Raw genomic sequence first — 118,614 nt, 5'->3', positions numbered from 1 at the left:
CACCTCCTCTCTGAGGTCCCTTGGGTAGTTACCTACAAAACAGAAGTGACTCTGAGTGCAGTGTACCACTAGGCCAGACCAGGCCAGTGCAGGCAAAGTCACAGAATGACTGAATCATGACCAGTGTGCACTTGGCTCTTCAAAGGAATTGTCAAAAGATACTAACTCAGGCAGGAGGTTCTGGCTCATGCCTGTGGTCCCAGCTATTCAGGAGGCTCTAATATCTGCCTGGGCCAAAGCTCAATACCCTATGTGAAAAATAACTAAAGCAAAAAGAGCTGAGTGTGCTTCAATCTGTCGAGTACTTGCCTAAACACATGAAAGCTCCTGAGTACTAATCCTAATTCCCCAAAGGAAGGGAAGGAGAGAAAATGGGAGAGAGGGAGGGGGGAGGAGGGGATCATAACCAACACTTAAAGGGCTAGCAGTAGAAGAAAAAGACATAACAGATTAATTAAGGAGGGTGGGAGATGGAAGAGGAAACTGAGAGCATGGAATACGACAGAGCCAAATGAAGACAGATTCTAGATTAAATAGGGACTGAAAAAAGCATCCTGGATTTGGTGGCATGGAAGATATCTATTCACTCATCCATCCATTTGTTTATCTGTGACAAACTGCTGCTAGTTGTCTATAGAAATAAATATAGAGCTAGATAATCTAGAAGCAAAAATTAAATATCCAAACCCGTATATAAATAACTTGGCAGGAAATGAAAATGTCATAAAAGACTCCCAGGACTCTTTTCAAGCTCCTTTCTGAGACAAATGCCAGGAATGAATTTTACTTGATAAGACATTTCTCTTTCCCTAATGAAGACCACCAAGCCCCTTCCCCCGCTTTTACAGAAGGAAGACCTCAAATTCTAATGATCATCTGCTCGACAATGCCTGTGTCTTGCCTTCCATTTTCCTGAATTCAAAGCTTAGTTATTCCTCTGAGGACAATGTTCAGAGCTCAGATTTCTCCTAAAAATGTAATTGGACTGTGCATGAGGGTTTTTGAAGACAACAAAATGATCTAAATGAGAAGATGATGGGTATGCTAAGGATGATCTTCATAGCCCCCCCTTCTCTGCACAGCAGTGCTCAGGCAAGTAGCGAGGGGAAGGTTTAGCAGCATTGGCAGGTGCTGAACTCTGAAGACCCCACTGCACCTCCCAAGTCCTGCTCACATTTCAGGTCAACCAAGAAGAACAAATGTCTCCCATGAAAGGGTTAGATTCGCAGTCCAAGTCACAGCTGTTAAAGGAGAAAAATGACACACATTTTGTTGCCCAGTGAGAACAAGTACTCATCAAAATGCTGAGTGAGCCAGGCATGGTATTTTATACCTATAGTCACAGCTACTTGGGAAGTAGAGGCAGAGGATTACTAGTTAGATGCTCCTACGTATGCTAAAACAAATATTTTATTAGGAACTTACCAAGATAATAGGTAGAAAAAGAGATTTGTTAGGACAGAAGCTAGGGGAAAACTGACAGCAAGAGGTCACTCACAAAAATAAGGGTCGCTGCTACTTTAGCAGTACAGGATTGAGGCAGGCTTTTATGGAGTATATCTGTATTTTGCTGGTTGGCTCTTTTTTTTCCCCCCTCCCAATTCTAAGGCTTGAACTCAGAGCCTGGGCGCTGTTCCTGAGCTTTTTTTTTTTTTTTTTTTTTTACAAAGCTAACACTCTACCACTTGAGCTACACCTCCACTTGCAGCTTTTTGCTGGTTAATTCAAGGTAAGGGCTCACAAAGCCTCACAACATTTCTGCCTGGGGTAGCTTTGAACCAGAGCCCCCAGGAGAGCTAGAACTACAGGACTGAGTCACTGGCCCAGAGTTGGCTGTCTGTTTCTCATGGGCCTTATTAATTGGTTACTTCTTCCTCAGATCAAGGTTTGAATTTTGTATGCGCGGGAACATCTCAAGAGTTTAGTTTCTACGTTTGCATTCCATCTGGGCCATTTCACACACTTGACTCATTTCTGCATTGCATTGCATTTGGCCCATTTGGCGTGCTTGGCTCGCCTCCACATTCTACCCCACCCCTGGTATTTTTGTGTCTGCCATGTCCCTTTAAAAGGGGAGGCTCACCCACATTTGTGAGTGCTCCCCTATTCCTCTGGGGGACCTATCCTCCCCCATCCTCATGGTTCAGAGAGGGATTTGACCTTGGATGACTGGAATCCTTGCTGGAATTTTATAGAAGGAGCCCACAGACAGAGGCTCCCTCTCCCCCAGGACAAAATGCTGTCCGGATTTGACCCCCTCGTTGTCTTTCAGTAGCCACATCCCATCCCATTCTCTCTCCGTCCTGTCCCTCCCCCTTGGTCACATGAAGAAATCCAAAGACAAGGATGGCACTCAAATAAACCAGCATTCGAGGAAGCGAGGCAGAGCAATGTCATGCGGTCATGTTGTGCTCTCTGGATCTACTCCATCCCAGATGGTCCTTTTGTTAGAAGTTAGTATGAGTCAACTTGCTCTCACCAGGAAGCAAAAGAGTTCTGATAATTAATAGGTTAATTACGTAGGTTATATTATTTTATATATTTTATTATATATATTATATATATTTTATATCTTATTTTACAATGATGGTAATAATAATGGCTTTGAGGTCTGAGGTCCAGGGACAGAACCGGGGACTCCTAGGTAAATCTGTTTCATTCTATTTGAGTGCACAGTGTGACCATATGCTGGATGAAGTACAAACAGAAAGGCATAGAAATGGGTATTTTTCTCTCACAAGCAACAATCCAGGAAGGAGGTGAGTCACTTGTTACTGATATAACCTCACTTTAATCAAACCTATGTGTGCATAGCTTTATGTGTGATCTGTGTGACACCACAAAAGAACTCACATGGGTGTGGTTTTAAATAGTGAATGTTTTTGGTGTATATGAAATCTCAATTTTTTTAAACATTTGTATTTAACTCAGGATCTCACACACACAGCTTTCTTGCTTGTGGCTGTTGCTCTACCACTTGAGCCATGCGTCAGTGTGGGATAGCTGGGTAAGGCACTTAAAGGTGAAAGGGAATGAGAACAGGCCTACAGACTGTTCCAGAATCTGCATATCAACTGTGACAGCACAATTTGGGTCACTGGCTATGGCTAAGACAATGAGCCTTGTGATTGGCAGCCTTCAGAAACTTCAGAGGTGCTGGCTTGGAATGAGGAGGGGGAAACAGTATATGCCTAAGACATCAGACATCACCTCACTGTCAAAGCAGAATAGAGATTCAATGCTGTCATCCAGTCAGAATTGCCCAAGACACAAGGCATGGAGCATACAGACACCACTCCCACTCTTGGAGATGCCATTTCTCACCACCTGTAGTGGCATTAGGTCCTTGGTCTCATTTCTAAATCAAGGCTGTGAACTTGGAAGTTGTCTGAAGCTCCTCACAGCTCTAATCATCCAAAGACAGTCACAGCTCTGTGAAATGAAGTCCTGTTGAAGAAAAGGCCCCTGACACAGCTTGAGCCTCCAGCTGTGCAGCAGATGGTACAGAAATGAGGCAGGAAGAGAAAAGGCTGAAGTCAGGACACGAGGAGGCCAGTCCAAGCAGAGCCAAAGGCCAGGAAGCAGCTAAATATTAGGCAGCATTAGAAAGCCAAATGGCTTGAGTGAGCAGATAGGCCAGAAGGACTGACATCAAAATATTCCCAGTAGTGAGGATGCTATGGTGAGCTGAGCCCTTTGCTTGGGCCAATGTGAAGGATCTGGAGCGAAGGTAGCAGACATCTGGAAGTTCTAGGATAGAGACCAGAGACAGTAAAAGCAACATGTGGAGAGCAACTTGGTCTCAGGCCAAGGAAGTCTAGCTTTTTCTTACTTGGTAATTGAACTACTAGGGCCCAGGTAAGATACACAATATCAAGTCTTAGGGCTGGGGATGTAGCTCAATTCAGCGGCAGTGTTTGGATTTGAGGGAAATGGGGGGTGGGAGGAGGAGGAAGGGAGAGAGAAAGAGAGAGACAGAGAGACAGAGAAAGAGAATATCTTAAAGCCAACCAACAACCATGTCCTCAAGGCTCCCACAGGACCACACTTTACCATACTTAATACTATCACCTCAGGCCTCTGGTAGCCACAGAATCAGGGCAAGCATCACCCCCAGGGCAGATTGTGAAACTTCCACCATGTCCAAGTATCCTGGAATTGGTACATTGAGAGTCACAGAGAAAGGGCTGTCTGCAAAACCTGTTCGGGGCCAGTTGAGGATAGAAGAGTCTCGGTCATATAAAGAGGAGCCAGAAGACAAATACGGATTGATTCCAAGAGAAAGTCATTGAGAGAGCCACTGATGTCTACCAAGGAAAATCTGAAGCGGCAGTGGCCTCTCAAAGCCCCATGAGATGACCTTGAGACCTCTGTGGGCATGATTCTGGGGAGAAAGGCATCTGGCCAGTGACTGCCCGGGTAAGTCCTGCACTGGCCACACTTCTCTGGGATTGCTCTCACTGAGGCGTCCTTGAAACTCAATTTCTTCCCTGAAGGGAGACCAGGACTTACAGTGCTGCCCCTTAGACACATAACACAAGTCCAAGAGAAAAGCAACTGTTGTCCTTCTAGCTCATTTATGTTCTGGCTTGTCAGTCCTCGCACCAAGGGAAGAACTGGGAGATGGGGGCAGAGAAAAGATCCTATTGACAAGGATTATGATCCTCTGAAGAAATCTATAAACACTCTATGTAATTATCACTTAAAGCTGGTGCTCAAAAAGAAAAAATCAGTTCAGGTTCATTATTTCCAGCTAAGCTAATCCCAAGAGGCGGAGAGAAAGTTTCTGAACACATAAAAATGGATTATCCTTTTCTGTGTTACTTAATGACCCTTGATGATGAGACTGTGGCTAGAAATCGGTGTTTGTGGAAGGAGGTGCTCGGGTCAGCCTCTTAAGCAGACTCTGCCACCAACCAGCCAGGAGACATGGAGCACATCACCTACCTCAGCATTCTGGCTTGACCAGTACCCGTTAGGGCAGGCAAGACGCAGGGTTCAAATTTCCCTAGATGCAAATAGAAGTACTGGGAACAACCACTGTGCTTCATTCAGGTAAGAACAACATTCTTGCTCAGCCCTCCTTCCTGTAGCCTAAAACGTAGATGCCATTGGCTGGAGTATCTGTCAGCATTTTAGCCATGAGATAAAGAAAAGAAGCCATGCAAGGGGCAGGTAAACTAAAAGGATGCAGGGTCCCTGGTGCTTCTGGAGCCATCTTATCATCCCAGACTGCTTATCTCCAAATTTCTTTTGTATGAAAGGAATACAACTTCTAACCTGTTCATGTGATTATCTCTGGCAAGTCACTTAAGCTTCAGTTAGTCTGTCTCCTCACTGCAAAGTGGGTAATAAAGAGTATTTATCTTGGCTGAGAATGTGGCTCAGTGGTAGAGTGCTTGCCTCGCATGCATGAAGCCCTAGGTTTGATTCCTCAGCACCATATAAACAGAAAAAGCTGGAAGTGGCGCTGTGGCGCAAGTGGTAAAGTGCTAGGCTTCAGCAAAAGAAGCTCAGGGACAGTGGTCAGGACCTGAGTTCAAGCCCAGGACTGGCCAAAAATTAAAAAATAAAAAATAAAAAAAAAGTCTCTTACAAAGAGTGGAGAATATACTAAGTGCCAAACACATAGCATTTGCTATAAAAGCGTTAGCTATTATTACACTTATTTAAGCTAATTTTTTTTTCGTAGGTCGTGGGGCTTGAACTCTGGGCCTGGGCGCTGTCCCTGTGAGCTCTTCAGCTCAAGGCAAGCGCTCTACCACTTGAGCTACAACATCACTTCTGATTTTCTAGTGGTTAATTGGAGATAAGAGTTTCACGGACTTTCCTGCCTGGGCTGGCTTTGAACTGTGAGCCTCAGATTTCAGCCTCCTGAGTGGATAGGATTACAGGCATGAGCCACCAGCACTCGGCTAAGCTAATATTTTGAACAGCTTTATTCAGCTATAGTTGGTATATCATACAGCTTTTCCATTCAGAAAATGTCAGTGGTTCCTAGCATATTTACAGTTTTATAATAAGCACAATCTAATTTTAGATCATGCCCCAAGGAAATTTTGCTCCATAGCAATCACTCCCCATTTCCGTGCACTTCTTCCCCAGACCTAGGAATAGATTTTTTTTCCCCAGTCCTGGGGCTTGAACTCAGTGCCTGGACACTTGTCACTGGGCTTCTTTTGCTCCAGACTAGTACTCTACCACTTGAGCCACAGTGCCACTTCTGGCTTTTTCTGTTTATGTAGTACTGAGGAATCAAACCTGGGCTTCATGAATCAAGCACTCTACCACTAAGCTACATTTCCAGCCAGGAATAGATTTTTTTTCCTTTCTTCCTTCCCTCTATTCTTTCCTTCTTTTTGGAAGTGCTGGGGAAGAACTCAAACATACAGGGCCTCAGGAACAATAGAAGAACTGGCTTTAGGTTCTCTCCAAGCAAAGACTCTTGTGTATTGCAAAAAGTCTTGTGTAGTATAAAATTCTTTGTTGGATTTTTCTTGAAGTGTTAATGTGTAAAATGAGTATCACTAAATATTCTTTTCAACAGCTGTTTTTCATTTGCTGTTCATTTTCAATTTAGTGTTAGTCTTTGTCAAAATAGCATAATTTTAACAAAATCAAATAGTATCATCTGAAGGCTCACAATCCCAGGCACAATTCTCTTCCTAATGCTTCCTACTCACGGCTCCAGAGGCAGACACTTTCAACCCCCCTAGCACAATCTCCTAGTCTTGTCTTTTCCTTCCTTCCTTCTTTCTTTTTTTGTGGGTCCTGGGGGTTTGAACTCTGGGTCTGGGGCTTTGTACCTGAGCTTCTTTTTCTCAGGACTAGTGCTCTACCTCTTGAGACACACCACCTCTTCTGGCTTTTTCAGAGTAGTTAATTGGAGATAAGAGGCTCATGGATTTTCCTGCCCAGCCTGGCTTTGAACCACGATCTCAGATCTCAGCCTCCTAAGTAGCTAGGATTACAGGCATGAACCATGGGGGCCTGGCTTCTTCTAGCATTTTCTCTAGTATTTTTCAATAGTAGAATTATATTTCTAATTTCAAACAGTATCTTAAAAAAGTAGATTTACTCACACCCCAATATACTTCTTTTATCCTCACATATTAATCTTTAAATTATTATGAATAATTAAAATTCACAACAGATGTGCAGTATAATATATCCTTTAAAAATAATTTTAGAGTGAGGTGATGTTGTCCAAAAAGAAATGTACTCTTTTACCTGACTTATGTAACAGTAACCCTCTGTACATCATCTTTATAATAGCAATTCAAAAAAATAATAATCTTAAGTAATTTATTTAATTTTTTAAAAATAAACTCAATTTACAAAAATAAATAAATTTAAAAATAAATAGACTAGCTAAGTGCTGGTGAATCACATCTGTAATTCTAGGTCTCAGGAGGCCGAGACCTGAAGATATTATTTCAAAGGCATCCCAAGTAGTCAATACAAGACTCATATCTCTAATTAACCAGCAAAAGGCAGGAAGTGAAGGTATGGCACAAATAGTAGAGCATCAGCTTTGAGCAAAATGTCAAGCAAGAGCATGGGGCTCTTTGTTCAAGTGCTAATACCTGAATCAAAAAAGAAAAAAAGAAAAGAAGGAAAGAAAGAGAAAAAGAGAAAGAAAGAGAGAGAGAAAGGAAGAAAGAAAGAAAGAGAGAAAGAAAGGAAGAAAGAAAGAAAAGAAGGAAAGAAAAAGAAAGGAAGAAAGAAAGAGAGAGAGAAAGATGGACTGGGATGTAGCTCAGTGGCAAAGAGCTTGCTAGCTAGTGCAACATCATGGGTTCAATCTCCAGTGAGAGAGAGAGAGAGAGAGAGAGAGAGAGAGAGATCATTATGTGAAATGAGCCAGGCACAGAAAGAGAAGTACCACATGACCTCACTTATCTTGAATTTAAAAAGTTGATTGAATAGAAGTTGAGAGTGGAATGATAGTTACCAGAAGAAAACTGGGAGAGTAGAGAGAAATAGGGGAGGGGTTGGGGTGGGGGTGGGGAGGGGATAGGTAGGAATAACTTAGGATGTTAAGTAGGATTAAGTTCTAGTGTGCCATTTATTTATTTTGTTGTTGTTGGTTGTGGAGCTTGAATTCAGGGCCTGGGCACTGTCCCTGAGGTTTTTCACTCAAGGCTAGTGCTTTTGAGCCACTCCCCCACTTCCAGTTTTCTGATAGTTAACAGGAGATAAAGAGTCTCACACTTTCCGGCCCAGGCTGGCCTCGAACTCAGGTTCTAAGATCTCATCCTTCTAAGTAGGTAGGACTACAGGCATGAGCCAACAGACTCTAGTGTGCTTTTCACAGAGTGCATCTCAATTATGTGTATCTCAAAAAGCTAAAAGATTTTAAGTATTTTCACCATAAAGGCATGACAGGGGCTTGACTTATTAATATAAGAATTAATATATATTATAAGGAACTTGGATGTGTGGCTCAAGTGGTAGAGAATGTGGGCTTGGAGAAGAAAAAGGCCCTTATTTCAAGCCCCAGTACCAGTAAACCATACTAAGTTGCACAATTTTTAGGTTTTATGTATCAGCTAAAAATAAAGTTGACAATATAAAGCAAGATTATTCCTAGTGCTAATCCTCCCTCTGGTCCCAGTTGCACTGCTTGCATTACAGGTATTAGTAAGTTAACCCCATGGTCCTTTCAGAGCATTCCAATAGCAGGTCCATCCATTCCTGTTCTCCCTCACACACATCCCACGGGGCACTGCCCACTAATACTCTCTAGATTTGGTTGAAGCTATAATTCATTTCCACAAGTCACCCAAGTGTTTCCCACTTCTCAAGGACACCGCCCACATCCTTACTCCAACCAAGACAGACTCTCCCAAACCTGGACTTAGGCTACTTGACAGGTAAAAGGTCAATGGCTCCTCCCTGTCGTGTCAGCTTCCTCTCTCTGTCTGATTCTTATGGCCTCTAAAAGGATCTCAGAGAAAATTACTGACAATATATCCCTAAGTTTTAACATACCCGGGTTGCTGAGATCAACTAATAATAAAAATAAATAAAGCAGGACAGGATTCCATTGCTGGCTAGAGGACCATGAACAAGATTTTTTAATATGATGCTTACAAGGAGGGAGGGTAGAGATGCCCATGGGGTGGCCATTTGGATGCTGACTAATAGAGCTGAGGCTTGGATGGACATTTCTTTTCATAGGCTTGTACACTATGGTAGAACACTCTAGAGTATAAATTGGTGACCCTCGGCCAAATTTAGACCCGAAAACATATTTTCTTGACTACAGGTGATTTTTAAGGTTTTATTGTTTTGTTTTGTTTTTTTCTGGTCATGGGGGCTGAACTCTGGGCCTGTGCGCTGTCCCTCAGCACTTCAGCTCAAGTCTAGCACCCACCACTTGAGCCATAGTGCCAATTCCGGCTTTTTTCTGCTTGTGTGTTGCTGAGGAATCAAACCCAGGACCTCATACATGCGAGGCAAGTGCTCTACCACTGAACCAACTTCCCAGCCCTTTTTTTTGTTGTTGTTATTGTTATTGTCAGCCATGGGGTTTGAACTTGGGGCCTGAGCACTGTACCTGAACTTTTGAGCTGAAGGCTAGTGTTCTACCACTTGAGCTCCTCTTTCAGCTTTTTTGGTTGTTAATTGGAGATAAGTTTCAGGGGCTTACTCTCTTGGACTGGCTTCAAATCGTGATCCTCAGCCTCTTGAGTAGCTAGTATTGCAGGCATGAGCCACAGGTGTCTGCAGTTTTTTGAATGCCGTTAGGTTGAAGCAATTACCTTAATTCCATTCCTCTGTATCCTGTACCTGCTTAGCCCTGAATGTATGGCACTTGTGAACAATAATTCTAATCATGCACTTCCCTTAAGTTACAGAGAAGATAAAAGCAAAGATGAGTAGCGATTGGTTTAAAGTCACACACAGAGCTAAGTGGTGAAAGATTACCACTCAAATCCAACAATCTTCCTACTATACCACATTGCTGCTCACTTTCATTCACGTCCATGGTTTGGACAAACCACACACCAAAGTGAGAACATACTGACATACGTTGAATCTGATCCTACTCTAACTGTTGTTTGACCACAAGAAGCAGTTCCTCCAGAAAGGTGGGAGAGACTGCTGGGGTAAATCCAAGTCATTCATTCCCTCCTTTGGGAACGCAGAAGACCATGTCACAACCACGGTAATTTGTCTAGGTTTTTTTTTTTTTTTTTTTTTTCTGCTTATGTGGTGCTGAGGAATCGAACCCAGGGCCTCATGCATGCAAGGCAAGCACTCTACCACTGAGCCACCTTCCCAGCCCACTTGTCTAGGTTTTTTGTTTTGTTTGTTTGTTTGTTTTTCTGGTCATGAGGCTTGCACTCTTCAGCTCAAGGTGAGCCCTCTACCACTTGAGCCACAGAACCACTTCCAGTTTTCTAGGAGTTTATTGGAGATAAGTGTCTCATGTACTTTCTTGCCTGGGCTGGCTTTGAACTCAATCCTCAGATCTCAGCCTCGTGAGTAGCTAGGATTACAGGCATGAGCCACCGACGCCTGGCATGTCTAAGTATTTCTTCTGAGAAATCTCAGCATGCACCAAACTAAAAGTGGCCATAGAGGTTAAGTTCTGAAGCAGAACAATAACAGAAAGCAGTAGCTCCATAAAAATAAAAAAAAATATAAATGAAAGTGATATGCACACAGAGAACAGGCAGAAAAATGCTATTGTAAGTTGGGCTGCACTTCTACTTTTAGTCTAAAATTATGTGTATTATTCTGGGCATTTTCATCATCTTCCCAACCATACCCTAGCTCTTTATCCCTAACATACTGCATGACAAAAGCAACAGGAAAGATTACCTTTGTATATGAGAATTCTCTTTACTCATTTGTTCTTTCTCATAAGCTAATTAACGATGTTTAATTTATTTCAGGCCAGGAACTGGTTTTTCCTATTTTGCACACTATTTTAATCAACAGAATGTAACTAACAAGCTTAAAGAGACATTCAATACTGAATCAGCAGCTCAGACCATATGCCGAGGGTAAAAACATACTTCCCCAAAAAAGCTAAATGCAGAAAGACCAAGGATAGAAGATGTATTTAATACTCAAGAAGTCTAACAGGATGTGCTTAGTTTGTGGAACACTGAGATTTTAAGGAGAACAAATTATTCTTTAAATACATCTAGCCTAGTCACCTGTGCTAGCTGAGCTGGTACAGCCTGAGACTCTTAATGTATCTAGCCTAAAACTTTTTTCCTTTACCTTTTAAAACCTTAAGTTAAACAAATCTAATGATTTGGCTGGGAATGTAGCTTAGTGGTAGAGTGTTTGCCTAGCATGCATAAGGCCCTGGGTTCAATTCCTTGATACCACATAAATAAAATTCTTAAAAAGTCTAATTACAAAATGAATGCAGCTACTTTTGGATTGTTTTGAAATACAAAAGCCAAATATTTTCTCTAAAATGTGGCCAACGGATTTTAACAATTCAATCGAGTTCCTATTCTGGGTTATTTATGTGGTCAGCTTTATTCTATGACTGAAATTTGAGTAGGAACAAAAACTACATTACAACAAAAAAACTTAAGTATAGCCAGGTGCCAGTGGCTCACTCCTGTAATCCTAGCTACTCAGGAGGCTGAGATCTGAGGATCACGGTTCAAAGCCAGCCCGGGCAGGAAAGACCATGACTCTTATCTTCAATAAACCACCAGAAAACTGGAAGTGGTGCTGTGGCTCAAGTGGTAGAGCACTCACTTTGAATTGAAGAGCTGAGGGACAGCACCCAGGCCCAGAGTTCAAGCCCCACAACTGACAAAAAAAAAAAAAAATTAAATTAAATATAATTGTCTTTGAAAAGGCAGAAATTGGTTATATTTTGTTCCTCATGCATCATTGCAAAAGGAAGGAGATTTTAATTGAAGGCCTGGTTGTCTCATTAGCATATTGATGTAATAAGCACAACCCAAGTCTGAGGCATCTTAAGATCTTGCAAAACTGTCTCAAAATGAAGCCTCTTTTAGAGAAACGAGAGTGGCCTGATTCTCAGAGCTTGATAGACTACATGTTTTCTTGGAATCAACACTGGCTTGTACTATTTCTTACAGTTCTAACAACTAAAACCACTGATTTCCATGCTAAACATGCTTTTGTATAGCAATCCAAAAATCTCTTACAGCCAACCAATGGATATTCCACTGGAATTTAGAAATGCTTTTTGAATTATGTCAAAATTCCTCTCAATCAAGCACTCATGCAAATCCTAAGGTGCAACACTCAGGAAGCTGAAACAAGAGGATCTCAAGATCAAGACCAGCCTGGACTAACACATCGAGTTCCTGTCTCTAAAACAGGTAGGGCTGGGAGGGTGGCTCAATGGTAGAGTGCTTGCCTCGCATGCATGAAGCCCTGGGTTTGATTCCTCAGTACCACATAAACAGAAAAAGCCAAATTGGTGCTGTGGCTCAAGTGGTAGAGTGCTAGCCTTGAGCTGAAGAACTGAGGGACAGCACCCAGGCCCTGAGTTCAGGCTCTACAACCGACAAAAAACAAAACAAAACAACAACAACAAAAAACAGGTTAGTAAAAACAGCTTTACTAATTCATATAGCAAGTGATCATCCACCTGATGTGCACAATTCAATGGCTTTTGTCATATTCACAAATGTAGAGCCATCAACAATCTTAAGAGATTTGATATCATCGGGCTGGGAAGGTGGTTCAGTGGTAGAGCGCTTGCCTTGCAAGCCTGAGGCCCTGGGTTCGATTCCTCAACACCATATAAGAAAAAAGCCGTAAGTGGCACTGTGGCTCAAGTGGTAGAGCGCTAGCCTTGAGCTAAAGAGCTGAGGGATAGCGCCCAGGCCCAGAGTTCAGGCCCCACAACCAGACCCCCCCCCAAAAAAAAGAGATTTGATATCACAAAGACATACCAAACCCTTGAGTCCTAAACCACTATTTATCTGTTCTACTTTCCTCTTTATGAACATACTAAGAATCATATGATGTGTAGGCCTATGACTGTCTTCTTTCATGTATTACGTTCCCAAGATTCACAAAGTTTTGACATACATATATCATGACTTCATTTCTCTGACAGAAAATTCCATTGTATAGAAATACATTTTGTTGAAACACTCACCATTGATGGCTGTCTAGGTTTTCAGATATTGAGAACAGTTGGGCTATACATATTGGTGTACAAGTCAGTATACAAACATTTTCTAAAGTGGCTGCACCATTTTATATTCCCACTGGTAGAATATGAGAGTTCCAATCTCTCCATGTTCTTGCCAATACTTGACACCTGAATTTTTTGTTGGGGGGGGGGGGTCCAGTCGTGGGGCCTGAACTCTGGGCCTGGGCCTGGGTGCTGTCCCTCAGCTCTTCAGCTCAAGGCTAGCGCTCTACCACTTGAACCACAGCGCCACTTACGGCTTTTTTCTTTTTGCTTATGTGGTGCTGAGGAATCGAACCCAGGGCCTCATGCATGCAAGGCAAGTGCTCTACTACTGAGCCACCTTCCCAGCCCCTTAACACCTGATTTTGTATCTACTCTGTCTTAACTGTTAAGTGGTACTTAGCGTTTACATTTCTCACTCTCTTTTCATGTGTTCACGAACTATTTGCATAGATGCCTTCAAAAAATAATCTATTCAAATCTTTTGCCCATGTTTTTGTTATTGAGCTATAATGAAGACTCAAGTGCCTCTGTGCAATAATTCCCTAAGTTGTTTATTCTGGATATGAATTCTACATAGAACATGCTCTCCCACATGGATCTTTTCACTTTCTAATACCTTATGATGAAAGCTCTTAATTTCAACATAGCTAATGTGACATACTTCATAGGTGACTTTTGTATAATGCAAGTATTTTTTTTCCAAGACAAAGCTGTAAAAAATACTTTTTCTACTATTGTTTTCTGTACATTTATACAACTAAATGCTAAGACCTTGGTGGTTTTTTTACTTGACTATTTGATCTCAATTCTGCTGAGGGATTTTTATTGTTTTGTGCTAGTCCTGAGGCTTGAACTCTGGACCTGGGCACTGTCCCTAATCTTTTGTGTTCAAGATTACCACTTGAGCCATAGCTCTACTTTTGACTTCTGGGGTAGTAAATTGGAAATGATCTCATAGACTTTCCTGCCAAGCTGGCTTCAAACCACAATACTCAGATCTCAGCCTCTGGATTAGCTAGGATTACTCGCACAAGCCACCGGCATGCAGCTAAATTTTGACATGTAGTAGGGGATACCCCACCAACCTAACTGCCATTTATTGAAGACTGTCCCCTTTTCCTTACATCTACAGACCACCCAGCTATCACTTCTAATGTTTCTGTCTCTTTCCTACAAGGGTTATCATTAAATAAGGATTCCCAATGAGAAACGCTTTGTTAAAATCCAGATTTTTGTCTCCATGGATAAAAATGCCAGATGGGGTTGAAGATCACAATTTCCACTAATTTCTTGGCCAATGTGCAACACACAGCTAACCTGGTTCCTATCAGCATGTGGGCATTCTGGGATTTCTGGGAATGATCTCCAATGGTGCTTCTTGTTTTACGAAGTTTCTCTGTGAGCCAGGCACCAGTAACTCACGCCTGTAATCCTAGCCACTGAGGAGGCTGAGATTTGAGGATCAAAGCCAGCTGGGGCAGGAAAGTCCGAGAGACTCTTAGCTCCAATTAACCACCAGAAAACCAGAAGTGGTGCTATGGCTCAAGCAGTAGCACATTAGCCTTGGGCTGAAGAGCGCAGGGACAGCACCCAAGCCCCAGGACCGACAAAAAAACATTTGTGTGTGTGTGTGTTCCTATCTGTACTCTGAATTGAATCAAAGCCACAAGCTTTTACTTAGTTTTTTCTTCTTCTTCTTCTTTACCACTTGAGCCATATCTCCACTTCTGGCTTTTTGCTGGTAGGCTGAAAAGAGTCTCTTGCATTTGTCTGGCCAGATTGGCCTCAAACTGGATCTTCAGATCACAGCTGACTGAGTAGCAAAAATGCTTGTAGGCCTGTTTTTCTAGAACCTAACAAGATTCGTTAGGTTTTGTGTGTATTTGGTTATGTGTTGATCCTGGGCTTGAACTTTGTACATGGGTACTGTCTTTGTGCTTCTGGGTTCAAGTCTAGCATTCTCCCACTTGGGCCACAGGTCTACTTCCAGCTTTTTGGTGATCAATTAGAGGTAAGAGTCTCATAGGTTTTCCTGCCTATGCAGGAAAGTTACCCTCAGATCTCAGCCTCCTAAGAGGCTGGGATTACAGGAATGAAGCACAAGCATATTCTTTATATTTTTATTTTATTTATTTTTTGCCAGTCCTGGGGCTTGAACTCAAGAGCCTGGGCACTGTCCCTGAGCTTCTTTTGCTCAAAGCTAGCACTCTACCGCTTGAGCCACAGTGCCACTTCTGGCTTTTTTCTCTGTATGTGGTACTGAGGAATGGAATCCAGGGATTCATGAATGCTAGGCAGCACTTTACCACTGAGCCACCTTCCCAGCCCATATTCTTTATTTTTAAAAGGTCTTATTAGAGTAAGTTAGGACAAAGTCAGATGGCAAAAAAATACATCTCCAGTTCCATTAGCACATGGTTTTATTTATAAAATTCAGCATATTGCTTACTATTGCCCACATCCACTTAAATAGTTCTCAATTCTCAAAATAAAGATTTTTTGAAATTGGACTCAGACAAAATATTACTAAATATTCTATTAAGGTGACATCCCAAGGCGTTGACAGTGAACATTATGGAAAAGGCGTCAGTAGAAAATACAAAAGCACTGCAGACAGGTTATTCATACCATCCTCACTCCTCTGGCAGGGTTTTCTCACGTAGTAAGCTTTATTCGTGAAATGAGTTCATTTACAAAGCTATTATTCTTGGCTATCAACTCAGCTTTCAGCTGTTTTAGCTTTATTGTGATGTTTTCTTCTGACATTTCAGTAAAGGGTACTTGTTTCACCTTGGATAGAAACTCCTGGATAATTTTTTCACCTTGCTGAAAAACACATCGAATAGTCATTAAAATGTCTTCTCTAAAAGTCACATCAAACAGCAATAAAATTTTTTCCCTTAAATTTCAAGTTAAATATGCTAACAAACATGTTTGGGGTTTTTTTTTGGCAGTACTAGGTTTTGAACTCAGAGCTCAGTTTGCTTGCTTCACTGGCTGCTTGAGCCACACCTCCAGTCTGGCTTTTGGTAGTCTAGTGGGCTTTTCAGCCTGGGCTGGCCTTAAGCCAAAAATCCTCTAGATCTCAGCCTCTTGAGCAGCTAGGATTACAGGTGTGAGCCACCAAAGCCCAGCTTAAATAACATTTTTTGTTACTTGTTTTGCCTATTTTGTTATTTGTTATGCCTAGAATACTTAGGAAAACATCAGTTGCTATGGATTTCTTTGGACCACATCATTAAAATGACATTGATAACTTTATTTACAGGTACTTATGACAAAGGAGTTTAAATCTTAGTTCTCAAATCCTTTTTCTTTTATAAGTGGTATATAAATTTATTCCTTTGGAGAAGAACAAAAAGGTTTACAAAGATTATTGCGAAGACTATATTTAAGGCAATATTGTGTGTGAAAATTCACTCACATACTCACACACACACACACACAAAGTTCTGCTTCTTACTGCTCAGTAATGTTCTTGTTCTAAAGGACATGATTATTACTTGCTATGTGACCTGTGGGCAAATTCCTTAACTTAGATTCTTCATCTACACAATGGTGGTAATATTACCAACTTCACATATTTGTTGGGACACTTCAAAGAGTTGATACGTGAACATGGTTTAGAACAGTTTCTGACAAAGGATAAGTACTATCTAAATGTTTATTAGTGCACATGAAGCAAAAGTAAATAGCCTGCTTTGCATCCAAGGGAACCAACTGGTACTAAGTATCTTATACATAAAGTAGAGATATCCAACTGATACAATAAAGAAGAAATACTTGTCTATTAAAAAGCAAGTATGCTTTTTTTGAGAAATAAAGTAAAATCTAAACTAATATCAATAGTTATATGTTTATCTCCTTTAGCTTTAAAACTTGCTAAGACGGACTATGACTTTTGTTCTAATTTGAAACTAAAGATTATACAAAGAGCAATGGGTTTGCTATACTAAATTGCTGATAAAAACAAAAACATTTCATGTTTAAGATGACAACCTTCTGTATCTAAAATGATTAGAAATTAGAATGTATTTTTCCTGCTTGTACAGAAACCAACTATCCTTTAAGAAAACTACAAGAAGTTTACTGGGTAAGAGCAGAGGGAAAAACAACACATAAAAAACCATCATAAGGGGGCTGGGAAGGTGGCTCAGTGGTAGAGCGCTTGCCTTGCATGCCTGAGGCCCTGGGTTCGATTCCTTGGCACCACATAAGCAAAAAGAAAAAAGCCGGAAGTGGCGCTGTGGCTCAAGTGGTAGAGCGCTAGCCTTGAGCTGAAGACCTGAGGGACAGAGCCCAGACCCAGAGTTCAGGCCCCACGACCAGACCCAAAAAAATTTTTTAAAAAACCATCATAAGGTATGCCATTAATACATGCTGCCAGGGTCAGGAAGGTACATTAAGATTCTTTTCTTTTTATCACTAATAAACAAGCCTTTAACCAAAATAAAAATTTAGGCATGTTGCACCTTCTATGCTATGTGAACATCTAAATTTGACCAAGATAAGCACCTTGTCCACAAACAGTTTTTTAAATAAACATCTGTCATATATCACTTTGTACTCTAAATATATTCATTATTCTTATCTGTCCAACTATATTTTAAACCCCTTTAAGGAAGGAATTATTTCTTCTTCATTTCTTTGCTATTATCTTGTCTAAGTAAATTGGCAATTTAGCTGGGTGCTAATGGCTCATGCCTATAATCCTAGCTACTCAGGAAATTCAGATCTGAGGATCGTGGTTTGAAACCAGCTCAGGCAAGAAAGTCTATATAAGATTCTCAGATCTCCACAAACTACAAAACAAAACAGAACAAAACCCTAGAAGTGGAGTTGTAGCTCAAGTGGTAGAGCACTAGCCTTGAGCACAAAAGCTTAGCGACAGTGCCTAGGCCCAGAGTTTGAGCCTCAGGCTGGCCAAAATATCCTCCCCAAAACCAAAATATAAATAAAATAATAAATAAAATAATATAAAAAACTGTAAAATCATACCCCATGTGAGTATTTTCCCTTTGGGGAACTGGAAATTGAAATCAGTGCCTGGCACATGCTACATAAGTACTCTGCCCTAGAACTGAGTCCCAAGCTCTCCTCTGAATAAGTTTAAGCCTACATTAATATTCCTTTATTCGTAGCTGGTGCTTGAAATGTTGTATTTTTTAAAGAAGAATGGGAACTGAACCCAGGGTCCTGTGCATGCTAAGTGTGCCCTACCAATACAGAAATCCAAATAACTGAGATAAATCATTGGCCATGCAAAGAATTATAAATGAAATGAATGATTTTTTTTTAAAAGGAAACACTAGAATCACAGGGGAAATAAATAACAATTCATTTTTTGGTTACTTGGTTTACGTAACAACACAGAGGTTATGAAGTAAATATAAAGCAAACCGACAAACCTCTCTTTCCAGATAGCACTTCTTTGCTGCTGGTTCCATTTCACCACGTCCTTGTGAAGCTCCAATATTCTGAAACTCCTCGAGTTCCAGGGCTTTTTGTTTGGCACATTCTATTACATGCTTGGGAAAATTAGCAAGCTCTGCAACATGAATTCCAAAACTTTGGTCACAGACACCTACAGAAAATGATATGAGAGAATGGGGGGAAGAGACAGCGTTTATGTAAATGAAATACTTTATGCTCCTTACACCTTGTCATTAGGAAATTTAGCTTTGGGTTGCTTTAAATATATTAGCCAAATGTTCAAGTAACTTAAATAAAATTTAAACTACCAATGAAAAGTGATTATGATTTGGCACAGTGCCTCATTGGATCCTTGACAGATGTAGAAGAAAAGAAGGGGGGAAAACCTATCTCTATTGCAGTTTTCTGATTTTATGAAGCAGAAATTAAAATACTAAGACAACAAATAAAAAAGTAATACATGTGTCACTAATTAAGAGTAGCATTTAATTAACTACTAGTGAATGGTCTAGCCTCTAGGTCTACTAACATAATTTACCAATATAATTCTCTAGAGATGGCTGCTCAAAATCAGCACAATGCCTTATAAGAATTTACCACAAAGATATGTATTTTAAATGTTTTTTTCTTTCATGCATTTGTTTCTAATGCAATTATAAGATTATTTCTTTGTTGCTTTGTATGTCCCTCCCCCACAGTATAACCCCTGTTTTCACTGTATTTGATGTTGGTATAATTTGTGGAGGGAAAGGGGAAAAACAAGTCGTTTAAATAAGGATACAGGTGGACCTGTTGCAACAATGAGAAGTATAAGTTGTCATGTCAAAAACGAACTTTACAACTTGGGGGGGTGGGGGGAAGATTGGGTAGGGGAGGAGGGCGGATGGGAAGGGATGGGAAGAGTAAACAAAGGAGGAGGCTACAATGCTTGATAAGAAATGTACTCACTATCTTGCCCATGTAATTGTAACCCCTCTGTACAGTATTTTCACAATAAAAAATAATAATAATAATCATGAAAAGAAAAAAAAAAGAATTTACCACAGTTTGAGGAATTTAACATATTTGTCTAGGAAGTTATTTATCATTCTTTTTTAATTTTATTTTTTATTGTGAAAATACTGTACAGAGGGGTTACAATTACATGGGCAAGATAATGAGTATATATATATATATATATATATATATATTTTTTTTTTTTTTTTTTTTTTTTTTGGTCGGTCGTGGGGCTTGAACTCTGGGCCTGGGCGCTGTCCCTCAGCTCTTCAGCTCAAGGCCAGCGCTCTACCACCTGAACTACAGCGCCACTTCCAGTTTTCTGGTAGTTTATTGGAGATAGGAGTCTCACGGTCTCTCCTGCCCAGGCTGGCTTTGAACCGCGATCCTCAGATCCCAGCCTCCTGAGTAGCTAGGATTACAGGCGTGAGCCACCAGCGCCCGGCATAATGAGTATATTTTTTATCAAGCATTGTCGCCTCCTCCTTTGTTTCCCCTTCCCATCCTCCCCCTCCCCCCACCCCCCAATCCTCCCCGCCCCCCATTTATCATTCTTATATATAATCGCATCCTACATCTGAACTACTGCTAGTAAATGACAACTGAATTTTGGAATCAAATTAATATGTAAATTTATAAACTAAATGACTTGTCTTTATCTGCCCAACTATATTCTGAAAGGTAGGAATTAGTTCAGCTTTATTTCTTTTTTTTTTGGTCGGTCCTGGGGCTTGAACTCTGGGCCTGGGTGCTGTCCCTCAGCTCTTCAGCTCAAGGTGAGCGCTCTACCACTTTGAGCTACAGCGCCACTTCCGGTTTTCTGGTGGTTTATTGGAGATAGGAGTCTCACGGTCTATCTTGCCTGGGCTGGCTTTGAACCGCAATCCTCAGATCTCAGCCTCCTGAGTAGCTAGGATTACAGGCGTGAGCCACCAGCGCCCGGCTTCATCTTTATTTCTTTGTTACTACCTTAACCTAAGTAAATACATAATTTTACTGGAAAACTACTGCCCTATAGAATAATTTTCCCCTTTGGGAACTGGTACATGGTGGGTAAATACTCTGCCCCTTGAGTTAAATCTCAAGACTAAATAATTGTAAAATGAGAGAGACAGAGAGACAGATACAGAGAGATAAAAATTGGATTTTGGTGCCAGTGACTCATGCCTGTAATTCTTGCTACTCAGGAGACTAAGATCTGGATGATCAAGGTTTAAAACCAGTCCAAGCAGAGAGAGTCCACTAGAATCCATTTCCAAAACAACTAGCAAAAAGCCAGGCTGGATGTATGGCTTCCAGGTGAGCAAGTGTGGGGCTCTGTATTCAAACCCTGGAACTGGCAAATACAAAAAATATTAGCCTAGTTATTTATCACATTTATTCTGAATACATTACACAACTAAGAGAGGCCAACAAAAATAAAGTAGAAGCAAATATCTAATATACATCCAGAGAGAAGGCTGAATTTATTTCTATCTTTTCCATACTTCATCTGGACTTTATATGAAGCTATCTGGATGCTGGTGACTCAAGCCTGAAATTCTAGCTACTAGAAGGCTGAGGTTCCCAGTTCAAAGCCAGCCCAGGTAGTAATGTAATGAGACTTTTATCTCCAATTAACCACCAAAAAGCTGTGGCTCAAGTGTATAGCTCTAGACTCAAACAAAATCTCTGGGATAGCACCCAGGCCCTGAGTTCAAGACTCAGAACTGGTGCCAAAATGTATGTATGTATGTATGTATGTATGTATGTATGTATGTATGTATGTATGTATGTGAGAGAGAGAGAGAGAGAAAGAGTCAGAGAGGGAGAGAGAGAGAGAGTGTGTGTATGTGAGAGAGTCAGACACTGGTGGCTCATGCCTGTAATCCTAACTACTCAGGAGGCTGAGCTCCAAGCCAACCAAGACAGAAAAGCAACCCTATGAGACCCTTATCTAAAACTAACCAGCAAAAAGATATGCTATAAGCATAGCTAAAGAGGTAGAATACCAAATGTGAGCAAAATAAGCCTAAAGACTACAAAGCCATGATGCTAAATGCCAGAACCACTATAAATATCTGTATTCTATAACTATAATGAAAGCACAGTAACTCCCTTGAAGTATAAATAACAAGATAAAAGAATTAAGATTTGCCAGATGACACAGATAAATGTGTTCTTAGGAAATGAGAAATCTAGAAACAGATTGACTGGTAAAATCAATCCATATAGTATAAAAAAAGAAAATCCATAAAATCTCAAAGTATGTTAATCTTACAACTCCATAAATGCCCAACCCACAACCAATAAGCTTTTCCAAAAGAATGATATACCAACTATACCTATACCTAATATAGGTAATTACTAATAATATATAGAGCCAATAGGTTTCAATGAACCTGTTTCTCTCTCTTTTTTTGTTTTTTTTTGTCAGTTGTGGGGCTTGAACTCTGGGCCTGGGCGCTGTCTCTGCACTCTTCAGCTCAAGGCAAGTGCTGTATCACTTGAACTACAGCGCCACTTTTAAGTGGTTAATTGGAGATAAAAGTGTCTTGGACTTTCCTGCTCGGGCTAGCTTTGAATCACAATCCTCAGATCTCAGCCTCCTGAGTAGATAGGATTAAAGGTATGAGCTACAGGTGCCTGTTTATGAACCTGTTTCTTTAACACAACAGTTAAAACATAATCGGATAATTACAATGTTTTTTGAGACAGTGTTTCATTATGTAGCTTCATGCTCTAAATACCCTGACAGCAGCCTGGAGTTACAGATGTGTGCCACCATGCCCAGCTACAAAATACATTTTATTAAAATATATTTAGGGCTAGTAAGTTGGCTCAGTGGTACAATGCTTGCCTTGCATGCATGAGGCTCTGGGTTCAATTCCTCAGCACCACATAAGCAGAAAAAGCCAGAAGTGGCGCTGTGGCTCCAATGGTAGGGTGCTAGCCTTGAACTGAAGAGCTGAGGGACAGTGCCCAGGCCCAAAGTTCAGCCCCCTCATGACCGACAAAAAAGAAATAAATATATTTAGAACTGGAATTCAAAGCATACTGTTATTTCCTAAAAGCTAATCTCACAAGAAACATGAAGGTAAGTATATCCCTCTTTCCAAGAGTAGTTCTAATATAAGATACAAATATAATATCCAATACTCTTGTCCCTACTCAGAGAAGTCAGAATACATGTGGTCTATCAAAAACAACAATGTCTGATAGTAACTCAGAAGAAATAAGGCATTATATTTCAATTGCAGTTAGTTTCCCATGATCACTTTCTGGATTTATATACTAGTGCTATCCACTCACCTTTCTTGACCTGATAAAGCATTGTTAAATTCTCTTCAGTGGTTAATGCTGTCACATGTAGATTATTCACAGTTGGTATCTGACTGGCCAGTGCAGTAAGTTCATGAAAATGGGTTGCAAACATGCAAAAAGCACCAATCTTTGTTGCAATGTACTCTGATATAGCCCAGGCCAAGCCAAACCCATCATAAGTAGAGGTTCCTCTTCCCAATTCATCTATGATTATTAAAGAATCTTTGGTTGCAGACCTAAAACACACAATAACATTCATTAAAGTGAATTTCCAGCTGGGTGCTGTTGGCTATATCTGTAATCCTAGCTACTCAGAAGCTGAGATCTAAAGACTGCAATTCAAAGTAAGTCCAGACAGCAAAGTCCATGAGACTATCTCCAATTAACCATCAGAAAGCTAGAAGTGGGATTGTGGTAGAACATTAGCCTTGAGCAAAAGACCTCAGGGACAAAGCCTAGGCCCTGAGTTCAAGCTCTACATCTGACCCCCACCCCCCAAAAAAATTCCAAATAAAGTAGCTGTCACTCATTTTTATACCAGTCAGTCAAGATTAAAACTGTTAAAAAAAAAGCTGAGTGGTTCACACCAGTAATCCTAATTACTCAGAAGGATTAGATGTTAAGAAATTTTTAAGTGGAGCTATGGTACAAGGGGTAGAGTGCTAGTCCTAAGCAAACAAGTTCAAGGACAGCTCCTAGGCTCTGAGTTCAAGGCCCAGGACCAGCACAAAAGAAAGAAAAAAAAAAAAGTCAAAACAAGAACAACAAAGAAACAATGATACAGGGTGTGATAGCATAGACATACACACACATACATGGTTGGTGATAAAGTCAATTGATGTCTCCCACAGCACCATCAATAACCAGATATTACCACTCTTCTATCTGTAACTGAATATAAGAGGAATTGTTTCAGTTTTTGTCTTTGTTGTTGGTCATGGGGCTTGAACTCAGGGCCTGGATGCTGTCCCTGAGCTCTTTTGAGCCACAGCTCCACTTTTAGTTTTCTGGTGGCTAATTGGAGATGAGGCTCACGGACTTTTATGCCCAGGTTGGCTTTGAACCACGATCCACAGCTCTCAGCCTCCTGAGTAACTAGGATTACAGTCATGAGCCACTGGTGCTGGGCTAATTTTTTTTTTTTTAATGTATCAGTTGTGTGGCTGAAACTCAGGGCCTGGGTGCTACCCCTGAGCCTCCTTGTGCTCAAGGCTACCACTCTACCACTTAAGCTACAGAGATACTTCCAGATTTTTAGCAGTAAAATGGAGATTAAGAGTCTCATGAGGGGGCTGGGAAGGTGGCTCAGTGGTAGAGTGCTTGCCTTGCATGCATGAGTTCCTGAGTTCAATTCCTAAGCACCACATAAGCAGAAAAAGCCAGAAGTGGGGCTATGGCTCAGTGATAAGAGTGCTAGCCTTGAGCTGAATTGCTGAGAGACAGTGTCCAGGCCCAGAGTTCAGGCCCCAGAACCAACAACAACAACAAAAAGAGTCTCATGGGGCCTGGCACTGGTGGCTTATGCCTGTAATCCTAGCTACTTAGGAGGCTGAGATCTGATGATAATGGTTCAAAGCCAGCTCAGGCAGGAAAGTTCATGACATTTTTATCTCCAATTAACCACTAGAAAATCAGAAGTTGTGCTATGGCTCAAGTGGCAGAGTGCTCACAGTGAGCTGAAGAGCTCAGGGACAGTGCCCAGACCCAGAGTTCAAGCCCACAACAGACAGACAGACATAGACAGACAGACGACAGAAAGAGAGAAAGAGAGAAAAAGAGAGAGAGAAAAAAAGAGAGAGAGAGAAGAAAAACGGCGTTTATTGGGGACTTTTCTGTCTGGGCTGGCTTTGAACTGCGACCTTCAAATCTCAGCCTCCTAAGTAGCTAGGATTACAGGCATGAGACACTGGTACCCGGCCAGGCTAATTTTTTTCATTAGTGAATTCAACAGCCTTTCATGTGGTCATTTGTTATTTCTTTCTCTGTGAATTGTCAACTAATTTCTCCAATTTTAAGTTTTAGATATTAAGCTACTGTCTCATTATACCACCAAAATTTTATAGATTTTAAGAATTTTAACAAAACTTCTCAGAAGTCAAATCCACAGAGTATCTTACCGAGGAGCTACAATATGCAAAGTACTTTAAAAGATACCAAGAGAGCTGGGAAGGTGGCTCAGTGAGTGGTAGAGTGCTTGCCTTGCATGCCTGAGGCCCTGGGTTCGATTCCTCAGCACCACATAAGCAAAAAAAAGAAAAAAAGCCGGAAGTGGTTCTGTGGCTCAAGTGGTAGCACTCTAGCCTTGAGCTGAAGAGCTGAGGGACAGCACCCAGGTCCAAAGTTCAGGCCCCACAACCGACCCAAAAATAAATAAATAAATAAATAAAAGATACCAAGAAAGCAAAGACCCTGAGGTCAAGGAAACCCCTAAAAGTACAATAAAGGCAAAAGACTGTGGCCTCCAGTATGTTACAGTCATCTCAAAGAGTAGTTCAGACAAGTACCTATGACTTTTTTCTTTTTTGTCAGTCATGGGCCTTGAACTCTGGACCTGGGAGCTGCCTCTGAACTCTTTAGCTCAAGGCAAGTGCTCTACCACTTGAACCACAGCACCACTTCTGGATTTCTGGTGGTTAACTGAAAATGAGTCTCATAGATTTTCCATGATCCTCAGATCTCAGCCTCCTTAGTAGCTAGGATTAGAGGCATGAGCCACCAGCACCCAGCATATCTATGACTCTTATACTCATACAACCAGAAAAATCAGCAGAAAGGTAGAATTTTTGTCTTTAGGGATTTAAAGATTAGACAAAGAGCAAGAAGGATGATTCTAGGCAATGTAAACAATGGAAGCAAAAAACATGTGCTACTGCCAGAAACTGTGTGAAACTTTAATAATGAGCTGTCTGTCCACAAATATTGTCAGTCCTACATCTCCCTCCTGTTCTAACTTGATTCTCACTATGTTACAAAAGCTGATCTCAAACTCCTGCGTTTAAGTGATGCCCTACTCAGCCTCCTATGTAATTAGATCTACAGGTGTCCCAGCTCCAATCACCATTTTAAGATAATATGAAGTGCAGTATCGGGGGATTGTAGTGTGAGGCCAGCTCAAGTAAAAAAGTTAATAAAACCCTATCTCGAAAACCAAGCCAGGTGTAGTGGTACAATCTCAATCTGTGTGGCAAAAAGATCACCATTAGAGGCACCAGCCCAAGGCAGAAGCATGAGATCTGCCTGACAAACTAAAGCCAAAAGGGCTAGAGATATACCTCAAGTAGCAAAATGCTTACCTAGCAAGGGTTAGGCCCTGAGTTCAAATTCCATTATTATCAAAATTTAAAAACTGCGTTAAATTAAACCTGAATCTCTGAAACTACTGCAGGACAGAGTAGGAGAGACACTTGAACTAACAGGCACAGGAAGGAACTTCCTGAACAGAGTCCCAGGGTCACAACAAATTGGAGAGAGACTTAACATATGGGAATACCTTAAAATAAAAAGCTTATGCACAGCTAAATCTATCGCAACCAAGCTAGAAAGACAACCAACTAATTGGGAAAAAATATTTACCAGCAATGTATCAGACAAGGGGTTAACATCCTGTATATACAGGGAACTCAAGAAACTAATCCCTCCCAAACCTAACAAACCAATTACTAAATGGGCAAGGGAACTAAAGAGGGACTTCTCAGATGAAGAAATAAAAATGGCAATGAAACACATGAGGAAATGTTCATCATCCCTGGTGGTGAAGGAAATGCAAATAAAGACAACACTGAGATACCACCTTACCCCAGTCAGAATGTCCCACATCCACAAATCAGCCAATGACAAATGCTGGAGGGGATGTGGAGAAAGAGGAACCCTATTACACTGCTGGTGGGAATGTACACTTATACAACCACTTTGGAAAGCAATCTGGAGGGTCCTTAGAAAGCTAAAGATTGACCTCCCTTACGACCCAGTCATACCACTTCTAGGCATCTACCCTGAACAACAGGAACCAACATACAAGGACACGTGCACCTCCGTGTTTATTGCAGCACTGTTCACAATAGCTAGGATATGGAAACAACCCAGATGCCCCACCACAGATGAATGGATCCAAAAATTGTGGTATCTATACACAATGGAATATTATGCAGCCATTAGAAATGACAAAATAATGGCATTTGCAGGGAAATGGATGGAGCTAGAAGGAATCATGTTGAGCGAGGTAAGCCAAGAGCAAAGAGACGTACGGTACATGATCTCCCTGATAAGTGGATGCTAAATCCACGAAAAAATTAACAGGACTTAAGAAACAAAGAACTCCCACTCATCTGGTCGAACCACTACTAAATATCCCCATGCTGCAGATCACATGTATGGTGTATATGTGTACACCGTTATATGTTATAGACTGTGATAGACAATTTGCTCCAGGAAAATTAGAATGAACTTGTGACTTTAAATGAGCATCATTATTCCACAATACTGTGAAATTTGGGAAATTATGTAATCACTTAATAACAATTAAAAAAAAAAAGAACCTCGGGGAAAGTAGGGAGGGAAGAGATGGTAGGGGGAAAACAATGGAGGGGTTAACAATGCTCAATGGGAAGTATACTCATTACCTTGCTCATGTGACTGTAACCCTCTGTATAGTATCTTTACAATAAAAAATTAAAAAAAAAAAACTGTGTTAAATTCACAGGAAAATTTTGTGAGTGTGCTGGTACTGGGGCATGAAATAAGGGTCTTGCACTCTAGCTTGACTTTTCACTCAAATCCAACACTGTACCACTTGAGCCACACATCCACTTAAGGCATTTTGGTGGTTAACGGGAGACAACAATCTCATAGACATTTCAAGCTGGCTTCATTTCCATGATCCTCAGATCTCTATCAAGAGTATGCCTGTAAGAAATGTCCATAAGTGTTTTATGGAGGACTCTGCTACCATACTGCTCATGAGATGGGGACATTCCATTTCAATTTTCAGAGAAATGGGACAAAAACTTACCTGAGGATAGAAGCCGTTTCTAGCATTTCAGCCATAAATGTGGAGACTCCTTTCAACTGACTGTCACCAGCCCCGACTCGAGCCAAGATGCAATCTACAATGGATATTTTTGCTGATTCACACGGCACGAAACACCCAATTTGGGCCATGAGTACTATTACCCCAGTTTGGCGGATATATGTTGATTTACCTCCCATATTGGGTCCTATAAAACAAATTTTATCAACAAACAACATGATTAATTTCTTTCTGCTACTGGTATGTACACTGTAGTCTTGAACTGTGTACCAGTAATTAATCACCTAAATCACAATAACAACACAATGAGTAGAAGCAGAACTAGAAGACATGCAAAGATAGACAAGCAAAATACTGTCCATGCTGCTCTCTCTCTAATCAATTCTTAATTATTTTTTCTGAAAAAAACACTCCATCTGTAATTTGGTTGGCTTAGATCATACATATATTCTCATGGGTCAAAAATGCCTTCAGGTTAATCCAATAATTTCCAGAAAAGTCGTATAGACCTAACTACTTAAATCTATTCTATGACTCACTAATAAATAAACCAGTGCCAATATGGGAAAATTCTCAAATCACTTCAAACCCACCCTAAAGACTAAGACATGTCTCTTCTTTTGGCAAATATAACAATTTATTCCTTAGGAATAACCTAAATAACTTAGATACCAATTTGAGGAAATAGAATATAATCTTAATATTTCCCAACTGTATTTGTCCTAAGATACATTCTTTTTGTTCTTGAGAATCTGTTAAGACCTCTCAAACTACCAAGATATGTTATAAGGCTACTTGTTTTTTCTCACATGAAGAATACAGTCTTAAAAGAATTGTTACCTTAAGCTGAGGTTCTTCTGACAGGTTCTGCTTGGCCTTCAATGATCTCACTACCTAAAGGACTACCTTTAGTAAGCTTTGAGCATAAAGCATTTTTTTTCTTTCTAAATGCTCTGAACCCCATGAATAAAAGGTTCAAGGTAGAACTCTACTAGAACTCTTTAAGCATAATCTCCCCTTCCAAATCTCCCTAAGCCAAATGTGAATATATTACCAAACAGAATGAATAATATATCCATTTTCTAATGTCAAGGCCTGAGACTTTCTTCATCAATTTAAAATACATTCTTATTTCAATTTTTTTTAAAAAGGGAAAGGAAAAGGAAAAAATGTCTCTCTATGTTTGTTTGTTTTTTGTTTTTACCAGTAATGATGTGGAACGTCTGTTTTTCCTTATCAAAGCGTACATCATTAGGAATAAATGCAACTTCATCTTGAACTTCAACACAAGCATGTCTGGATGCTTTCAATACAATTCTTCCTTCTCCTTTCTCCAAAATATCTGGTCGAACATACGGAACAGGTGCTCCATTTGAAACATGAGCAAAGCTGACAACAGCGTCTAACTGAGCTAGCACATCATTGAGTGTCTGCATTGGTTCTATATAACCTGTGTAAGAATAAAAACAGGTAATGTACACAAAAAAGTAAGAACAAGTAGAAACTGTAAGGAAAAACTCAATCTTCCAATTTCTTAATTTATGCATCTTAATTTATTTATTTAGAGCCAGTACTGGGGATTGAACTTGTGGACTGGGTGGGCACTGTCATTTAGCTGGCACTCTACCACTTGAGTCATACCTCAGATTCCAGCTTTTTTTGGGGGGGAAGGGTTGGGGGGGGTGTCAGTCAGTACTGGGGCTTGAGCTCAGGGCCTAAGCACTGTCCCTGAGCTTTTTTTCCAAGGCTAACGCTTTATCAACTTTGAAACAAAGCTCCACTTTTGGTTTTCTAAAGCTCCACTTTTGGTTTTCTAGTGGTTAACTAGAGACAAGTTTCATGGACTTTCTTGCCCAGGCTGGCTTCAAACCATGACCTTCAGATCTCAGAGTCCTGAATAGTTAGGATTAGCGTAAGCCATTAGCACCTAGCTTGCTTCCAGCTTTTTTTTTTTTTTTTTTTTTTTTTTTGGTGTGTGGTTAACTGAAGATAAGCCAGGCTGGCTTTGAACTTCAATCCTCAGATCTCAGTCTCATGAATAGCCACAATTATAGGTACCCAGCAACTCACAATTTAAAAATGAACACCAATTTGCTATAATATAACTTGAACATGGGCTGGGAAGGTGGCTCAGTGGTAGAGTGCTTGCCTTGCATGCCTGAGGCCCTGGGTTCGATTCCTCAGCATCACATAAGCAAAAAGTAAAAAGCTGGAAGTGGTGCTATGGCTCAAGTGGTAGAGCACTAGCCTTCATCAGAAAAGCTGAGGGACAGCGCCCAGGCCCAGAGTTCAGGCCCCACGACCGGAACCAAAAAATAAAAAATAAGGGCTGGGAAGATGGCTCAGTGGTAGAGCGCTTGCCTTGCATGCCTGAGGCCCTGGGTTCGATTCCTCAGCACCACATAAGCAATAAGAAAAAAGCTGGAAGTGGTGCTGTGGCTCATGTGGTAGAGCACTAGCCTTGAGCTGAAGAGCTGAGGGACAGTGCCCAGGCCCAGAGTTCAGGCCCCACAACCGGACCCAAAAATAAATTAAAAAAAAAAAATAAAAATAAATAAAAAATAAAAAATAAATAAATAAAATAAAACTTGAACACATAAAATGTAACACGGGGTTGAAAGTTTTACTACATCCTTCCACCCTATAAATGGTATGATTCTTTCCCTATCTAAAATCCAATAAAATAACACAACCTCAATTTTAAGACACACTTACCCTACATTGTAGGAATTTAGGAAACAGGATGATACTTCACAATACCTTAAGAAATATGTGAGCATTGAGTGGCAAGTTATAATGAGACTGTCAGGTTTGTGTATGCATAAACTGACTACAATATTGTTAGCTAAGGTTTTTTTTTTCAATCAGTACCACATACATAGAATTCCAGCATAAATTTGAACCCTTAATTGCCACTTAAAACATTTTCATGATTCAATTCTGCTACACCATTAAAGCTAGAAGTTATTGGATACATTAAAACATTCTTGATACCACTGGGTGCCAGTGGCTCATATCTGTAAGTTAGCTACTCAGGAGGAAAGTCCATGAGACTCTTTTTTTTTTTTTGGGGGGGGGGGGGGAGGGGGGAGGGCCGGTCGTGGGGCCTGAACTCTGGGCCTGGGCGCTGTCCCTCAGCTCTTCAGCTCAAGGCTAGCGCTCTACCACTTGAGCCACAGCACCACTTCTGGCTTTTTTCTTTTTGCTTATGTGGTGCTGAGGAATTGAACCCAGGGCCTCAGGCATGCAAGGCAAGTGCTCTACCACTGATCCACCTTCCCATCCCCATCCATGAGACTCTTAATCTCCCATTAACCATCAAAAAAGAAAGAAGTAGAGCTATGGCTCAAGTAGTAGAGCACTAGCCTTGAGGAAAACAAAACAAAACAAAACAAAACAAAAACTAAGCTCAGAGACAGCATCTAAAACCCTGAGTTCAAGACCCAGGACCAGCACTAAAAAGACAAAAAAAAAAAAAAAAAACAGGTCCCTGACACAAGCTAAAAAAGTGTGTGAAGGGGCTGGGAAGGTGGCTCTGTAGTAGAGCGCTTGCCTTGCATGCTCAAGGCCCTGGGTTCGATTCCTCAGCACCACATAAGAAAAAAGCCGGAAGTGGCGCTGTGGCTCAAGTGGTAGAGTGCTAGCCTTGAGCTGAAGAGCTGAGGGACAGCGCCCAGGCCCAGAGTTCAGGCTCCACGACCGGACCCAAAAAAAAAAAAAAAAAGCGTGTGAAGACAGTCACAATGTTGAATTCTACATGTTTTTGTTTTTGCTGGGCCTGGGGCTCAAGGCTAGTACTCTACCACTAGAGCTACAACACCACTTTCTGCTTTTTCTGTGATTAATTGGAGATAAGACTCTCAAGGACTTTCCTGCTAGGGCTGGCTTCCAACCAATCTCCTGAGTAGCTGGGATTAGAGGTGTGAGCTACTGGCACTGGGCTCTACATATTAACAAGTTAAAAGTGGTTTGCAAAATAGACTCTCATGTCCTACAGACTCTCAGATGAACATCAATCATGTCAAATGCTTCATAGACATTTAAAGGAAAGTGTTCAACTTTAGAAAAATACAAAATTATGTTTTTAATCAAATGGCTGGAATTTGATACAGCTTTGATTTCCCTTGTTCCCAATAAAACTGATGTTTGTATAATAAACATTAACTTATATATACCTAGCTAAGCACACTGCTTTACCATAATTTAAAAAATGTATTCCTTGGGTCTGGGAAGGTGGCTCAGTGGGAGAGTGCTTGCCTTGTATGCATGAGGCCCTGGGTTCGATTCCTTAGCACCACATAAGCAGAGAAAGCCAGAAGTAGGGCTGAGGCTCAAGTTGGTAGAGCGCTAGTCTACAGCTGAAGAGCTGAGGGACAGTGCCCAGGCCCAGAGTTCAGGCCCCACGACCGACCCCCCCCAAAAAAAAATTCCTTATTTTACCTAACATTTAAAAAAAAAGAAAGGAAAGGAAGAGGGTTGGGAAGGTGGCTCAGTGGTAGAGTGCTTGCCTTGCATGCATGAGGCCCTGGGTTCGATTCTTCAGCACCACATAAGCAGAAAAACTTGGAAGTGGTGCTGTGGCACAAGTGGTAGAGTGCTAGCCTTGAGCTGAAGGGCTGAAGGACAAGTGCCCAGGCCCAGACTTCAGGCCCCATGACCGGCAAAAATAAAAATAAAAAAATAGAAAGGAAAGGAAGAGTTCACATCACTTTGTAATAAAGCAATAGGAATGTTTAGGAATTAAACATTAGTGAAGAAGTTACTGTTATTTATTCCAAAGTACATTCACTAAATGCGCTAGGTAATTAAACCTGGGGTTTTTCACATGCTAAATAAGCACCCGGGTTTTACTGATTATTTTGCAGATGAACTCTCAAGGACTTTTCTGCCCAGGATGGACACAAATTTTGAACTTCTGGATCTGTCTTTTAAGAAACTAAGGATTAGGTGCTCAGCTACAGAAACATATTTAAAGAATGCACAGCTTGCCTGGTGCCGGTGGCTAAAACCTGCAATCCTAGCTACACAGGAGGTTGTGATCTTGAGGACTGTGGTTCAAAGCCAGCCCAGGCAAGAAATTATGAGACTCTTATCCAATTAATCACCAAAAGCCAGAAGTGAAGCTATGGCTCAAGTGGTAAAGCACAAGCCTTCAGCAAAAGCTTAGGGACAGTGCTCAGGCCCTGAGTTCAAGCCCCAGGACCAACACCAAAAAAAAAAATTCTTGGAAGAATGCAGAGCTTACAAAACAATGACCCACAATCTACTTTTCTTCATGTTTACAGTGAGCTGAAATATATTTTTGGCAGGAAAAGCACAGTGGCATATATCTCTAATCCCAGCACTTGGGTGAAACAGAAGGTTCCAAATTCCAGCCAGTCCAGGCTATATAGCAAGATTATGTCTTAAAAAAAAAAAAAAAAAAAAAAAAAACAATAAAAAACCTACATAGGCCATACTGCACAGAATCTCATCTATCCCATGATAGATGATGCTAATGACTTTCATTACGTGGACATTCTGAATCATACAATAAAGTGTGCAGTCAATATATGCATGGTGGTAGTCTAAACTGTTCAGCCTAACATACAATCATCCCTTACTTGAGACATACATTCATCTCCAACTAAAGCAGTAACATAGTGCCAATTCCTACTGTCCTTTTAATTATTAAAAGAAAAATCATCACCATCTGTGGATCTTCTATAAAGTGGTTCACAGAATTTGAAATAGTTTGCCTCTGATACTTGCTTTTTTTATTTTTTATTTTTTGGGTCCGGTCATGGGGCCTGAACTCTGGGCCTGGGCGCTGCCCCTCAGCTCTTCAGTTCAAGGCTAGCGCTCTACCACTGGAACCACAGCGCCACTTCCGGCTTTTTTCTTTTTGCTTATGTGGTGCTGAGGAATCAAACCCAGGGCCTCAGGCATGCAAGGCAAGCGTTCTAACACTGAGCTACCTTCCCAGCCCCTGATACTTGCTTTTCAGTGATATTATTTCTACAAATGTTATGAACCCACAATGAATGACTTTAAAAAAAACTACACACAGTAGTGGTGTGCACATTTATTTCAGGAAACTGGGCAAGACAATCACTTGGATTCACAAGTTTAAGACTAGCCTGTACAATACAATGAGACCTTATTGCAAAACAGAAACAAGAATAAACACTGTCTACCATCTGGTTGTTTTTTGTTTTGTTTTAGCAAAAACAAAATCATATTCAGAACACTTAATATACTGGTTCTATTAAGTTTACCTGAAGAAATATTGACAATTTCTTTTACAATGGCATTCTGTGCCTCTTCATACTCTGTTTTACTTTTAGTATATTCTTCATTTAAAGAAGACAGTTTACTGCAAAATAAAATGTGATTATTAAAAATATTAATACATTACTATGTCAACAAAATGCATTACACAAAACACATTTTCTATGTAACATCGTAACAACAATAATTAATATGGAAATACAAGCAGAAAAACAAGCAACTTGTGAGGTACTGATATAGCTATAATTCAGTATAAATTCTTTTATATTGTCTGGAAGAACAATGCTGTCACAATTCTTGATGGAATAACTATTCAACTTGGTTAAATTCTGATCTGTAGCTGGAGGTGTGACTCAAGCAGAAGAGCACGGGCCTTGCAAATGCAAGCCCTAAGGTCAAACCTCAGTACAGCCCAAAAGAAAAATTACAAATGAACTGCATCTTCCAGTGCATAAAAAAATCATTTACAGCCAAAATTCTGATCTGTGGCCTTTTATAATATATTACAATGGAATCTTTATTTAGAATGTAGGCCCTTCCCTCCACTCTAACACTTGGGTTTTTCTTATTATTGCAGTGTCTTTTATACATAAAACATATATACAACTATCTTTTATACACAGTTTTAAAAGTAGAGAAAATATTTTCAAAACTAAATCTTGTTGAATTATTTCAAGAGAAAATAAAAATTACATTTAAGGCAGTGCCTTACACCTGTAATCCTAGCTACTTAGGAGGATGAGATCTGAAGATCACATTTCAAAGCTGGCCAAGACAGGAAAGTCTGTAAGACTTTTCTTAATTAACCTGAAAGTGAAGCTGTGGCTAAAGTGATAAACACCAGCCATAAGCAAAAAAGGCTAAGAACCTAGGCTCTAATTAGTTTAAGCCTTAGGGGGCATCCTCCTCCCCCCAAAAACTTCCTTAACCAGTTACCAGTACTTCACACTTGTAATCATAGCTAATTAGAAGGTAAGATCAGGAATATTTTAGATCAAAGTCAGCCAGGGAAGAAAAGTTCAACTCCATCTCTAATAAACCAGCAAAAAGTAGGGCTGGAGGCATGACTCAAATGGTAAGTGCCATCCTAGCAAATGCAAAGTCCTGGAGTTCAAAGCCCAATACAACCCCCTCCAAAATAAGTTCAAAAATCTTTTTAAGAAAGACCAAAATAGGGCTGGGAAGGTGGCTCAGTGGTAGAGCACTTGCCTTGCACGCTCAAGGCCCTGGGTTCGATTCCTCAGCACCACATAAGAAAAAAGCCGGAAGTGGTGCTGTGGCTCAAGTGGTAGAGCGCTAGCCTTGAGCTGAAGAGCTGAGGGACAGCACCCAGGCCCAGAGTTCAGGCCCCACGACCGGACCCAAAAAAAAAAAAAAAAAAAGAAAGAAAGAAAGACCAAAATAGAATGAAAAAATATCCACAGCAGCAAAGGAAGGGAATTAAAATAGAGGAACACAAAGAAGATACTTAAGAAAATTAAGTATCTCAAGTATGCTATCCAGTTAAGCAAGACAGTAATTAGGAACTCAGTCCATAGCACAGCAGCAGCACAAAATAATACTACCTATAAAAACACTGAACAGGGGCTGGGAAGGTGGCTCAGTGGTAGAGCACTTGCCTTGCATGCTTGAGGCCCTGGGTTCGATTCCTCAGCACCACATAAGCAAAAAGAAAAAAGCCGCAAGTGGCACTGTGGCTCAAGTGGTAGAGTGCTAGCCTTGATCTGAAAAGCTGAGGGACAGCGCCCAGGCCCAGAGTTCAGGCCCCACGATTGGACAAAAAAAAAAAAAACCAAAAAACACTGAACAGAAGCTGGACACTGGTAGCTCATGCCTGTAATCCTAGCTACTCAGGAGGGTGAGATCTAAGGATTGTGGTTTGAAGCCAGCATGGGCATAAAAATTTCCTCCAAAAAGTACCTCCAAAAATCTGGAAGTGGCACAGTGGCAAAAGTGATAAGAGTGCTAGCCCTGAGCACAAAAAGGCTTAGTGACAGTGTCCATGCTTTGAGTTCAAGCCTTGGGACCCACAAAAACAAAACAATGCAATAGAGTAGAAAGCTCTAAAAGAAGAAATACCACTTCAATGGGGAAGAAATTAATAACAAATTGTGTTGGGACATCTGACTAACCTCTTGGAAGAAAATAAAGCTTGGCCCTCACTTACTGCCTCATATCAATGAACACTAAGGTAAAGCCTCTTCATCACAGAACATTCACATCTTATCAAAGAATCCATGCAACTATCAAAGGCTTCTTAAAAATATTGAAAGACTTGGCTAACCTGTTGGTAAATTTAACACCATTCTTCTGGATATCTACTGTAGTAAAGTTTTTATTGTTACGAAGGACTTTTTCTTCCTTGCAGGTTACACGAAAATAATATCCAAACTGTGCATTGGAATCCAATTTAATCTGTTTGCCAGGGTCCAATCCTTTATGATCAGGAGAAAAGAATTAAGTGTGCCATAAATATCTAGTCATTTGCAATAGAAATATTTAAATTCATTAAATCAACTAGTCCTATACCTTTATTATATAACAACATACTGGAAATTATTAATACTACCTAAACCTAAAAATATTTAAATCCTACTTCTCTGGAAAACAAATAAGGCTATCTATAAAATCAGCAGCATGGAAGCTGCTTTCTGGGTAAATCCATTCAAAGCTGCAGAGCATCAGTGCTGGGCAGCGCACACTGTGCCAGATGTTGAAAATATGAGAAAATGGCTAAGATGTGGCCTACTCTGGAGATCTGCATGAGGATTCTTTTCTTAACCAGAGACATTTCTTGGGCGGATGCCAGTGGCTCAAGCCTGTAATCCTAGCTACTCAGGAGGCTGAGATCTGAGGATCACGGTTCAAAGCCAGCCTGGGCAGGAAAAGTCTGTCAGACTCATCTCCAAGAAACGACTAGAAAACCAGAAGTGGTGCTTGGCTCAAGTGGTACAGTGCTCACCTTGAGCTGAAAAGCTGACGAATAGCGCCCAAGCCCAGAGTTCAAGCCCCACAACCAACCAAAAAAAAAAAAAAAAAAGGATTTTTCTTGGAGTTAATATAAAGTATATAATTTAATGACCAAATGCAATTTCTACATAGAGGCCAATAACAAAGCTCCAGGAAAACTAGGATACATTTTCTGCTAACTATAGAAAATTTCCTAAAGCAAAAATGAATGATCAGCTATATTTTATGTCCCTAAGCTTTTTGAAATTCTATAATTATTGCCTATCATAATTCATTCATCAATGCAATCTTAGGCACTGAAAAAAAAATACTATCTACAAATTTATTTGCTAAAACACAGCAACTGAAAGTTGTTTCAGACAACTAAAGTCAGACCTCATTTGACCAGGGTGGAAAAGAACAGCAAGAGATCCATGCAGCAATTAAAAAACAAACAAACAGACTAACTGGGTGCTAGTGGTTCATGCCTGTAATCTTAAGATACTCAGGAGGCTGAGATCTGAGGATTACAGTTCAAAGCTAGCCCCAGCAGGAAAGAAAAGTCCATGAAACTCCTGTCTCCAATTAACCACCAGAAAACCCGAAGTGGAGTTGTTGCTCAAAGTAGTAGAGTCCTAGCCTTGAGCAAAACAGTTCACAGACAACACCCAGGCCTGAGTTTAAGCCCCACAACTGACAAAAACAAACTAAACAAACAAACAAAAAGACTAATCTGAATAGCATAATGTCTTAAAACGTTCAAAGCAACATAGTAATTCCATAGTGAAAGACTGAAACAAATCCGCCATTGTTATTTTGAGGACCACTCAATTTCTATTTGGTAAGTATATGGAGTCATCTTTAGGACAGAGACTTAGTAAGAGAATTCTGGTACCACTTGACTATTATGCACACAAAAAGAATTATTCAAAAATCCAGTGACCCACTCTTACCCAGATCTCTGGCTGCATGTATTAATGTGGACTGCATCTTCTTTTCTAAGTCATTCATTACGTCTCTTAATTCAGTCAGATTAGGATCAAATGAAGGTTTTACAAGAAATTCATGGTTCTCAACCTATAAGAGCAGAGTAGCTTAATTATATAAACAGTGCATGAAGATACAAATTATAAAGCAAATATCTTCTACCTATTTCATTTAAAATGCAGGTTTTAAAGTGAATGATCCATTATCCATAAATTATTAAGTCACAACTATTAAGGAGCTCCTAATTTATTAGTAGATATAAAGTTCTAATTAGAAGGCTGAACTTCTAGGTGTATAAATATTTTATCCATATGGATACAGTTCTAATGATATACATGTACCCTATTTTTCATACACATTAGTAACAATGTTCAATGTTCATAACCACATTAGGAATACCAAAAAGTTAATTCTAACATTAAAGTGAGAAGGGGAAAATAACGCTCTAAAAACCTACAGATTTTTTTTAAATTCAAACTGGGAGCTCAGCAAAATTTCATGATTTATATAACACTAAGTACTTTGCTTTTCTAAATTCTTTTTTTTTTTTGGGGGGGGGGGGGGGAGGTCCCATCGTGGGGCCTGAACTCTGGGCCTGGATGCTGTCCCTCAGCTCTTCAGCTCAAGGCTAGCGCTCTACCACTTGAGCCACAGCACCACTTCCGGCTTTTTTCTTTTTGCTTATGTGGTGCTGAGGAATCGAACCCAGGGCTTCAAGCATGCAAGGCAAGCGTTCTACCACTGAGCCACCTTCCCAGCCCCTCTAACTTCTTACCATTACAACTCAGAAGAAAGCATAAGTCAGGTATGCATGGCTCATACCTGTAATCCTAGCTATACAGGAGGCTGATATCTGAGGATCGTGGTTCAAAGCCAGTCCAGGAAGGAAAGTCTGAGACTCTGATCTCCAATTAACCAACAGAAAGCCAGAAGTGGCACTGTGGCTCAAAGAGCACTAGCCTTGAGCAAAAAGCAAAAAGACCCCAAGGACAGTACCCATGCCCCAAGTTCAAACCCACGAGTGACCCACCCCCAAAAAAAACAACACAAAATACTTAGAAGTTCTGATTATGACTGCTACAAAGATAACCTACTAAAAGAATCAAAGTGAACAGGAAAACTGTAAAAACAGAAAACTAAATCAAATGTTAATAGCTTTTCATGCTTAATGAGTGTTAAATAGGAATGCTTTTTTGAAACAAAAATGATTAAAAGTTAAACAAATAAAAGTATAAAAGAATTATTTAAAAAGAATGAAGTCTATCTGTACTAGGCATTAAAATTATTAAATAGATAATTATACATAAAAGCTTGTTACAAATGAGTCAGTTTTCTAAAACAAGATGACAAAAACATTCAGGAAAGGTTGAGATAAATTGCTCTTAATTATTATCCACTTAAAGCACATCTTCACACACCCAGAATGAACCATAATGAGGAATAAGGAATTAAAATCAAATTGTAGAAAGTAAAAAAAGGAATATTTAAATCAACAAAATATAGATTACTATATAAAATGTTAACATTTAAAATTTTGAATAGATTTATTTTTTGAAGAGAAAAATGTGTAGTTGATATTTTATTTTCTGAAATCACTTAGTTCATACACAAGGAATGCCAGTTATTAAGTGAGCAAGCTAGGTATCTACTAATTTTTGATCAGTACTGTAGAGAGTGAGTCATACAATTTTATTTTTTTACTCTGAAGAAAAAGAAGTCAGGTGCCTATAGCTCATGCCTATAATCCTATCTACTCAGAAGGCTATGATCCAAGAATTTAGCCAGCCTAGGTTCACAAATCCTCAGAGAAACTCATCTCCAAAAAGGTGGAACTGGAGAATTGGCTCAAGTGGTAGAAGGCCAGCCTTCAATAGAAAATAAGATAGAGGGCTGGGAAGATGGCTCGGTGGTAGAGTGCTTACCTTGCATGCATGAGGCCCTGGGTTCAATTCCTCAGTACTACATAAACAGAAAAAGCCAGAAGTGGCACTATAGCTAAGTGATAGAGCACTTGCCTTGAGCTAGAGGTGAGGGACAGCGCCCAGGCCCAGAGTTCAAGCCCCACGACGACCAAAAAAAAAAAAAAAAAAAAAAAGAAAGAAAGAAAAGATAGAGTAGGAAGCGATGGGTTCAAGCCTGAGTACTGGTATGAGGGAAGAAGCCAGGCTTGGGGGGCAGGGAGGAAGCTGCATATTGTGGAAAAGCTGGCTCACAAATGGTAGAGTGCCTGCTAAATAACTAAGTCCCTGAGTTCAAACACCTGTACCATAATAAGCAAACAAAGAAAAACTACCACAACTACTAAACTAGTGAGGCTACCAAGAAATTAGTATACTCATTTATGTCTGATGAAAAATTAAGTTAGTATAATACCTTAAAATGAAAAAGCTGTCAGATACAGTTATGTGTATGCACCTATAATCGCCCTATATGACAGGCTAAGGTAGGAAGATTGAGTTTCAGTCCAGGATTGGGGAAGAGAGAGCAATAAGCAATGAGACTTAAAAGTTACTTGTTTGCAGAATTTCAAAATAATAAAACACTATTCTTGCATAATTATTCATCAATAAAATAGATTATGTAGTCATTTAAACACATAAAAGATTATTTAAAAACAAGGACTAAGGCTTAAGACAATTACAGAGAAAAAAAATAATGCTACAATGGTGATTTAAAACTGTGCTATAGAAGTCCTCTTGAAGTGAACATAAGGAAGGCGAGACTGAGGCAGGGCCAAGTTCCTATGCTCACCCTCACCTTCCAAAAGCCCAATGGTAAGTCAACAAAACCTCAAGAATTCTCACCAATTCTAAATCCAGAGAAAAGAAAACTGAGTGGATTTGTTTGTATTTTCTATCCTCCGATACTCACTACTGTTTTGAAAGAAAAGAGCATCCTTCAGCAACCATCTGGGATAATAAAATATATGCCCGGGGAAAAACAAAGGAAGGCGTAACAATGCTCAATAGGAAATGTGCTCATTTCCTTACTGTAACTGTAAACCCTCTGTACAGTATCTTTATAATAAAAATACATATTTAAAAATATAGAGAGAGACTGGGAAAGTGGCTCAGTGGTAGAGTGCTTGCCTTGCATGCATGAGGCACTAGGTTCCATTCCTCAGCACCACATAAGCAAAAAGAAAAAAAAAAAGCCGGAAGTGGCACTGTGGCTCAAGTGGTACAGCACTAGCTTTGAGCTAAAGGGCAGAGCTGAGGGATAGTGCCTGGCCCAGAGTTCAGGCCCCATGACCGGCCAAATACACACACACACACACACACACACACACACACACACACACACACGCACGCACGCACGCACGCACGCACGCACGCACGCACACGCACACTCACACACGCAACTAGGTATTCTAACCTAGTGCAGACTTTCAACAAACAAGACCGCTCATCGCTACTAGTTGTCTTTCCAACAGTACCACCTTCCTTGACACTAGAAAAATAGTCACTATATCTTAGACTGACATTCTAAAGGATGAAACCAAGAAAAATGAGGAACTAATACAACATAGCAAAGAAGAGATTCTGTTGAAATTAAATTATTTGTTTTGAAAGAGTAGAAAGATGTGTTACACATAATTGCAATGAACATCAAAGAGGTAGGACTAAAGAATAAACATATAAGCTGGACACCTGTTGGCTCATGCCTGTGATCCTAGCTACTCAGGAGGCTGAGATCTGAGGATGGCGGTTTAAAGCCAGCCCAGGCAGTAAAGTCCCTGAAACTCTTATCTCCAATAAACTACCAGAAGGGCTGGGAAGGTGGCTCAGTGCTAGATTGCTTGCCTTGTGTGCATGAGGCCCTGGGTTCAATTCCTCAGCACCACATAAGCAGAAAAAGCCAGAAGTGGTGCTGTGGCTCAAGTGGTTGAGTGCTATCCTTGAGCTGAAGAGCTGAGGGACAGTGTCCAGGCAGAGTTCAGGCTCCATGACCAACAAAAAAAAAAACAAATAAACCACCAGAAAAACAAAAGTGGCACTGTAGCTCAAGTGTTAGCTGAAGAGCTGAAGGACAGCGATCAGGCTCTGAGTTCAAGCCCTATGAACGACCAAAAAAAGAAAGAAAGAAAAGAATAAACACATATGGAAAAAGCAAATATTGACTATCTCCAGATAATCACCAAAAAGCCAGAAATGAAGCTGTGGCTCAAGTGGTAGAGCACTAGCCTTGAGCAAAAAGTTCTAGGACAGCCTCCAGGTCCCGAGTTTAAGCCCCAGGACTGGCGTGCACATACGCACACACACGCACACGCGCACACGCGCGCACACACACACACACACAAATTGTAAGTATTTTTCCAAATGAATGTATCATAGAATTAGAGCTCCAAGGCTCTACAATATAGGCTCTCCAGACCTGAGCTCCTGGGCTCCAGGCAGCCCTAGCTTGTATGCTAGGTTCTGGACACAGCTGCCAGGGGATTGTGAGCATACCTACTACCAATGCTGAGATGTGCTAAACTCTTAATTCCTGCAAGGAGGGATTACAGAGGTGAGTGGGACTCCAGATATAGTTCTGAAATGCCTCCATTGGGACTTGGATTTTTTATTTTGGACGGTCATGGGGCTTGAACTCTAGGCCTGGATGCTGTCCCTCACCTCAGCTCTTCAGCTCAAGGCAAGCGCTCTACCACTTGAGCCACAGCGCCACTTCCAGTTTTCTAATGGTTTATTGGAGATAAGAGTCTCACGGACTTTCCTGCCCGGGCTGGCTTTGAACCGCTATCCTCAGATATCAGCCTCCTGAGTAGCTAGGATTATAGGCATAAGACACCGGTGCCTGGCTAGAACCTTTTTTGTTTTTAAGGAAGGTACATTAACTAAGAACAAAGAATACATTTCCTAGCTTCCCTTGAAATTTGGTGTGAGTGTCTAACAGAATAATACAATTATTCTAGTTAGATAATATTCTACTTAGAATTTATTCCAGATTTATTAGGGTCAAGATTTACCTTAAATAAAAGTAGTGATTTAGTTTTTATGACAGCCTGGGGCATACCAGCACCAGGCTAAGGCTTGAACAAGCCTCCTTTTGTTCCTCTACCACCCTCAGGGGTACTCAAGAATATTCTAATATTCTAACTAGAATAATTCTATTCTAATGGAATACATTTCTAGCATGTACAGTTCTCTTCCACACACACACCCTACTGGCTGGAAGGAAGACAAGGTCATCCTACACTCTGAAGATAAAGATAATATACCCTGAGGGTGGTAGAGGAGCCTTGTTCTAGCCTCAGCCTGGTGCTGCTATGCCCCAGCCTATCATGATAAAAAATGAAATCTCTACAGAGTAGAGAGTAAATTTTAAATTCTCCTAAGCTAATTACATTGTAGGGTGTTTAGTCTAACAAATGCAAAAAAAAAAAATTTTATCTGGAGGATATAATTTGCACAGAACCCAGGTAAACAAAAACCCATAATGTAAACACATAAACAAGGAATCAAGCCACAGAGAGAAGAGAGAAATAAAATTTAAAAAACAACAAAAAGAAACAAGGAGACATGGTTTGGGTGGTAGTGAGGCAGGAGAGAGTAGTGAAAATGAGGCATGGTGAACAGCAGCCAGGAAGTCAGAAATAAACACTGTATTTAATGAGTAATTCCATTAGAGACACAGACGCACTATCTGCTTTCACTCTTATACTTCTTCATAAGCTGCAATATGAATACAAGAATAAAGAAATGAACAAAAGGAGCTTTCTCTATCTGACCTTGCTTGCTGGCCTAAAATAATTAGTGTGCTCTGAAAACTGAGAAAGGCCATCAAAATGAGACATGTATCTGGAAAAGCAAATACTTGGGAAAATGATTCCTCTTGGCACAAAGTTCTTATCTCAAGGGTAGGCATTTGTCTTGAAAAACATGTATGGCAGAATGCATCTTTTCTTTGAAGAAATACTCAGATAGCAATGATCGAAGTTTAATGAGCAAATCATCCTTTTTTTTTTTTTGGTTGCTCATGAGGCTTGAACTCTGGACCTAGGCGCTGTCCCTCAGCTCTTCAGCTCAAGGTGAGCTCTGTACCACTTGAGCCATAGTGCCACTTCCAGTTTTTTGGTGGGAAATTGCAAAGAGTCTCACAGTCTTTCCTGCCTGGACTGGATTTGAACCTTGATCCTCAGATCTCAGATTCCTGAGTAGCTAGGATTACAGGCGTGAGCCACTAGTACCTGGCTTGAGTAAATCATTTTAAGACTCTGAACCCAGAGTAGCACCAAAAGTGTTTAAATATGCCATGCCTGAAAACAAAGAAAAACACTTATCCCAGAATAACTTTAAGTCAAATCCTGCCTTTCATCATAGATAGCCAAGATGCCAAAAAGCATGTGTCTCCCATTAAGAATCCACACACTGCTGGGCATACTTGTCTTTCTGCTTGCTTTCTTGCTTACTCAATAAAGCTCTGCAAGTTTTCCTACTATTGTGACTTGTTCTGAAGTTCTTATTCTGCTAAGGACCCAGAACTATAACCCTAAGTGGAGGATCCCTGCTTCTAGAGGGAAAACCTGTAAGTGATGACAGTTCAGTGCCTGTCTAGCAAGCAGAAAGCTGTGTGAGTTGAAGCCTAGTACCGCCAAAAACCAACCAAAAGAAAAAAAGGATAGATTCCCATAAAAAATGACTAGAGAATGAGTTTATTAACATGTACTTGCCATGCCAAAGACCCTGAACTCTATCCCCAGCACCAGAAAACAACAAGTAAACAAATAAATTTTATATATGGAATATCAAAGAAGTATAAACATTTAAACTAGGCAGTTAAAAGTGATGTAACTTTTATCATGTAATTGCTGGGGTAAAAAACTTGGTATAGTAGGTTGAACAAATAATTAGAACTGCAGATACCCAGTGAGTTAGAACATCTGAGCTAATCACAAAGAGAGCAGCACCAAGACACATGCCAGGAGAAGTGTCACTTATGTCCAACCCATGGTTTCAGAAATGAGGAAGGAATACAACATTCAAACAGATACGATTGAGAATGCCCCAAAACTGATCCAAGAATGTAAATTCAGTTATTAAGAAAGCACAACAAACCCAAATACAAACATTAAAAAAAAATCACTACTTGGAACCAAGACTTCTAAATATCCAAATAAAGCTAGTCAAAGCATGACTGGGAAGGTGGCTCAGTGGTAGAATGCTTGCCTTGCATGTATGAAGCCCTGGGTTCGATTCCTCAGCACTACATAAGCAGAAAAAGCTGGAAGTGATGCTGTGGCTCAAGTGGTAGAGTGCTAGCCTTGAGCTGAGAGCTGAGGGACAGCGCCCAGGCCCAGAGTTCAGGCCCCATGACTGACAAAAAAAAATTATGGGGACTAATAGCTGTCAACCCTAAGATTGCACATGCAGACAAAAAGCATCCAACAACAGGGAGAAATAATATGACACAATTTTCAAACAAACACATGAAACCTGACTAACTGACATCCTACCAAGGAGGAGCTGTCTGACAAAGGCACATTCCTACAAAAAGGATAGAACTAAATATTCTAGTAAAAGTCAGGAACTTGTATCTCACACCTGTAATCCTAGCTACTTAAGAGGCTGAGATCTCTGAAGATTGTTGTTCAAAGCCAGCCTGGACAGGAAAGTCTGTGAGACTTTTATCTCCCATTAACTACTAAAAAAAACCCAGAAGTGGAGCTGTAGCTCAAATGATAGAGCACAATCCTTAAGCAAAAAGGCTCAGGGAGCTGAGCCTGTAATCCTAGCTACTCAGGAAGCTAAGACCTGAGTATCAAGGTTCAAACCAAGCCCAGGCAGGAAAGTCTATGAGACTCTTATCTCCAATTACTGACCAGAAAACCTGAAGTAGTGCTGTGGCTCAGGGACAATGCCCAGGCCCAAAGTTCCAGCCCCACAACAAACAAACAAAAAAAGGCTCAGGGACAGCACCCACACTCTGAGTTCAAGCCCTAGTATAGGCATCAAAAACTTTTTAAAGGAAGTGGCACTGTAGCTCAAATGGTAGAGTGCTCGCCTTGAGCTGAAGAGCTCAGGGACAGTGCCCAGGCCCAGAGTTCAAGCCCCATGACCAACAACAACAAAAACAAACCCAAAAACCACTTTTTTAAAAAGAAGAAAATAACATTATCTGTGATATTCAAATATAAGATGTCATAAATGCAATATAGATTTTTAATTTACTCAATTTCACTGACTCACCCAATCTGAAGGATATTGTTTACTTTTTTAGGGTAAAAATCACGATTCTTCTTTCAACCTTTTCGTGAAGTGGTTTTGATCATTTATTGAAAAAATATAAAAATTTTAAGCCATACACTGATGGCTCATGCCTGTAATCCTAGCTACTCAGGAGGCTGAGATCTGAGGACTGTGAGAATCTTTTTTTTTTTGGGGGTCCGATTGTGGGGCCAGAACTCGGCCTGGGCGCTGTCCCTCAGCTCTTCAGCTCAAGGCCAGCGCTCTACCACTTGAGCCACAGCGCCACTTCCAGGCTTTTTCTTTTTGCTTATGTGGTGCTGAGGAATCAAACCCAGGGCCTCATGCATGCAAGGCAAGCGCTCTACCACTGAGCCACCTTCCCAGACCCTTGTGAAACTCTTAACCTCCAATCAGTTACCAAAAAAGCTAGAAGTAGCGCTGAGGCACAAGAGCATTAGCCTTGAACACAAAAACTCAGGGACTGCTTCTAAACCCTGAGTTCTAGCCCCAAGACTGGCACCCAGGAAAATAAAATAAAAATTTTATAAGATTTATGGAAAGCAGAAAAATACCTTAAGCATTATAAACAAAAATAAGTCTAAAGGGATAGGGAAATGAGCCAAACCATAAGTAAATGACTGAACTGAACTCTTAATCACAGAGCTGGAAAATGTTGAGACTTTCAGAAATAATCAGAAATAACACATGAAACAACTGATATTCCTTGGAGATTACTTCAAAGTGGTTTTGAAGCAAATAATTTCAATATCTAAATTCATTACAATTACTTTGACATTACAATTACTTTGAATTCACCTATAACCTGAGGTAAGTTTAAAGGCTTTTGACTGAGAATGAAGAACATATTGAATACTAATTGCCTAGATAATCTAGAAGTTTTTTGTTTTTGTTTTTTGAGGGGGAACAGCAGTACTATGGTTTTAATTCACATACTTAGCCGAAGCTCTACCACTTTAGCTTTACCTCCATCCTTTTTTTGCTTAGTTATTTTTTCGGGTCCTGAGTTTTTGCCTAGGACAAGCAAAAAAAAAACTAAAGTTCTCCTACCTAGGATGCAGACACAGCTGGCTTCACAGAGAGCAATGTCATCAGATCCTATTTGTTGAGATGGGAGAGCTGTCACTTTTTTTTGGTGGGAGGAATTACATGGCACTCAGGATTGATTAAATAACTGTGATCCTCCCAATTTCTAGCTCCCAAAACAGTGGTTATCTACAGAAAAGCTGTTCCCGCCTCTCTTCCCCATAGTACTCATACAGTTTATCTCCTAGAGGGAACTTGACTCTATAGCTTGGTTACCTTGGACCAAATCCCTGGCCACATCACTACTCTGGTCCCATCATGGCAAATGGCAAATGACTTTTACTTGGAATGTGGCCTCAATTACTAATGGGCCAAAAGAAAACTGATCTTGGTTGAAATTTTTAAAAATGGAAGAAACCAAGAATTAGGTCCTCTGCATACATCACTGAGCAACCCTGATCAAGAAAACTAAAATAAAACCTGTCATATCTCTGGATTATTAATTATATTACTAAGTTTTGGGTTCTGAAAAATAAAGAGTTCTAACTGATTAAAGTTTAACATGAAAGTCTTATTTCCTCAGAGGGGAAAAAATGGAAAGAAATCCACAGTTTACATATTACTGGCACAGTATCAACATTTAAGGGGTCCAGAATATACCACAATGGCATAAAAATTATTTTGAGCTATACACTCTGAAAAGACTTTCTTTTCCTGAATTACCATATCTAGCTCTTGAAAGTAAAACTAAGTTGTCATAAATCTTCTCTAAAGATAAAAAAAATAAGGATATCACTTAAAAGAGGGGCAGGTATAACAAATTATCCAAGATTTGACCACCCTTCTGTTCTTAGTTTTTGTCATAGTACTGGGTAATAAATAGAGCTGTGGCTCAAGTAGTAGAGCCTAGGTCCTGAGTTTAATCCCTGGGTCCAGCATAAAAAAAAAAAAAAAAGATGGGGGGGGAGGAGGGAACACGGGGACAGTTATAGTTCAGTGATATGGCAGCAGGAATATGTGAAGCACTGGACTTATCTCACACTGAAAAAAAGTAAAATAACTAGGACGTGACTTCAATAGAAGATCTATACTTGACATAGGATGTATATATGTATTTTTAATTCTTTTGGACCTGGGGATCTAGGGTATGCAAATCACACACTGTAAAGAGGCTACAAATTTTAATATTCACTCAACAGTCTTAATTTTTGGCCCAATATTCTCCAGTGACATGTCACAGACTTGTACAAGATTTCAGAAAAGCTAAGAATTGATGGAAAGAAATCATATATTCTGCTGGTCACCAGTGGCTCACATTTTATAATCATAGTTACTTAAGAGGCTAAGATCTGAGGATTGTAGTTCAAAGCCAGCCTGGGCAGGAAAGTCTGTGAGACTTACCTCCAATTGACCACCAGAAAACTAGAAGTGGTACCATAGCTCAAAGTCATAGAGCACTAACCTTGAGTGCAAAAAATCAGGGACAGCACCCTGGCCCTGAGTTCAAACCCTATTACCAACAACAACAAAAATCACATCCTCACTTTGAGGTCAATTACATTCTTTATTTACGAAAAGCAATAAATTTTCAAAGTGAAGTGCCTAGATGACCAGGCAACATAAACAAATTTGCCTATGTGTTATCAGTGCAAATCTGATGATGATACCGGAGTTTGAGCTAAACTTTGAAACCTACAAGATCAAACCCTGAGTTCAAGCCCCAGGACTAGAAAAAAAATTGGGAAGTAGAAGTATGTTTCAATGGTAGAGTCCCAATCTTGTGTGAAAAGACTAAGCAAGAGCAAGAGGACGTGAATTCAAGCACCAGTCCTTGTGCAAAAAACAAAACAAACAAAAACCCCATACTTACCTGTAACTTTCCTTTTTCAATGATTAATTTTCCTTATTAATACTGAAGAATAAAATGCAACTGTTTATCATTTATTGGTCAGATTTAAAGATTGGTGATACAGACTTATAATCTCAGCACTCCAGAAGCTGAAGCAGTAGGATTCAAGAGGTAAGGGCAGGGCTGGGAATGTGGCTCAGTGGTAGAGTGCCTGCCTAGCATGCCTAAAGCCCCTCTTCAATTCCTCAGTACCACATAAACAGAAAAAAGCCTGAAGTGGCACTGTGGCTCAAGTGGTAGAACACTAGCCTTGAGCCAAAAAAGCTCAGAGACAGTGCCCAGGCCTTGAGTTCAAGACTCATAACAGGCAAAAAAAAAAAAAAAATTTTTTTTTAAAGAGTTAAGGCCAGTCAGGGATACACTAGCAGAGCTGTGTCTCAAAAAACAAACAGAAGTTTCCTTTAACAAAGCCATTTACACTCAATCATTTCCTCTGTTCATCTTATTTTCACTCACTGAAACAAATTATTATTTTTTAAAGCCTAGGGCTGAGGTTATATATAACCCAGTGGCAGTAAACTTGCCTGCCATGTTCAAAGGCCCTTGTTTGATCACCAACACCATTCACCCAACCTATTTCTTCATTTTCTGTCACTTAATTTTACATCCACTGTCTAGAATGATACTACACAAAAGTACCAAATCTGATACTAAAGAAGAGAAATGTGAATTTTTTCTAATGTGACTTTTTATTTTTTGTTCCATTCTTGTTGTCCTTTTAGTTTTCAAAAATATTCTGCTGCCTAAATTTAATGTGTTTTCATACCTGGTCCATATCTAAAGTTGTTTCTATCATTTCCTGAAATTTGGAGAAATCAGAACGAAGCTCAATAAATGGAGTCACAAAAACTGCCAACAACAACACCTGGTGTCTTCCTAAAACAAATAAAGAAAAATAAATTAAGTCTCACTCATGAAAGTACAAGATGACAGATCATGAAAATCTGAGATAATGAACAACATTTAAACAAAAAGGCAAACACTGTGTGGCAGGTCTCCAAAGTTACAATTTAATTAATCAGTAATAAATTTAATTTATAGACAGAGAGGGCTGTGATAGCACTCAAAGCTTCCCACGAATAAAACACTGCCTCCCCTACATGTCTGTCATCTCCTTCATAAAGAGTACTAAAGATGCAGACACATGACATTAATTACAAATAATTTAATTTCTTGTAGATCTAATAACCCCAAGTAAAATCCACTAAAACAAGACTTATAACATTTCTAGCTCCCATCAATAACACAGTGTTCCATTGAATAGATTAAATCAAGTCAAGTATTTAAACACTGGAACTTTGCTTAATTCTGTTTAAGAGTACCTGCTGGGGGCTGGGAAGGTAGCTTGGTGGTAGAATGCTTGCCTTGCATACATGAGGCTCTGGGTTAGATTCCTCAGCACCACATAAGCAGAAAAAGCCAGAAGTGGTGCTATGGCTCAAGTGGTAGAGCACTCACTTTGAGCTGAAGAGCTGAGGGACAGTGCCTACACCCAGAGTTCAGGCCCCACAACCAACCAAAAGGAAAAAAAAAAAAAAAAAGGAGTACCTGCTAGGGAGTTATATGAGGAACCATGTGGGAATCAACAAAGTAATGTGACCAGCAAAAGTAGAGAGACCAGGGCTGGGAAGTTGGCTCAGTGGTAGAGCGCTTGCCTTGCGTGCCTGAGGCCCTGGGTTCAATTCCTCAGCACCACATAAGCAAAAAGAAAAAAAGCCGGAAGTGGCGCTGTGGCTCAAGTGGTAGAGTGCTAGCCTTGAGCTGAAGAGCTGAGGGACAGCACTCAGGCCCAGAGTTCAGGCCCCATGACTGGACCAAAAAAAAAAAAAAGTAGAGAGACCTGCCAGTCTCAGATTGACTTTGTGATCTGGAACATGTTGCCCTGAGCCCCCTATTCTTTGTCTGTACAACCAAAAAATAACTAACAAAAGATGAGTATGTGAGAAAACTACATACAACACTTAACACAGTGCTTCTACACTTAGCAGAAGATCAACGTTAGTTGTTTTTCCATGCATTACTGCTAGAATAACATACTTTTTCTTATCTCCTACAATTATTAATATTCTATAAGTAATCTCTAGCATACTACATTTTTACTTCCAAGTAAAAGTTCCCAAACTTCCAGACATTTTAGTTCTTGACTGATAAAGCTAACATGAAATCAGCAAAAAAAAATTGTTTTACTTTGTTGTTGGTTGTGGGGCTTGAACTTCAGGGCCTGGGCACTGTCCCTGAGCTTTTTCACTCAAGTGATCTACCACTTTTGAGCCACAGTGCCACTTGCGGTTTTTTGGTGGTTAATTGGAGATAGAGTCTCACACACTTTCTTGCTCAGGCTAGCTTTGAACTGCAATCCTCAGATCTCAGCCTCCTGAGTAGCTAGGATTACAGGCATGAGCCACTGGCATACAGCCAAAAAAAAGTTTTTTAACTCATCTTTTATTATTAATCACAACAACATTTACACATTTTGAGAAAATAGTACATATGTGTGAAACATTTAGATTGAATATAAACAACACTTTGCCTACATAATGTTTGTTGTGCTACAATGACTGGTTCCTTATTCCCAATTAGCTTATGTGCTATTGATAAATAAGTTGGATGGCAGAAATCATAGCTGTGTTGTTTCATAAATGTTTTTTCCCTCAGCTCGCTGTTTTCATATGATCTAAGGGTAAGCTCTTGCACAAAGAATAAGCCTTAACAATGAAGACCTCAGATTAGCTTAATGACCACTGTATTCTTCAAAATTTTAAGATATATAATGAGCCAGGTGCCAGTGGCTCACGCCTGTAATCCTAGCTACTCAGGAGGCTGAGATCTGAGGATCACAGTTCAAAGAAAGTTTAGGCAGGAAAGTCCAAGAGACTCTTATCTACAATTAACCACCAGATAATGGCTATAGTGCAGTGGCTTAATGTGGTAGAGTACTAATCTAGAACAAAAATGTTCAAGGATAATGCCCAGACCCCGAATTTTAAGAATTTTGTGGGTTGTGGGATTTTCTCACAAAAAATAAAGAGATGAGTACAAAAACATTTGTCAATGTTAAAGGAAAAAAGAAAGGAGTAAGCGAAGCACAGTGGCTTATGCCTGTCATTCCAGTTATAGAGGGAAATATAAATAAGAGGATTGTGGACAGGTTGTACAGGGCAAAAAGCCAGAACCTATCTCAAAAATAATGAGAGCTAAAAGGACTAAAGGAATGGCTCAAGTAGTAGAGTGCATACCTAAGTAAACCTAAAACACTAAGTTCAAACCTCAGTACCAAAAAAAAAAGTACAGACTTGCAATTTTAATGAATTTCACTTCTAGAAGTAAACACCCTCAAGGACCTACACCTTAAAGAAGGAAGATGGAAGGGTCTCAGACTCCAAGGATGGGAAGAGTTAATTGAAAACCCACTATGAAATGTTTAAGGGGAGTATGGGGGGGAGAAGAAAAAAAAAAGAACAATTGAGGGGATTAATTGGTTGAAAGAACCTTATATACATATGCAAATATCACAATTAAACTCCTTTACACAATTAGCATGTAGTAATAAAAGAGAAAGAGGAGAGAAGCCAGCCATTGATAGCTCAAGCCTGTAACCCTAGCTACTCAGTAGGCTGCAATCTGAGGATAGCAGCTCCAACCCAGCGAAGACAGACAAATCCAAGAGACTGTTAACATCCAATTAACCAGCAAAAAGCCCTAAGTAGAGGTGTTGCTCAAGTGATACGAGTACTACCCACCCCTGAGCAAAGAAGCAAAGGAAGAAAACAAGGCCTTGAATTCAAGCCCCAATGCTATATCTAAATCTTAAGAGTGGTATGTATATCATCTATAGTTCTGCAACTTATTTTCTACAACTTACCTATGTTTATGCTACTTATTCATAAATTTAGAGAAATACTGACACTATCCAGATGTGTCATATTTTCTTTTCTATTTTTCTAATTTTTAATTTTTTTGTTGCAGGGCCTGACACTTTGCTCATTGGCTGGTGCTCTACTAACTGAGCCATATCTCCAATCCTAATGCGTCATGTTTTCTTTTTTTTGGGTCTGGTCGTGGGGCCTGAACTCTGGGCCTGGGCGCTGTCCCTCAGCTCTTCAGCTCAAGGCTAGCACTTTACCACTTGAGCCACAGCGCCACTTCCCGCTTTTTTCTTTTTGCTTATATGGTGCTGAGGAATCGAACCCAGGGCCTCAGGCTTGCAAGGCAAGCGCTCTACCACTGAGCCATCTTCCCAGCCCTTGTCATGTTTTCTTATATACCACTTTGGGATTTTCTTTTTCACAACACTATCAAAATTTTATTTAGGGTATAGATGTAGTGGAGTACATCACTTGCTTAGTATACACAAGGACCTGGGTTTGAAAACTTCAAAACAAAAAAACAAACAAAATCGTATTTTTTGTGTATTTAATGTCGTTTCCCTTACTCTAAAGGTAGGAGTCTAAAGCTAGCAGTGTCTGTAGCATGGTTAGCACTCCAAATATTTGTTGAACTTCTTCTAATTACTATTTCTCTTTCTTATTCTCTCCTTCCCCCCCGGCCCTCCCGCCAAGGGTTGCACCCAGGGCCTCTGAACATTACCATCTTTCTCTATCTTCCACAACAATCACTGAATACCAATTGTTTGGTATGATATTAGCAATATATGATATCATTTTTTCTGAACCTATCAGTAGAGACTAAAATAAAAATAAGAAACACTGCAAGTTTTCACTATTGCTAAAAAACAAGACAAGACAAAGCATCTTGAACTCTTAGTACAACATTCACTATTAACTAAGTAGTTTCCCATCGTATCCCCTCCTACATTAGGTGGTAATTTCTGTCTCTCAAAAGAAGCTACTGAAAATCTAATTAACCCATCCCTAAATGGGCAAGGGAGCTTAAGAGAGCCTTCTCAGAGCAAGAGAAAATAGCAAAGAATCACATGAGGAAATGTTCATCATCTCTGGCCACAATGGAAATGCAAATCAAAACCGTGAGATAACATCTTACCCCAGTTAGATTGGCCCATATTCTAAATTCTGAGAAGAACAAATGCTGGCAGGGATGTAGAGAAAAAGGAACCCTACTGCAATGCTGGGGGAAATGTAAACTAGTACAACTACCCTGGAAAGTCGTCTAGAGGTTCCTCAATAAACTAAACATAGACCTTCTTTACAACCCAGCCATACCACTCGTAGGCATCTATCCTGAGCATTATAAACCAGGGTATAACAAGGACACCTGCACATCTGTGGTCAATGCCACACTATTCACAATAGCCAAGATATGGAAACAACCCAGATGCCCCACAATAGATGAATGGATCCAAAATGTGTGGTACCTATATTTAATAGAATTTTATACAGACGTTAGAAAGGATAAAATACTGTCATTCATAGGAAAATGGATGGAACTAGAATAAATCATGTTAAGTGAGATAAGCCAAGATCAGAGACAAATGGCACATGTTCTCCCTGATACATAGAAGTTAGATTTAAAATGCAATGGGACATGACAAATTATACAGGATTCTAGACACTCCCATACAGTGAGACCAAAAGGGTCACTAAGTTGTAATACCCAAGCACTTCTTTATATGCATATAAATATACATACTGAGACGAATGCCAAAGATAAGGAAACAAAAGACCTTTACTTAATTTGTTTTTATGTTTTCCAATGTCTGCATTCTTCACCTCATATTCGGTGTATACACATGGACATCTGAGGTAAGGTGGGGAGGACATAGAATCAGGGGAAAATAGGTAGAAAAATGCAGCAGAGCCCACTGGCTGCACTGGACATTGATGAAAGTAAACTATGCACCTCATAGGTGCAGATGGGAGGGAGAAAATGGGAGAGACTGAGACAACAGATGATACTATGCAAAAGAAGGGAAATGTACTTAATACCTGACGTATGTGAAGTCAACCCCACTGTATATCACCTCTAAAACAACAATAAAGTGATTTACAAAAAAAGGGGGGGAAAGCCGGGCACTGGTGGCTCATGCCTGTGATCCTAGCTACTCAGGAGGCTGAGATCTGAGGATCGCGGTTCAAAGCCAGCCCAGGCAGGAGAGACCGTGAGACTCCTATCTCCAATAAACCACCAGAAAACCAGAAGTGGCTCAAGTGGTAGAGCGCTTGCCTTAAGCTGAAGAGTTGAGGGACAGCACCCAGGCCCAGAGTTCAAGCCCCACGACCGACCAAAAAAAAAAAAAGGGGGGGGATGCTGAAAGCATGGGTTACTGGTGGCTTACACCTATAATCCTAACTACTCAGGACACTGAGCACCACCTTTCAAAGCCTGGGCAGGAAAGTCTGTGGTTTTTTTTTTTTTTTTTTTGGGTCCAGTCGTGGGCCTGAACTCTGGGCCTGGGCACTGTCCCTCAGCTCTTCAGCTCAAGGCTAGCGCTCTACCATTTGAGCCACAGCGCCACTTCCGGCTTTTTTCTTTTTGCTTATGTGGTGCTGAGGAATCGAACCCAGGGCCTCATGCATGCAAGGCAAGCGCTCTACCACTGAGCCACCTTCCCAGCCCGAGACAATTAGATTTTAATCCCAAAGAATTAGAAACCCTTTGAATGGTTGGAACAGATTAGTGACAAATTTACATTTATATTTAAGAAATAGCTGCTTATGCTACTGAAGCATAGATGATGGGCCCATTTACTGACCTGTAGGACATTAAACAAAAAGTTTTGCAAGATTACGGGTTGGACATTAAAATGTAGTATTGCATAGGAAGTAGCTGGCCTTAATGATCAGATGGACAGACTTGCAGCAATTCATGTTGATCATATCATTTTGTTTCTATTGTTTGTAACCTCTGGACCCTTTAGACATACATACATGTAATCCCTTCCAGTGTTCACCATTGGAAGTCTTCAACTATGTTAAGAGGCCTCGACTTTCCAACTCAAGAAGCCATTCCCAGTGGGGCACAGGTGGTTCATGCTTGTACCAGGAGCTATTCAAGAGACTGAATCTGAGGATTGAAGTTCACAGCCAGCTCAGGCAGAAAGTCTTCTAGATTCTATCCCCAAAATAACCAACAAAAGGGGCTGGGAAGTTGGCTCAGTGGTAGAGCGCTTGCCTTGCATGCTGAGGCCCTGGGTTCGATTCCTCAGCACCACATAAGCAAAATGAAAAAAAAAAAAAAGCCGGAAGTGGCGCTGTGGCTCAACTGGTAGAGTGCTAACTTGGAGCTGAAGAGCTGAGGGACAGCACCCAGGCCCAGAGTTCAGGCCCCACGACCGGATCCAAAAAACAGGAGGATTGGCAGTGTACTTCAAATGGTAAAGCACTATGAACTGTGAGTGAAAAAGCTGAGGGAGAGAGCATGAGACTCTGAGTTCAAGCCCTGGCACCCACATTAAAAAAAGAAGCCTGTCCTAGAACTCTTTCTAGTAAAGAGCTTCAAAATAAACTGGCTATAACTGCACTTAAATTATTGGCAAATGTCTTCTCTCTTAAAACATTTACATTTTATTTACTTCTTTTCTTTTTTCTTTTGTCAGTCATGGGGCTTGAACTTAAGAGTTGGGCGCTGTCGCTGAGCTTTTGTGCCAATGCTAATGTTCCACCACTTTGAGCCATAGCTCCACTTCTGGTTTTGGGGTGGTTAAATGGAGATAAGAGTCTCATGAATGCCGCATGCCGGTGACTCACGCCTGTTATCCTAGCTACTCAGGAGGCTGAGATCTGAGGATCACGGTTCAAAGCAGCCCAGGCAGGAAAGTCCGTGAGACTCTTATCTCCAATAAACCACTAGAAAACCGGAAGTAGCGCTGTGGCTCAAGCAGTAGAGCACTCGCCTTGAGCTGAAGAGCACAGGGACAGCGCCCAAGCCCAGAGTTCAAGCCCCACGACGACAAAAAAAAAAAAAAAAAAAAAAAAAAAAGTCTCATGAAATTTTCTGTCTGGGCTGGCTTTGATTTGTGATCCTCCTGAGTAGCTAGGATTACAAGTGTGAGCTACCAGTGCCAGACTTAGTTATTTCTTTTCTTTCTTTTTTGGTATGAAACTGGGACTCAAACTTAGTACTTAATGCTTTTGGTCCTTTGCTAATACTCTACTACCTGAGCCTCATCTGGAATCAATATTTTAATTAGAATAACTGGTAATTATGGTAGTTAATCAGGAGGTTGAGATTTGAGGGATCATCATCTGAAGTCAGCTCAAGCAGAAAAGTCCATGAGACTCTTATCTCCAATTAGTGACCAAAAACCCAGGAGTAGAGGCATGGCTCAAATGATAAAGCACCAGCCTTGAACAAAAAAGCTAAGGGACAGTATACCTAGGCTCTGAGTTCAAGACTCCATACTGGCACAAAAACAAACTGGAAAAAAAAAGTAATTAAGGAAAAAACTCTTAAGATTTTCTAATCAAGTTCAGTAAGCAATACAAGAATTAACTATGGGGCTGGGAAGGAGGCTCAGTGGTAGAGCACTTGCCTTGAATGCCTGAGGCCCTGGGTTCAATTCCTCAGCACCACATAAGATAAAAGCCAGAAGTGGTGCTGTGGCTCAAGTGGTAGAGTGCTAGCCTTGAGCTGAAGAGCTGAGTGACAGCGCCCAGGCCCAGAGTTCAGGCCCCACGACCGGACCCAAAAAAAAAAAAAAAAAAAAAAGAATTAACTACAGGGCTGGGAAGGTGGCTCAGTGGTAGAGAGCTTGCCTGGCATGCATAAGGCCCTGGGTTCGATTCCTCAGCACCACATAAGCAACAAGAAAAAACCGGAAGTGGCGCTGTGGCTCAAGTGGTAGAGCGCTAGCCTTGAGCTGAAGAGCTGAGGGACAGCACCCAGGCCCAGAGTTCAGGCCTCATGACCAGACCCCAAAAAAAAAAAAAAAAAAAAAAAAAAAAGAATTAACTACAGCATAGTCTGGAATATATATCTCTTCCTGACATTCTCAAACCCAAGGCTTTAATATCAATCACAGCTGAATCAGCAGATTTCCACAAAGTCTATGGAGACTGAGAAAATCTATCTAAAGACTTAATTATAAAATCAGTATTAACAATTTTTGTTCTATTAAAAATGTAGGTAAATGGTAATAGAATATGGGTTTCATTAAAGATTTAAGCAATGTACTCTATAACCACATTCTCTTGAGTAATTTTACATAAAATCTTTGTATTATTAATTCCAATCTAGTAGCCCTATTAAATATAATTAAACTTTGCTTGACCCTTTTAATTTATTTATGAAATGGCATTAAAAGTCGGTAGGTAATCAGGTACCAGTGGCTCTGTAATCCTACCTACTAGAGAAGGCTGAGATCTGAGGATCACAGTTTGAAGCCAGCCCAGGCAAGAAAGTCTGTGAGACTCTTATCTCCAAAATATTGCTTAAAAAAAAAAAAAGAAGAAGAAAAAAAATGGAAGTAGAGCCATGGCTTAAGTGGTAGCATAATAGCTTTGAGCAAAAAGTCTTGAGGACCCTGAATTCAAGCCCCAAGATAGAACCAATAAATAAATAAATAAATAAAGCAAGCAAGCAAGCCTTTAAAAGTCTATGTTAAAATGTTGGGCATTGGTGGGCTCATGCCTGTAATCCTAGCTACTCAGGAGGCTGAGATCTGAGAATCTCGGTTCAAAGCCAGCTGGGGCAGGAACATCTGTGACACTGTTTTTTTTTTTTTTGGGGTCCAGTCATGGGGCCTGAACTCTGGGCCTGGGCACTGTCCCTCAGCTCTTCAGCTCAAGGCTAGCGCTCTACCACTTGAGCCATAGTGCCACTTCCGGCTTTTTTCTTTTTGCTTATGTGGTGCTGGGGAATCAAACCCAGGGCCTCAGGCATGCAAGGCAAGCACTCTACCACTGAGCTACCTTCCCAGCCCCACATTTGTGACCTCTTATCTCCAATTAAACACCAGAAAACTGGAAGTGGTGCTGTGGCTCAAGTGGTAGAACACTAGCTTTGAGCTGAAGAGCTGAAGGACAGTGCCCTGGTCCCAGAGTTCAAGCCCCATGACTGACAAGAAAAAAAGGACTGGGAAGGTGGCTTAGTGGTAGAATGCTTGCCTTGCATGCATGAGGCCCTGGGTTCAATTCCTCAACACCACATAAGCAGAAAAAGCTGGAAGTGGTGCTGTGGCTCAAGTGGTAGCGTGCTAGCCTTGAGCTGAAGAGCTGAGGGACAGCGCCCAGGCCCAGAGTTCAGGCCCATTACCAACCAAAAAAAGGCTTTAAGTTCTGGTGGCTCATGCCTGTATTCCTAGGTACTCAGAGAAGTGGCACTGTGGGTCAAAGTGGTAAAATGCTGGCCTTGAGTAAAAGAACAATTTCAAGCCCCACGACTGACAAAATAAAGTCTATGTAAGTAGACAAAAGGCTGGTAAGGTGCTAATAATAAAAACCTTTGGTCTAAGTGCACTTAAATTATTGCCCAATAGTTTCTAGCAAATAACCAAATTAACAAAAGTCAACAGTAAAAGCACAGGTGAATTATAGCAAAAGTATTAAAATAATTCAACCACTCTAATACACCTTCAATACAAGGCTCTCTGTTCTTATTTCAGTGCTATCACTCGTATATTGGCCTCTGGATACTTCCTTATTTCCCTACATTCTCCCCTCCCCTCCCCTACACAATCTTGTAATGTGTTCCTCTTATTAAGCACAAGCACTTGTCAGTGCTGCCCACCCCCCACTGCCCACCGCCCACCACCCACCCCACCTCGCAACTTCTACCAGTAATGCTTCCTCTGATACCACTTCATTGGTATTCATTGTTATTATTCTGATAAAATAGCACTTTTCTTCCTATCTTATTTCAAGTTGATTCATTGCTTATTTGTGTATGTATATATATTGGGGGGGGGGGGTTGGTTAGGGGGCTTGAACTCAGGGCCTGGGCACTGTCCCTGAGCTTTTTTACTCAAAGATAACTGTCTACCACCTTGAGCCACAGTGCCACTTTCAGTTTTTCTGGGGGTTAACTGAAGACAAGAGTCTCATGGACTTTCCTGCACAAGCTGGATTTGAACCTCAGATCTCAGCCTTCTGAGTGGCCTGGATTACAGGTACCAGCCACCAGAACCTGGAGAATATATTTAATTCATTCTTATTTCAGCAGTGTTTTTCCTTATTTCTCACTTATTATTACAATATAATTTTCTCCTTTTACAGTTTAGTAGAATATTATTTTAAAATATCACCTGTAGGAACCTCCTATTACTGAGAGCATTACTTAAACTATCTTCAATCTTCAATCTTTCTTTTCTTGTAAAGCTTTCACTTTACAATTATATTCTTGGCTCAATCACTCTTAAATTAGGTGGCACAAGTTCTAGCTCTCACTAAACATTCCCAACTGATGTACTGATCATCATTAATTTTTTAAAAAGTATATAGCATCAGTGAAGATGCAGAGAAATTTCTTTGTAAAGCCTGTGACTTAAACTGAAGTATAAACTTTATAGAGCTGAGCCCCCTGAACAGTTAGGATTACAGGGTCACCAGCACTCAGCTTACACAATTATAATTAACAGAAAAATGTCACTGTCTGACCTAAGAGCTATGGTTTTAGTAATTTACTAAGGAAGCACAAACTCGATTTCTTTGCTTGACTCCTACTGACAGTGACAAGGCAGGGTGGACTCGGCGGACCTGGCTGCTATCGCCTTACTTTCTCACCACTCCTGTGCACTGAAACTAATATCATGTTCTCAGATGAAGAAGACAATCTTCTTTAACAAAGGAACAAAGGAAGGCTATTATTCAGTCAAAGGTATAGAGTAGCTGTTTTCCCAACAGAACCTCCAACCAAACTCCCAAATAGCTATTTCTTTCCAAAGAAAGCCTAATAGATGAAGTTTTCACCACTAAGTACAAATCTACTTTCTATACTATTACTGCCCCCTGCTGTCTGTGACTCCACCTTACTTACACTGTTTTTCTGGGATAACAAAGCCTAGAGTTAATCCCATACAAGGGATGACAGAACACACTCAATTTCTAGCAATGTATTCTTTTAATGTATTATTTTTTGAAATCGTGGGAGATAGGGCAGTGCTTACCTGCAATCCAGCACTCGAAGGCTGTTAAGAGGAGAATGGAGAGTTCCAGGGAAGCCATGGTTATAACCTAAGCACAACCTTGTCTTTAAAAAAAAAATTATAAGCTAGAACCCTGTGGTTCAGGCCTATAATCCTAGCTATTCAGGACACAGAGATCTGAGAACTAAGGTTTGAAGCCAGCCCAGGGAAGACAAATCATGGAGACTCTTATCTCTGATTACTGGGAGAGGTTGGGGGTGGAGGAGCAGAAGAAGAGGTGGCAGAGTGCCAGCCTTGAGCAAAAAAGCTACGAAGGGAACAAGGGGATGGTCAAGTCCTGAGGCACACTGATTAACAGTTTACATAATTGGGAGCAGGGAGGATTGGGGGGGGGTGGGAGGGGGGGAGGATGGGAAGGGATAGGAAGGCGAAACAAAGAAGACTACAATGCTTGATAAGAAATGTACTCATTATCTTGCCCATGTAATTGTAACCCCTCTGTACAGTATTTTCACAATAAAAAAATAAAATAAAATACAAAAAAAAACCAGTTTACATAATTATGGGATAAGGGGTGTTCAGATTTGCTCAGCTTTTCAGTACTGTATACTGAGATGCAAGATTTCTTTTTCCCCAGCTGGTCCTGGGGCTTGAACTGGGGCTTTGAACTGTGATCCTCAAATCTCCTGAATAGCTAGGATTACAAGTGTGAGACACCAATGCCCAGCAAGATTCCGGATTTGTACCTAGTTTCAGTGAGGTCCTCTGCAGAGCCACTGCCAAGTAGGAAATTCCTATTTGCACACTGGTCCAGAAAACAAAAAGGGGAGGAGGGGTGGCGTGCGATACTTTAGGCAAGTATTGAGTGTTTACCGACTCCAAGATGTTGTCAGCCCACATCTAACAAAGAAAGTGTACCCTAAACAAATTTTACAAAAGGAAAGACAACATTTCACCATGGGGTGAAATGCACATTCTTATTAGTGCTGCTGTACAAAGCACACTGAGTCCTATGGGATTTCTTTAGGAATCAAATCTTGTCTAACTGAGGGGTAGGGCAATTAACCTGTTAATAAATTCAGTTAATATTTATTTCTTCTAAAAAGCAAAAAATTCCAGGCACTGGTGGCTCATACCTGTAATCCTAGCTGCAAGGAGGCTGATCATGGGCTCGAAGCCAGCCCAGGCAGGAAAATCAGTGAGACTCATACCTCCAATTAACTACCAGAAAACCAGAATTGGCACTGTGGCTCAAAGTGGTAGAGGTGGTACTGTGGCTCAAAATGGTAGAGCACTAGCCTTGAGCAAAAAAGCTCAGGGATAGCACCTAGGCAAGATCAAGCTCCACGACCCACAATAAATTAATTAACTAAACAGCAAAAACTCTTGAATTCAATCTTCAGCACTTCAAAATTTAAAAATAAATAAATAACAAAAATGCTAACTTGTCTTATGATTCTTGGTTGCTGCCTTAGCTCAATACAAACCTTAGCTCAATACAAACCCATAAAACAACAAAAAAAAGTGTCAAAGAAGTCACTAATCAATTTTTGCAAAAAGAGCATACTTGCCTACCATACTGTAACAGCAAGGAAAAACAAAAATTAAATTAAAATCATTGTTACCTTCATGTTTTTCCAGAGCCTGTATAACATTAGGGAGTTGATTTATCCCCTGATAAAGTCGGTAACAATCTTGTAAGTTTGCTGCTTGTCTTTGAAATTTCTTGGCAAGTCTGTTAAGATCTGGGAATCGACGAAGCAAATCTTCTTGTAAACTCTGCCTTAACTCTGCATCTTCTACAAAAGCTTCCACTAAATCTAATCTGAAAAAAATTACAATCCAATGTTAAATACTTTAAAATTAACTTGTCTACTAAGCAGGGGAATACAGATCAGTGCTATATGTTCCTGCCTTATCTGTGTAACTAGTTTATGCTTAGCACTGGTGTCACACACTTGTAATGCTAGCTAATCAGGAGGCTATATGACCTGAGGGTCAAAGCCAGCCTGGGCAGAACAGTATGTGAGACTCTAAGTCTAAGTAACTAACAAAAAGCTAGAAGCACTTATAACTCAAGTTTTTTTGTTTTGTTTTGTTTTGTCGGTCATGGGGCTTGAACTCTGGGCCTGGGCACTATCCCTCAGCAGTTCAGCTCAAGGCTAGTGCTCTACCATTTGAGCCACAGTGTCACTTCCAGTTTCCTGGTGGTTTATTGGAGATAAAGTCTCACAGACTTTTCCTGCTCTGGCTGGCTTTGAACTGCGAACCTAGATCTCAGCCTCCTGAGTAGCTAGTATTACAGATGTGAGCCACCGGCGCCCAGCTCTACACTCTTGAATATCTATCCAGAGTAAGTGTTACAAGTCAGGATACAGTAAAGATACTTGCATATTGATGTTCATTGACATACTATTTACAATAGATAAGTTATGGAAACAACGCGGATGCACTACAGCAGATGAGTGGCTCTAGAAAATATGGTACATATATAAAATGGAATTTACTCATCCATTAAAAAGAGTATCATTGCTGGGAAGGTGGCTCAGTGGTAGAGCACTTGCCTTGCATGCATGAGGCCCTGGGTTCGATTCCTCAGCACCACATAAGCAAAAAGAAAAAAGCCGGAAGTGGCGCTGCAACTCATGTGGTAGAGCGCTAGCCTTGAGCTGAAGAGCTGAGGAACAGCGCCCAGGCCCAGAGTTCAGGCCCCACGACCGGACCCAAAAAAACAAAAAATAATAATAATAAATATCATTATGTCATTTGCAGGAAAATGGCTGGACCTAGAACAAATCATGTTAAGTTGTAAGTCAGACTCAGAGACCAACAGCACATTATCTCTCATATGTGGAAGCTAGATTTGAAATATAAACATGCGTAATAACATATGCAGGGTTCTATGGATTTACACATAAATAAACTGACTAAAGGATGGTATACTTATGGGAAGAATCCTAAGGTGTAATGCTTCTGAACAACTAATGTACTATTTATCACAATGAATACAGAAGCAGAAACATGTTTTCAGGAGAGCAAAAGGGGCAGGAAAGAAGAGGGAACAAATGAAATCACTGTATTCAGTGTATATTATATAAAAGTTGAACTACTTAACTTGAGGGTATTGAGGGTAGGGATGGTAGGGAAAAATACTCACATTATCAGTGTAACATCATTATACTCATAACCTGACTTACAGAACTGTAACCTCTTCATACAACTACTTGGCAATAATAAAGTTTAGTGCATCATCTTTTGCTTCAAGAAAATGTTCTATTATGCTCTTTAAGCATTAACCAAATGAAAAATTCACAAAAACGTTAACTCTATTTTGAAATATTAGTTTTGGTAAGAGAGTGGAAACTGTAAAACTATGAAACACACATTTTTTTTTTTTGGGGGGGGGGTCCAGTCGTGAGGCCTGAACTCTGGGCCTGGGCGCTGTCCCTCAGCTCTTAAGCTCAAGGCTAGTGCTCTACCACTTGAGCCACAGCGCCACTTCCGGCTTTTTGCTTATGTGGTGCTGAGGAATCGAACCCAGGGCCTCAGGCATACAAGGCAAGCGCTCTACCACTGAGCCACCTTCCCAGCCCCAAAACACACATTTTTATAAGATACTAAAGTATACTTAAGACTTCACCAAAGTGACATTTTTTGTTTGTTTTGGTTTCTTTCTTTTTTTGTTCGTCATAGGGCTTGAACTCAGGGCCTGGGTGATGTCCCTGAGCTCTTTTGCTCAAGACTAACACTCTACACTTTGAGCCACAGCTCCACTTTCCATTTTTGAATGGTTAATTGGTGCTAAGTCTCATGGAGACTATTCTGCCCAGGATAGCTTTGAACTGCAATCCTCAGATCTCAGCCTCCTAAGTAGCTAGGATTACAGGCATGAGCCACCAGTGCACAGCTGGTTTTTCTTTTATTCGTTTTTTGTGGTACTGGCATTTGAACTCAGGGGTCAAAAACTCTATCACTTGAGCTATGCCTCCAGTATTTTTTCCTTTAGTTTTTTACTTTTTGTTGTACGAGTTCTGGGGCTTGACCTGAAGGCCTGAGCACTGTTTCTGAGTTTCTTTTGCTCAAGGTTAGCACTCGTACCACTTGAGACACAGCACCACTTCCAGCTTCTACCTTCTAATGACTCGTTTACTAGAGATCAGTCTCTCACAGACTTTCCTCACAGGCTGGCTTCATACTTTGATCCTCAGACCTCAGTCTCCTGAGTAGCTACAATTACAGGGATAAGCCAGCAGTGGTGTGTGCGTGTGCGTGTGCGTGTGTGTTAGTGATTAATTGGAGAGAAGAGGAGTCTCTCTCCAGACTTATCTGGGCTAGTTTTAAACCTGGATCCACAGATCTCATCCTCCTGAATAGCAAGGATTACAAGCATAAACCAACAGCAACCTTTTTCTTTTAAGTTTACTTTTTAGATAGGACTTGTGTGCTTTTGCCCAGGCTCAGCCCTGGACAACTATAATCCCACCTTTGCATCCTGAAGAGCTGGGATCATACACAGTGAAAAGCTTAATAAACTGCTAGTTCATTAATCTACTTGGTAGGCCACTTCAGAAATAATTAGTGTCTGTTTTATGTTTCTGGCTAAAACACGAAAGGAAAGATAAAACTGCTCTATTTTCCTGATAATGCCACTTTTAAATTACAATTTTAAACTGGGTGGAGGGGGCTCATGCCTAAAATCCTAGCTACTCATGAGGCTCCAAAGATAGAGATTCTGAGACTCCATCTCCAATAACCAGAAAAGGCTGGAGACATGGATCAAGTGGTAGTTATTAGGATAACCTAAAAACTGAGAAAGGTAAATAAAAGTGCATCCAGTGATGGAATTACCATGAACCTATTTTAAATGGTTACATATGGCTAGGACTGGTAGTACAATGCCTGTAGTCCCCATACTCAAGAAAGAAGCAGAGAGATTTAGAATTCAAGCCCAGCCTGGGCTACATAGCAAGGCCGATCTCAAAAAATTAATTAACTAAATAAAATAGCATAAATGGAGACAAAACAAGCTAAAATAAAATGCTTATAATAAAAGCATAATTACGGGAAAGACATGGTACAATACTATATTAGAATGATAATAAGTGTTTTAGAATCGTAAGTGTTTAAGGAACAAATTGTCTTAAAGGTGCACTGCATAAAACAATTCCATTTACACAAAACAGGCAAAAATAAGCCCCCGCTCCCACCCACAGAGTCCAGAAGATGGTTACTCTTGGAGTATGGTGGGTAACTAGAAGGATTATTGAAGAAAATATAGGAGTAACTGCAAGTTAGTTAAAGCTAATCAAAGCACTCTAAATGACATACCTCTCTTCTATTCTGTTCTTATCCATGAGAGGCTGCTTAATCCACTGGTTAACTAGTCTTTGCCCTTGCGGGGTTTTGCATTTATTCAGCAATGCAGCCAGAGACTGAGAGCCAGTTGTATCCTCAACAGAACCCTAATAAACAAAAAATAGAAGATGACACTCATTAGTAAAAATCTTACTATACCATGAAAAGTAAATAATTTGGGAACAAGATCACATAATATTCTTTAAATCTAAAGTGAGAAATTTCCACAAAAATATTCCCTGTTAATCTATATTTAACTATTTACTTTTTTCTAAGGCAAAACAACTTTATAATTACTCCAGTTTTAGAACTGATGTGAATATACCAAACTGGAACTAGAAGAGTAAAATACAGCAATTCCAACGTTACTTCAAATACGTAAGTCCTTAGTAAAAGCTTATAGCATTTGTCAAAGGAAATATTTTATTTATTCATTTTCTTTACTTATTTTTTTAACTAGTGTATGTTTTACCTGGAAAAGGTTAAGGGCTCTAACTGCTGCAATATCCAATTTCATATACTGGCTGAAGTCAAAAGTAGTCAGTTCAAACTGTCCAAAATTTGAATCATCAGATAAAAGCTCTAAAAACTTGATTACTGCAGACAATGATGAAACTGCAACCTAAAATTAAGAATATAAAATAAGGTTTCTATATCACCAGAACTAGTTTCACAAATTAAAAATGCAGAGGGAAGGGGAAGTGGGAAAACAAGGGGGGGGGGGTAAACACTGTTCAACAAGAAATGTACTCCTTACCTTACTTATGTAACTGTACCCCTCTGTATATCATCTTTACAATAAAATTAAATTAAATTTTAAAAAAGAAATTAGAAGTGCAAATATAGCCGGTTCTTGCCTGTAATTCTAGCTACTCAGGAGGCTGACATCTGAGGATTACAGTTCAAAGACAGGCCAGGCAGGGGAAAAAAAAAAATCTGTGAGACTCTTACCTCCAATTAACCACCAAAAGGTTGAAAGTGGAGCTATATAAAGTGGTAGAGATAGTCTTAAGCAAAAAAGCTAAGAGGCAGTGCCCAAACCCTGAGTTCAAGACCCAGTAACAGCATGATTTCGATAGACACTATTATAAGTTAAGAAAAAAAAACAGCACTAGCAAGTCACATACCTGATTCTCCATTTCTGGCAAGACAGAACTATTCATCTGTTCTCCCTTTTTGCTTTTCAATAACCGGTTCAGGTCCTGACAAATGTCTTTTGTGGAAAAATCAGCTCTTTTTCTTTCTGTGATCAGAATTCCTGCTCTCTGAATAACCTATTTTACAGGAAATTATTTTAAATACTGGGAGAAAAGCAATGAGAAAGAAAATTGTAACCCTGAGAAATAATATGACAACAGCTTTAACAATTAATCCACATCAAATTATTATGCAATGTGAAAGATACTAGTAACATTACTTAACGTATTTTTAATCCTATAAATTGTAGTTGAATTTACATTACATGCATATAAAGCTTTCAAAAACCAGTCCCAATAGTACAAACCTAACAGAATATTACTGAAGTACAGGTATGATTCAAATGGCAAAACACCAGCCCTAAGCTTAAAAACCAATAGAGAGAATGAGACCTTGAATTTAAGCCCCAGTTCCAAAACAGAAAACACACTTTGGGCCCTATCTATGGCAAAAATAGCCCACAAAAAGAAAAGAACCCATAAGGGATACAACATCTCTTAAGAAATGTCTGTAATAAACCATTAATCCAGCTCTATTAACTCTCAAGAACCAACCATGAGCTGAACAATAGTCACCAAGCTCAAGCTCTAGTACACACACATACACACATGTACACACACATTCAAACACAAAAGTATAATCGACATTTAAAATAAGAATCAGAGAGATCGGGCTGGGCACTGATGGCACATACCCGTAATCCCAACTAGTAGGCTAAAATCTGAGGATCACAGTTGAAAGCCAGCCTGGCTAAAAAGTCTGTGAGAGTCTTATCTCCAGTTAATCAGCAAAAAGCCAGAAGAGAAGCTGTAGCTCCAATGGAAGAGTGCCAGCCTTCAGCAAAAATCAAGGAAGAGCACAGGGTCCTAAATTCAAGCTCCAGTACCAGCGCACAAAAAAAAGAATCAGGGTGTGACTTGTAACAAAGTTGTGACTTTGTGACTCAGTGATAGAGTACCTGCCCAGCAAGTTCAAGGTTCTGAGTTAAAACCCCAGTCCACCAAGTTAAATGAATGAATCAATGAATGAGTTAGTAAATAAGAGAAAGTCTCACTTCAATAATGAAAAAATAATCCTAGGTCAATGGTTTAGGAATACCTACTTATGCTAGTGGTATCATGATCCTGAACTCAAGCTCTACCACAGAACAATAACAACAGCTTGGTCCTGGCACAAAAACAGGCCTGAAGACCAATAGAACAGACTAGAAGACCCAAAAATAAAGCCATACACTTACAATAGAAAAAAACCTCTTCAATAATTGGGGAAAGTGGACATCCATATGTAGAAAACTAAAACTGGATCCCTGTTTGGCAACCCTGCACCAATATCATCAACACAAAGTAGATCAAAGACTTCAACATCAGACCTGAAACTTTGAAACTACTGCCAATATGGAGTAGGAGATACATTAAAACAGATATAGGCAGGAACTTTTTGAAGAGTCCCAGGAGAACAGCAAATAGGAGACATACTTTACAAAAGGCATTACATCAAAATAAAGTTTTTACACAACAAAGGACGTAGTTACTAAATTAGAAAGACAGCCAACAGACAGAGTAAACTTTTAGCAACAATATATCCAACAAAGGCCTAATATCCAAATATACAAGGAGCTCAAAAAATTAACAGCCCTCAAAACTAATAAACCAATCAATAAATGGGCAGAGGAGTTTAAGAGAGACTTCTCAGAAGAAAAAGAATGGCAGACACATGAGGAAATGCTCAATACCCTGGACATAAAAGAAATGCAAAGGGGAGGGGGGTATAATTGGGTGGGGGGAGGGGGGAGGCTGGGAAGGGAGGTGAAGGGTAAACAAAGGAGGAGGCTGCAATGCTTGGTAAGAAATGTATGCATTATCCTGCCCATGTAATTGTAGCCCCTCTGTACAGTATGTTCTCAAATAAAATAAAATAATATTAAAAAAAAAAGAAATGCAAATAAAAACGAATTTGAGATTCCAGCTCATCCCTGTTAAGACTGGCAAACATTAGAATTTAAACAACAAATGTTGGCTGGGTGTGAGGAAAAGGAACCCTACTGCACTGTTAGTGGGAATGTAAACTAGTACAATCACTCTTGAAAGCAGTTTGGAGGTTTCTCAAATAACTAAACATAGAATCTTTCCTATGGCCCAATCATAATACTCTTGGGTATCTACCCAGATTATTACAAGGCAGAATACATAAAGACATTTGCTCCAGGCACCAGTGGCTCATGCCTATAGTCCTAGCTTCTCAGGAGGCTGAGACCTGAGGATCACGGTTCAAGGCCAGCCCAGGCAGAAAAGTCCCCATGAGAATTTTATCTCCAATTAACTACTCAAAAACCAGAAGTAGCACTGTGGCTCAAGGTGGTAGAGTGCTAGCCTTGAGCAAAAGAGCTCAGAGCTCAGTCCCTGAGTTCAAATCCCACAACAACAGCAAAAAAAAGACATTTGCACATCCCTGTTTCATTGCTGCACTACTCACAATAGCCAAATCATGGAAAGAGCCCAGATAACCTACAACAGATGAGTGGATCAATAAAATGTGGTATATATAGAGAATGGAATTTTACTCAGCCATTAGAGAGGATAAAATTATGTCATGTGCAGGGAAATGGATGGACCGACAACAAATCATGCTGAGGTAAGCCAAATACTGAGGGATAAACAGTGCCCATTTTGTCTCATATATGGAAGCTAGATCTAAACTATAACTGGACATGATAACCTGTACAGGACTCTAGGCATTCACACACAAATAGACTAAAGGAGGATACCCTTAGAGGAGACCCCCAAAAGTGTAACTTCTCTGAAAATTTAAAATACTATTTATAGGAACAAATTCCAAGAAATGGAAACATGGGTTTTTTGTTTGTTTTTTGTCGGTTGTGGGGCTTGAACTCTGGGCTTGGGCGCTGTCCTTGTGCTCTTCAGCTCAAGACAAGCACTCTACCGCTTGAGCCAAAGAGCCACTTCCGGTTTTCTAGTGGTTTATTGGAGACAAGGGTCTCACGGACTTTTCCTGCGCCCTGCACGGGCTGGCTTTGAACCATGATCCTCAGCTCTCAGCCTCCTGAGTAGCTAGGATTACAGGCGTGAGCCACCCAGCTGGAAACATGGGTTTTTGTTTTCAGTGGTAGTGGTGGTGGTGTTTCTTCTTACTATTGAGGTTTTTTTCAGAGAGGGCAAGGGGAGCCAGAGAAAGGAAAGAGAAAGAGTGAACTAGAAAACTAATCATGAGGGCTGGGAAGGTGGCTCAGTGGTAGAGTGCTTGTCTTGCATGCATGAGACTCTGGGTTCGATTCCTCAGCACCACATAAGCAAAAAAGAAAAAAGCCAGAAGTGGCACTGTGGCTCAAGTGGTAGAGCACTAGCCTTGAACTGAAGATCTGAGGACAGTGCTCAGACCCAGAGTTCAAGTCCCACACCGACCAAAAAAAAAAAAAAAGGCAACGAAAACTAATCATGAATAGCAATCATGCTATTCGGTATACACTATATAGAAAATGAACTACATAACTTATGGGCAGGGATGGGAAGATGAACTGGAGGAAAGTGAAGGAAGGGTTGACACTGTTCAAAAAAGGGAATGTACTTATTACCTGACATGAAATAAGAATACTTGCTTAATATGCTCTAGGGGTTGGGTTAATTTTTAGCAACGCCAATGTCAACCCCTCACTCTCTCCTAGGAAAAAAATCCTGAAGACCCACATGTTATTTATCTGATAAATCAGACTAAATGTAATGATTTTTTTTTTTTTGGTCGGTCATGGGGCTTGAACTCTGGGCCTGAGCGCTGTCCCTCAGCTCTTCAGCTGAAGGCGCTCAACCACTTGAGCTACAGCGCCACTTCCGGTTTTCTGGTGGTTTATTGGAGATAAGAGTCTCATGGTCTCTCCTGCCCGAGCTGGCTTTGAACCGCGATCCTCAGATCTCAGCCTGAGTAGCTAGGATTACAGGCGTGAGCCACCAGCGCCCGGCTTATAATGATATTTATTGTAATAATTATCTGCTTGGAATGAAGGATGGCAAGAAGGAGAAAAGGAAAAGAGATTAAAAAGGTAGAACAAGTCTTGCAAACAGCTTATTCTGACATTCTATTGCATACACCCAGTTTCTTTCAAAGATAAATATCAAGGTCAACCTCAAAAATGAAACATTAATTTAATTAGATTTTTTTACACTAAGCTTTTAATTATTTTCCCCATAAACAAAATTCACCATCATTAAACTTCATTCCCTTACCTGTCTCAGTTTCCCCATGTCTCCAGCAGTCTCTCCTCCTGGTAAAATGCATTCTTTTGGTCCAATCTGAATCAGAAGAGACTCGAGATTGGAGAGCTGATCATTATCAGGAAACTCACATAGTCCTAGCTTCCTCTGCAGGGAATCAACATACCCAACTCCAACCTGTCTTTGACCATCAACTGTCGACATTTTGACACCCATAACACCAACGGAAGTTGACATGTCATTGGTACCAAAGAGAATATCTTCAAACTGGGACAGATTGCCAGGAGAAGCCTAAGCAAAAAAAAAAGAAAGAAAGAAGGAAAGAAAAAGAAAAAGAAAAGAAAATTTAAACCACTGAACAGATTAGTAAAATGTACTAACATCAATTATTCAACCTTAATAAATTTTATTAATAAAGTATCTTATGAAAAAACCCTGCCAGTTAGATGTCCCAATTATTATCCCATCTGCTGTATCTCTCCTTCCTTTCCCAATTATTTCCCCAACATATCTAAAGACCAATTTACAAAAAGTGATTTTGAAAGTCAGAGGTGATGGTTTATGACTGCAATTCCCATACTTGGGAGGATGAAGCAGGAGTATTTCAAGTTTGAGGCCAGCCTGGGTTACTATCTCAAACTTGTTTCAAAAAAGGTACAATGTCTGCCTATGTGCCTCTGATCATATAATATTTAACAAAATGAATGCCAGGATATGGAAAAACAAAGGTTTTTATTTTTCTTTGTGTTGTTTTTGTTTTCTTTTGTTTTGTCTCATTTGTTTATCCTATCTTTGGGAGGGTAAGAGGAGAAATGGAGGGACAAAGGTGAACAAATTAGTGGTACTCCCTAGATACTATGTTGGAAATGAACTACACAACTTGTAGGTAGGGACAGGAGGAAAAAAAGCTAGGAGTGAAGGAAGGGGTAACACTGTCTAAAATTAAATATACTAATTACCTGACTTATGAAATAGAAACCCCTCTTATGAAACAGTAACCCCTCTGTATGTCACCTTTATAATAACAATAAAAACAAATTAATTAAATACATAATAAATAAGTTATTCAAATGCTGAGCATGGTAGCATATGCCTGTAATCCTAGGAAAAAATCCTTGAGAAAAGTATAGACTATGTAGTGTGTCTTAGAAAAAGTTAAGGAAGGGCTGGGAAGGTGGCTCAGTGGTAGAGCGCTTGCCTTGCATGTGTGAGGCCCTGGGTTCAATTCCTCAGCACCACATAAGCAGAAAAAAAAAAAGCCAGAAGTGGCGCTGTGACTCAAGTGGTAGAGTGCTAGCCTTGAGCTGAAGAGCTGAGGAACAGTGCCCAGGCCCAGAGATCAGGCCCCACAACTGGACCCAAAAAAAAAGAAAAAGTTAAGGAAAGAAAAGCCAAAAGGAGAACAGAGAAAAAGGAGAGAAAAGAAAGCTGCAAAAGAAAATAGAAGAGAACAAGAGTAAACAAGAAAGACAGAAAAAAAAGGAAAAGGGGAAAGAAAAAAAGTGACTTTGTCTTTAAATTTGGCAGCTGGGATTAGACATACAAAATCATTACCAAAACTGGCCATCTTTTAATGGTGTGCTTTCATTTCTGTTGTTGTTGTTGTTTTTGTCAGTCGTGGGGCCTGAACTCGGGGCCTGGGCGCTATCCCTCAGCTCTTCAGCTCAAGGCTAGTGCTCTACCACTTGAGCCACAGCACCACTTCCGGCTTTTTTCTTTTTGTTTATGTGGTGCTGAGGAATCAAAGACAGGGCCTCATGCATGCAAGGCAAGCGCTCTACCACTGAGCCACCTCCCCAGCCCTGGTGTGCTTTCATTTCTACATCCTGCCAAACTACTATTAGTTACACATATCACTATTTTCTTAAATATCGTGGCTACCTAATATAGCAGAACAGTATAACCAGTTTAAATATTGACCTTTCAAAGTCTCCTCTCTAAATCAATATATTTGGGCTGGGAAGGTGGCTCAGTGGTACAGTGCTTGCCTTGCATGCCTGAGGCCCTGGGTTCGATTCCCTAGCACCACATAAGCAAAAAGAAAAAAAGCCGGAAGTGGCACTGTGGCTCAAGTGGTAGAGCGCTAGCCTTGAGCTGAAGATCTGAGGGACAGCGCCCAGGCCCAGAGTTCAGGCCCCACAACTGGACCTAAAAAAATAAATAAATAAATAAATATAAATAGTTTGTTCTAGATCAATAAATTCTAATTAAAGGGTCTATGATTATGCTAGGTGATGGTAGCTTACACCTGTAGTCCTAGCTACAGGGGAGATCTGAGGATTATGGTTCAAAGCCAGTCCAGACACGAAAAGTCCATGAGACTCTTATCTCTAATTAACCAGCAAAATGCTGGCAGTAGAGCTGTGGTTCAAGTGATAGAATGTCTGCCTTGAGCAAAAAAAAAAAACCTAAAGGACAGCATCCAGGCAGATTTCAAACCTAAGTACCAGCACTTAAAAAAAAAAAAAAAAAAAAAAGATCCACGATCTATTTTCAATCTTTCAGAAGTGTTAGAAATCTCCCTTTATGACTGTACCAATTAACTAAACAATACCAAGTTTCACTGATACTGCTACACTACACACTGAAATCCAATTTAGCATTAAATAGATTGCTACCAATATAAGCATTTCTGAGCCAAGAGACCTCTCAGAATTTCTCTAAGTATCTTAGTATTATAACATGTTAAAAAAAATAAGAAAATATACTGGGCGCTGGTGGCTCACTCCTGAAATCCTAGCTACTGTGGATCGAGGTTCAAAGCCAGCCTGGGAAGGAACATCTATAAGATTTTTTTTTGGGGGGGGGAGGGGGCCAGTCATGGGGCTTGAACCCTGAGCTTGGGCACTGTCCCTCGGCTCTTCAGCTCAAGGCAAGCGCTCTACCGCTTGAGCCACAGTGCTACTTCCGATTTTCTGGTGGTTAACTGGAGATAAGAGTCTCATGGACTTTCCAGCCCGGGCTGGCTTTGAACCGTGACCCTCGGATCTCAGCCTCCTGAGTAGCTAAGAGTCTCATGGACTTTCCAGCCCAGGCTGGCTTTGAACCGTGACCCTCGGATCTCAGCCTCCTGAGTAGCTAGGAATACAAGCATGAGCCACCAGTGCCCGGCCTATATAAGACTTTTATCTCCAATAAACTCCTCAGAAAAAGCCAGAAGTGGTGCTTTGGCTCAAGTGGCAAAGCACTAGGCTTGAGCATAGAGAGGCTCAGGGACAGAACCCAAACCCTGAGTTCAAACCACAGGAACAGGAAAAAAAAAAAAAAAATTTAAAAGGAAAGATATGGCTCAATAGCACAGCTATACCACCCAAAATCACCACCACCTCCCAAAGAAAAAAAAAGCAAAATACTTACCTTAAATGCCATATACCAATCATTCTCCTTGGATGCTTTATTTCCAGCTCTATTCTTGAAAACTTCAACTCTATACTGACGAACCAGAAGAAGATCTTTTACAAAAGACTCAAAATTCATTTTACTAAGCACAACACTCTGCAGAGTCTTTGCTCCTAAAAATAAATATTATAAATGAGAATTTGAGGTAATAAGTATTTGAGTACCCAACACAATCTTCCCAACCTAATGTTCTCTCAGGATTTCAATCATTTAAAAAAACATGTTATCAAGTTTTTATTTGATGTTTCAGAAACTGACAGATGAAGGGTACAAAATGGTAAACACCTGATTCTTTGAAACCTACCTGTCAGCATAAAATACTGGAAAAGATTTAAAAAAAAAAAAAAAAAGTAGACACACATATAGTTAATCTTAACTTGTCCTTATATAAAAACTACAAACTTGAGGTATCATTTGTCTAACACAACAAATTAATAAATATTTATTAATATTTAAATATTAATAAAAACTAAAGCTGGGCAGAGTGGCATGAACCAGTTACTTCCAGTTACTTGAGAGACTGAGCTAGGACAGCTTGAGGAATTCAAGGATTCAAAACCAGACCACACAACACAGGAAGACCTATCTCAAAACCGAACCGGGCATGGTACACTCTGAGGTTACAGCAGAAGGATCATACAGTGAAGACCAGGGTAGCCTGTACTACACAGTGAGACCCTAAGTCCAAGCAGGCCTGGTGGCACACATCTGTGGTTCCACTTACTTGGGAGACTAAGTTAGAAGGATCAGAGTTCAAGGCCAGCCAGCCATGACAAATTCAGCAAAAGATTCTATCTGAAAAAATGAAACAAACAAAAGGCCTGGGCACATGGTTCATTCAAATGTTAGGGTTTCTGCTAGTGAGGCCTTACATTCAAGCCAGTTGGTACAAACAAACAAGCAAAATTGCCTGCAAATTATATTTTATACAAACAACCCCCTAAAAAAGAGGTCCATAAATTATTTGGGGCTTGGGCTGGGAAGGTAGCTCAGTGGTAGAGAGCTTGCCTTGCAAGTATGAGGCCCTGGGTTCGATTCCTCAGCACTACATAAGCAGAAAAAGCTGGAAGTGGCGCTGTGGCTCAAATGGTAGAGCGCTAGCCTTGAGCTGAAGAGCTGAGGGACAGTGCCCAGGCCCAGAGTTCAGGCCCCATAGCCAACAAAAGACAAAAATAGATAGATGGATAGATAGATAGATAGATAGATAGATAGATAGATAGATAGATAGATAGATAGATAGATAGATAGATAATTAGAGCATTTGTCCAGCATGTTAAGTCTTGGGCTCAAGCTTCAGCAATACACACAAAATCAGTCATTATCCATTCCACAGTTCAAAATCCAAAGGTTCAGGTGGGTGCCAGTGGTTCACACCAAGCCTAGCTACTCAGGTGGCTAAGATCTGAAGATCACATTTAAAGCTAACCCAGACAAATCCAAGAGCCTCTTATCTCCAATTAACCAGTAAAAGGCTAGAACTGGGAGGCATGGCTCAATTGGTAGAGTACCAACTAGTGGAAAACATAGAACAAGAGTAATGGAGTCCTGAATTCAAGTCCTAGCACTGAAAGCACAACAAAAAACTTCACTGATAGCTTGGCACAGTGGCATGTGCCTGCTAGTGGAGTGTGTGTGTGTGTGTGTGTGTGTGTGTGTGTGTGTGTGTGTGTGTGTGTGTGTGTGTGTGTGTGTGTGTGTGTGTGTGTGTGTGTGTGTGTGTGTGTGTGTGTGTGTGTGTGTGTGTGTGTGTGTGTGTGTGGTGTATTTGCAGATTATTCTGACAATTTCTGAATCTTATAAAAGATTTAATCTAAATTTAACAATAGTCATGCCATATACAAATATGAAATACAATCATTAAGATCAAATGACCTAAGATTTGTACTCAACATTTGGGAAATGGCTATTTCCAGTAACAAATAATTAGTTGGAAGCACTAACAAATCACCACTATCAACCATCAAACTAAAACTTGCTTAAACCATCAACCTGGGGCTGGGAAGGTGGCTCAGTGGTAGAGCGCTTGCTTTGCATGCTCAAGGCCCTGGGTTCGATTCCTCAGCACCACATAAGCAAAAAGAAAAAAGCCGGAAGTGGCGCTGTGGCTCAAGTGGTAGAGCGCTAGCCTTGAGCTGAAGAGCTGAGGGACAGCACCCAGGCCCAGAGTTCAGGCCCCACGACCTGACCCAAAAAAAAAAAAAAACCATCAACCTCCAGGGCTGGGAAGGTGGCTCAGTGTAGAGTGCTTGCCTTGTATGCATGAGGCCCTGGGTTCGATTCCTCAGCACCACATAAGCAGAAAAAGCTGCAAGTGGTGCTGTGGCTCAAGTGGTAGAGCACTAGCCTTGAGCTGAAGAGCTGAGGGACAGCGCCCAGGCCCAGAGTTCAGGCCCCATGACTGGTTAAAAAAAAAATCATAAACCTCCAGATTATTCTAGAAGTGGGAAACATTTTTTCTGACAAGTGCCATTTGGGCACTCATATCATCAATACAGCCTACACAATATTATCAACATAGGCAGGGAGCCTGGTTAGTATAAGAAATGAGAGGTGAGCAAGAATGATCAATATGAGCTCAAGGCTTTTTTGGGGGAGCAGACCTGCCAGGCTGCTCCAAGCAGGGAATGGAGGCAGCAGCCATGCACAGGTATGGGCAGAATTTAAACAAAGTTTTAGGGGGCATTCACATGGGTCACATTACATGGACTACAGGAATTCAGGGAAATGTCACATTCTGAGGAGTGTAATGAGACTTGCAAGTGGGATGGGAATTCGTATATCACACTGGGAAAACAGTACAGCATCAGGGAAACAGAAACTTAACAGATGTTTGTAAACAGGTAGGGACACAGGGCAGGGACTTAATCGGCAAGTTGACTCTGTGACCTTAGAGTCAGCAGATGAGAAACTTATCTGCCCATCATGTACCAAATGATTTGTAGGCCTTCCTACCTGCTTTAGAACAGTTATAATCTTATGCAGGACTGGCAGCCTGTGATAGACAGGGCTAGCAGGTAAAAAATGAACAGCACAGGTCAAAGGACAACAGATCTGACCAGATGGCAAATGGCTTCAAGATAGACCATATGGAATGTAGTCTCTGTGACAAAATGAGAATTACTCAGGAGACAGATCTGAGAATCAGGGTTGGGCAAAAATATCCTTGAGACTCTAATCCACAACTAACCTCCAAAACCCTGGAAGTGGAGCTGTGTCGTTAGTGGTAGAGTACCAGCCTTGAGGGGGAAAAGTTAGCCCTGGACCTGAGTTCCAACCCCAGTACCAGCACAAAAATCAACATCAACAACAAAACACTTTTCAGGACACTAGTCCAGCTTAATTCAACACAGCCATATTTTCTTACAGAGTTGAACAGATTGCTATTTCTCATCTTGCATTGGGAAAGTAAGCCACATGAAAATCATAAATGTTTTTACTGTAGAATCCCACCATTCAGCATGACCTCCTCAAATTCTCAGAGATCTATGTAGGCTCAGCACTGGCTAAAGATCAGAACCTGAGAGTAGAATGGCAGTTTTTCACAGAATGTAAGGTAACCAATTCATTCCTATTCACCCAAGTCTTTCCCCAGTTTAATTACTGAAGTCCCGTTTTTCAGGAAGCCCATGTCCTGGCAAACCAAAATGACAGGTTACTCCATTAGCCCGCATAGTGGTATTCCACCCAAACTGTATTATGCATAAGCTAAAACATCACTAGAAATAAATACTTTTAAAAAGCCAGGAGCTGGTGGCTCCTGCCTGTAATCCTAGCTATTTAGGAGACTGAAACCCAACAAGCAGAGCACCAGTTGTGAGTGGAAAAAGCTAAGGGACAGCAGACATCCAAGGACATCCGGACCCTGAGTTCAAGCTCTAGTACCAGCGTGCACACGATTATCCTCCCAGGACTGTTGTAGTACTGCGTCCCGTAATCCCGGCACTTTAAGAGGCAAAGATTTGCCACTTCAAAGTCAGCCTGGACTAGTGGTCTCTTAGCAAAACAAAGTTACACTCAGAAATAGGCTCTTTCTCTCTAGAGTTTGTGTGACTGAGTGGCAGTGCATTTTAAATCATACTCGCTGCTTCTGCAGTTACTCTACACCCCTGCAAAGCTAACCAATCGGCTTGACGTTAAACTAGATAAAGACAAAAAAAAAAAAAAAAAAAAAAAAAAAACAGATGACCTGAAGAGAAAGCTACCTGCCTCCACCATCAACTTGGCACAAATGTATCCTCTTTGAGAATTACTGAGAGCCCTCCGCCGCCAGGGGCGGGGGTTAGAAGAGACGCGCGTAGTGGCGCACCCCTGTAATCCTAATCCTCGGGAGGAGGCCAGACCCAAGCATAAATCACAAGAAAAGCGGAGAGGACGGGGTTGGTAATGTAGATCTACAGGGCCCAGGCGAGCGCTCCGACGCTGCCAGAAGTTGAGACACAGCAAGGTAGTACACACGAGGCTCCCGGAGAGGTTCCGCGCGCTGGGGCGCGCTCGGGTGCGGGGCACGCACGGGTTAATTCTCCAGGCACCAACGTCCGCCCCACGCCCGGACCTGGGCGCAGCACTCCGCGCCGGAGCCCCGCGCAGACCAGGGCCTCCCGTCCCCCCGAGCCGCGCCGTCCCGGCCCGCACCTGCCGGCCCCAGGTACTTGATCACCCCCTGGGTCTTGAACACCTCGCGGGCTGCCAGCAGCGCGTCCTCGCCGTGCGCCGTGTAGAAGTCGCCCCGGTCGAAGAGGCGCACCGTGGTGGTCGGCTTCTCGGGCATGCCCTCGAAGAAGCGCACGAAGCCGGCCTCGGCCGCACCCTCCAGCTGCAGCGTGTCCTTCGGCTGCACCGCCATTTCGGAACCTCTTCACAGCTGGGCAGAGAGAAGCGCGCGGCCCGGCTCCCACTACGCCGTTTCCCGCCTCCCCTCCGTCGTCCTTTGGCTGCGTCGGGCCTCTGCGAGCACACCCAATCAGCACCCGGCACTGTGGATCGGTGGGCGGGAGTCCGCAACATCAGCCAATCATAAGCGGTCGCGGCCTAGTGTCCCGCGCACGCTGCAGGCCATTTCTTCTCTACTACGCATGCGTACGGCTCAGATGCGCGGGGAACCAGGGACGCTCCTCCCTAAAAAAAGATAAGGGATTAGTGCGGGTGGAATTTCGGTGGAACGTCTCCGGGACAGGCGGGGATCAGGTGGGAAGTTTCCAGCTGGCATTGAGATTAACTGCTTGGAATTCAGGGGAATGAAATCTCAAACTTGACAACAAAGAATTCCGCACGCTGGTCTTTTTTTTAAAAAAGCTTGTGTCTCTCCAACTGCCTTTCTTTTCCTTTGTAAGCAAACTTCCATCACCAAGAGTTCAGGCTTAGTCTTCACGGCCTCCCTGCTAGCCAAATCTCCTTTCATCCACCCTTGATTGTGGGGGACCGTGGGAGACCCTGGATTCAGTCCCACCACGCACAAAAATGAGGGAGAGAGGAGATGAGGGAGGGAAAGCAGGAGGGAGTACAATGCGTTGTCATTTCTGGAGGAAATCTTAAAGAGCTTCCCAAATACTCCCGTCGGCAGATTCGATTCTGAAGCCACTGACCTGCAGACTAAAATGCAAATGCTTTGGAGAAGTAGAGAAAGTTTGGAGTGTCTGACGACAGACTACCTTCCCCATGAGTTCCCCATCTGTGGTAGCACTCCTTCCTCTCCCCAAAGTCGATCTAGGGCCAGGAACTTCCTTCCCCTTGCAGCGTTTGGCTTCTGCACGTTTTGACCTTGGGCCCTGGCCCTCCTCTGAGCTTGGAGAGGGTCTTCCTTAAGTTGGCAGAATGTCTTTTCAGGAAAATCTTCTTGGCAGGATTCCTTTGGTGCATTTTCTTCTTCCGGTCCTAACTTTTTGTGATCTCTATTACAATACTTGCCTTTTGTTTTAGGAACCTATCTTTTTTAATAATCACCTGGAAAGACTAGAGTGGATAGTTAGGCTAAAGTGATTCACACCTGTAATCTTAGCTACTCGGCAGGCTGAGATCTCAGGATTGCCATTGGAAGCCAGCCTGGACAGGAAAGTGCTTGGGACCCTGATCTCCAATTAACTACCACAAAGCTACAAGTGGTGGCTCAAGTGGTACAACACTAGCTTTGAGAGCAAAAATTCAGGCCTTGAGTTCAAATTTCAGTTCTATCTCACACACACACACATACACACACACACACACTGTATATTCATAGTATATTAAAATTGGCTAATATTCATCACTTCCTGGTTACCATTTGAGGATGTTATTACCATTTCTGGTAAATTTTATTTTTTTTAATTTTTTTTATTGGTCGTGGGGCTTGAACTCTAGGCCTGGGCACTGTCCCTCAGCTCTTCAGCTCAAAGCTAGTGCTCTACCACTTGAGCTACAATGCCACTTCCTCGTTTTCTGAATGGTTTATTGGAGATAAGAATCTCATGGCCTTTCCTGCCCTAGCTGGCTTTGAACGGAAAGCCTCAGATCTCAGCCTCCTGAGTAGCTAGGATTACAGGTGAGAGCCACCACGCCCAGCTTCTGGTAAATTTTAATGTTCTTTTTTTTTTTTTTTTTTTTTTTTTGTCGGTCGTGGGGCTTGAACTCTGGGCCTGAGCGCTGTCCCTCAGCTCTTCAGCTCAAGGCGAGCGCTCTACCACTTGAGCTACAGCGCCACTTTCTGGTAAATTTTAATAAGCAGAAAGTACAGAAATTTTGTCTAGTTGGCTAGACAACTAAAAACTAACAGCTGCTACCTTTGCTAGAGAACAATGATCCTTAACCAGACTTAGATGACAGAGAATGATTCCAGACACTATTTTGTCCAGACTGATAACACTGTCCCTAATAATGCTTTTTTCTTTCCTACCAAGTGTCTGAAAAGAGGAATATCTGGACTCTTTATAGAGAACACTTAGAAATTGTGGTTTTATTCATTTTGTCTGAGAGGATGTTTTAAGCAGGATCTTTTTTTTCCCCAACCACATGCCACATATTTCTGAGAAATGTTTATATTGCAATGAGTTGAAAAATCCCCAGGATACAGACCACTGACTCAAAAACCAAATCTTGATTATAAGGAAATTTATTAGTAAAAGGAAATTTGTCAATAGCTAATTGTAACCAGCCAGGACTACTCCCAGTTATCAAGATCCCAGAAGCAGCCCCGAATAGCAATATGCAGGGGTTATTTTATACCCCAAGATGGGGGAGGATGGGTCACGTAAATGGAATCTTTTCAACTCTCCTATGTTTTGCAAGCCAACCAAAATACAGAAGCAGAATACAGAAGCTAAATATCTGATTGTCAGCAAAAATACATAGGCACAAGGCCCACCACTCAAAATAGAATCACCACCCACAAACTACCTCTTAAGTTCTTTTTAGGGGCTTTTTAAAAGTTTGTCTAGCAGTTTCTTGTCATGGCTTCCCAGCATCATCACAACCCCTGCCCTGACTTTTTAGCACTATCATGGCTCCTCTTATTAGTGCCGAGTGCCTTGTTTTATTTACCTTAGTTCAATAAAAAGTTGTTCCACTTTCTGACACTAAACTAGGTCCTTCTCAGAACTGTGGACCCAACACAGAACACTTAACTGAAGAAGACTTTGATTCTTTGCCAAGATCAGTAGTGGGAACAAACCCCAAGTCAACTTCTCAACCCATTGAAGATTAGGAAGTTACAGACCTAAGAGAAATAAGGGAGAACAGGTTAATGGGGGTGGTGGGGGTATTTGTGTATTTTCTGGGAATTTAGATACTCTCTCTTTTCATTCCTTTTGCTTCTTCCCAATTGTGACAATTACCAACAGCAAGCAGATAGGATTATAATCAAGTTAGAGGTTTTTGGCCATCACTCTAACATCCACCCTAGAGCCAACCATTTTCAGGTAATGCACCTGAGAATTCTAATTTATAGGCATCCTGTGCTCACACATCACATAGGGTCCTGATAGATCATGCATGTCATCAACCTACTCAGGAGGCTGAGCTGTGGAGGATCAAAGTTCAAAGCCAGCCCAGGAAAAGTCCAGGAGACTACATTTCCAATTAACCAGTAAAAAGCTAGGCTGGAAGTGAGGCTCAAGTGATAGTGCCCCAGCCACATGCAAGTAAGCCAGTGAGCATGGAGTCCTTAAGTTCAAGTTCTAGTACCAGAGACAAAAAGAGACAAAAAGAAAAAAGAGCAAGATTGAAGGAACACTTATTTCTTTTTTTTTTTTTTTTTTTTTTTTGGTCAGTAGTGGGGCCTGAACTCTGGGCCTGGGCACTGTCCCTCAGCTCTTCAGCTCAAGGCTAGTGCTCTACCACTTGAGCCACAGCGCCACTCCAGGCTTTTTCTGTGTATGTGGTGCTGAGGAATTGAACCCAGGGCCTCATGCATGCAAGGCAAGCACTCTACCACTGAGCTACCTTCCCAGCCCAGGAACACTTATTTCTGAAGGAGAATCACAGAGACTGGTAGAAGGGAGAAAGGATTTAATGTCATTAACTGATTAATAATGCGGGGATGGGGCTGGGAAGGTGGCTCACTGGTAGAGTGCTTGCCTTGTATGCATGAGGCCCTGGGTTTCGATTCCTCAACATAAGCAGAAAAAGCCAGAAGTGGCACTGTGGCTCAAGTGGTAGAGTGCTAGCCTTGAGCTGAAGAGCTGAGGGACAGTGCCCAGGCTCAGAGTTTAGGACCCATGACCAACAAAAAAAAAAGAATACAAGGATGAAATAGAGCAGATGTGGCTCAGTGGTAGAGCACTGGTACCTAACATACAGAAGCCCTGGGTTCATTCACCAGCACTGAAGACACACACAGAGGAAGAGATAGTAAATGTTTGTGGAGAAAGACACTGAGGTCTTTGAAGGCTAATTACAAGAAACACAATTCAGAACACAGAATGAAAGAAGTGGAGGTGATACTTCTATTTAAGCCTAGATGGTAACTGAGGCAGGGCAAGGGAATGGAGGAAATCATCCAGGAAGAAAAATAGATGGAAGAATGAAGCCTGAAAACATCAGTATTTCAGAGTCAGCAGGATACAAAAATAACCAAGAAAGACAAAGGAAGATAGTTATGTACACAATACTAGGGCGGTTATAACAGTGGTATGCTGCAAAGAATTCATTATCAGTTTAGTAATTCACTGTTGGTTCAAACAGCTGTTAGCAAGAATAGCTTCAGAGCCAGGTGCTGATGACTCACACCTATAAACCTAGCTGTTCAAGAGGCTAAGATCTGAGGATCCAGGTTCAAAGCCAGCCCAGGAAGGAAAGTGAGACTCATTACTAAATAGCCCCCCCAAAACCAGAAGTGGAGCTTCAGAAAAGATATGAGAGGGGGGAGGATTGGGTGGGGGGTGGGGGGGGAGAGGATGGGAAGGGATGGGAAGGGGAAACAAAGGAGGAGGCTACAATGCTTGATAAGGAATGTAAATTGTAACCCCTCTGTACAGTATTTTCACAATAAAAAAAAAAAAAGATATGAGAGACCCAGGCACCAGTGACTCATCCTGGAACCCTATATGCTCAAGAGATCGAGATCTGAGAGCTGTGGTTCAAAGCCAGCCCCATCAGGAAAGTCTATGAGACTTTTATCTTCAATTAATACAAAAGTGCTGGAAATGGAACTGTGGCTCAAGTAGCATAGCACCAGCCTTGAGCTTGACAGTGCCAAGCACCTGATTTCAAGCCCTAGTTGTAAGGTCCACTCCTGGATGGCAAGCAGACTCCACCCTCCTTGCAGCAAAGCCTCCGCCCAGTACCTGCGTTACCTAGGCAACTGGCACACCTGGAAGAGGTCACCCGCTGAGGTCATTTCTGAATTGGATGTGGCCACACCTTTCTCCGCCCATACCCTAGATAAGGCCTAGCCCAGGCCCAGATGCCCTCTTTCCCAACTCTCTCTTTCCCACCTCTCTTTCCCAGCTCTTTCCCACCTCTTTCCCAGGTCTTTCCCAGGCCTTTCCCAGCCGCGTAGAGGCCTAACGTGGCCTGGTGCCAGCCAGAACGATGAATAAACCTACCCCTTACCTGAATATCATGTGCGTGGTGCTGTTCTTACTCGCCTACCTCTTTTTAAAAACCTAACACTAGTACTATCACAAAAAAAAAAAAAAAAAATGAGCCGGGCACTGGTGGTTCACGCCTGTAATCCTAGCTACTCAGGAGGCTGAGATCTGAGGATCGCGGTTCAAAGCCAGCCCGGGCAGGAGAGACCATGAGACTCCTATCTCCAATAAACCACCAGGAAACTGGAAGTGGCACTGTAGCTCAAGTGGTAGAGCGCTCGCCTTGAGCTGAAGAGCTGAGGGACAGCGCCCAGACCCAGAGTTCAAGCCCCACGACCGACCAAAAAATAAAAAATAAAAAATGAGAAGGCTGGGCACCTGTGGCTAATGCCTGTAATCCTAGCTACTGAGGAGGCTGAGATCTGAGGATCACAGTTCAAAGCCAGCCAGGACAGGAAAGTCCATGAAACTCTTATCTCCAATAAACCACTAGAAAACTGGAAGTAGTAGAGTGCTAGCCTTGAGCTGAAGAGCTGAGGGACAGCACCCAAGCTCAAAGTTCAAGCCCCATGACAGACCCCCCCACCCCTGCCCCCCCCAAAAAAGAGAGAAGATAGAACAAAGAAGGGCAATGGTTAAAATAACCTACTAGGAAAAAGTGGATCTCATGCTGTCAGCAGATGGCACTGGAGAGGCACTGCAAAAGGAAAAGGTTATGTCTAGTTCTCATGTCCAGAGCTGCCCATCTTCTGGCTGTTACAGTGTGTGTGCCTTTTCCTGCACCTTCCCTAGGGCACCTGTCTCTCCCTTGCCCCAGATACCTACTGAAGCACTTCTATTAAGTGTGTTTGGTTCTGCTGAGCTAATTCCTTGTGAAAGCTTGCCCAGTGCTCTAGACCAGGGACAGGCAAACTTCCCATGGAAGGACCAGAAACACTGAAAGTTGTGTACAAATGGATGCCAGTGGCTCATACCTGTAATCCTTGCTACTGAGGAGGTTGAGATCTGAGGATTGCAGTTCGAAGCCTTCCAGGGCAGGAAAGTCCATAAGACTCTTATCTCCAATAAACGACTCAGAAAAAGCCAGAAGTGGCCTTGTGGCTCAAGTGGTAGAGCACTAGCCTTGAGCACAGGGACTTGGGGACAGTGCCCAAGCTCCGAGTTCCAGCCCTGGGACTAGCAAAAAAAAAATATATATATATATATATATATATATATATATATATGAGAGAGTGTATAAAACTACTCACTGGGCGCTGGTGGCTCACGCCTGTAATCCTAGCAACTCAGGAGGCTGAGATCTGAGGATCATGGTTCAAAGCCAGGCTGGCAGCAAAGTCCATGGGATTCTTTTTTTCTCCATCTCTTTTTATTAATATATATTTTTATTGTAAAATATTGTACAGAGAGGTTACAATTACATGAGCAAGGTAATGAGTCCATTTCCTATCGAGCATTGTTACCCCCACCTTTGTTTTTCCCCTACCATTCCTTTCCTCCCCCCCCCCCCACAAAAGCTGTAAAGTTCGTTTTCAACATAGTGTCTTGTACATCTTGTCACAATGGGTCATCCTGTATCCTTATTTCAGCATTTTGTTATTTCCCTTCCCCTTCCCAAATTAGAAAAATGTATATACAAGATGCAAGACACCGGAATCAAATACAGTGACAACAGGGGTTATACCATGGGGGAAGACCAAACAAACAAACAAATAAATCACATAGTACACATTAAAAAGAACAGCAAGAAATAAAATCTCATGTCCCTCTCTTGGGGTTCATTTCCCTTAGCATCAGCTTATATGGTCATATGTACATAGCTTTTTTTTTTTTTTTCTTGGCTGGTTGTGTGACCTGAACTCTGGGCCTGGGTGCTGTCCCTCAGCTCTTCAGCTCAAGGCTAGCGCTCTACCACTTGAGCCACAGCGCCATTTATGGCTCTTTCTGCTTATGTGGTGCCGAGGAATAGAACACAGGGCCTCATGCATGCAAGGCAAGCACTCTACCACTGAGCCATCTTCCCAACCCTGTTACATAGCTTTTGACCTCTTCTGCTTGTTCTAGACATATACTAATTATTGCAGATAAGGGAAACCATGGGACCTATATTTCTTTGGGTCTGGCTTACTTCACTTAATATAATTTTTTTCCAAGTCTTTCCATTTCCTAACAAATGAAGTGGTGTCATTCTTTCTGATGGAGGCAAAGAATTCCATTGCATGTGTATGTGGTATGTATATATGCATATATATATATATATATATATATATATATATGATCCATATATCAACTGAGGGGCGTCTGGGTTGATTCCATATCTTAGCTATGGTGAATAATGCTGCAATAAACATAGTTGGGCTGGTAGTCATTTGGGTAAATGCCTAAAAGTGGGATTGCTGGGTCATAGGGGAGCTCTATGTAGAGTCTTTTGAGGAACCTCCATATTGTTTTCCAAAGTTGTTAAACAAGTGTACACTCCCACCAACAATGCAGTAGGGTTCCCTCTTGGCCACATCCCCTCCAGCATCTGTTGTTATTAGATTTCTTAATTATAGCCATTCTAACTGGGGTGAGCTGGAATCTCAATGTTGTTTTGATTTGCATTTCTTTTATGGCTAGAGAAGTTGAGCATTTTTTCATGTGTCTTTGGCCATGCTTATTTCCTCTTCAGAGAAGTCTCTCTTTAAGCCCACTTATTAAAATCAGCTGGTTGTTTCTTTGAGGATTTGTTGTTGGGGGATTTAATTTTTTGAGTTCTAAGTATATTTTATATATGAGACCCTTGTCCATTGTATGGCTAATGAAGATCTGCGTGAGACTCTTATCTCCAATAAACCACCAGAAAACTGGAAGTGGCGCTGTGGCTCAAATGGTAGAGTGGTAGCCCTGAGCTGAAGAGCTGAGGGACAGTGCCCAGGCCCAGAGTTCAGGCCCCACAACTGACCAAAAAAAAAAAAAAAAAACCCTACTCAACTCTGGTGTGGTATGGCCAAACAACCACACATATGTAAATGAAGGAGTGTCGCTGTGCTCCAAAATTTGTGGACACTGTAATTTGTATTTTGTGTAATTTTTACCTATCAAGAAACCACCTTTTAAGCCGGGCGCTGGTGGCTCACGCCTGTAATCCTGGCTACTCAGGAGGCTGAGATCTGAGGATCGCGGTTCAAAGCCAGCCCGGGCAGGAGAGACCGTGAGACTCCTATCTCCAATAAACCACCAGAAAACCGGAAGTGGCGCTGTAGCTCAAGTGGTAGAGCGCTCACCTTGAGCTGAAGAGCTGAGGGACAGCGCCCAAGCCCAGAGTTCAAACCCCACGACCGACAAAAAAAAAAAAAAAAAAAAAAGAAACCACCTTTTGGGAGGTGTTGGTGGCTCCTGCCTATAATCCTAACTACTCAGGAAGCTGAGCTCTGAGGATCTTGGTTCAAAGCCAGCTAGGGCAGTAAAGTCATGAGAATCTGATCTCCAATTAACTATTAAAAAATCCCAGGGGCTGCGAATGTGGCTTAATGGTAGAGTGCTTGCCTAGCATGCATGAAACCCTGGGTTTGTTTCCTCAGTACCACATAAACAGAAAAGGACGGAATTGGTGCTGTGGCTCAAGTGGTAAGAGTGCTAGCCTTGAGCACAGAGAGACTCAGGGACAGTGCCTAGCCCCAGGGCTGGCAAAAAATAAAACTAGCTTTGAGCAAAAAAGCTCAGGGATAGTGCCCAACTTCTGAGTTTTAACCTCAGGACTGGCACCAACCACTTGCAAAAAACGTATCCTTGACTACTCGTGGGGCTACCTTGGAATTCTGCCTAACAGTGGGTTTTTTCAGGGAGTTACTATTAAGAGCAGGCTGGGAATGTACTCAATTCTTAATAGTTTGCTTAGCATGTGTAAGGCCCTGTGTTTGATCCCTAGTACCAAAAGAAAAAGATCAAAATACTTCCAGATACTTTTAACTTCATAGAACTTTGCTACATTACTGAAAGGAAAAAGACATTTGTACCATAATTGCTTATATGTAAGATAATGATGTTGTGTTCATCAAATTCGTAGTTCACAACATACGCCATCAATTCCACCTCAAGATTTGTGCCAAAATACCAATTTTTATCTAAAACAGAATCTTAGGTTAATTCATAATATTCAACTTTTATGTAGAAAAGTTTTGTATGTCTTATATACCTTATAAGTACTCATGTAAAACTGACTTCAAAAAAGTTTTAATTTCTTGGTGCCAGGGACTGAACCTAGGGTGTCTTGCACGCTAAGCACAATCTTACACTGAGATACCCTCAGTAGCCTCACTAGAGTTTGAACACAGGTCCATATCCATTGTTAGGCAACTGCTCTACCACTTGAGTCACTGTCAGCTCAAAACATTTTTTTGTGCTGATATTGGGGCTTAAATTTGGGGTCTCACTCTCTAGCTTAGCTTTGTTACTCCAAGGCTGGCACATTACCATTTTAGCCACATCTCCACTTTTCACTTTTTGGTTAATTGGAGATGAATCTTATGGACTTTCCAGCCAGGCTGGCTTTAAACCATGATCCTTAAAATCATACCCTCCTGAGAAGCTAGAATTACAGGATGAGCTACCACTGCCCAGCTCAAAGCATTTTTTTAACCTATTAATCTATGTGTGTACTAGGAAACTTCATTCAAACAAGGTTAGTTTTTAAATGTTTTATTTCATTAAAAAAAAAACTTTATATACAAGATTCAAAATAAACAGAAAGGCAGCTTTCAATTAGATGAATGAGACACTGGTCATTCAAACAAACTAGTGTAGAAGCCTACTTAATGCACTCTTCAAAAATTATAAATGATCTAACTATGCGGTCCAAAGTTGAGGGTTTTATATTAGATCTGTATTTGTAAGACACTTGTGAAATCTGAAGACTGGTAATGCCAATTTGAAGCTGCTTATAGTTTGAGTACAGGTTTCATATTACAAATAAATGGTGATAACTAACAAAATAGTAATCCTCAGAAACCTTTTTGTCCCATGTTCACACATCTGTAATGGCGTACCACTTGCTAATTCTCCTTCTTCTAGTTAGTTAATCTGCACATTGGAGTAGTTATGCATTCAGTTCTCTGTGCATCTCACCCATCTCCTTTATCTGAAAGGGGGGGAAGGGAGAGAACAGTAGAAATTTTAAATAATTTTAAATAAATTTTAAATTTTCCATCTTCTGAAATAAGATTTTATAAAACAAGGAACCAAAGCAAGATGACTCTCTTTTGCAAGATTTATTTAAATAAATCTTAGTGGTTATCAAATGAATATCAGCAAGTGGAAATACGTTTTGGAGAAGTAAGCAAAAGGGAGGCACAGAAATGGAGGAAGGTTGAGCAAATACAGCCATTATTATATTTGATATACACAATGTAAAAAATGAACTATGCAACTTGAGGGTGATACTCACCAAGAAACATTGTACACATAACCTGACTTATGGAATTGTAACTGTTTTGTACAACTAGTTAATAATATAAATAAATAATAAAATCTGTTTTACAACAAGACACACACTAATTATACCACCTAAGCCTCTATTTGGAACAAGATGGCCACAGTGACTGGGAAAGGAATTAGTAAACTACATGGTTAGTAAGCAGGGATGCATGCTATTGTTATAGCTAGGAAGAATTTGTTTTGGTGGTAGAATCATACCTCCAGTCCTTTTTTACTTTATTTTCCAAATAGGACCTATAGTTTTGGCTGGGATCAGCCTTCTGACTTTGGTCTTTCTAAGGTCTCCTTCATAGTCGAGACAGCATGTACCACCACACGGAACTTTTTGTTGAGATAAATAGTCTCATTAATTTTTTGCCCTAAGCTGACTTTGAACTATAATCTTTCTGATCTGTGAACTGGGATTATAGGCACAAGCCACTGTCCCAACAAATAGTTCATTTTCTATTATCAATCTTTCATTCATAGATAAGGAAATGAAGTTCAGAATTAAGTGACATTCTCCAAGTCATAAAATGAGTTACAGGCAAAACTGAGAACAATGACAAATGACTACTATTGCTGGCGAACTTCTCACTATGTGACAAGCATATATTTATGTAAGTTACATTTTAAGTAGTCTATACTCTTATCTCCATTTTGCTGATGAGAAAACATTACTTGTCTAGCTAATAAGTGGTCAGAACCAAGTCTTTATTGTTCTCAAATTGTAATACTACATCATTCTGCCTATCCATTCAGTTCAAGAGTAGAAGTGTGGTCACCACACAAGGTAAGCCAGCAATGGTTTATTATGGAACAGGAAGACAGTATTAGAACTTTCTGGCTATATTAGATTTTTTTCAATTATTTTTTTACTTTTTTGTTTTTAATAATATTAGCAAGCAGCACATGTATAATTACAAATGAATACAAAGATATATCAGAATTGGTGAGTATATAAAAAGTCATGGCCAGAATTCAGACAAAAAATGTGTTCATATCTAATTCTAAGTATCTAACCCAAAACACATAAGAATCTGTTTTCACACCAGTTTGTGTGATTAGCTAATATATAACATACTTACTTATGACATATTAAATTTACCTTATAGAATTATTCTCCATTGGTATAATGACAAGACAGGTTCTGAATCACATGGAGTTTCCCTAATATGGTTCCACTAAGTGTATTCTAAAAAACCCCTCTAGATATTCACATTTTAATGGGCTTTCCATTCCACTCTTCTATAAAGCATAAAGCATAGGGTCTAACTCAAACTAGGTAAGAGCTCATTCTCTGAGACTCTTTTTTTTTTTTTTGGTCGGTCGTGGGGCTTGAACTCTGGGCCTGGGTGCTGTCCCTCAGCTCTTCAAGCTCAAGGCAAGTGCTGTACCACTTGAGCTACAGCGCCACTTCTGTAGGTAAGAGCTCATTCTAAGCCTGTCCCTAAGACTCCCAAGGACTATAGGGCAAAGTAACTTTAGTGAAAAGGAACTCCATCAGTGGTACAAGTATAATGAAATAAACTAGGAATAAAAGATTCAATACAAGTAATCTATTTACCTCAGCCTTCTCATATTTTGTTGTTCTCTTCTTCCTAGAAATAACCTGAAAGAAAAATGGTTACTATTGTAGAACTGCTATTCCAACAAAAAATAATTTGGTCAAAACTGACATATAACCTTTTAGAAAAATGTACATAATTCCAATCTCAATTTTTTTGTTGCTGTTGTTGGTTATTGGGCTTGAACTCAGCTCTTGTCCCTCAGCTCTTTAGCCCAAGGCTAGCACTCTACTACTTGAGCCACAGTACCACTTCTGGTTTTCTGGTGGTTAACTGGAGATAACAGTCTCACAGCCTTTCCTGCCCAGGCTGGCTTTGAACCGCGATTCTCAAATCTCAGCCTCCTGAGTAGCTAGGATTACAAGCATGAGTCACCAGCACCCACAATCTGAGTAATTTTTAAAAATCTATCCGTAAACATTTATTTCTTTGGAGCAGGGGGAGGTACTAGAGATTAACCTCAGGATACCAATCTCACTAGACAGATATTCTACCATTTGAGACACTGTTGACATCATATGTGTATGTATGTGTGTTTATATGCATGTGTGTACCAGTACTGGGGTTTGAACTCAGGGCATCACACTTTTTTTTTTTTTTTCTAGGTCCGGTCGTGGGTCTGAACTCTGGGCCTGGGCACTGTCCCTCAGCTCTTCAGCTCAAGGCTAGCGCTCTACCACTTGAGCCACAGTGCCACTTCCGGCTTTTTTCTTTTTGCTTATGTGGTGCTGAGGAATCGAACTCAGGGCCTTGAGCATGCAAGGCAAGCGCTCTACCACTGAGCCACCTTCCCAGCCCGGGCCTCACCCTCTTGCTTAGCTTTCTCTGCTTAAGGCTGGTACTCTACCACTTGTGCAACATCTCTACTTCTGGCTTTTTACTCATTCACTGGAGATAAAAGTCTCATGGGTTTGTTTGCCTGGGAGTGACTAATACAGCCTTCAATTAGAAAACATGAAAGACCTGTGTGTGTGTGTGTACATATTTAAATTTTACACAATTATCTGTTGGAATTTACATTTGAACACGGATGTACTACCCAGTACTTTTCACATCACTATGACCAGGATATGCCAAACATACACAGTGAGTAATATGGGCAATCCTAGTGGAATGAAATACAAATACAATTTTGTATCTTCACATGGAGAGAGCTAAGCAGGTTAATTCCCTGAACTGAAAAATCTAAGTTAAGTTCACACATACTCTCAAACTTTTTTCTTTTGAGACTAGACTATAAAGTGGGAGTGTGGTTAAAGTGGCAGAGTTCCAGCATTGAGTGACAAAGCCAAGCTAAAGTGAGCTTGTGTTCTGTTGTTCCATATCATTGAATACTTTAGTTCAGGTATTTTGCTCTGATCCTAGCAGGAGAACTGAAGGATATTTGTTGACTGCAGACGATATAACTGTCCTACAAGGACTCAGAGCAAGCTTTCTGTGATGTAAGTATCCTTTTGACTGAATAATAACTATTTTGTAAAAAGGGATCAGAAATGAAATGCAACATTCACCATAGTTTAAAAAAAGGAAGATCTATATCATTAATAGGTTTTGGAAAATGGATACTGCTTTCTTAGTATTAAATTTTAAGAATATATGCTGTAGATGAAAATTTGCTTATTCCATACTCACCAGCACAACAATTCCAGCAATAATTGCTATAACCACAACCACAATGACAGCAATGATGCCAGCTTTTAGGCCCTGCATTGAAAACTCAGGAGCTTTTTCATCCATGTAGTAAATGAGAGTTTGCCCAGGATCCAGTTCTAGTCTCTCCCCATTCACTGTCATGTCCATTTTAGAAGAAAGGAATAAGGATTCACCTTTAACCTATAAAGGAAACCATTAAAAGCATTTAATAAAACCAAGACGGGAGATTGGAGGAATGGCTAAGCTGGTAGAGCATTGGCCAATGAGTGCAGGTGTCAGATTACAAAGTGTGAGTCCTGGTCTTTGGATCAAAAGTAAAAGTAGTTCACCTATCATTACATGTCAATTGTATGCAGGAAAAATTACTACCATGAATCTTTAGTGTTATGATTTCAATGACAAAAAAATCTGATCCACTGAGACTTAAGTCAACAAATCTGTGAGTGTTATCTTTAACAAGCAAAAAGCTGGAAATGTGTATACAGACCCAGGTTCAATCCCCATGTTACAAAAATTAAGGCATAAAAATGATATTCTAAGCAGAACAGCCGATTAAAGACATAATATACAAACAAGAAAGCTGTATGAATAACAAAACAAACAATTGCAGCATAAGAAGCACTTAGAGAGATGGTTGATATATCTAAGTGGAGAAAAAAAGAGAAAAAAAGACCTAGCAACCACTGAGGCATGCTAGTCAACATTACATGTCTGAACACACAAATAAGTTTACACTTACATCTTTTTCAAAATAATAAGCCACATCAGCAATGTCCACATCATTCTGAGTTTTCTGAGAAGAATTTTGCACCAGGTCAATAGTAATAACATTATTCTCATACTGAAGGAAAGATTGAAAATACAAATTAGTATTAGTCTAATAAAAATTACAAGAAAAAAACTCAGCAGATTCAGTATTTGAATTTCTGTAATATACAGTCACTGTAATACATTTCTGTAATATACATTCCATTTGCAAATAATTAAATGTTTCATTAGTAATTGAAAAATCTTTAGGAGATCTTTAAATCTATTCAAGAAATAAGACAGCAATACAAACTATTACAACTTATATTAAAAAAAGAAAAAAGGCAGCAGCAGCAGCCAAATACAGGTAGCTCATGCTTATAATGGTAGCTACTCAGGAGACTAAAAGCTGAGGACTGTGGTTTGAAGCAAGCCTAAACAAAGACTGTCTCCAAAATAACCAGCAAAAAAGCCTTGCTGGAGGAATGACTCAAGTGATAAAAGCACAAGCAAGCTGAGCAAATACATAGAAGGCCCTGAGTTCAAATTGTTACTGTCAAGTAAGTAAACCAGAGTTGAAAGAGTTAAGGAAGGCTATGTGGGTAAGGACTAGTTCTTTGAACCACAAAAAATGAAAACAAGAAGCTGGGAGCTGGTGGCTCACACCTGTAATCCTAGCTACTCAGGAGGCTGAGATCTGAGGATCACGGTTCAAAGCCAGCCTGGGCAGAAAAGTCTGTGAAACTCTTATCTCCAATTAACCACTAGAAAACCAGAAGTGGTGCTGTAGCTCAAGTGGTAGAGCACTTGCCTTGCGCTGCAGAGCCCAGGGTTAGCACCCAAGACCAGAGTTCAAGCCCCACAACCGACAAAAAAAAAAAAAAGAAGAAAAGAAAAGAAAAAAGAAATGAAAACGAGCCACATCTCAAATAATGTTTGAGGTATATTAAGAGATGTGTTTTCTTTTTTTTTTTTTTTTTGGGTCCGGTTGTGGGGCCTGAACTCTGGGCCTGGGCGCTGTCCCTCAGCTCTTCAGCTCAAGGCTAGCGCTCTACCACTTGAGCCACAGCACCACTTCCGGCTTTTTTCTTTTTTTGCTCATATGGTGCTGAGGAATCGAACCCAGGGCCTCAGGCTTGCAAGGCAAGCGCTCTACCACTGAGCCACCTTCCCAGCCCAAGAGATGTGTTTTCTTTAAAGGCAAAACTGGAATTTCTGAAAAGAAAGCAATAAGGATTTCATATCAAACACCCAACACTTACGCTGTTACTTAAATGCCATGTGATGCTACTAAAATCACTGTCTTCTATAACCAAAGCACAGTGTTCTACCAACTTTCAGCTAAAACCAATTTACAAAAATAAAAAATCATACCAGAATATTTGCAATAAATTTTGGATCCAGTTGGTAACGAGTTGTGATTGCCTCCTGAAGTGCTCTGTAAGTTAAAAGTCTACATTTAAAAAGAAAATCTGCACCACACAACAGTAGGAAACTAGTCTTTAAGCAGATAGTTCAAGCTTTAGCATTAACTGAAGTGATGAAATTTTTTATGCCATTTTGCAATTCTGATAATAAATAATTGGTCAGCTAGCATTATCCATTGATATTCAAAGTGTGGAGTGCCAGTTTGATTAGAAACACACCTACACAGTACCCAATATCTGCCCAGAAATTATCCATTACAAAAGGGAAATGTTAATTTTACAGTGGAAAAAGCTGGTAGACACCACCTTGGCCAGTTAGCATTATTAGGAAAGGGACAAAATGACATCATAGACCTCCTCGGGTAAGTACTAGAAAGGAGAGCTAGGCACCAATGACTCATGTGTGTAATGCTAGCTACTCAGGAAGCTGACATCTAAGGATCAGGATATGAAGCTAACCCTGGCAGGAATATCAATGAGACTCATCTCGAGCTGCCAAAAGGCCAAAAGTGGAGCTGTGGCTCTAGTGGTAGAGCACTAGCCTTGAACAAACAAGCTCAGGGACAGCCAGCCCTGAGGCCTTGAGTTCAAGCCCAAGGGCCACACCAAAAAAAAAGTTTAAAAGAGGGAACACCAGACATCCGAGTTTGAGGAACATTAATTTGCCCATACTATTTAAAAATACCAATGACACAAAAGAAAATGAAAGGCCAAGAAACTTTTCCATACTAAGAACTGAAGAAAAAAAAAAGTCATACAACCAAAGATACAGGATCTTGGTTTGGGTCTGGATCAGTGGGGAAAAAAAATCTGATACAAAGGACAAGAATGAAGTCAGGTGCACCATGGCTCACTCTTACAATCTTGATACTCAGGAGGCTGAGTCATAGGTTACAGCCATTGGAAGCCAGCCTGGGTAGGACTCCATCTTCAAAATGCAGGGTTAGGTGTAGCTCAAGTGGTGGCAGCCATACTAAAGAAAACTAAAGATTGGCTGGAAATGTGGCTTAGTGGTAGTGTGCTTGCCTAGCATGCATGAAGGCCTGGGTTCGATTCCTTAGTACCACATAAACAGAAAAAGCCAGAAGTGGGTCTGTGGCTCAAGTGGTAGAGTGCCAACCTTGAGCAAAAAGAAGCTTAGGGACAGTGCCCAGGCCTGAGTTGAAGGCGCAGGACTGGCAAAAGAAATGAAAAAGAAAAGAATATTAAAGGAGAGCTCAAGGCCCTGAGCTGAAGCCCCAATGCCAGCAAAAGAGAAAGAGAACAGGCTGGGCGCCGGTGGCTCACGCCTGTAATCCTAGCTACTCAGGAGGCTGAGATCTGAGGATTGAGGTTCAAAGCCAGCCGGGGCAGGAGAGACCATGAGACTCCTATCTCTAATAAACCACTAGAAAACAGGAAGTGGTGCTGTAGCTCAAGTGGTAGAGCGCTCGCCTTGAGCTGAAGAGCTGAGGGACAAGCAAGCGCCCAGGCCCAGAGTTCAAACCCCACAAAGGCCAAAAAAAAAAAAAGAGAAAAATAGAAAAACGCCACAATATGGGATTATGTTAAATTTCCTCAATTTTATCATCTTTTATACTAAATTTCCTGAATCTGACAATGTCTTTTATTCTTTCAAAAGATAAACTAAAACTGGGCACAGTGGTATTCACGTAATACCAGCATTTGGTATGCTGAGGCAGAAGGATATCAAGTTTGAGGTCCCCTTAGGGCTCAAAAAAAAAATCAAAAAAAGAAAAATGATACAATGAGGTGTAAAAATACTTAGGGGAAAATGAACATAATATCTACAAGTTGCTTTCAAGTGGTTCTGGGAAAAAACATTTACTCACATGTATACACACAAACACACAAAAATGTGGGAAAATGTTAACTGGTTATTCTAAGCAAAGGGGTTATAGCAGTCACCATGCTATTATTGCAATTCTATTCCAAAAGTATATGACAAGGAAAGGCATGGAGCCTTTGTTGTTCCAATAATATAAGACGTAAAAGCTTAAGCATCAATTTTGCAAATAGTATGTATGTAATTGTACTTACTTCTGCAAACTTTGAGTATTGTAAGGTTTTTCTCTTTCTTTGTGTTTTAGTTCAATGATGATCCAGCTGTAAAGTAAAAAGTGACAACTGTCTATAATTCAGTCTTTTACACTGTTTTCCAAATAGGCTAATAAATAAAGATTGTTGTAAATACTCCCTTGGCCTCATGAATCCTTCAAAGAAAACCCAAACAAAGGGAACATCTTTTCTTTTCTTTTCTTTTTTTTTTGCCAGTTGTGGGGCTTGAACTCTGGGCCTGAGCGTTGTCCCTCAACTCTTCAGCTCAAGGCTAGCACTCTACCACTTAAGCTACAGTGCCACTTCCGGGAACATCTTTTCTAATATTGACCTTTAGTCTCTGGCTACAATATATAAACTCACATAAAGTCAGGGCTAAGCTGGCCATCTTGGGCTATGTTCAAAGAAAAGAAAAAAAAGACCCAAGTGAAACTGAAAACTACTGTGGTCCCAAAAGTTTTCACTTTGGAAGCAACCCTTGGCCAGGTTCTAATTCCTTCCAATAAAGCCTATTTTGCTTAAGCAAAACTTGAGTGGTTTCTATTCCTTTCATTAAATAATCCTAAGATAATCATATACATAATTTTTTGATGGAACTTAAAAAAAAAGGCCTTAAAAAAAAACACTCAAAAGAACTATAGGTCTTTCTTCTACTGAATGACATTCCCAGATGGCATATCTCACTTGTAAGCCTAAAATACTAAGTTTAAATTATTCATCTACATTTTATATTAATTTAGCTTTAAAATACTTAACAATGTTCCATAAAAAATAAGAGGAAAATTATTCCTAGTATACTACCACTTTTGTAAAAAAACAAACAAACAAACATAAATAAGGTTTGTATCTTGAAGACGATAAAAGAAAACTGATAACAATCAGGTCTATGAAGGTGTACTAGTAGCTGTGATGGGACAGATACTCTATCTTGTACCCTTTCCTACCTTTTAAATTCTAAATTCTAACCAAATTCTAATTAAATTCTAAATTCCAATTAAATTTATTTTTGGATATTGCAATCCAAAAATATTGCAAATCCAAAAATAAACTTAATTAAATGAATATGGAAAGCATAAAACAAGTAACACTGGCAGCCTCACTCACTAGGTCCTCACGCGTTCAGAACAGGTTATTTCTGTATCCTTGTCGGTTCTCCGGACCCCAGCAGTATTCACACACCAGCATGTGGAGGTGCCATTACACTGCTTGGCTTTAAAGAGACCCTTCTCATCACAGTCAGGGTCATAGAGCCCGTCATTATTCTGAAAAGCACCCTCAGGTTTCAGTCTTCTCCCACTCTTGGAATGACTCATTTCTGCCTTCATCACCAAACATTTGGAAGCCACTGAAAAGAAAACATACCATTAAACTGAAAAATAACGTCTCAACATACTCAAAAGAAAAGGAATCTTTTGTTTATTTGTGTGTGTTTGGTTTGGATTAGTTATACCAGGGGATTTCCTATTGATATACCCATGTTTGGACCAGATTCACTCCCAGTCACACTCCCTCTTCCACCAAACCAATCTCAAGAAGCTTCACTATTCCATTTTTGCACAGGAACATAAAGTATTTTGACCATCTTCATTCTCCTTCACCCTTTCCATGCATCCTTTCCCCACCCAGTAGTACCCCCAATCCCAGCGAGGACCTGTTTTATATTTTTGTCTTCATTTTTTTTAGGATAGGCTAATCTGCTACATTAAAGGGGTTTCAGTGTGGTATTGTATACACACATACGCAGTATTTAAATCAGATTGACCCCCTTGTTTGAAGAAGTCTTTAGTTTAACCCCAAATTGCAAAGATTTCATACTTCTCATTACTTGCTGAAGAAACTGCAAATGGGATATGTGTGTGTGTATGTATATATATATATATATATGTATATATATTTTTTTTTTGGGGGGGGGAGAGGGTGGGAAGAAGATGATGTTGGTTCTGGAGCCTTAAACTCAAGGCCTGGGCACTGTCCCTGAGCTTTTTTGGTCAAAGCTAGCTATTCCACAACTGAATCATGATCCTCAGATCTCAGGCTCCTGAGAAGCTAGGATGACAGTCATGAACCATCAACCTCAGACCTGGAAGATAATTTTCACAAAATAACATGGAACATACCAACTCAAGCCACATCCCTTTTAAAAGTTTAACCAAAATAAAGATGAAAAAAGGCAAGATATCTCTTACTCACATTTGGAGCAAACCACTGCATTCTGTGTACCAAAAGAAGTACACTGGCATTCATCATTTTCATTCATAAAGCAGTTTGTAGTCAGCTTGTAGTTTTCACAGACACACTCTAGAAAAGCAATTTTTATATCCACTTTAAAGTGTAGTTACAACGATCAACTCTGATTTTCCTGCAAGTTATGTCCTGACAGTAATGCCTCTAAGTCATCCTGAAAGGATTTTTTAGCTATAATTTAAGTGCTTCATATTAAATTGTTTATATATATTATATTCACATGGTCTAATTTGCACACATTCCCATTTCTTTTGTTTTGGTTTTATTTACTTATCTAGGTCATTCTGGGGATCAAACTCCTGAGCCTCACCCAAGCTGGAACACACTTTACCAATGAGCTACACTTGCTGCTAGGTTTTGGTTGTTTGGTGAGACAGATGTCACTGTGCGGTGCAGGCTGGTTTCAAATTCAGTATCCTTCCCCCTCCACTTCCCTAGTCTGAGATTTCAGGAACTAGCCACCACCACCACCACCCCCTGCCTTTTTTAAAAACAGTTTTCCTCTCATGTTGAGAATGAAGCCCAGGGACCCTTGACTGCTAGGCAAGTACTGTATCACTGAGCTACATTCTCAGCTCTAAGTAGCAATTTAAGTATGTAGCACCAGACTAAAGGTAAAAAAACATGAGTAGATGAAACTGCATTACTTTGAGAGTGTAATGAATGTGGTTGGCCCACCAACTTAGCGAGGTAGAAAATCCTTTCCAGAGAACTTCCATCATTTCTTTCCACTTATAAAACTCTTATAAACACTTATAAGATCACAGCCAGTCTGGCACCTGTGGCTCTCACCTATAATCCTAGCTACTCAGGAGGCTGAGAGCTGAAGATCTTGGTTCAAAACCAGCATGAGCAGAAAGGTCTGTGCGGCTCTTATCTCCAATTAACTACCAAAAAAGCCGGAAGTGGAGTTGTGTGTCAGTGGTAGAGGGTTAGCCTTGACTGGGCAAAACAAAAAAGCTCAGCAACGGCGTCAAGGCCCTGAGTTCAAGCCCTAAACCGACACACACGGCCACAGGACACACACAGAGATCACAGCCAAGCTGTTACCCCAGGCTAGTAAAAACGAGAATGAAGTTACAAGGTCAACACTTGGGTAATAGTGTGCCCTTCCGCTTCAGACTTTATTCTTTCAACATTAAAAGAAAAAAATTCTGGATGGTGTGGAGGGAGATAAATAAATTTTTTTGATATTCTGCTTCTTAAGATTTGGGCAGTGTTTAGAATATGTAAAAAATAAGCATATAATTATGAGATTGCAGATGCGACTACAGGACGTTATTGTTTACTCTCTGCAGTCACCTTTGTTTCTGTTCCCTACCATAAACTCGGCATTACTCATGTTTCTTGGAAAAGTCAAGACACACCCCTTGGTAGTAAAGTCCTAGAGGCCGCCTCACGCGCCCCTGCGCACAGGTGCATAGCGGCCTCCTCCGCCACCTGTCCCCGCCCGAGGCCCACATCCGGGCCTGTCGCAGGTGCTGCGGGAGGGGCAGGCCCCGAAGGCCAGGCCGCGGCTCGCGGTCCCCGCGCGCCCGACGGGAGGTGTGGGCTCCGGAGCCGCCGCGCAATCCCCCGTACCTACAGAGCTTCCCACTTGCCCGTCCGCCCCCATCGCCTCCACTTCCACGCAAAGACGTGCGGGAGGAGGTGGCGCGCCGCAGCCCGCGCGGACGGGCACCTTCCCGCCGCCGCCTCGCTGAAAAGGGTCCGGCGCGTCGCCGCCCGCGCCGTCCGGTCCCAGGCGGGAGAGCGCGGCCGCTCAGTCCTCACCCCATGATCCCGATCTCGGGCACCGAAGGCCGGCGAGCCCGGCCCGGCCCCATCTCCCCACAGTGCCCCTAGCGCGCGCCTCACCTTTCCCGGCCGCGGCCACCGCCGTCGTCGCCACCGCCAGCAAAAGCCCGATCGCCAGGGCGCGGGGGGGCGCCATGCTGCGCGCGCGCCGAGAAAGAGGGGCGCGGGTCGGCCGAGGCTCCGAGAAGCGGCGGGAAGGGAAGGGGGCGCGGGGAGCCGCTGGCCGGCTGCGGGGAGCGGGGCTCGGGCGCGCGGGCCGGCGTCGGAGGCGGACAGGTACCCCGAGAACCGCAGGAGATGCGAATCCGCCGAGGGACGGCGCGCTCTGGGCGCACAACGAGGCGGGCGCAAACCTGTCGGACCTGGCGGCTCCGCCCCTCGGCCCCTTCCCGGGGGCGGCTCACCTCCGCGCGCGCACGGCCCGCCGTGAGTCACCGCCTGGGGACGGCGGGAGGAGCCCGTCCCCCTCCTGCGGAGGGTTGCGGCTGTTGGGGCCCCCTCCGCCCCCTCCCCGCCCTCTCCGGTCCCCTCCTCAGGTGTGCTGCGCCAATCCGCCCCCAGGGCTTCCTCCAGATCTGCCAGCCCGGAGGCTCGGACCCCAGGCCAGGCAGGGGTGCGCGGAGCGGGGGCCAAAGTGGCCGCGGGGACAAGGGCTGACCCACCCGCGCCGAGCGCCATAAAAACGATCTTTGATCCGTACCTGGCGGTGTAATTGTTCGTGTTTGAAAGAAGACTGGAGAGGAGACAGAGAGACAGAGAGATCGCCCCGGCTTTTAGAATGCAAATGAGTATTTCTTTGTAACAGTAATTCTCAGCAATTCTTTTCCTTAAAAAAAAAAAAGCTCTTTGGGCACTTGAAGATGCAAGGAAAGTGTTTTCTTGGAAGCAAATGCTGGGAACCGAAAGTACTTCCGTTTTGGTTAATGTGTTTATAACACATTAACCTTTTTTAATTCAGAAATTTGCGGAAGTAAGAACAAAGGACAGTAATTTATTCGAATGTAAATAAGTTCAAATAATATAATAACACTTGTTACATCTTCTAGTAACTTTTACTATGTTTTTAAATTTTCTATTATTATAAAGGTGATGTTCAGAGGGGCTATAATTACGGTAAGGCAAATAAAGAGTACACGACTTTTTTTTTTTTCTTTCTTTCCTTTTGCCGTGAGCCACGGCGTCATTGCTGGCTTTTTCTGCTTATGTGGTGCTGAGGAATCGAACACAGGGCCTCATGCATGCAAGGCAAGCACTCTACCACAGAGACACCTTTCCAGCCCCTCCTTTCTCCCTCTCCCCTCTCCCTACTGTCTCTTTCTCTTCCTGCCTTCTTGATTCTCTTTCTTTCTTCCTTCCTTCCTTCCTTCCTTCCTTCCTTCCTTCCTTTCTTCCTTCCTTCCTTCCTTCCTTCCTTCCTTTCTTTCTTTCTTTCTTTCTTTCTTTCTTTCTTTCTTTCTTTCTTTCTTTCTTTCTTTCTTTCTTTCTCCTCCCTACTTTCCTCTCCCCCCCCCCCTTCTTTCTTTGTTTTTTTGTTGATCGTGGGGCTTGAACTCAGGTCCCAGGCGCTGTCCCTGAGTTCTTTTGCTCAAGGCTTCCGCTTTCTGGTGGTTAATTATAGATAAGAGTCTCAGGGACTTTCCTGCCCCAGCTGGCTTCAAACCCAGGTCCTCAGATCTCAGCCTCCTGAGGAGCTAGGATTAAGGTGTGAGCCACCAAAGCTTGGCTAAGAGTAACTTTGTTTTTGGACAATTGTCACTCATTCCTTCCCAGTTTTTCCCTCATAATTATATCTTAAGAAACTTAAAATTTTTAATGGTCTTAATGTCATTTTTGTTAGCTGTGTTATCATTGCAGCCTGCTTAAAGAGTCTAATTTTTAAATGTTAAACTGTGAGGAGTAAGAATAATGAAAAAACAATTTTAAGATTTAACTAAATTTGATAAAAGATTATGCTTTTATTGATCAAAAGTAGTATGTTGGGGGCTGGGAATGTGGCTTAGTGGTAGAGTGCTTGCCTCACGTGCATGAAACCCTCGGTTCAATTCCTCAGTACCACATAAACAGAAAAAGCCAGAAGTAGTACTGTGGCTCAAGTGGTAAGAGTGCTAGCTTTGAACAAAAGAAGCTCAGAGACAGTGCCCAGGCCCTAAGTTCAAGCCCCCCAGGACTGGCAAAAAAAAAAAAGGTATGTTGTCTGGGTGCCTGTGGCTCAGGCCTGTAATACTAGCTACTGAAGTGACTAAGATCTGAAGATCATAGTTAAAAGCCAATCCGGGCAGAAAAAGTCCCAGTGAGACTCTTATTTCGAATTAACCACTCAAAAACCAGAAATGGTGCTGTGACTCAAGTGGTAGAGCACAGAGGGACTCACCCAGGCTCTGAATTCAAGCCCTTCAGCCAACATTAAAAAAAAAATTGTGCATTGTCCTTTCTTGTTGAAGTGTAGATAATTGACTAATGTAAATAATCATATTGTTATAAGTACCACTATAATTTGAATTTTACTTGGTACATTAAACTAATTATTAGGTGATTCCCAGCTTCAAGAAATCCTGTCAAGGGGCTGGGAAGGTGGCTCAGTGGTAGAGCACTTGCCTTGTATGCATGAGATGAGGCCCTGGGTTCGATTCCTCAGCACCACATAAGCAGAAAAAAAAAAAAAGCCAGAAGTGCTATGGCTCAAGTGGTAGCGCACTAGTCTTGAGCTGAAGAGCTGAGGGACAGTGCCCAGGCCCAGAGCTCAAGCCCCACGACTCAAGCGCCCCCCCCAAAAAAAAAGAAATCCTGTCAAATGTTTTGAATCTAGTTCTGAGTTGCTAGGCTTAGTTTGGGAATTTGATGATTTGTTGAGCAATTTTAATGCTGACAAATCAAGTTATAGAGCAGATAACTTCAAATTAACAGACTCTGTTAATCTGAAGGTGTTTTAGAAAGCTGAACCCTTCCAGTCCCCAAACCACATGTTTTTTCCTAAGAATAATCTAACTAGTGTTTGTGGCTTTATTTGCAAAATGTTCCATTGCCAGGTCTAAATCTGTTATATAATCAAAACCTCATCATCTTATAACTGGGCAGATGTTTACTAAATTATTCATTGCAATAAAGTGAATTGTGTATATGTAATTATTAAATGATAGAATGTCCTGCTAATCTCTGATTAGCCAAGGGAGTTTATAGCTCTTTTGTTTTATTTATTTTATTTATTTATTATTTATTTATTTTTGTGGGTTGTGGGGCCTGAACTCTGGGCCTGGAAGCTGTCCCTGAGCTCTTCAGCTCAAAGCTGGCACTCTACCACTTGAGCCACAGCGCCACTTCCGGCTTTTGCTTCTTATGTAGTGCTGAGGAATCGAACCCTGGGCCTCATGCATGTGAGGCAAGCACTCTACCACTGAGCCAACTTCCCAGCCCTTTATTTGTTTTTTTTTTTTAATTTTTGAGACAGTGTCTGACTATATAGGTATCCTGCCTTAGCCTCCCTAGAACTGGGATTACATGACTGCATGATCTTGCTGGGCTAATATATTTTCCCCCAATAGATCTGAGAGAAACAGAATATGTGTGGATGTAAGATATAAAATTTAATGAAACTCCAAACTGGGACTAATTTTATTATTACAGCTGGTTAAAAGTGGGTTTAGCCAGGTGCCAGGAGCTCATGCTGGTAATATTAACTACTCAGACTGCTGAGATCTGAAGATTGTATTTCACAGCCAGTAGGGGCAGAAAAGTATGTGATAAGATAGGTGCTGGTGGCTTATGCCTGTAATCCTAGCTTCTCAGGAGGCTGAGATCTGAGGATCACAGTTTAAAGCCTGCCTGAGCAGGAAAGTCCATGAAACTCTTTTTTGTTTTTTGTTTTTTGGTTGGTCATGATGCTTGAACTCTGGGCCTAAGTGCTGTCTCTCAGCTCTTCAGCTCGAGGCTAGCGCTCTACCACTTGAGCCACAGTGCCACTTCCAGTTTTCTGATGGTATATTGGAGATGAGAGTCTCATGGACTTTCTGGCCCAGGTTGGCTTTGAACCGCGATCCTTAGATCTCAGCCTCCTGAGTAGCTAGGATTACAGGGGTGAGCCACTAGCACCAGACTCATAATACTCTTATCTCCAATTAACTACCAGAAAACCAGAAGTGGAGTTGTGGCTCAAAATGGTAGAGCACTAGCCTTGAGTGAAAACCCTCAGGGACAGCACCCAGGCCCTGAGTTCAAAAAGGAAAAGTCTATGAGACTCTATTTAAACTTAATGACCAAAGAGCCAGGAGTAGAACTGTGTCTCAAGTGGTAGAGTATCAGCTTTGAGCAAAAAAGCTCTGTACAGTTCCCAGGCCCTGAGTTCAAGCCCCAGTACCAGAATAAAAAAAAAATTTTTTTAAAGGACATGATTATTACAAGTAGGTATCAGTTCTTAAATGTTTTATTCCATGATTAAGATGTAAGTAGAAAGAAAAGTATTTTATGGAAAAAGGAACAGTAAAAGTTCTTTCCGACTACTACCCACTACCCTCTTGATTGTAGTTTGGTATTTAAGCTACTCATTAATTAATACTTCTTTCATATCCTAAAAGACCTGGTTTCAATGGATGTACTCTCTGCAAAGTGGGGAATAGAATCAAGTTCACCTTAATATTTATATTATTTTTACTTAATTTTTAATTCTACAGTTGTATATGTATACATATGTCTATCGTGTAATTTATCTGTCTTCAAAAATTAACTCAAGGCCTCACACTTATTTGCTTGGTTACCATTTGAGCCATGCCTCTGGACCTGCTCTAGTTTTTTTTTTTTTTAGATAAGGGGTGTATGTGTATGTGTGTTGGTACTGCTTGATCTTTAGGCCTCACATTTGCTCAACTTTTCCCACTCACCCATAGCTGGTACTCTATCACTTGAGCCACATGTTTTCAAACTTTCTAAAAAGTTTAAAACAAAATTTCAGATCTTTTTTTGTCCTGAAACATATTTTAAAAACCTATAAAATCACAGCTTAAGCTGCATTCTACAATTTTTAATATTTTATAAATATCATTCAGTTTTTAAAATTCTAGTTTCCTTTGTGTTAATTCATTGTTCCATAGATTATTTAGTAGTAATTTCTAAATATTAGTTATTCCTAGTTTTGTTTTGTTTTGTTTTGTTTTTTTGGGTCTGGTCGTGGGGCCTGAACTCTGGGCCTGGGCGCTGTCCCTCAGCTCTTCAGCTCAAGGCTAGCACTCTACCACTTGAGCCAGAGTGCCACTTCCAGCTTTTTTCTTTTTTTGCTTATGTGGTGCTAAGGAATCGAACCCAGGGCCTTGAGCATGCAAGGCATGCGCTCTACCACTGAGCCACCTTCCCAGCCCAGTTATTCCTAGTTATAAATTTAGTAATTTCTAAATTCATTATTTTGTTACATATTATTTAGTAAGTTCTTTAGTTATTATTAGTTATAAGTTTAGTCATTTCTAAATATTTATCTGATTTTCCTTTAAGTGGAGTGCTTTCAGTCCTTCTAAACTTCTAAACTTATGAAAACTTTTGTTTTGGTTGGTCATAGGGCTTGAACTCTGGGCCTGGGCGCTGGCCCCTTCAGCTCAAGGCAAGTGCTCTACCACTTGAGCCATAGAGCCACTTCTGGTTTTCTGGTAGTTAACTGGAGATGAGAGTCTCACGAACTTTCCTGCCTGGGCTAGCTTTGAACCAGGATCCTCAGATCTCAGCCTCATGAGTAGCTAGGATTACAGTTGTAAGCCACCAGCACCCGGCTGAAAATTTATTTTATAACCCAGTACATGGTACCTGGTGGTGAATGTTCTTTGTGCAGTTGAAGAGTAAGTCCAATACTTATATACAAGATGTGAAAACACCATCAACTAAGTTAAATTCATTAACATTTAGAAAACTTTTTGCCTACCAATCAGGACTTTGTCCACCCAATTCTCCCATCAATTATTAAAATTGATAAGATAATATTAAAATATTCAATTGTAGTTGTGAGCATTATGCTTATGGACCAATCTACTGTAAACAAATCTGCTTTCCCCTTCCCTAAGTTCTGCCAGGTTTTGTTTTGGTTTGGTTTGGTTTCGCCAGTCCTGAGGTTGAACTCAGGGCCTGGGAATTGTCCCTGAGTTTCTTTTGCTCAAGGCTATCTATCACTCTACTACTTGACCCTCAGCACCACTTCCAGCTCTTTCTGTTTATGTGATACTGAGGAATCAAACCCAGGGCTTCATGCATGCTAAGCAAGCACTCTACCACTAAACTACATTCCCAGCCTTAAATATCTTATTGTTTAAAAAACTTATTTTTAGCCAGGCATTGGTGACTCATACCTGTCATCCTAGCTACTTATGAAACTGAGATCTGAGAATTGTGGTTCAAAGCCAGCCTGGGCAGGATATTCCTTTTTTTTTTTTTTTTTTCCTTCCTAATCAGTCCCTACCCCTTCAAGTATGACTCTAATTCTGATGATTCTCCCATCATAAGTTATCTTGCCTATTCTAGTATTCAAGGCCAAGCTCATATAACTTGGTCATATAATGTGCAATAACATAGGACTTCTGTAAAGTAGGGCCCCATCCTTGGCTTACATGCTCTGTTGTGACAATTGTACTAGGCTCTAGGCATTAACTAGGTGGTCCTGCTAAAACTTCCATATGAAAACAATCACAGAGTCAGGCACTTGTAACTCACATCTGTAATCTTAGCTACTTAGAAGGCTGAGAACTGAAGATTGTCTTTCCTCTATCCCAGGATGCCACACTGCGTTACTTAGCCATTAGATCACCTTGCTTTCCTCCAGTCTAGATCCAGTTCTGTCTTTTCCTAGCATTTCATGAGTTTTGTTTTGTTTTTGTTTTTTGGGGTTTTTTTTGGTTGGTCATGGGGCTTGAACTCTGGGTCTAGGTGCTGTCCCTCAGCTCTTCAGCTCAAGGCAAATGCTCTACCACTTGAGATATAGCGCCACTTCTGGTTTTCTGGTGGTTAATTGGAGATTAAGAGTCTCACGGAGTTTCTTGCCTGGGCTGGCTTTGAACAGTGATCCTTAGATCTCAGCCCTCCTGAGTAGCTAGGATTACAGGCATGAGCCACCAGCGCCTGGCTCATGACCTTTTGAAGAATACTGGTCAGATGTAGCTATAGATTAATTTTCACCTGGAATTTGTCTCAGGTGTTCTTATGAATAGACTGTGGTCATATGAATTGGGAGAAAGCATGCCATACAGGTGTCACGCCCTTCTTGTCAAATCCTATTGGCAGGTGCATGATTTCAAAATAATTTTTTACTGCTAATGTAAACCTTGATCCTTTGGATAAGGTAGTTATCTACCCCCCCCATTGTTCCCCATTATTTCTGCTTCTCTCCTGCACCACTAAAATAAATAAATATTTCTACTTTTCCATGTTCTATTCATTAGAAATAGAAAGCTGAGAGTATAGTCCAGTAGTAGGACACATATTCAGTATAGTATGTGTAATGCCTGTGTTGGCTCACAGCACTTTAAAAAAAAAAAAAAAAAGGAAGAAATGAGTCACTGTGTCTATCTAGCCTGAGGGAGGGAAATTAAGTGCCACCTGTCAGAAGGTGGGACATGGATGGATTTGTGGATATTTTCAAACCATCAGACTTAAAATCAATATTCTGGAGGAGATAGTTGAGGAAAAAGATGTTCTTCTTTTTTTTTGGGGGGGGGGGTCCGGTCGTGGGGCCTGAACTCTGGGCCTGGGCACAGAGCTCTTCAGCTCAAGGCTAGCGCTCTACCACTTGAGCCACAGCACCACTTCCGGCTTTTTTCTTTTTGCTTATGTGGTGCTGAGGAATCGAACCCAGGGCCTCAGGCATGCAAGGCAAGCACTCTACCACTGAGCCACCTTCCCAGCCCATGTTCTGCTTTTTCTAAAAGCTTTGTGGTGTAGAAAATTATTAGAAGAAGGAGGAGGAGGAGGAGGAGAAGAAGAAGAACAAGAACAAGAACAAGAAGAACAACAAAAACAACAACAAGACGACAAGGAAAGGGGGAGAAGGAGGAGAAAAGGAAGAGGAAAAGAGGAAGAGGAGGAGAAGGAGGAGAAGGAAGAAGAAGCAGCAGCAGCTGAGCACAAGTGGCTCACACCTGTACTCCTAGCTACTCAGGAGGCTGAAATCTGAGGATCCCAGTTCAAAACCAACCTCGGCAGGAAAGTCCACCCAGGCCCTGAGTTCAAGCCCCACAACTGACCAAAAAAAAAAAAAAAAAGGAAGATATAAGCAAGTCATTCAAAAGTAGAAAGCGAACTTTCCCTAGAAGTGTGATAATATTTTCAGACAATGTGGAGTGTGCATTTGAAATTGAGGGTCACTAGTTCAAAGTGAAATGTCAGCTACATTTTATGCTTTTTCTCTAGCAATGACCAGCTGCTTAGGTGCAGCCAATGACAGTGTTTGAATTCAACATGAATGAAGTATTCTGCGTCAGTATGTTAGAAAAAGAGGACAAGGGGCTGGGAAGGTGGCTCAGTGGTAGAGCGCTTGCCTTGCATGCATGAGGCCCTGGGTCCGATTCCTCAGCACCACATAAGCAAAAAGAAAAAAGCCGGAAGTGGCGCTGTGGCTCAAGTGGTAGAGCGCTAGCCTTGAGCTGAAGAGCTGAGGGACAGCGCCCAGGCCCAGAGTTCAGGCCCCACGACCGGACCCAAAAAAAAAAAAAAAAAAAAAAGGACAAGATAATTAAGGAAGGTGTCTGCAAAAGTGAAAGGAAGTTGGACACCCATGGCTTATACCTGTACTCCTAGCCACTCAGGAGGCTGAGATCTGAGGATAGGAGTTCAAGGCCAGCTTGGGCAAGCCTTGAACCAGCCTGGAAGCTCATCTCCAAATAACTCCCAAAATGCCAGAAATAAAGCTGTGGCTCAAGTGGTAGCCTTGAGCATAAAAGCTCAAGGACAGCACCTAGGCCCTGAGTTCAAGACTCAGGACCAGAAAAAAAAAAAGTTGAAAGAAAATGATTGGCAGGATTGGGAATGTGGCTTAGTGGTAGAATATTTGCTTGGCATACATGAAGCCCTGGGTTCAATTCCTCAGTGTCACATGAACAGAAAAGCCAGAAGTGGTGCTGTGGGTCAAGTGGTAGAGTGCTAGCTTTGAGCAAAAGAAATTCAGGGACAATGTCCAGGCCCTGAGTTCAAGCCCCAGGACAAGAAAGAAAGAAAAGAAAGCAAGAAAGAAAGAAAGAGAGAGAAAGAGAAGGAAGGAAGGAAGGGAGGAAGGGAGGGAGGAAGGGAAGGAAGGAAAGAAGGAAGGAAGGAAGGAACGAAGGAAGGAAGGAAGGAAGGAAGGAAGGAAGGAAGGAAGGAAGGAAGGAAGGAAGAGAGGAAGAGAGGAAGAGGGAAAGAAAATGAATGGCCAAGGAACCCAACAGGCTTTGGAAGTAAAGATGAGAGCCGAAAGCAAGTTAGAGAATTGTTAGAACTCTCTAACTTTTGAGACAAGTTAGAGAATTGTGACAATGGCTGTGCTTGGGTGCTGAGCTGGAAGGCTAGAGTTGGGCATTTGAAGGGGAGGAATGAAATAGTTTGGAAATGACAAGCTACAAGCTTGCTATAGCCTCAGGCCTTAGGGGACTGGTGATGTCAAGGGAAAAGTAGAAACTGCTTCCAGGAAACTTTTTTTTTATTATCTTTCAGTAGTTGTACAAAGAATATATGAATACAAAGTTTTTCTGGTAACATTGTCACCCATGGCTCCTAACCCATCCTTTCTCTCACTTTTTTTAAAAATTGAGATTAGGTGATTACATAAATTTCACATATTTCACAGTATTGTAGAATAGTGATACATAGTTAAAGTCACAAACACATTTTTACCTTCACAAGGCAAATTGTCGTTATCATGGTCTATAGTTTGTGAATTCCATGAGCTTTGACAATACAGTTATTTCTTCCACATCAGGTGATATTTACGTTTCTTTCCTTTTGCTTAGTGTAAGCTGTTCCCTCTTTCCCTCTCATTCCTCCCTTCCTCAAGGAAACATTTGAAGTAGTGGACAAGGCAACGGACTCAGGGGTATTGAGATAGCTACCCAGCCCACGCTGGATGACCAAGAATGCTTGTTTTTCCAGGAGTGAAGGAGGCCAATGGGAATATAAGGCTCCATGGGGTTTCCCTAAGAAGCTGTTGGAAGGAGACAGGAAATCAGTGTGCAGTCTATGAGCTTTTTTGCTCAAGGCTAATACTCAATTACTTGAGCCATAGCTCTATTTTGGGCTTTATGGTGGGTAATTGGGCTGGCTTAGAACCGTGATCCTCAGATCTCAGCCTCCTGAGTAGTTAGCATTACAGACACGAGCCACTGGCACCTGGAAAACGATGTGAATATTGAAGAGTTGGTAAGTTGGGGGCCTTCTAGATGCTTAGTTGTCCTGAAAAGTGTCAGATGGTGACAGCTTAGGGAGCGAGAGTCAGAAATGTTCTTTTTTTTTTGTCGGCCGTGGGGCTTGAACTCTGGGCCTGGGCGCTGTCCCTCAGCTCTTCAGCTCAAGGCGAGCGCTCTACCACTTGAGCTACAGCGCCACTTCCGGTTTTCTGGTGGTTTATTGGAGATAGGAGTCTCACAGTCTCTCCTGCCTGGGCTGGCTTTGAACCGCGATCCTCAGATCTCAGCCTCCTGAGTAGCTAGGATTACAGGCGTGAGCCACCAGCGCCCGGCAGAAATGTTCTTTTTGAAAGTAAATAAATCGTAGCATGGGGACTACCAAAGTGACTTTCCTAACCTTAATAATGTCATTAATAGGTATTTCCTAGACATCTATTTAGTTTATAATTGAACCATTGAACACTGTGAAAAACAGGCAGTGTCCTTTCAGCCAGTTGAGAGAGGAGACGTTGGTTCCAGAGACTATGTTTCCTTAGATAGAAGGAAATGGAGTATGGCAAACAGAGCTGGACTTTCACCTTTGTTTTTATCAGGATCAGAAAGGGGTGAGTCTTTATGATAGGTCATTTACAGTGTGCGAAATAGCCCTGAGGAAGCTTGAGAGCTTTTTTTTTTTTCCCCCAGACACAGCAGTATTCATGTTGAATACCTGTGAAGAAACCAAGACTAGATCCATAACTATGAGTAAGTTCCCTCTTCTATGGCCAGAAAGAGGCAAAATAAATAAAGACTGTCTGTGGGTTTTTTGTTGTTGTTGTTTTTTGTCAGTTGTGGGGCCTGAACTTTGGGCCTGAGCGCTGTCCCTCAGCTCTTCAGCTCAAGGCTAGCGCTCTACCACTTGAGCCACAGTGCCACTTCTGGCTTTTTTTCTTTTTTGCTTATGTGGTGCTGAGGAATCAAACCCAGGGCCTCTGGCATGCAAGGCAAGCACTCTACCACTGAGCCACCTTCCCAGCCCTGTGGGCTTGTTTATACTTGCACACTAGTGATGTCCATGCAGTGGGCCCCTGTTTTCTCCTGCGAAGACTTTTGTTGGCTAGGATAGAAAGCAAGTAGCCTTTCATTACTCTGAGGTAGTCTTGGAGCTATTTGTAGCATTTAAACCTACAAGCTAAGTTTCCTGTCTTTTTTTTTTTTCCACCAAAGAAAGAGGATATGGAAACTTGGTTTTTCACCTTGTTTCCAACTGTGTAGTGACTCATCCATTACCTGCTAGCTGACTTCTAGAAAGTTCTGTGACTTACTCTTGGGGAAAACAGGGGAAGGAGGACACTTACTGTGTATATGTTTTCTGTAGAACTTTATATTGTTAGGTCACCAATAACTATTCTAACCAGTGACTGTCTACCTAATAAATCCTGCATGGAAATGGAAATGTGGAAATGTGGTTATTACTTTATCTGTTCACAAGACTTCTCTCCAGACTCCTGGAAGTTCCCCTTCCTTTTGTCAACAGAGAAGCAATAAAGACAGGGCAACCTATCTCCCCACTCCCAGTCTCGATTCCTCCTTCTTTCACTTCCTCCTACAATTCACTGCAGTCATTCTTCCTCTTACTCACCCACACCTCTCCAACTAATGATCCTTAGTGTTAAAGGACAGGCACAGCCAGGACTCCAGGAAATGATCACACCGGAGCGTTCTCAGCCATTTTGGGTACAGTGCTCATGCAGATTGGATATGGCTTAGCCAGGCCTATGACATTCGGTAACTCACTCATCCTGGGTAGTACAAATGAAATTAGATTTGTGACATCTAGTTTACTCTAGTGACATACTCTGCTTTTCTAGAGCATCTCAGGAGTTAGGTTATACAGCTCATTTCAGAAAAGAAAGCAATCTAGTTTTTTCTTTTCCCTCCCTCCCTTCTTCTCTCCCTCCCTCTTCCTTCCTTCCTTCCTCTCTCTCCCTCTCTCCCTCTCTTTCTCTTTCCCCCTTCTCTCTCCTTCCCTCTGTCTATTTCTCCCTCTCTTTCTTTTCTTTTGTGCCAGTACTAGGGCTTGAACTCAGAGCTTTTTACTCACAGCTGGCTCTCTACCACTTGAGCCATGCCTCCAGTCCAGACCTTTTCTTTTTCTTTCTTTTTTTTTTTTTTTACTGGTTCATTGAAGATAGTCTTTTGGATTTTTCTGTCTAGGCTGGCCTCCAACTGCAAATCTCTGATCTCTGTCTCCTGAGTAGCTAGGATAACAGACAGGAGCTAGTTTGGGGACTTGGACTCAGGACTTTGTGCTTACTTAGCAATTTTTGCTCATGGGACAGCTGAGGGACAGCGCCCAGGCCCAGAGTTCAGGCCCATGACTGGACCCCCCCAAAAAATATATATATAGACAAGGCCACAGCCATATTTTGGTTTGTGCATCACCCTAGGGTAGTAATTTTCTGTTCAAAAGCACAGATAGCCATTCGGTGTGTGTTGTCGCCATGAAATTGAACAAGAATGTGAGAATTGGCCTACTTGGGGGCATTCAGAGTGACCTAAGGAGAATAATCCTCCTTCCTTCCTTCTTTCCTTCTATCTTTCCTGCCTGCCTGCCTGCCTTCCTTCTTCCTTCCTATCCTCCTTCCTTCCTTCCTTCCTTCCTCCTCCCTCCTTTTCTCTCCCTCCCCTCTCTCCAGCCCTCCTCTCCCCCTTCTCCCTCTCTCTTCTCTCTCTCTCTCTGGGTCTCCCACTATGTAGTTGAGGCTAACTTTGAACTCTTTATTTTCTTTTTTTCTTTTTTTTGTCAGTCATGGGGCTTGAACTCTGGGCTTGGGCGCTGTCCCTGCACTCTTCAGCTCAAAGCAAGCACGACTGCTTGAGCCACAACGCCACTTCCGGTTTTCTAGTGGTTTATTGGAGATAAGAGTCTCTCGGACTTTCCTGCCTGGGCTGGCTTTGAACTGTGATCCTCAGATCTCAGCCTCCTGAGTAGCTAGGATTACAAGCAAGAGCCACCAGCACCTGGCTTAACATTGAGCTCTTGATTCTCTTGCCTCAGCCTCTCCACTGCTAGGATTGCAGACATATGGCACCATAGTCATCATCTTTACAGGAGGCCTTCACTCTTTCCGATAGGGTGTTAGTCTTTTTATACAAATGACTATTATAAAAGAGTCTGTACTTTGCCTTCATCTTATAAAAAAAAAAATCCATCAGAATGAAAGCAATAAAACAGCCAAGCCCTTGTCACCATAGGAACCTTTTATATCTGCTTCCTATTGAGGATTTCTGGAAAATCAGAGATTCTGGTGGCCCCACCCACCCACTAGGGATCCTGCTGACTTCTGACTCCCACTTATCACCCTAGCAAGCAGTTCCCAGAATAAAACACTCTAGCATTGGTTATGTACACACAGCGCTTAAATGTAACAGATAGTCATGGGTGTATTTGTGTACAATCACTCAGAAATCAGAAATCAGAAGCTCTACCATGGGTCAAGGGACACATACTATTAAGGACAATTCTAGACGGGGACTTGAGTTCACGAAGCCCTGTGGTTACCCCAGAAATTGCTTCTGTCTGGTCCCGGTTCTGGTTCTCATTGTAATTGCAACAAGACTTGTTGAAACAACAGGACCTTCTGGAAACACAGCAGCAGACCAAGAACATGGCCCTGCCTCCCAGTCATCACCTAAAGCACTTTGAATGGAACCTTAGGTCAGTCCTTTGTCCACCAAACTCACATAAGAATTCATGCTAATGCTTAGTTCATAACCAATAGTGCTTAGTTGGTTTGCAAAGGATCCATGCTACTGGTAAACTGGTTATTTCCAGATGCTTTCTGCCCAGTTAGATGTCCCCCTACTACCCCCTCCTCCAGGTGCCCAGCCCAGTGAACTTATCTACTCAAGGCCCTTATTGGGGTATCACCTCATCAGCATCCCCCAAGTGGAGATCCAGATTCTCAAAAGTCTTTCTTCTGGACACAATCCTAGGCTTAAGTTCTCCGTTAAGAAATTAGAAGGGCTGGGAAAGTGGCTCAGTGGTAGAATGCTTGCCCTGCATGCCTGAGGCCCTGGGTTCAATTCCCCAGCACCACATAAGCAAAAAGAAAAAAAAAGCCAGAAGTGGCGCTGTGGCTCAAGTGGTAGAGCGCTAGCCTTGAGCTGAAGAGCTGAGGGACAGCACCCAGGCCCAGAGTTCAGGCCCCACGACCAGACCCAAAAATAAATAAATAATGGGCTGGGAAGGTGGCTCAGTGTGCGCTGGCCTTGCATGCATGAGGCCCTGGGTTCGATTCCTCAGCACCACATAAGCAGAAAAAGCCAGAAGTGGCACTGTGGCTCAAGTGGTAGAGTGCTAGCCTTGAGCTGAAGAGCTGAGGGACAGTACCCAGGCCCAGAGCTCAGGCCCCATGACTGGCAAAAAAAAAAAAAAAAAAAAAAGCCAGAAGTGGCACTGTGGCTCAAGTGGTAGAGCGCTCGCCTTGAGCTGAAGGGCTGAGGGACAGTTCCCAGGCCCAGAGTTCAGGCTCCACGATCGGACCAAAAAAAAAAAAAAGGAAAAAAAAAAAAAGAAAAGAAAGAAATTAGAGCTAGGCACGACATGTAATTACACATGTAATCCTAGCTACTCAGGAAGCTGAGCTCTAGGGACCGTGGACAAGAAAAGTTGGTGAGATTCTTATCTCCAATAAACCACCAAAAGGGGCTGGGAAGGTGGCTCAGTGGTAGAGTGCTTGCCTTGCATGCATGAGGCCCTGGGTTCGATTCCTCAGCACCACATAAACAGAAAAAGGCCACTGTGGCTCAAATGGTAGAGCGCTAGCCTTGAGCTGAAGAGCTGAGGGACAGCACCAAACCCCCACAAAACAATATAAAACAAACAAACAAAAAATGCTGGGAGTTGTGGCTCAAGTGGCAGAGTGCTAGTGTTGAGCAAAAGAAGCTTAAGATACAGCACCTAATCCCTGGGTTTATGCCCCAAGATTGGCACAAAACAAAATTATTGGAGCTGGGTTGGTGGCTCATGCCTGTAATCCTACCTACTCAGGAGCCTGAGATTTGAGTACCAAGGTTTGAAGCCATCCCAGGCATGTAAGTCCTTGAGACTCTTATCTCCAATAACTACCAAAAAGCCAGAAATGGAGCTGTGGCTCAAGTGATAGTGTGCTAGCCTTGAGCAAAAAGTTCAGGGAAAACCAGGCACTGGTGGCTCATGCCTGTAATCCTAGCTACTCAGGAGGCTGAGATCTGAGGGTTGTGGTTTGAAGATAGCCTGCTCAGAAAAGTCTATGAGACTATCTCCAATTTGTCCCAGAAAAAAAAAAAAAAAAAAAAAAAAAAAAAAAAAACCACAAATGGTGCTGTAGCTCAATTGGTAGAGTGCTAGCTCTGAGCAAAAGGAGCTTAGGGACAGCACCCAAGCCCAGATTCAAGGCCCAGGATTGACACTAAGAAATTATTAGAGGTCATAAATATGCTAGTTCAGTTATATGTCCCAGCTTAAATAATCATATCTGAACAAAATCCTCCTGGAAACAAAGTTTTATCCAGAAGAAGCTTAGGGATGGTGGGAATCTAAGGTACAAAAACATGGCTTTGAGGGACATGTTTGAGACTGGTCATTTATAACCAACTTTCATGGCCTTTCTAGTCATTCTGCTGAAGCACATGGATTAATTTGTAACATATTTTAAGCACTTATTTAATTTATATATAAGAAAGTCTGTACTAAGTGCTAACAATACCCAGGAAGTGAAAGATATAGGGAAGCCCTGTTCTTGAGAAGCTTCCACAGATGAGAGCGATCAGATGTTCATGAGAAGTTAGAAAAAATTAAAAAAAAAAAAAAACCAACTAGGCAATTGAACCCATGCACAACATTAAGTTTTTCAGAAGGGGGGAAA

General features: G+C 41.3%; 2 protein-coding genes across 2 annotated transcripts; both read right to left on the bottom strand.

The window, feature by feature from the left end:
* Positions 1-15,399: 15,399 nt before the first annotated feature.
* On the bottom strand, positions 15,400-80,429 carry Msh2 (mutS homolog 2). The gene is made up of 16 exons (XM_070025542.1): positions 80,073-80,429; positions 75,399-75,553; positions 72,054-72,332; positions 67,749-67,895; positions 67,094-67,243; positions 66,595-66,728; positions 62,892-63,091; positions 50,035-50,144; positions 38,093-38,216; positions 36,475-36,625; positions 34,178-34,275; positions 29,125-29,370; positions 27,903-28,107; positions 22,883-23,130; positions 18,571-18,746; positions 15,400-15,988 (listed from the first exon to the last, which is right to left on the bottom strand). The coding sequence occupies exons 1-16, from the start codon at positions 80,281-80,283 to the stop codon at positions 15,818-15,820; spliced, it is 2,805 nt and encodes a 934-aa protein (XP_069881643.1). The 5' UTR covers positions 80,284-80,429; the 3' UTR covers positions 15,400-15,817.
* A 9,673-nt stretch (positions 80,430-90,102) lies between these two features.
* Epcam (epithelial cell adhesion molecule) lies at positions 90,103-102,719 on the bottom strand. Its single transcript, XM_070025541.1, has 9 exons — positions 102,447-102,719; positions 100,536-100,643; positions 99,450-99,690; positions 98,328-98,393; positions 96,235-96,298; positions 94,853-94,954; positions 94,093-94,293; positions 92,460-92,504; positions 90,103-90,557 (listed from the first exon to the last, which is right to left on the bottom strand). The coding sequence occupies exons 1-9, from the start codon at positions 102,520-102,522 to the stop codon at positions 90,516-90,518; spliced, it is 945 nt and encodes a 314-aa protein (XP_069881642.1). The 5' UTR covers positions 102,523-102,719; the 3' UTR covers positions 90,103-90,515.
* Between the last annotated feature and the right edge of the window lie 15,895 nt (positions 102,720-118,614).

Source organism: Dipodomys merriami, unplaced genomic scaffold (genome assembly GCF_024711535.1).
Source record: "Dipodomys merriami isolate MVZ:Mamm:240054 unplaced genomic scaffold, mDipMer1.0.p SCAF_17, whole genome shotgun sequence".
NCBI lineage: Eukaryota > Metazoa > Chordata > Mammalia > Rodentia > Heteromyidae > Dipodomys > Dipodomys merriami.
The sequence above is the reverse complement of the archived record's forward strand: the minus strand, read 5'-3'. Positions and strand labels throughout refer to the sequence as shown.

Bases quoted from the DNA above. Each gene is read 5' to 3' on its own strand.
- Msh2 (XM_070025542.1), bottom strand. From the start codon at position 80,283: ATGGCGGTGCAGCCGAAGGACACGCTGCAGCTGGAGGGTGCGGCCGAG. The intron at 66,729-67,093 runs GTAAAACATACA...TTTGTTTATTAG, and splicing joins GAGCCCTTAACCTTTTCCAG to GGTTCTGTTGAGGATACAAC. The intron at 63,092-66,594 runs GTATGTCATTTA...AATTTTTTTCAG, and splicing joins AAGAACAGAATAGAAGAGAG to ATTAGATTTAGTGGAAGCTT.
- Epcam (XM_070025541.1), bottom strand. From the start codon at position 102,522: ATGGCGCCCCCCCGCGCCCTGGCGATCGGGCTTTTGCTGGCGGTGGCG. The intron at 100,644-102,446 runs GTGAGGCGCGCG...TTGCTTTTCTAG, and splicing joins GGTGGCCGCGGCCGGGAAAG to AGTGTGTCTGTGAAAACTAC. The intron at 96,299-98,327 runs GTAAGTACAATT...TTTAACTTACAG, and splicing joins AATACTCAAAGTTTGCAGAA to AGCACTTCAGGAGGCAATCA.